We start from the raw sequence: 135,380 nt of genomic DNA, 5'->3' as shown, positions 1-135,380 counted from the left end.
ATCTTCTCACCGTGATTCATGAGGGTACAAACATCTTCTTTTTCCACCGAAAGCTCTCAGGGCCCTCACCAGCCACCTGCTGCAGTCATTTTGATGCACTGGTCCCTCATGTGATTGCTGTTTAATGAAAAACAGGCCAGCATAGCCCTGCTCTCCTATTACAGAGTAATTGATTTGAGGTGAAGAATGTCCCTTGTAGAGGTGAATAGTTTTACCCAAGTCATTAATCCCTTCAACCAGATATTGAAACCCCCCTGACTGCCCTCTTTAGCAAAAATTATCTCCCTTGCTCTCTTTTACTCATGCTCTTATCATCTAATTGGCTGTCTTCTGGTTTGGCTCAGTTTGGACAGCATGTATCATCTCATAATGTTTTACAGACCGTCATTTATCAGCAATTATTTGCGGCTTTCGAAAATACGTCTGGCACCCGCTGTACAGTAAAGAAATGTGAACGTTAGCGCTAGTCTGACTCTGAAGTTTGTGAGTTTCCATGCAGCTTGCTATTTGCATTGAATGGGACATTCCTGCGTGAGTGGTGAGCAAATGAAAGGGTCTTCAGAGGGTTTTTCCAGTTTCTCTTGAAATGAAACGATGATTAACAAAGTCAATAGTATTTTCTCTAGGTGCGTGGATGGTGCTTAAGTGAAGCATTAGACAAATATATAAGCAAATACTCTATATATGAAGGTCAGAGATTCAAACAAAGAACAAATGACACAGCAGAGTGTCTTACTTCACCAGATCACCAGAAGCACCACCTTTTGGTCAAAATCTCATTAAATGGAAAATGTCACTGGTTTCCACAAACTAATTATTGATTAGTATAAAACGCTACTACACAAGGATCGATGTATACTTACTGTATGCTATTATCATTATATCAATAATAACAGCCTAAATTATTATTACGTATATACAGTACTTTAAATAAGGCACTGTATGACATTCAAAACCGGAAGTGGGATGACGAGTATACAAAAACCTCATCGACTGTCATTTTTAAATAATTGCATAATACTTTTTTTTTTTTACTTCCTCTCTTCATGGTTACATAATGTACGCCACTTTCACGATTAAGAGACTGGTGACTGGTGAAATATAATAACAACCGTGAAACGTGTCCACCACACTGGAACCGCAGGTAGTTTTTTTGAACCGGGATATTCCGCGTTGACGGATATGACGGGACAAATTCACAGAAAGAGAGCGAGAGATACAGAGAGAGGGCGCGCGCTCAACACCTAGTGACGTTTGGACGTAGTCGGCGCTATCCTAAATGGCAGTAATGCAGAAAAGTTTCAGTAAAAAAAAAAAAAAAAAAAAAAGCCCCTGGAGGTCGTTTCTGTTTGTGTGCGAGAATAACGCCCGTTGTACGCAAGCGCTCTGTAGCAGCTAGTGCGCTGCTTACTAGACAGTAGTGTACTTCTGCTTTGTTTTAGTGCGCTCACTAGTGTTTCAGACGTAGCCAGAGTGAAACGTGTTTGTATCACAATAACCTTTAACAATAACCTTATTATTGTGTACACTCCCCCTAATTATTATTAGCAAAATCCGTAACATTGTGCCTGATAAGTAGGCGGAAAAACAGCTCATAATATTTCCGGGTGTTTGAAGAAGGGGGAAGCCCGTGGTGTTTTTCTACCGTGGGTATATCACGAAAAAGTCAAAAGCATATCAATATGTAATCATAACCTGCTGCTGCTGCTACAGACGCTTCACCAAAATACCCAAATGGCTTCTGGATCGGCCGTTACAGACCCTTCGTTAAACGGGGTTTCGTCCACACCGGGTGAGAACGAGTACCCGTCGGGTTTCCCTCAGAGCATCTGCGATGAAGTCCCGAAGGAGAAGTACTTGTGCAGCAACTGTAATAACGTGTTGAATAAGGCGCGTCAAACGGTGTGCGGTCACCGCTACTGCCTCGCGTGCGTCAACTGGCTGGTCAGGTAAGAGAAAGAAGAGCGTTCAAGTAGAACAGACAACACACAGGACGTGCCTGGCAAGACAGTATTTTCGGTTGTATGTCATGGTAAAAAAGCGGCTTGTAGTGCGATGCATAGCCTAAATATCCTCAAATATATAAACACCACATCAAATTTTAATTTACAGTTTACAATGTATGTATAGTCTCTCTCCCTCTATAAACGTTGGCTAGCTTATTATGAACTGAGGAAATATAGCTAGGTAAGACATCCAAACTGCCATGTATAACGTTGTTAAAATGTTATATATGAATGCTAATAATTAATGCTTCTATTTCACTATTTCATACAGAAACAACAAGGACCTTGTGTGCACAAAATGTAAAGAAGATCCCAGTGTTGAGAGTGACACTAGCGTACTGACTCTTGAACAGGCAATTAAAACTACATCTATCTATCTATCTATCTATCTATCTATCTATCTATCTATCTATCTATCTATCTATCTATCTATCTGTCTGTCTGTCTGTCTGTCTGTCTATCTCTTCATAAAATATTGATGGCTATGTGTTCATATTCAGACCTGACAAAGTTCGGATTTTGACAGTGGAAGCATTGTGACTCACGTTTGGAAAGTTATCTTAATTTCCCCTCTTGTTTCAACCACAGTTCTTCAACGATGCAGCTATTAATAAGGAAATCTTGGATCTGAAAGTTCACTGTGCCAATCAAGGCTGCCCCTGGAGAAGCACCCTGAAGAACTTCGAGGTACTTTTCTGTAGAAAGTTTATTTACCCTGCCGAAATCGAAATTAAGAGTAGAGAGAGGTTTATTCGACCTCACTGGTGTGGTTACTTGAATGGATCTGTAATGCGCATAACGCTATTTAAGCAGACGAATGACCAAGGCTGCACTGAATTATGTATTTATTTGTAGCATGGGAAATGCTTGTTTTGAACTTCGCAGGACATGATGTAAAGATCACGCATGTGAGTCACTTCCTGAGCCGTCGGATTAAGTCGAGCACTTTCCAATGCAGTTTAGAGCACTGAGCTAGTAAATGTAAGACCAGAGTCCGGGGCTGTTCACGGGCTGCTACACATTCATGTAAAACCTATAAAGCTATTGAGAACACTGTAATGCTCTCGAATGTCATTTACACTTGACTGAGTCAAAATCAATGTGGATTATGAGGCTTGTATCGATCACATTAGCAACCGTGGCTTTTCTGTTATCGCATTGTTAAATCGTAGGAACTCATTAAAAAATAGCTGCATTTCGTGGCAGGCAGTCATACTCGGTTACAACCACAAGATGCTATTTTACGGGAATCCTAACGTGGTAGCTTTGCGGTCATTTCATAACAAGAACCAGCCATTAAAGCATCCTCAGTCTTAGTAACAAACTTATACTTTTGGATTTGACAAGCCTCTTGCACAACTTTTAGAGGTCAGTGTTTTGTTGAGTAAAATGTTCTATGACTCTGACCCTCACGGCTGCCTAATGGAAGTCTTTTATATTTTTGCTTCTTTTTGTACTCGGCAGAGTCTGAAAGCCTTTTGAGAATATCATATTATTCACAAGCTCCGCAATACAATAGAAACATGTACAGTAGGTAGGGCTTTAGATTTTATGTTTTTCAGTTGAAACTATACGATCAAAAGCATTGTATGTTTTAGAGGTTAAGCGTATAGAAATAAAGTAGCATTATGTAACTTGTAGTAATCATTCTTGCTTAGTGGAGTAGTGCACTCAAAAGTATAATAATTTGTCATTACTTACTCACTCTCATGTTGTTCCGGACACAAACGCTGTGATTTTTTGCACTAGAAAAGATGTTTTGAAGAATCTTCACACAGCTTTTTTCACACAGTGACAGTTCATAGTGACCGCCAAGCTCTAAACCTGGCAAAAACACCCTTACTAAAGCATAAAAATAAGACAAACAATGAATCGATGTCAGACCCAAAAGTATTTACTGTTTTTTTTTTCTGGATACATATTTTTTGGATGCTTATTATGAACTGTCCTTGCATGCAAAAGAGCTGCTGACGATTCTTGGATGACAAAAGTCTTTTGTTTTTCTAAGAAAGAATGCATGCAGATTTGGATGTGATATGAGATTAATGCATTCTCATGTTTTATGTGATTTATCCCTTAATGACGCTCAATGACTCATTCAACAGGACCATCAGAGTCAGTGTGAATATGCCCTGATCCCTTGCAACATTGGCTGTGGCTTAATGGTGCAGAGGAAATCGCTGGCTACACATCTGGACAGAGGCTGTCCCAACAACAAGACCACATGTCCCTCTTGTTCAGGTGTCTTGACACCGAGAGAGCTCCAGGTAAGATTAGAAAAGGACTGCATTTTTGCATTGTTTATCTAGTAAAATATCTGAATGAATTTAGATCTTTAAAGCAAGCTACTTTTTTAGAAGCAAAATTATATAAGAAATTAAGAATTAAAATGTATTTTACTTTTTTGTTTTGAACTAACTTTAGGTCAGAGCTGTTCTTCAAGCTTAATAAAAATAAACCTAATTCAGTATATTTCCCATGAACACAAGACTGTCACACATTTTTCTTCTGAGTGGAATTTTTACGTATGTGTTGGAAAATATAGACGTATGTTACATAGATCATGTCTCAAAAACAAACATAAAACAATATATTTGTGCAAATCACATATACATATATGATACATGGGTGATATTGTGCGAATAGGCCCATAGTGCAAGATATTCGGCCTCTTTCGTTGTTGCCAAAGTGGTTTTGGGTCAGCGTGCCCTTGCTTGAAGCCCCATGGCTCGGTTTTAAGCCACAGATGGAGTCTCCAGTGTTTACTGCTGTCCCATATTACTTTCTTTTCCATTTCACCCATCGGGACCTGCACTCCGGGACATGGATTAGAGGAATAAAAAGAAGGGGGAAAAAAGCAGCAATCCAGTGAATTTAAACATCAATCATCAAACGCAACACATTAGTCAAGATATCTTCAAATGCAATGTGTTTCACGCCTCGAATTAAGATAAAAAAAGTCTCAATGAGATGTTTTGGAAAGTTTGTTTCACAAAATAATTCCAGCAAAACTTTCATCGCTGTCGCTAGTGAAAGTGACATTTTCCTAATTTTTTTCACAGAAGCATGTTTGTCCTAATTTAGGCGATAAGAAGACGACGAAGGCGGATAAACGGCAAAAGGTAGAAAAGCTGGTGGATCGCTGAATGTTGTAACCTGAAAGTGAGTGCACAAAAAAAGAACAATTCTAAAATAGGTTTCTGTTTCCTTTGTAGAATAATCACCCAGGCAGCTCAAAAAAGAAGGAGCCATGTATTTTCTCAGAAATTGGTTGTCCTTATAAGGTTGGTATTTTAACAGCTCCTACAGGATCATTTTAAAACTGAAAATATTAAAAGTATTTTAACAGTAACAAATAAAAATATATATATATATATATATATATATATATATATATATATATATATATATTTATAATGTATATATATATATATATATATATATATATATATATATTTTTTTTTTTTTTTTTTTTTTCACAATGTCTGTTGTGAAAAGTACCTACAATTACAATATATATATATATATATATATATATATATATATATATATATATATATATATATATATATATATAAATATTGTTATTGCAGTGGAGAAAGTAGTGTTTTGGGAGATTGATGCAGTTTTGCTGAAACATTTTATTTTCAGGGTAATGCAGACAAAGTAAAAGAACATGAATCCTGCAGCCATGTTGGCCATCTACAGCTTCTCTTGGATGTGACCAGAGCTCTTCAGCGTACATTGAATTCCTCAGCTGAGCGAGGCCACCACGAAAGCCCTGATCTTCTTCAGCCTGGACAGTGTGGTGCTTCCCCCATTTCTCAGTGTGAGGGTGAGATCGAGACAGACGGAGGGGATCCGGGAGTGAGTGATAAGGCCCTCAGTCTCCACGATGATCAGGCTGAGCTTGCTGTAGGCCAGCAACTAGATGCTCTACAGCAGAGAGTGCAGGTTATGGAGAACATCATCTCAGCTTTGAACCGAGAGGTGGAGAAGACGCAGATTAGTGTGGTTGCGCTGGAGAGGGAAAATTACAACAGTCTGCAGCTCATTCAGCATTTGGAAACCAAGGTACGTTTTAAAAATAAATCTGTGACATGACACTAATGGTATGGGAATTTCAACTTTAAATGGATTGTAAACCATAGTTAGTTTTAAAACTCCATTATAAAGATTTGTTTTTACAAGGAAGCAGATTATAAACATCTAGGGAAGTTTTTAGACAGATGATAAAATTACATAGCGGTGGTGCTGCCACACTGGTGCTCACATGCAAATTATCTGCTAATATCCTGTCAATCATGTCCTCCAGTTTGAACACTAGAATTGCAATGCAGATGCGTGCCTTGTCAAGAAGGATTAGTACTTTTATTTTCTGATTCCTTCTTGAATTGCTTTTGAAATAATCTTTGGTGGTGGTCTCAAATAAATAGATTTGTGTGAATATTCTTTCCACATACATCAAATTTATTATGGCTTTTAATTGATGCGTTTGAATGTGAATTAAACTGGACACATTTGGAAATAGAATAACAGGAAGAAATATTTACAGAATTGCACAATTTTTAAGAGCTGTCAAAAGAATAATCACGTCCAAAATAAAAGTTTGTTTACATAATATATGTGTGTGTGTATATGTAATATGTAGATATACAATACAAACACATGAATGTAAATATTCAAGAAAAAAAAAAGGAAAAAAAAAAATATATATATATATATATATATATATATATATATATATATATATATAAAGATATAATATTATGTAAACAAAAACTTAATCACAATTAATTGTTTGACAGCATTAATTTTAAATATAGATTCTGTGTTTGAACATTTTAATAGACATTAGGTCTGTATGAATTCTAAATGTTTTTTTAAATATATTTATGGAAACTGTGATATATATAAACCTTACCGACCCAAAACAAAAGTGTATTTCACAAAACAAACTATCTAAATAATTGACAATATGTAATACAGCACCACAAATATGAATACATCCATCACATTGTCTCTAATACTCAAATATTACATTGATACTGAAATATAGCACATGCTTTATTTATTCAATAAAATGAATATAAATTAAATGCAAATTGTGCTTTCCGAACATGAATTTCACATAATGCTTTTTGAAATGTGTGCATGATACGTTTATGATTGTTTCAAACGGAAGATGACCTGTCTTATTAAAAGCTACACTTGCAGTAGATCTATGAATTTCACTTTATTTTAATCTAAATTCAAAATCTAATTACAATTGCGCATCCTGCTGCCTAATTTCAAATATCAGGGATTTAGTGCTGTTCTGAATGGTGCACAACCCTCTTATCACATTATTTCCATCCTGAATTACTAAAATCAAAGCACTTGCTTTTCACTGTGTGTAAATAGCAAGAACAGATTTCATTACTTTGATGTGTCCTTGCAGTTAACTAGGCATTGATCTCATGCTGCGAATCTGCAATATGGTTGGAGCTAATGAATGTGTTTGTGTTACAAAAGAGCTGAAATGCTATATAGGAATCTCTGGAAAACATTTGTTTCCTGTGATGTGTTTTTTATTTGTAGCCGCTGGGTTGCATAATTCATGTTTTAAATAAGGACTCACATAAAACCAACAAAGGTATTCTTTTGGGGAGGTCTAAAATTATAATTTATTTGTCCCTGTGCTCATTTTAACACCGGGAGGTGATAACAAATGATTACGAGATGACACTCCTGAAAATGCTGAAAATGAAGAGATAAGTTGAAGTAAGGATGAGAAGGGAACGAGTGGTAGAAAATAGATTTGTGTTACAATTCTCCAAGTGCGGTTGAGAGAAAAAAAAGGATGTGTCTAATAGGATGTCACCATCTTGTTCTTTTTGTGTAGTCTCACATGAGGCTGCCGACCTTAACCAGCTCTGAAGGTCCATTATGATACATTAATATTGCGCTTTCGCAGTGAGCCAATCTGTACCTTTGGGTGATTCATCCATGATAATGGTTTTCCATCACATTCTAGGTAGCAGAACAGCAGCAGAAACTGGTCAGGAAAGACATTCACATCACTTCATTGCAGCAGAGCATCAGCGCCCAGCAGGATATCTCCTATGATGGCACCTTCCTCTGGCGGTTGTGTGATGTCAACCAGAGACTGAGAGAGGCTGCCAACGGCCAAAAGATCAGTCAGTACTCGCCAGGTACCAAAGCACATATCTCTCCAATACTGCTCTGAAAGGGAGAGTTCTCTAAAAATAAACATTCTGTCATTTACTCTCATTTACTCTGTTATCATTTATCCTCATGCCGTTCTAGACCTGTGTGGCTGACTTTCTTCTTGAACTCTGTTAACTAGACTTTCTTCTTTCTACAACTTGAATCTGGGAAGAAGAAAGCCTGTCATAAATGTCTAGAGTGGCATGAGGGTAAATGACAGAGTAAAATCTGTCTCCCGTTGTCTTTGTGTGTTACAAATGAAAACTGAAAGAATTTCAAATCACATGAACCAATATTTTATTCACAATAGAACATATATGATAAATTGTACAGTTTCTAGAAGTATTCCTAGGCCCATTTAGTAATGTCAATGATCAGTGTCATTTGAGGACCCGAAGACCACAGGTATTCAAGAAATGTCTTCGACATTGTCTCTTTCTCTGAATGTTTTGATGATGTTACAGACTTATTCACAGATTGGAGAAGCCAATCTTTACTTCTGAGAGACTCCTCCTCTCCAAGACATCCCTTTTATAATTAATCATGTTACAGAACTGATGTCAATTAATTTAATTAGTTGATAGATGTTCTCCCAGCTGAATCGTTTCAAAATTTCTTGCTTTTTCAGCCCTTTGTTGCCCCCGTGCCAACTTTTTTGAGAGCTAGTAGCAGGCATCGAATTTGAAATGATCTCATTTAGCAGATAAAAATGTCTAATTTCTCTGTTTAAACATTTATGCTCTATTGAGAATATAATACCAGCTCGTGTGATTTGAATGTCGTTTTGTTTTAATTTAATTTTAAAAAAACGAATAAAATAAAAACCTCCCAACATTACCAGAATTCAAGTTGTAGATGAAATCCTATACATTCTATACATTAGATTTCTAGATTATCCATCCGTCCATCCATCTGTCTGTCCATCCGTCCATCCATCCATCCATCCATCCATCCATCCATCCATCTGCATCCATCCATCCGTCCATCCATCTGTCTGTCCATTCGTCCATCCATCCATCCATCCATCCATCCATCCATCCATCCATCCATCTGTCCATCCATCCATCCATCCATCTGTCTGTCCATTCGTCCATCCATCCATCCATCCATCCGTCCATCCATCTGTCTGTCCATCCGTCCATCCATCTGTCTGTCCATTCGTCCATCCATCCATCCATCCATCCGTCCATCCATCTGTCTGTCCATCCGTCCATCCATCCATCCATCCATCCATCCATCCATCCATCCATCCATCCATCCGTCTTATATTGGCAATAAAACTCATTCTTTGGTGATTCACTCAACACTCTGAATGGATTCAGTGAGTGATTGAAAATCTTCTAGAGTGGTTCATTAAAAGATCTGGCTCATAAGAATCATTTGTTTGTAAAATGAACTGCACTGATTGCGCTGTGTGTTGTGGATCAATAAAGAGAGCTGGTTTGAAGGAATAATTTGTCCTGCAGGGCTACAGTAGTTGTGCTTCTTGTCAGGCTGTTGTTTTACCTGTAACCAAAATAAATGTTGACTAAAGGCTGCCGATATGATCTGTGCATCATATTTGAAATCAATGGTTTGTGTGGGGAATAGGCCTATATCCACCTTCTTGGTCCCCTGGGCCTTATTTTTCTAAGCATGTTCCATTTGCAGTTTCAGTTGACGTAATCAATGTATTATTGACAATGACTTCTCACTTTTGTGCCGAAGCAAAACAGTTTTGCCAGCACTGAATAGTTTATTGCATTGAACTGGACTCATCAGGAGAGCTGTGGTGAATGAATGTTAGTTGTTATCGTATATTGAAGTAGAATCGATGCTCATTCATAAGACCAGTGCTAAAAATTGAGTCGGTACCGGCGAAAGGGAAAGCGAAAAAAGCAAATGTGAAGCAGTTATAAAAGCTGAAATGGGGTTGTTTGCCCAGTAGTCATGTGTCTGTGTAGACAGCAAGACCGAGAAAGAGAACGACTGAAAGAGAACAACTGAAGGTAATTTCATTGACTTGTTTTCTTTCACGTCATTACAGAACAGGATATCAGAATAACCGTTCTTCCAATACAACAGTCAGAAAAAGGAAGCCACGCATTTGATTTTCTAGATGAAAGGAGCTCTCCGGTTATCGGCTGCTATTTTTAAGCGTTTTAACTAAAGCCCATCACGCTTCACATAAAAATGACAACGCGTTGTGTTTTTCAGCTTTCTACACCGCCAGGTATGGATTTAAAGTGTGCATGCGACTCTACTTGAACGGAGATGGGGCAGGAAAGGGAACGCACATCTCTCTTTTCTTTGTTATAATGAAAGGAGAATACGACCCCATTCTTTCATGGCCATTCAGACACAAGGTAAAACATTATAATCAAGCTGTCAATCAGTGAACCAATCAATCATTTGATGCTCGTCTGTGTTGTCTTTTAGCTAATGATGCTTATGCTGAGAATTCATACATTAAAGGAGTCATATCACGAGCAATCGAATTATCCTTGATCTTTCGGAATCCAAAAAGCTTTGATGTATTATGAAATCATACGGCGGATATGTTGAATTCACATGTAAATGGTGAACTCAAAATGTTCTTCCCAGTCCAGCAAGGCAATTTGTTCAAATTATATGAATTTGAATTCAGGGTTGAGAAAAATGAATCCAAATTGATCAAAATATCTGGAAATTTTATTTTATTTTTGAACACAAATACCTAAATAACTTCATCGAGAATTAATTTTTTAACTATAACTAAACTATTAAGCCTTTTAAATTGAAATACAGCTCAAATAAAATATATAAATATCTAAAATTAATAAATAGATAAAATATAAATGGAACAATTGCAACTTAAAAACTAATTTTTCAATATATGCAATTGATACAAATTTGAAATGACTTTAAGTGAAATAAAAATAAAATGTATTAAATTACTAAATAAAAATAAATTAGATATTTTAAAAATCTAGCAAAGAAATACAGAACAAAAACTAATTTATAATATTAGTATTAATGTAAATGATACTAAAATATTATTATTAGTAAAATATTATTACTATATATAACACTGTCCCTAAGGTCTAATTAATTAAAATGCTGTTCACATGTGAAACTGTCCTGCTTCTGTCTTGCCGTGATTATCATTGTGAAATGGCCATCATTATGTTCTCCTCAAGAGGGACGAACACGTGAAGAGAGCACTCAGAAGTGAGCACTAAAGGGCTTTACCATCTCATGTGTGCGTGTTTAGTACACCTAATATAAGGACATACGTCACAAAAGCAGAAAAAAACCTGTTATATAGTTGCGGATACATTTTGAGCCAAAAGTTACACGCATTTCCGTCTGATTCAGATTCAGCGATTTCAGTGGCACATTTTACTGTAGATTGCTTTATAATTCTGCTATTAAAGACAGATAAAAACACTTAAAACTCACATTAAAGAAAGCATTAATATAGAATTGTTAAAGACACGCAGCAAAAAGCAGGTCATTAAAGTGCTAGGGAGAATGTAAAATGGTCTTCAAAAACTAAATTACAGCTATTTATGGTGCAAAAAAAAATCTTAAGTGCACCTCAGGACTAGGAATTACATAATAAATTTATGATATGACCCTTTAATAGTGGCTTCTGTTGTAACCAACCAGCTTTGGTTCCTCAATCATGTGCCATCAGCATTTTCCGAGACCTTCCACTGACATCTCCTGCACGTGCCTGGCAGGTCACGTTCTTTCTCATAGATCAGAACCAGAGGGAGCACGTCATAGACGCTTTCCGTCCCGACCTCTCCTCTGCATCTTTCCACCGGCCCGTCACCGAGATGAATGTGGCCAGTGGGTGCCCCCTGTTCTTCCCTCTGGGGAAATTGAGGTCGTCTAAGCACGCCTACTGCAAGGATGACACCATCTATATCAAGTGCGTGGTGGACACCTCCTCCTGAAGCATGAAGGCCTGGCTGTTAAGGAGGGTAACGATTCTGGATACGGGCGAAATGAACACGGAGTGCAGAGAAACCAACCTCAGAAATATTTATGAACTGAAAAGTTGAAGATTTTTGTCTTTTTTTGTTTTGTTTTGTTTCTTTGGGTACATGAATAAAAGAATGTTTTTAGATTGACACCTGCCTCTTAATGTTTTAAACATCGATTCTTTGTGTTATTTTAGATGTATTGTTTTATTTATTATGGAATGAAATGTTCTGGATTTTCAACAGAATTCTGACAGTTTTCATATTTTATATGTAATAAGTCAAATGTGTTTGCTACCTTGTTTTTTTGATTAGTATGCCTCAACATTGCAGACGAATTATGATGTTTTGAAATATTTGGGGTGGTTCATATCTTTAAAGTTTAGAAAAATCAATATTATTTGCATTTATGATTTTATACTCACTCACCCTCAGGCCATCCAAGATGCCATCCAAAATTTTTTTGTTTGTTTTTTTTTTTTTAATCAGAAATTTAGCATTGCATCATTTGCTCAGTAATGGATCTTCTGCAGTAAATAAAAAAAAAAAAAAAAGTGCCGTCAAAATGAGGGTCCAAACAGCTGATAAATACATCACACTATCCAAATGCAATCCACCCCCTTCCTGTCCAAAAATGAATGCCTTGTGGGAAAAAAAGCTGCATATTTATAAGAAAGAAATTAATCAAGACTTATAAAGGCGTCTATGCTTTCTCCAGTGGCAAAGTTAAAAGAAATACGCAAAGATCGACCACCGGTTACAGTCCAAAACAGTTTTAAACAAAAATGTTGGTGGATTTTAATGTTTGAAGGACAAAGAGAATTGACTTTATAACTGCAGGAAGTGTTATTATGCACTATTTCGGCCAGAAAGTGAAAATACATTGATGGATTTGTTTCTTCTATACATTATTTCTAATTCATGTCATTTAATTTATTTCGTGCATTAAAAAGTCGAACTTTTGTAACACAGCTCACTATCAAATATAGTCCCAGATTAGCATATGAAAAGGTCAAGTGGGCTCATGAATTTTTATTTTGCATATTTTTAAATATGTATCTCCACTATAAAGATTCAGATTTTTTTTCCCAGCAAACCAGACGCTTACCGCAATTTTTGCATGTTTTGCATTATTTTCTTTTATATAAACAACGGAAATTTCGTTGAGGTAACACGCGCATGTAGTATCTGCTGTGCAAAGTCAGCTCATTTTAATTTAATGTATTCATAAGAAGCATAACATTCAGCGATATTTTTTCTCTCTTGCATTTTGCAACACGTTACCTTCATGTTAACGCTTACAGGAATGTGTGCAAGAACATCAACCCAGTTCTTCTGGCAGTTTTTGGAGAAAACTTCCAGCTACTTTTCCCCCCATACTTTTATTTTTAGTCATCCCCTCCTGTCTTCCTGGTTTCTCAAAGTTTAAAGGGTCACTTTGTACAGAGTGTACAAATCAACGCCACATCGAATAACTAATACACTTAGTCATAGCCCCCAGTGTGAGAGGTTAGTTTTGTTCTGCAACATAAAAATTTTCATTTAGTCAGCTCGCCGTGACCTTGTGATGTCTGCCTGAATCGCAATTTCCAAATTTCACAGAAATCTAAGAATATTACTGTGACGCCAGCAAGTATGACCCGTTATGTGTTAAAAATGTAACAGCGTTGTGACAGTTGCACAGCCAGCAAACCTTCAGTGAAGCCGAAACATATATGCTGACAACTCACTCTCTGTCACATCTCTCACATTCACTCATCTCAACCATTACACTTTTTTATAATAACTTTCAGAGCATTAACAAACATTATATCATGCTCAAGGTATCAGTAATGAGAGTAGATTGAAACAGTATTACAGTCTCTATCTATCTATCTATCTATCTATCTATCTATCTATCTATCTATCTATCTATCTATCTATCTATCTATCTATCTATTGATCTATCTATCTATCTATCTATTTATTGATCTATCTATCTATCTATTGATCTATCTATCTATGTCTGTCTGTCTGTCTATCTATCTATGTCTGTCTGTCTATCTATCTATCTGTCTGTCTATCTATCTATCTGTCTGTCTATCTATCTATGTCTATCTATCTATCTATCTATGTCTATCTATCTATCTATCTATCTATGTCTGTCTTGTCTATCTATCTATCTATTTATCTATCTATCTATCTATCTATCTATCTATGTCTATCTATCTATCTATCTATGTCTGTCTGTCTATCTATCTTTATAACAAACTATATAACAATGTAATTTTAATATCTATTGTATATATATAATTGCAACATCTATCATCTATCTACTTTGGAGTTCTACAGTAGGCTATATATCAAAGTATAATCTACTAGCTAGTAAAGTCTAATAACTTTATTGGGTCATTTCTATCTATATGGCTAGATCTGGTTTATATCGTCAGTTTTCGTATTCAACAGCAGAGTTTAATGTCTGACTTGAAGTCTTTCCCCCTCTGTCATGTTGTAGGCTACTATCAAAGCGTTTAATGTCTTGTCATTGGAGCAGCGCTTCTGTAGCCCCTCCTCGAGCCTCTGCTGTACTTCCTGTACGCGGATGATGATGATGATCGGGTTATGTTAATTACATAAGCAAAACGTAAATGATTCGCGGGAAAAGGTGAAAAAATGGCGACGTTCACTGGCTGCGTTTCTGCGGCGCTTGAGCTGTAAAAACGGCAGAAAGTCTCTCACGCGTCGCGAATGGGATTCGGGGCTGCCAGAGGAGGAATTAGCTGCACTTTTGGCGCGTTTTACCCGCGGGATCGGAGAGAAATCAAAGCGGTAATCTCAGCGCAAGATGTGTTTGAATGTAACCCGATTCAAAATCTGCAGCGTTGTAGCGCGTAACACTCACAGCTGCACCGATATGGCGAACTTATTCGTGCATACGAAAGAGTGATAGTGTGTTCCGAGCATGTGTTATGAGTGTGACAACTTGTCTGAGTCCCTGAGAGAAGTTTTGGTAGCGCGCAAGTTTTCCAGCGTGCCCTGATGCTCTTGCATGTCTTCAAATGGGGAGGGAGTTCGTGCAAAGATTCGTAGCGGCTATGATTTATTTATATAAGCAACTGAATAGATACACTCTTGAGAAGTGGGCATGGCTATTAAGTGACTTTTTAATGCAGGCGTGCGTGCTTTTTTTTTTTTTTTTTTTTACAGCCGTTTTATGTATTTTTCTGTCACGCGGAGAAAGCACGCATGTTTTATTCTCACGCGTTAAGAGCAACGTTGCTGTTAAGATCTTGTAAACCTCGGCCGCTTGGTTTCGATTCATTTGAATATTTGTAAAAGGGGTCTGGTGCAGGGTAGTAGAAGAAAACTGGCCGAGATCAGTCAGTCTGAAGTTCACATCCTGACGATGAGTCAACCAGCTCCGTTTCTCTGCTCCCTTTTTAACTCATCAGGGTTGAGATTGAGTCAGGCAATATTCCCCACGCGCACTGTTGTGGTCGGTTCCTGCGGGGTTGTCAAAACCATCATGCGCATACATTACATACTTGCTTACCTGAATCACTGAGTGATTCCCAACCAGGGACTTTATGGACAGGATCAACATTCAAGTAGATAAACAGAATAACTAATCTCGTCATTTTTACGTAATTAGAAAATATCCGACAGTTTTAAAAATGTTTCTTTTTACTCGCAGTGTGGATTGTTTGTATGTTGATTCAACTCAGGGATTTGAATCTTTTGAATCTGTTCACCTAAAAGATTTGTTCACGTTGACTCACTGAGTTTACCCGTTATGCCCATTAGGTGGCGACAGGTCACGAGTCATTGAATCACTCAACTCAATCTACACTGAATCTTTTGCGACTCCTCTTTGTCATTGATGACAATAGATGTCTGCAAAATTTGTTATGAAGCGTAAACAGATGCATCCATGTTATTAGGCAGTGATAGGTTTAATTTATTTATTTGTATTTTAAAAAACGACCTTAACTGTGCTGTATTTTGCAACTTCCGTTTTTTGTTTCCTTTAATACTGCATTGAGTCTCATGCACGCGGACTCTGAAACACTGAATCGTTCGTGAAAGGGGCGTGTCCTTACAGTAGGTCCAACCAATCATATTGCCTCTATTTAAATAACAACTTACAAGTTTGTAACAATTATTAATTTTAAAAAAGAGTTAAAAGGACAGATTTCTTTACTTCAGCTTTATTGAAGAGGTTTTGTTAGACAAAAAGGCTTGGGAAGCACTAATTAATAAGTGGACAAAACTGTAAGTATCCCCTGTGATGATTCCACTGATTTTCCCTGAGATCTTGATGACTGCCATGTTTTTAAAGCCCTAATTATGCTAAATGAGCCATGATTTTAGATTGATGGTCCTCTGCATTTATGCTTAATGATTAATTGCACATATAAATCCTTAAAACCCTTTTCTATTTGAAAATATCTTTTGGGTTAATTTTGGTTTTAAAACAACGGGAAGACTTTTTTTTTTCTTAGTGTTTATTCATACATGCAACTACTGACCACTGCGTAAACCCTTTATGATGTCAATCTTTACCTTGGTATTTGTGGGAGTTTTTAAATTTTTTACGTAGAAAAACACCTGTAAATTCCGAAGGAGGGTTTTTCTATTAAATAATGCAAATAATTCCACTGGAAAATTTCACCTGTGATTTGTTTGGTGTAATCTGCATGTCATGTCTGATTTGTTTCTGATTTGCTTTCAGGAAGTGTAGTTGTGTCTATTGTCAGCATGTTGGAATCGGCCTGTCGGGACGGATATCTGACAGTCGGGTCGGAACCTCTAGAAGCCAAACACCTGCTTCCCAAGAGAGAGAAAACCTGCAGCGACCAGGAGACCAACTTGACTGTGGGCCAGTACGTGCTGTGCCGCTGGTCTGACGGCCTGTACTACCTGGGCAAGATCCAGAGAGTGAGTTACTGATTCTATAGAGGTTTACGTGCATCTGAACCGAAAGCACACAATGAATATCCTCCTGGGACATGGTAACATGGAGCGTTGAAATTAAATTGTTGGAGTGTTTGGAGCATTAGTTTACCCAAAAACACACCAATGAATCTTCAGCAGGACATGGGTGCCGTCAGACCTAAAGATCAAACAACTGACAAAAACATCACAGTAATACATTTAGGAATCCACTTGACTCAGTTCCATCAAATAACGGGTGTTTTGTTAATAAATCTGTTATTAAGACAATTAAACGACTAATTTCGTTCTAAATCTAATTTTGTTTTCTCCAGTTAAAGAGTGGTCTCTTCTGCACAGATCAAACACTGTTTATAAGTGAAAACTGTCCTGAACAAAAAATGTGGTGGATTTGGATGTGAGAGGACAACAGGGAAACCTTTTCACTGGAGGAAATGTTATTACTGGATTACGTGTGGATGTTTTTATCAGCTGTTTGGATTGTCATTCTGATGGCACCCATTCACTATAGGGCATCGAGGAGCAAGTGATATAATACTGAATTCCTCTTAATCTGTTCTGATAAAGAATCAAGCTTTTAATACATCTTGGATGACCTCAGGGTCAGTACATTTTCTTCAGGGTGAAATATTTTCTTAATCATTCCCAGATTTTATTAATTTATTGAATAAATCATAGATTCATCAGATTGTTATTAACAGTATTTTTTTTATATATAATATTTGCTTTCTGAATTATTTAATAATTGATGTAAATGTGTGATTTGTGTAAAAAAATGACATTATATGAACATGTTTTGAGTGTCAACTATTAATGGAAAATATAGTGTAATTATTAGAGCATTTACTTGTCACGTTCATTTTTACCCTGTTCAAGGTGAAAAGACATGATGTACCTTGCAAATGACATTTTATCATAAAAAGGGACATATCTTTCTTGCAACAGAAAATCATACCGTGCTTTTAAAGCTCAGGATGTCCACTTTAAGATACACCACGTATATAGAAGGGTGCCATTTAAATTTGCACAAAAAAGCGTGTCCCCAACAGAGGACAAAAATGAATTCCCGAGTCCCAGGAGGAAACGCACAAGAAATGTTCACGACCTGATGGCATGCACTATAATCATTTTAGAAAAAATATATATTCCTGTTTATTACATTTTTACATTTGTGTTTCGCAACAACACGTACGTTTCCTGTTCCATTTTTTCCTGTAGGTGAGTGCCTCAAAACAGAGTTGCTTTGTGACGTTTGAAGACAACTCCAAGTTCTGGGTGCTTTGGAAAGACATACAGCATGGTAAGAGGTTGAGTGGTATTTTTAATTTCAAAAATAGCAGCAATAATTCATCAGCAAGCTAGAAAGCAGATATTTTGTTTGATATGTCAGTGTGTCCTATGAGATGTGTGTGTATGTGTGTGTGTGTGTGTGACGGTGTGGTATTACTGCTTTGTGACGAGGTAACTGAAGCTTTTATTCTCTCGCTCTCTTGCACAGCTGGTGTCCCTGGGGAAGAACCCAAATGCTCAGTGTGTTCTGACATGTCTCTGGTTCCTGGTAATGAAATTCTTATCTGCGGGAAGTGTGGAATAGGTGAGTCTGAGGCAGACATGGGCACTGCCTGTTTCCTAGCTCATCATTTAACACACCAAACCTGGATGTATCACAGTAAAACAGCTCGTTTTTGCTCGGAGAGAGCAGTGATTCATTTTGAGGAACTGTTGACTAACTTGGTTATTAGTGATGCTTGCATCACTCGTGCTGTTACTCATAATTAGGGTTAAGGATTTGAACTTTGAGTTTATTTGTATGCTAATGTACAGCTGAATGTTAGCCGGCAAACAGATTTAAATGTAGATTTTGTCTCCTCCAGGAAAACCTGCACAGTTAAATGCAAATGTGGCTGATAAAAATGTCCAATTCTTTTGTTACGTTTTTATTATTAATAAAAGTAATAATTTAGTTGTTATTTAATGTGGTAAACGAATGCATTATAGTCCGCCTGCACCAATAATAATAGTAATAATAGTATTTTATTTGGCTTTGGGTGGGATGACTGATCGTTATTCTGTTGGTTTCAACCACCTAGCATACACCCAACGCATCCGACCAACCACATCCCATATATGTCTTTGGGAGGACCTTTTTTCTTTTATAGTAAAGTAATGCATTTGACCTATTTGCAAAATATAGATATTTTGTGACAGGCTTTAATGAAAAGCCAGATAAACCACATTCATTAAAATACTTCATAACAAGCATAACGGGTATCTTCATGGATTTCCAACCAGTGTTGTATTGTTACAATGTTTGTAATATAAGTAAATGAACAATGTATTACTTAACTACGTTACCTATGTCAAGATGTCCACATTTATTTGTCATCAAAAGATCACCATATGATTTAAAACACATCATTTTGCTGCACATTTTGTATCCCCACATGCAAGTAGTCTGATTGAGCCCAGTGCATTATAGGGGCTGAAGTTTTCCTAACTTTTTTACCACATGTAGCGAGCAGTTTGCTCATGAGAGTGGGCCAAAATTGCTGAGAGGAAGTCTCATTGAAGTTACTGATTCGCGTTGCATTGATTCTACATAGACTACACTACATGAATAACTAAAGCGATGTTTTTTCATTTGATTTAAAATGACACAATTTGACATAAATTGAGTATTTTGCATTAGGGATAATTATGACTGAAGCAATATGCAGGTCAGTGCGTAGCCAGCGATTCGATACATTAAAGATACGTACGAAGTAAGTGCCATTGCTAAACGATCTTATGTAATGATAGAAATGTCATAAAACATTTCTATCATATCCCCACATGCAAGTAGTCTGATTGAAAAAAAAAAAAAAAATCTCTTTCAGCTAATTGCTTCTTATTTTGCACTCTTTCAGCTGAAGCGCGTTGCTGAAATTTGTGCTTAGCTTTTGTAAACAGTAACGCTTGCATTTTTGGGATTTGATTGACTCAATTTTAGTATTTTTGACCATGGTGAATGCTATTACTGTCATCTAACAACAAACGGATAGGTGAAAAGATGATCAAATATTGTGGGGGATATCTGATTATTCGGTGTCTGCGGCGGTTACAGCTCTTGCAGCACTCGCAGATTCCTCAGAAAATGTGGAAATCTAGTAATATAAAAGTTGCTATGACTTCTCGCATGATGCAACGGCTGGGGAACTCTTCTGCCTGTGGATAAAACTGATTAACATGTACTTGTGATAATGCATTTTAAAAGACTGGAGTGGAAAATGTGGTACAATTTGCATTATAAACGCCATAGCATCTACAAAGCAAATAGAGGACTATTCTGGCTGTCTTTGATGACTTTAAGGGGGTTTGGTAAGACTGCACTACAGTAATGACTCGCTGGGGATGCAGGAGTGGCTCTCTGAAGTCTCAAGGATTAGTGTCGACTTCAGCTTTGCTGTTCATATTTACACATCTGATTGGAAAGTCGATCTGCTTTTTTTGTGCTAATATTTGTCCTCCATCCTTCCACATGCTCGCCTCGCATCTTCAGGCTATCACCAGCTCTGCCACTTGCCCCCAGTGGAGAGCTCAGCTGACCTTCACCCATGGTTCTGCAGGAAGTGCATTTTCGCTTTAGCTGTGAGAGTAAGTCCGAATCAGATGCACTTTCCGTGGAAACGAATGGGGATCGCGGAAGGCCGCTTTTGCTGACGTCTGTGTCTTTATCTGGCAGAAAGGGGGAGCTCTGAAAAAGGGGCAGATCTCCAAAGCGCTGCTGAACATGAAACAGGTGCTGCCCTATAATCCGGAGGAGCTGGAGTGGGACTCTTTGCATCGTACGAACCATCAGCAGTGCTACTGCTACTGCGGAGGACCAGGAGAGTGAGTCTGCCTCGTCTCCTCCCTTTACTTTCTTTCTGTGTGTGATTTTTTTGTATTTTTTTTTTCGCTGCTAGAGGTCTAGGCATTTGGCCTCTGTACTAAAAACGGATTCGGTGTAGCGTAACCAGAGCAAAGCAAGTATTGGGCATAACATCTGTCACATTGTTTGATAGCATCGGGACGTTTGATTAATTGTAGTGAAGTGGTTTGTTTGTGTGTCTCAGTGAAGTAAAAAGCAGCGAGGAGAGCGTGACAAATGCACTCACACATCTCTGCCTCGTGCGCTCGCTTGCTGTCTGCTCACTCAGCGCAATCATTTTGATCAAAACAAAATTGTATGTTACGCAACCAACGACGGAGCAGGGACTGTCACGAGATTGACGAAAAATAAACAGTCCCTACATCGCTTCGGAGCAGCAGTCATCGGATTATTATTAAAGAAATTGACTTTGCCGTGACAGGGAATAGATGTCATGAAGTTAAACGTGCAGTACTTTATGCTTTTTATGTTTTAATTACAGTGACTATAACCGGAGCAGTGTTTTTCTACGAAACACTAAAATGGCTGAAAAACTTTTTTTTTTAAACGGTTATAAAAGTTAGGTGAAAAATTTTGATCTACGTAAAAGATGAAAAACCTATTTAAAGATTAGAAATCTTATCTGGGATAAAATGAATAACAAATAAAATAAAATTAGTTAAAGTACTACAATTATTAAACTAAAGATGAAGTAAAAATAAATTGAAGCTAAAAAATATTATATATGTTATATTATTGGGGAAAAGAAATAATACAAAATTTGAAATAATAAAAAAAATTAAATAAAGACACAAGTATAGTGTGTAATAACAACAAAAAAGAAGCCAGTTTAAAATATTAAATAAATATTTTTTTAATTTATTTAATATTTAAATAAATAATTTAACAAGTTACTTGTTATATGAGTATGTACTAACATTTGCTAACTAATATGATTCCTCTCTTTTAAATATGTTCCCAGAACGTTGTTTTACTAAAAAAAGAAAGAAAAATTATTTCGATTCCTTTGTCATCAGTTATAGTGATCTGTATTTGATGTTATTCAGTTCTTGAAAATATTAAAGATGCTATACTCCCATTTTGTGTTATAGTATTACTAAAAACACAAGCATTGTAGTAGCAAGTATTAAAAAAATTGTTATTACTCGCTTGGTCTCTAAAATGGAATCGGGGCAATTTTATTATTTCTGCTAGATATGAAGTTTCTAGAAACATCTTGGTAATGCTGCGCTAATGGTTTGCTATTGCTGCTGTTCTACACACACCATCCAACCACACCAGCTTGCTTTTATTTTTGTTTATACTGAAGTGTAATTGGTCTGTTTAGGTCTTTATGCTTTGTACCTGATAAGAAACATCATAAGAAGCTTCGTAAGAAAGTTCATTTCTTATTCTCTGATTTTCCCATTAGGTGGTATCTGAAAATGCTGCAGTGCTTTCACTGCGAGCAGTGGTTTCATGAGGCGTGTACACAGTGCCTACAGGAGTCCATGATGTTTGGAGATAGGTATGTACTGTACAGAGCTAAAAATGAAAGAACTTGAATCTTTTTATCGATATTTTACCATCCTTTAGTATGGATTTCTCATCTTTCTTCTTAAATCAATGAACTTCCCTGAAAAGCAATTGGCTTTATATCATTAAATATAATTAAAGTGATTTTGTCATGACTGAGGGGGATTTTGCAGGCACAATGTGAATGTAAAGCACCTAAAACATAAAATATCTGTAATGCACAAACTTAAGTGGCAAACTGGTTTTATTAAATAGGAACGACAGTAATATGATGAAACAGAACAGTATCAAATAAAATTGAATAAAATGATTGAAAAATTAAATGTATTATATATTTCAGTTATTTTAAATATTTTGATTATATTATATATTTAAAATATATTAATTATTTTTATTAAGTAATAAAAATGACTTTTCTTAAAGCAAAACCTCATTTAAATATAATCAATATATGGTTGAAGTTAAATTATTAATTGTTCACACACACACACACACACACACACACACACACACACACACATATATATATATATATATATATATATATATATATATATATATATATATATATATATATATACAATATTTGAAAGCAAACAATCTTGTATAAAAATAAGCAATAAATAGTTAATTAAATTATACATTTTAATTATTTAATGTTCAAAATAAATGAATAAATATTTAGAATATGGTATATATTTAAAATATATTCAATATTTGAAATATTTAAATAATAAAAGTTAACAGTTCTAAAAACAAACAATCTCTCATGTAAATCATTTTTATGAGAGCTACACACTACACATTTTTCTGAAAAAAAAAAAAGTTTAATTAAATTAAATAATAATTTAAACTCATTGGTCTGAAATCCAACTGCACATAACTGTACAAATCAGATATCTCTGATTGGCTGTGATTATGTCTCACCCCAGTTTCACATTCAGTGTTTACAGACAAATTGCTTGTCGCTGAAAATTGCTCTTCGGTGGCTTCGAACACTGAGTTGGTCCAATCAGAGTTTAGGGTTGGTGTTATGTGTTTTATAATAAAATATAAGCCATTGCTTTTTGGAAAGATCAATGAACGCAATAACCAAAGTGAAATTCTATTTGCAACATCTCAATGGTAATGATTAGTGAATATTGCGACAGACTTAATGCAACGTCGCACACAGGCGAGATTACATGCGTTAGGGGATTTTTAAAAGATCATAATGACACTGTCAAGCATGATTTTTCGGCGGCCGCAGCGCCGTTTGTACCTCTTCAAGGTATGTAATTTAAATGCATCCATTTTCTGTCCTTTCTCTCATAGGTTTTACTTGTTCATTTGTGCGGTGTGCAATAAAGGAGCGGAATACATCAAGCGGCTGGCTCTCAGATGGTAAATGGCAGCTCTTCTTTTCCCCCTCGCAAGTGATTGCACCCAGATCCATGTCAGAATTCTATAGTCAAAGTGTTGGATGTGATTGATGCAGGACAGAGCTCTTGAGCCAGAGAGTGTTCTTTCTATTTTAGAAAGTAAAGAAGGGGCATTGCTGTTTTTTAGAGTTTGTCTGGACATTGATACTTGCTTTTTGTCCTAAATGAGAAATAGCCATTTAAAAGGAAGATTTGGTGCTGAGAGGATTTCTTATGATAGCAGGGGATTACTCTTGAAATACAGTGAGCTGGATGTGTTGGATATTTAGGTATGAAGCCAGTCTCGGTTCAGATTTAAGCTTTATCCTTCTTAAAAAGTCTGGTGTGTTAAAATGGACCTTGCCTTGTAAACGGAATGGCACTCTATTTAACATTTACCATGTGACAGTTCATGCAGATTTTGGTGCCGTCATTTGATTTAAGAGCATTTCTGTTAGGACTAAAACCTCTTCAGTCTCTAGAATTTTACGTGAGATTTTCTTGTTTTCAGGCGAATTATTTTTTATTTGCAGGGTGGATGTGGTCCATCTTGCCCTGTACAACCTTGGAGTCCAAAGTAAAAAGAAATACTTTGAACTGGAAGAGATCCTGACCTTCATCGGCAACAACTGGGACCATTTCCAGATGGGCAAGGTGATACAATCAAGCTTTTATCCACACTCTTTTAAGGAAAAATGTTAATGGGAGAGTGTGTAATTTAAACAACAAAATGTCTTGTAATTTTTTAATGGGTCAAAAAGCAACTATCCAGAGAGAACACCCTAAGTGATGATCCAAAACCCCCTAGTGACCACATGACACCCTAGTAACCACCCAGAACACCGTAGCACATACATCATCACAAAGAACACATTAGTAACTGCATAATAACAACCAGAAGACCATAGAAACATCTTAGTATCCACACAGAACTCCCTAGCAACCACACAACACCAGGAAAGCACTACCAACATCATAGCAACAACTAGAACACCATTACAGTTCCTCCGTTAGTAACTACCCAGAAAACACTAGCACACACATCATCACAAGGAACACATAAGTAACTGCATAGCAACAACCAGAACAGCATAGAGTCATTCTAATAACCACAAAATGCTGCTATGAGACAGAATCATCATCTCCTCCCCTCCAGAGCCTGTAGGACCATGGCAGCTATCTCTGTTAAGGCCTACAGTGCTGTCGGTCAAGCTACCTCTTACCTTCATGCCATGGTGATCCTGCAGGTCCACCAAACAAATGCATGAGGCTGATACCGACCCGGGGTTGATTGAGGAACTATACACACCGGCCGGCTTCGCATTGGCGGTCACGGCGTGGCCCCTCGGGAAGGCAATGTCTGCTCTTGTGGCCCAAGAGTAGCATCTATGGCTCAACCTGGCTGAGATGAGGGATGTGGACAAGATGGCCCCATCTTCCAGGCTGGGCTATTCGGCCACACTGTTAAGAACTTTGCCCAGTTGGTCCCTCCGGGCAGGTAGTTTTACTGTGGCGAGCCAGCATCACTTCTCATCGCTAGGCATGTCGGTTCCCATGGTACCACTTTTATGGGGTTTGAGAGCATGGCTTGCTCTTCCCAGCTCGTTTTAGTTGGCTCATCCAGACGATCCAACGCGGCTATTCATTCCCAGATTCAGTGGTATTCTCAAGATTTTGGTAGCAGTCAAAGACACTCCTGTCTCATGCAAGGAGATTACTGTCCTCCTGGAAAAGGATGCAATCGAGCTGGTCCTTCCAGCTGAGATGAAGTCAGGGTTTTACCCTGCCCAAGAAAGGTGGTTGTCTTTTTAAATTGGGCCCTTCACAACCTACCAGTCAAGATTCTTACACAGAAGTGCATTCAGTCCCAGGATTAGTTTGCTGCGATCGACCTGAAAGAATTTTACTTCCATATCTCAATACTTCCTCAGACACAGGTTGTTCCTTTGGTTTGCATTCAAGGGTCGAGCATGGCAGTACAAGGTCCTCCCCTCAGGGCTGTCCCTGTCCCCCTGTGTCTTTATGAAGGTTGCGGAGGGCGCCCTTTTTCCTGCTATAGGAATTGGGCATCAGGCTTCTCAAATATCTCAATGTATCGTCCATGCTGGCCCTGAGAGCTGTTGTGCAAGCACAGGGACCTGGTGCTCCAGCACCTCAGCCAGCTGGGGCTTCGGGGCAACTGGGAAAAGAGCAAGCTTTCCCCTGTGCAGAGAATCTCTTTTCTCAGTGTGAAGCAGTGTGGAGACTCGGTGAGTATGACGGAAATGGGCAGGCAGCCTTGGGGCTCTGAACAGGGCCTTGTCTGCTTTGGCACATCAGTTGCCTAGAGCTGTTGGCAATGCATCTGGCCTTGTGACACTTTCGGCAACTGCCGCAGAGCAAGCAAACACTGTGGCTGTGTCATACATTAACTGCTTGGGAGGTCTACGATCATGTAGCATGTCACAGCTCAGCCCGGAGAATGGTGACTTCCCAAGATGGTCTGGGTGATTTGGAGTCGATTCAGGGAAGCTCAGGTGGACCTGTTTGCATCTTGCAAATCCTCCTACTACTAATTGTACTTTTACAGTCTCCGTGTTGAGCCAGTTTCCTCCTGTACGTTAAATAACAGGTAATTGGTGAGAAGAGCTGCCCGGTGTCACTCTTGCTGTGCCATGCGAGTACCTGTTCCTCCTCCAGTAGGTTCCCTAGGTGGCCAACCTTCGGCAGTCAGGCTCGGTGGAGCAGTCTGACGCCAGGCGTTGTATGGTGTTAGCTTGCCTGGGTCTCCAGTTAGCCCCCTGTACTTGGCTAGGTGGCAGTATAGCCTGCATATAATCCTATATGTGTATTCTTCCAGCTTAAGGTTTCCTCTTCCTTTTGAAAGACTACTCTGTCTGTCTCTGCTGTCGGTTGTTCCTCTCCTTCCCTGGGTAGGACCTGCCACAGATACGAATTTCATATGGGTTAGTCTATATCAGTGTCTCAACATGTCACCTCATGTGGCCTTCTTCGGAAGGCTCGCTCCTTTGTCGTTGTGCCAAACTCTAGCAACAAATAGAGCAGTCTCTTGTTGAAGGTTGAAATCATTCATGAAATCTCATGAACAGCAGCTTGGCCACACCAGCAGCATTGTACTTACCTTTGGTCCTTGGGGGCACCAAAGTCATCTCCTCAGCAAAACCTGATGAATAGTTGCACCTGTTGCCTATTTATCCCCTTATGACAGGGAGTGGCTCGGGATACAAATACCACTAGCCATATTTCACTGGCATTTTCTTTTAATCAGAGCAAATCAGGGCTCCAATCATAACCTCAGTCTGTCGTTACGACATAACATCTCTGTTCCCTCCATCAGGAAATGAGGGTTACGTACGTAAACGATGCATTCTTTTGATTGACATAGGTAGTGAAAATTAGCTTGGTTTTTTTGTTGTGCATCATCCCTTGTTATTCTATCGCCTTGTTTGTTGTCAAGTGTAATCTGAGAAAACAGCACTGCTAAATTGCTCACACTTCTTTATGGAAGACTTAGCAACTACAGCAAAGCCTATGGGTTTCATTTGTCTTCATTGCAACATGACAGCTCAAGGCACCAGCAAAGGAAATGTCTCATAATAAAACACCATATCACAAAATAAGTTTATCGCAAAGAATTTCTTACCTATTTCTTTCCCTTTAGCTTTCCAATACTCCTCAGGCTGAACGGAGCCAATATATCCTTGATGCCCTCAACAACTATAAAAGCAAGTAAGAAAAATGTTTCCTTTTGTTTTCTCTTGTTGAAATTATGTATGGACTTGAATGTTTTAATTTATTTATTTATAATTTAAATGTATAAAAAATTACAAAGATTTGTATATATGTATATATAATTTTTTTATGTGTTTTTAAAATAAATCTGAGTTATTAGTAAACAGAAAATGTATAAAAATGTATAATATTATTTATGTAATATATATTTTATATATAAATATATTAAATATTAATATATTTTAGGTTTCTCTGCGGCAAGGAGATCAAGAAGAGGAAATACATTTTCAGACTAAGGACAAGGGTTCCTCCTAACCCCCCTTCTAAGTTGTTTCCGGAGAAGGCCCAGAACAGTGAGGGCCACAGGGGCCGCAAGAAAGGGGCCAGCAGAAGCAGGTTAGCTTTCTGTTCGCCTTATTACTGTCTCCCATTTTTACGACCAACGTCTTTTGTTAAATGTTACATGGAATAATTAAAATGAATTATGACAAGACTGATCCTAATTTAACATTTTATTTGGTTTACAGTGCTCTTTGTTATTTATCCAGTCACTGAAAGACACATGGCTTTTCCCCTGTAATTGAACATTTGACAGCCACAATCCTTTTTAGGATTGAGTAATATCAGGTCTTAAATCTGTATCGACATGTTTAGTGGGTGGAGGCAATGCATTGATTGATAGTTTATTTAGTTATGTTAATTGAATGTTTCTTGTTTTCCCCTGTTGCAGTAGCTCTGTTCCTGCAGAGAAGCGGAGGAAGAGGTCCAAGTGGCTGCTGGAGGATGCTATTCCTAATGTAAGTTTTGCCGCTTCACTGCGACACCAGCCAGATAACATGACTTTTCTTGTCTGGTTGAAAACTGTGTTCTTTTATTACTGTTTCTACTGTAAGACTGTTTAATAAAAAATGGTTCTAGGCCAGTTGCATAAATACAGAAACTGTGTCTTAAGGTTTAGCCAGCTAACAGTTTGCTAAGGGGTAATCAGTCTATTTCAGATTCAAATTAGGTGAGTTTATGTTAAAGATACAATTTACTGCACTTTTTTTAAACTATTTGACCCTATTTTTAAATAGTGGATGATCGTATTAATCAGTGGTGACACTGAAATAATGTCTACCAGTTTGCCATCACAGGAATCAATTACATTTTTCACAACCAAATTCTAAATATTACTGTTTTTACTGTATTTTGATCAAATAAATGCAGCATTGACAAATATTACTAAAAAAACATTAAAACTCATATAAACCTCAAAATGTTAACAACAGTAAATAAGACAAGCTCAAAACCTCTCAAATTAAATGAAGCCTCATTTTATTGAAAATACTTAAAAACAGGATGTGTTTGATATCCATTCACAAGGCTTTCAAACATGTTGGATACAGTTTCCAAAGGATGCTAGTTTTCTTAAAATGGCTGTGTATCAGATGTTTAATTGGCCCAGTTCAGGGAGGTTCCAACACTTTGTCAGCCGATCCCATTTGATCAAAAATATTTACTTGAAGTACCTCGTTAGATTTTTAGATTTCATTTGCGTCTTCATGTCTTTTTGATGTTGGTTAATGGTCACATGTAAATGTTATTTTTGTTTTTAATGTTAAAATGATTTATGTATTGTCATTTTACTTTTTAATGATTTAATTCATGATCTGGTTTTTACCAACTCAAAAACCTCCTGCAGTTCACTCGCGAACCCCAGGTTGGGAAACCTGATATATATTGATCTATCACTAAACCACACACACAAACTAAATAATTCAGTTTGTGCAGTCCTCTTGAAATCAGATTCATGAAGAGGTGAAGTGTTGGACTACTGAGACTATGTTTGACCTGTCAGTGCGAATCTGAGCTTTCCGTGCCGAGATTTTGTGCTCTAGCACTTCTTGAAGTTTCTAGAATCCCTCAATGACTCGCTCTCAAGCAGCAGAGTGAATTGCAGCTTGTTTCTTTCAGCTGTTTTTCCACACGGTTTCTTATGTACGGACTTAAAGCCGATTTAAATATGACCTGTGTGAAGTTTACTCTTCGATATCTTCTCCTGCCTCTCTTCATCTCTCTCTAGCATCTGCCTGCGCCCCGTGGTGATCTTCTTTTCATTCCTTGACGCCTGCTGCCATGCAGACCTTGCATTTCTCCCTCGCTTCTCATGTGTTGTTTTGTCTCTTTCTCGCCTTCGCGCTCTCTCTCTCTCTCTCTCTCTCTCTCTCTCTCTCTCTCTCTCTCTCTCTCACACATTTTTCTCACTCTGTTGGTGAAGCTACTTTGAAAACCAAGCTACAAGCTACTCATGATTTCAAGTAGCTGAACTTCAGTCAGGCTAGCCTTTAGCACAAGAAGTCAGCTGCGCTACGAGCCACTAACCAAAAAGTAGTCACGCTTCTGACGAAATCTACTTGGGCTACGTCTCTACTTTTAGTTTGTTACTCCCCAGCTCTCTCCTACCCTCTCGTTCTGTCTTTCTACATTTTCTAAAAAGGATTACATTCATCCTCTGAAGCATTTAACTGACAAATCCTTCTGAGAGGTCTCCAGTCCCCAGACGTGCTTTACTTGAACTGCACATCCTTGACACTCCAAGCAGCGCGGCTAATAATGCCATGAGCAACTTCAAAGGCGGCATTAGAGTGACTATAACAACCGTGACGGCTCTGATCGGCATAATCAAAGCTGTGATTATCGCCATCATCCGAATGACAATCAGACGATGCACTGTATTGAATTTAACATTGTATTTCATGATTATTTTGTGCCATCATTGCAGAATGACCTCACCTCTACCTGGGGCACCAATCATCACATGGCCAACATATTCGACTTCACGCTGGACGAGCTGCAGAGTTTAAAGAGGTGACTCCTATTTTATTTTAGATTATTTTATTATTTTATATATATATATATATATATATATATAGTTTGAAAACAGTATATATATATATATATATATATATATATATATATATATATATATATATATTAAAAAATATCATTTATTTCTATGATGCAAAGCTAAATTTCCATCAGTCATTACTCCAGTCCTATATATATATATATATATATATATATATATATATATATATATATATATATATATATATATATATATCTATATATTCTATATGGTTTTGTTAGAAAGGGTTTTTATTTAAAATTTATTTATTTAAAATAAATATTAAGCAGCACAACAGTTTCCAGCACTGATAATACATTTTGGTTAAATTATTACATAATTGGTTAAACATGATGAATTTAGTGAAATACTGTACTCATCTGTCCACAAACAGTGTTCAATCAATATATAAATGTGAAATTATGCAAATGTGAAAATATTGCTTAACTGCATGTTAAAGTCACAGCGAATGCAGAGATGGAGTTGCTCCATTCACTGTGAACTGATGCAGCAAAAACACTGAATCACAAACTAAAATGCAGTGCTACAGACTATATATTTATTTAAATTGCTGCCTTTTGAGATCTGATAAGAGCACAAAGCCATATTGCGCTTTCAATTTTAGTTTGTTTGACAAATGCCTTGCCAAAAGCAATAGTGCAGAACACAACATTAGCGCCTTGTTGTGTTATTATGAGAAGTGTAAAATATTTTCGGTTCATTATGAAACTGTGGCGGGACAGATTAGACCATGGCGGACAGCCAGAGTCTAGGTAATTAATTGGAAATGCTGTATAATTATATATTAAAGTTTTATTGTTTTGAGCTCTTGTGTAATGTCAATAAATTTTGCGCTGATGCCATTATCTTCATGAGTAATGTTCTTTCCCCCGAAAAAAAAAAAAAAGAGATCAAATCAGATAAAATATTTAATTCACTAAATTGTTCAGAAATTACCATGTTATTACATGTTTAGTTTGTTATGATAGCACAAGATTTGGCCGAGATACAACCTTTAGAAAATCTGGAATCTGGGTGCAAAAAAAAAAAATTATATACATTTACGTTTCTACATTGCTAGAAACATTAAAGGTGATTTTCTCAGTGTATATATATATTCTAGCAATGCAAATTACTAATCAAAAATTAAGTTTAAATTATATTTACAAAATATCTTCATTGAACATGATCTTTACTTAATATCCTAATGATTTTTGACATAAAAGAAAAATCAATCACTTTTACCCATACAAAGTATTTTGGGATATTTATACAAATATACCTCTGTGACTTGAAGAATGGTTTTATGGTCCAGGGTCACATTTAAAGTGTAATAATTTTTTGGGGGGAGGGGCAAAAATACAGTAACTGTGTTGTCTTGATGGTATAGTTATTCATAGGGATTCTTATACACATTATATAATAAAACCATTTATCACCATCCATCCCTAATGTGAACGAAACCGCCACAGTGAGATAATTATATGCGAGTTCATCAGTCTTGTCGTCCATATTTTTCAAGATGTTTTGCATTTAAAATTTACTGCGGAAAAGCCATAATTAAGCCATAATATTGCATAATCATTGTATGTTTGGTACTAGTTCATTATTCACCCTTGTCCTCTTAGTGACTTCATATTCCATTGGGACCCGAGGGCACGTCGTAACAATTAAGCGTATAATACAGAAATCCGCATGCTTCTGGTTTGATGGCTCATTTGATACATCTGCCCTTTCATTTTTTGATAAAGTCACCTCACCTGTGCTAAAACTGCCAGAAATTAATTGTCGCCTTTCCATCAATGTACATAATGAGGTCTCAATCAAATTCAGTCTCTCTTCATCAGTCTCTCTCACGGCAACAGACGGCACGCTTAACCTTCTCTCATTACCTTTGATTTGAATGCTTAAGCATCTATTTATTGGCTTTCGAACAATCACGCTCATTTGCATCCATTTCCCTTTGAAATATCAGAAAGGTCTCTCACTGTTTCTCCAATCGCAACCCCACCCTGCAGAAAATATATTTTTTATCAACATGGCGGGTGAAGCGATTTAATTATACTTTTCTGTAAAGGTTATCATCTCTCAAACAGGCCTGAATAATGAGAGAATTGGAAACACTATTGGGGCAGACAACGCTTTCAGAGGCGAGAGCGGCTGTCTGAGAGGGATTGTTGAGGAGTATAAAAGAGAAATCTGGAGTTGGTTTCGGCCATAATAAAAAGGGCACGTTGGGTTTCATCACAAAGCCGTGAACTGTAGTTAATGACTGCCATCCTTTGAATGCTAGTCCCGATAAACTCTGGTATAGTCACAATCCCAGCGCCGTACGATGTGTTGAATAGCAAGCAGCAGGTCGGATCAACTGTATTCTTTCGTATTCTTCAGTAGCCCTTTGTTTTGGCCTCTTGAGAACGACTGAGATTAAACTTATTGAGAAAGATAAGATTAGTAACATGAAGTCAAATTGAAACAACTTTCCTTTTCCGCAATTACTGTTGTATTCGAAAATTTGCAGTTAAGTTCAGTACAGAAAGAAAAAAAAATATTTATTTTAGTTGGAGTATTTTTTTGTTGTGCTTTTGAAAGTGATTAATATTTTAGTTTTAATATTTCTATTTACTTTTAATTTATTAATCATTTTAATACTTAATCTTAAACTTTAAAACATTTTTATTTTTACACTAAGGTTTATTAGTTAGCAACGTTATTTAAAAAAAGAAGAATAAACAATACTTCGGCATTTATTAATATTAGTTAATGTTAATTTCAGCATTTGTTGAAGCATTATTACAATCACAAGTTGTGTTGTGAACTAACATGAACTAAAAACGAATGACTGTGTTTTTATTAACTGACGTTAACAAAGATGAATAAATACTGTAATAAGTGTATTTTTCAGTTAGTAACTAATGTTAACAAATGACACCTTATTGTAAAATTGTATTTAACTTTTAGCTAATTTGTGCTTTTATTAAATGTTTACTAATTAATCACGCTTAATCTTTTTTTTAATTAATGACAACTAATTTTAATAGTTTTAGTTTTAGTCAGCAATAACAACATCGTTAAATAATATAGATAATATCAAGCTTCAACCTTTTCTTCGCTTAATAATATTCTGTTTTTACTCTAATATATGTTACACTATGGAAGTAATATTGGTAAGAAAGGAACATAAAGTAAAATGTGTTTCATGATGACTGTAAGATGGTTCAAGCCATTGAACACTTTCGCTTGTGTTTCTTTCTTAATAGTTGACTCTCTTCTCTTCCTTCATTCTTAGCACCAGTTCAGGACAGACGTTCAGCATGGACCAGGACTCCACTGATGCAGCTAGTACTTCTGGTTCTGCCACCACCAGCGTTTCCTATGACTTCAGGTACAGTTCTGCAGACTTTACTAAGAAAACACCAATTAGGTATTTGCTAAGGGAACATTCATCCTATTCTACATATGTCAACTTCCTGCGGACCTGACCAGATTATAATAATCGCATTCAGTTTTTGTCGGAACGGATGTATTTTAGCACAGAGAATTTTTACACAATGTTTTTCACGATTGCTAAAAAATTACGATGCATTAAGAATCGTTTAGGAATCAGATTTGTGGCTTCAAAATAGAATTAAATTAAAAGGCGCTAAAAGACCCCTTCCCCTATTTTGCATGCTTTTTTTAAAATGTGCATAGTACAACAGAATGTTTTTATTTAAATGAGTGTTCTTACGGTATATGCAGTTAAATTTAATAAAACTTACAAAAAAATACATTGAACACACTAGTAACAGTTCCCCGCCAGTAAGGGGTTTGAATATAAGTGAAGCACATTAAATATGCTTTTACTTTTACTTTTAAGCTTTCAAATAAGTCTGAAAATTTAAAATGTCAACATTTGGTTAAAATAATGGTACATTGTTGTTCAGTGTGACATAATATTTATGTAAAAATTTAGAATTATTATTAATTTAAATTTGTACAAAAATCTTACTAGGCAAAACCTAGGCAAATTTACAAAACATACAGTTACAACTAATTAGTATTTGACAAGATTGTTCCACTGAATGACAATTTAGTTAATTCAGGGAAAAAGGTGTTATATTTAGTTATGCACCAAATTGCAAGTAATTTAAACAAAATACTTTTGTCATGTTTTTGTGAGGGAAAACAACAACAATTTAAAGCATTATTACACTTGTTTTCATGGTTAAACCCTTTTTCATCTTTGACCTTTGTATAAAATATTAACATTAACGAGAAGACCATCAGGCAAGAGTTGCGCAGGTAACATTTTATTAAAATTATACAGACTTTCAGTACAGTATTAGCATCAGTATTCATTTCTTCAGGTTTTTTTAAAGAAATTGAATGCATTAATGTATTAGATTAAAAAAAATTGGTTCTTGGTCACACTGCAGCTAAATGTGATCTTGTTTAGCCAAAGGGCTGTAGATTCAGCAGCAGCGCAAAACACTGGTATGATGTAATCCTTCACAGGCCGTTGCGAATCACTCATGCTCTTGTAGATCATCGCAACAGCATGTTTTATCTAAGTGAAGTCAAAGCCACGCATCTGACATATGAAGTCCACCCTCTGCATCTTACTAGTCAAAATATTTTTCTTGAATTAACCGGTGACCTGCTGGTGGCTAACCCTGAACTACAACTTAAGTGGGTTTGTGGTTGCTTTTTGATGCGAGCCTGAGGGATTCTGGGAGCTAATTTGTCATGACATTTGAAGTGGTGACATCAATGATTGCAACTAAACCGCTGGGCCACCAGGGTGCCTCTAACCGCTTTGCTTTTTAATATACATGAGCTCCAGCGATTGTCAATTTGGCTCGGTCGCGGGTTTACTGGAATTCCAGGCCTGTATCCTCTACGCTTTTCATCTTGCTCTTTCACAAGTGTCCTCTTCACGGCTACACTGCAGCGTAATCAATATTGCTGTAGTGGGACAATTTGGCAGCGCGACTGTCACTGTAGATTCTCACCTCCCCTGCTGGGGTTGCACTCTGCTGCCCACGAGCTAAAGAGGAATAACAGGCGTCCATCACCACTCGATGTTGTGTGTAAGCCGCCTCTGACAGCTTGCAGAGAAATATGCTGTCAGATTATGGATTATTTATGGTTATGGCCACTTGTTTGCTCCTGTTTATTTTAAAGATGGAGTCTGAAAACGGCAATAAAAGCAGAGCGTAGGATGATATCAGTCAGTTATGAATTCGGATGTCATGTCTGTCAGCTGTAGTGGTTTTAGCGCTGAACGCCAGATTTTTAAGTGAATATTCCACGTGCTTTTGATTAGCGCAGATTTGATTTATGCAGTTTTCGCAAACTGTCAGTGTGTATTAAATGAACAGAAAACATGTTTGTAGTAATCGCTTAAAATGGAAGTCTAGCAAGTCTAGGGTTCACTTGGTCAAGAAGTATTAAAACTGGAAAAATAATGGAAATAAATGAATGTAAAGTAGTGCTGTTAAGCAATTAATCGCATCCAATATAAACGTTTTTCTTTACATAGTTTGTGCATACTGCGTCTATTTATTATGTGTAAATAGACACATACAAATAAATACAAACATATGCAAGTATATATAAAATAAGTAAATTTGTTTATGCATTTAATACATTTAAAATATAAAATAAATAAAATAAATATACATACATGCTTTCAAAATATATACTGTTTGTTTGTTTTTGTGTTTTATATATATATATATATATATATATATATATATATATATATATATATATAAATTAGTGTGGTTAAACCGTATATATTTTTTTACATTGTATATATGTCTGTGTCTATGTGTATTTATATACTTTATGTAAATACACACACATGCATGTATATACATTGTATTTTAAATACTGTAAATATAAATGTATGCATGTAAATGTTTTCAAAATATATACCGTATGATCGTATTTAATATATACATAATAAATGTACACAGTGCACACACATATTTTACATAAATAATTTAATTTAATTAATTGTTTGACAGCACAAATTTAAAATATGTAAATTTACATTAAAAAGTCTGTAAGATGTTATTTTTAGGGATGCACCGAATGTTCGGCAACCAAAATAGTTTGGCCAAAAAAACTGAATAAATTATGCTAAACAATGATGCGATCTGATCAAATATAGGCTTGCGCTAATGCAGCAAACATGTCGGCAGTGTAAAAGCTTTTAAAAGTGTCAAGAGAAAGACGCTACAATCAATACAAGTACTGACAGTGAGAGACCATTTCACTGTAAGTCTCTAGAAGAGGAAGGGTGACTGTTGCTGGTTACTGTATGATGACTGAATCTTCGAAAAGACAAATAATTAGTAAATAAACTGCAGACCGTTATGGTTTTTAATACAAGCACCAGTTGCGTGTGTTCTGACAGCACTGCAGGAGTGGAATGAGCCGTCACCCCTAGGGGGCACAGCTTACCTTGGGACTACACCAAGGTGATAGGATCCACCAGAGCATTCAGACAGCAATCCACTTTTGCTGTTGCCCAAAGCAGACAAAAAACTGCTTGGAGTTTTGAGAACTCTGAGTTTATTGCATGTAAAGGCGTGAACAGGACACAGCAACAGAAATGCGATCTGGGACAATTTAACCTTCTCGTACCTGATAGCAGCGACATAGGCTTTTAAAGTAGAGTGGGACAGCCTTGCTCCAACATATCCTGTAGGAAGGAGAGCATCACACTGACCGAGCATCTCTGGGGGGAACACCAATCATAGAACAGGCTCCACTTCAAAGCATAATCCTCAGAAGCCAGATGTACAGAATCCAGATGTACTGTTTCCATAGATCAGGGTTTGGGTGCCAGATTGTGCCCATCCCTGAGAAAGAAGGTCCTTCTTCAGGGGAATCTTCCAGGGAGGGGCTGTCGAGAGGAGAGCATGAGGTCCGTGAACCAGGTTCGGGTGGGCCAGTACGGTGCATTCTGCAGAACCTGCTCCTCGTCCACCTTGACCTTACACAGGGTCTGTGCAAGGAGGCTCATGCGTACTTGAGAAGAGCTCGGGGCCAGTTGTGTGCCAGTGCATCCGAGCCAAGAGGTGCCTCGGACAGGGAGTAAAACAGCTGGCAAGGGGAGGACTCGTGGGAGGCAAACCGGTCTACCTAAGCCTCTCAGAATCAACTCAAAGTGAGCAGGAGCGCCCTGGAGTGGAGTCTCCATTCTCTGGGGAAAGTGAGCAGTCGTGAGAGCGCATCAGCTGCATGATTCAACTCCCCTGGAATGTGAACAGCCCACAGCGATTTGAGCCTTTACAAAGTAAAGATCCCTCGGTGTCGATATCGTGCCCCAAGTCAGAGTGTGACAAAGCAGAGCATAGCTCACAAACTGCACAGCGGCAAGAGAGGTGGCAAGTGTAGGAGTCGCAGGGGGGCTCCCAATGGCGACTGCCAGACAAAGAGCTGGTACTCAGCTCTTTGGGATCACGCTGGGGCAAGATGTGCTTGATGGCCTCCGTATGTTTCTGTACTGCGACGAACTGCTGAGCAAAGTCCCCGACAGTGTCGCCAAAGAGGTCGGCCTGGAAGATGGGTGCTTCAAAAAAGCAAACTTTGTCTGCATCAATCCTCTGCACCAGATTCAGCCAGAGATGGCACTCCTGAACCACCACAGAGGACCTGACAGACCGCATTGTGACTTTCATCACTCGTAGAGTAAAGTCATGCACAATTCCTGCGTTAGTTATAGATCAGAATTACCATGCAATTGTTCAATTGTTTTGGCTTTGTGGACTTGCAGGATGATTCCTCAAGGTGGCAACCATACGCTTCACCTGGGCAATGTCAACGTATTGCCCGGGCTCCTTATCAAGGAGGGTAGTGAGGAGTTCATACATGAAAGGGAGGTGTAAGGAGCTCTTCATGCACCTCTGGGAAGAAAGGCACTGGGGTGGAGCGTGGCTGGGAGTCACGACTATAGCCCAGATACCAGTCATCCAGCCTCAAGAGCTTGGGAGAAGGTGGAGAATTCACTTCCAACCCAATGCTCTTGGATGCCCGAAGGAGCATGGCTGTCAACTCAGCCTTTGATTCTGACTGAGCAGCCGCTGTACCATCTTGAGTGGCTTGAAATACAAATACCACTTGCCAATTCTCATTGACCTTTTCTCTTAAGATCAGAGGTGATTGGTTTCCCGAGTGGCGTATGATGTAATGTCATATTGACTGACTGAAAGAGAATAAAAATTCCGTTATTATTTTCTCACTCTTGTGTCATTGGCAATTCTCTAACATCTCATTTACATCTACTTGAGATTCAAAACTATTATTGGGAAAATGATGACTGATTTTCTTTCAGTGTGAACTATTTTTTGTACACTTTGGTTCCTTCTCTAGTCTCTTGACATTTCTTTTAGCCTCCCTGACAAAGCTTTATTTTCATTGAGAAATACTACTGACGCTGTTGTTTTTGTTGAGTCACTGCTATAAGTCACTATTCTTTAGAAGCTCATCATCTTCCTGCTAGTCATGCCCACTGTCCCACAGGCCAGATACTCATACAGTTAGTAAGTTCTTACACCGAGGCCTGTATTTTTGTTTTATTTTGTCACCCGCTGTGTTTAGGCCTGGAGAAACCACGACCAAAGAAAGCAAAGGTTTGTGTATAGAACATGCAGTTGGATGGAGACTCTACCAAACGGCCCCACTTGCGCTTTGATATCTTTCCCATAGTTTGTCTTATTTATTTTAGGATGTGAACACTCATTAGTATTCTTGCAATGCTCCTAAGGGTGTTTGGAAAGAGGCGGAGAGAGAGGGTGGAGGAAAATAAACACAACTTGGATTTTCTCGACTGGAAAAGTTGTGAGGGTCGACAGATCCCTGTCCCCTACTGTGCATCCTCGTTGTGGGCTAGATCAAACACTTCACAAACACATATCTGCTTTCTGTGCTCGGCTTTCATGTACTAATTCAGTTTAGCTTTACATCCCATTTTAGCAGCTGTAATGATTTCTGAAATGAAGGTTCTCAGCACCGGATTTTGATATCTTGCTGTGATTTCCCATGTTACACATGCCCTTGGGCAGAAATGTGTGGTCATTATGGGGTTTATGCAGATTGGAAACTCCCCAGAAGATTTGCAGCATGAGAAAAAAAAATACCTAGAGGTCCAGTTCTGCTGCATGACCTTTAAAATGCCATAACGCCCACAGAGACAAGGGAAAGGGGACGCGAATGGCTAGGAAGTAAAATTCAGTGTTAAACAGGGACATCTTGTGGTAGACAGTATTAGTGCATCTATAAAATTTCTTTAAAGATTCAAAATAGATTTGTAGCATAAAGAAATTCATACTAAGCTATTTGTTTGTAAGGCTAGAATATCAGGACATCTTTAGCTTCCATTTCTAATGTCAGAACTGTTTACAGCTATGATAAATTTATTGAATGTTTGGTCAGTAAGTGTCTTTGAAAGTCTGTTATGCTCACCAAGGAAGCAGTTATTTGTTTAAAAACACAGTAAAGAACATAATATTTGTGAAATATTTTTGCAACCTAAAATAACGATTTTAATGAATTTTAAAATGTAATAAAATGAATTTTCTGCTGCCATTATTCTGTGTAAATTAGTTCATCAATCACTCTAATATGCTGCTAAATATCTTTGTTGAAACTGATAAATTTTTTAAAAAATCTTTGATAAATCTTAAGTCAATTGGACGTGTGACTTCTGATTAAAGTTATTCATTTTGTTTCACACATAAAAAAATATATATATAAAAATATATAAATATATGTATATTTACAGACCCTAATTAATAAAGGTTGTTTGTTTATTTCTTTTTTTATTCACTTTCCACGAAATTATAATTTAAAATATACGCTCTTTTTAAAATAAAAGTCTATAGCAGGCTATATACAGTAATTGATAAGCATGTACTCCATTATGAACACAGGCAGGCTTGATTTTGAGTTGATTACAGGATTGTATTGTGAAGATATAATTTTCCCCAACTCTGCAAATTGGTTTTATGACCAGAAAGTTGCTTTTAGAATATTTGAAAAACAAAAAGAGTTAAAGGCCAGTTCTTATGCTTTTTATACTCTTTACAGGAAAAATGTGGGCAGTCGGAAGAGGAAGTTGCCCTCCTCTAATTACACCGTGCTGGCCACAAAAAGAGAGATGGTGGAGCGTGAGCTGAGCCCCATCAGCATGCCCGGAGAAGAGAGTAACGTCATGATGGAGAACAGCATCGACAGCCACACCTTTGAGAGCATCAGCGAGGACGATTCCTCACTTTCTCACCTCAAGTCTTCTATCACCAGCTATTTTGGGGCGGCCGGTCGGCTCACCTGCGGGGAGAAGTATCAGGTTCTGGCTCGCAGGATCACACCTGAAGGCAAGGTGCAGTATTTGGTGGAGTGGGAAGGAACTACACCTTACTGAATATCACAGAACAGAGGTGTGGAACAGATGGGCTGCGAAGGAGGGTGTCACGCGGTTCCTCCCATAGTTTACTCTCTGTTTCGCTTATTTGACAGTCATAGTTTCAGAGTTCTAGTTTTGTTTTCATTGTTTTCCACAAACCACATTTAGCGCTTTCTCTGATATTCTGGTCTTCTCACATGCGAGACGTTAAAGTCTTTTTGTTTTTCTTGAAGTCATTTGCAGTGTCTTTTTGGGGCACTTTAAACATCACAAATATGATCGAGTCTAGTAACATACTAACCTTACACAGTATAACATCATTTTTAGGTAGCAGATAAAGGACAGTATTATACGACATGAAGTCATATCAGTTTAGTTTTGGGGTTAAAACAGTTTAAAAGTATTCGTCCCATGAATTTCATTTCCTATTCTTAAGAGGTTTACTGTTCATCCAAAAACAAAAACTTGCTAAAAAAGTTAGTCTCTGTCAGGCAATCTAAGAGGCCAAGATATAAATGGGTTTGTTTCTGGAAGAATGTGCTCACTAATGGATCCTATGTAGTGAATGGGTGGGTGCTGTTAGAATGAAGTCCAAACATCTAAAAAAAAATCACAAAAATCCACAAGTAATCAACAGCACTCCAGTTGATCAGTTAATGTCTTGTGAAGCACAAAACTGTGTTTGTAAGAAAAGATATATATATATCTTCAGACCTCTAGTCCTCTGTGCATAATATTGCTTCCTCCAGTGTCTGATTCAGGAGAGAAATATGCATAGATCAAGCGATGTTTACAAGCAAAAACAGTCCTAAATATTTTGGTGTATTTCGATGTGAGAAGGCAAAAAGGGATGGACTTTTTCAATTTGAAATGCCTGGATTTGTTTTTTTGTTTCACTTCACAAGATGTTAATCGATGGACTGAAGTGGTGTGATGTTTTTATTAGCTTTTTAGACTCTCTTTCTGACGGCACCCATTCACTGCCTTGGTGAGCAAGTGATGCAATGCTAAATTTATCCTGTTATGTCGTGAAGAAGAACCAAACTCATCTAAATCTTGGATGGTCTGCGGGTGAATACGTTTTCATTTTATTACAAATTTTCATTTCAAAGCAAATTATTCCTTTAAAGTACATTTATCAGTATTTCTTCAGAAGGAATATATAGCGATTTGTACGCAATTATTTGTTCACCTAAGATTAACAGTGCAGCGGTACTTTTTAGCTACGTTCAAATATTAGCACTTTCGTTGTTTCCTGTTCAACCGTAATTTTTGAATTTGTTCTAGGTGATTATATAACCAAAGTGATGCAAATACTGTCTTGAGTATTTTTCTGTTATATGCTTTTGTATGCTCTGGCATGTCAGATTGGATAAACAAGACCTGCTTTGAGAAAGCAGAATGATCTGAAAGGGGAAAGTGATCATTTGCATTGAATTAGCAATAAAACCTAGGCTCTTATCAACATTTGCCCACATATTAATATCAAATCATCTCCAAAGAGTGGCGTTATGTTTGAGATCGATCTGGAAGTGATTGGATTGACTGGAAAATTGAAGGTTATGTGAAGTTTCAAAGCTGTTAGGTTCTATAATTTGACTTCATTTAGTTTTATAGCACACAACATTATAAATATACTTTATTATTTACATGTATATAATTGGATATAAGATTAGCCCCATTTTATTATTGCACTATTAACATGTTTTATCAGCTATGCAAGCTATTATTGGATAAATTGACCTATATTTTCTAATTGATTTTAAAGGAAAAATGTATAAAAAGATATTTCAAATATTTAGTTTTTACTTTTATAATATTTCCCCAAAGGAAAAGCATTTGTGAAATTGAAATTTGTCAACAAAACGCAATGTTTTTGCATGTCAACTCGCTCACATTTCAAGAGACGTTTTATATTGTGGTCACAAGCTTACCAAGGTTTAAAAGACAAACAACTTATTGCATTTGTACAAGATTAAAACTAAGCGGTTTATAATGCTTTTATGACAAATTTTCTACGCAGGACCCTCAAAGCCGTACGTGGTAAACATGTGGGTTTTTTTGTAACAGTGTTCAAGCATGTTAAATGTGCAAACTTGCATGTGTCATTATTCATTCATTCCTGTTTGAGACCATTAAAACAGTTTGTCGGCAATAACAGTGTCTCTCCTGTATCTGAACAAACATTTTCACAGGTTTCTTGATATTATTTATAATGCGCAATTAATACAGTCACAAATCATACATGCAAATGCAAGCGCAGTAGCTTATGATTAACTGGACTTTCTACATTTTATGTAAGAGAATGTTTCAAATGTGCAGAAAATTACAGGTTAAAAGAAACATGTATGTCTTGCATAGAACATATATATATCCAGAAACCTCATGGAGTCATGCATTTTTACACATCTAGTGGCAAAAGATTGTTAATAATATGAATTAAATAAGGCTGACATTCCTTACTTTTCTAGAACGTCCAGTAACATAACTCATGAGTCAAGCTTTCCATCCAATGTGATTTTGCCTCTCATCTAAACTTGCACGCCTACTCAACAAACGTAACGTTACGCGACTTAACCATAGACATCAATACCTAGACGTCTCATTGGCCGCTGGACCGCGCGTCGACGACGACGCCATGTTGGTCCGGGCAACTCTGCTTGACTCACATCGGGCCAGAACAAAACGTACCTGACACATCGGCAGCTTTGAGGACCTGTGGATCTTTCCTAGGTAAGACTGAACAGTTATTTATGGTTGTTTTTTGGTCGTCGTGTTGCCAGCCCAAGACGATTAATAACGCGATATTTCTAGTTGGCCGTGAAAGCTGAAAGTTTAAATGAATCGTTACTCAGTTTATATCATAAAGTGAATTGCCCTATGAGCACAATATGTAACTAAAGCAGCCCTCTTTAATTTCACTACGCGTTTAGTTATTCATCACTGGATTATAAAGATTATTGGTAGCTTATCATAAAACTACTGATTATGCATTTTTCCTTTTCAGCCAGTTGAAAACAGGACCACACAAGCCTTAAGGAAATCTGAAGAAAGTCAGTTCTCTGCATTTCCAAGAGACAAGACCTCCACAGCCTGATGTTGTTTTAGTCCCAGAGTGACCCCGATCATATTCAAACTTTTCTCACACAAAAACTGAATAATGTACAGCCTAGAAAGGAAAAAACACTAACTCCTTAGTGAGCGAAGCTGCTATATCGTGACAAAATCGTTGATGTCCATCTTGATGTTGTTATTAATGAAAAATTGTGCTTGGGTGAGTGTAATTTTGCATTGGATATCAAAATGCCAAGCTTTGTCAAGTTGTTACCACAGACCTTATTTTGTTCGTTAATTTAACAGAATATAGGAAGATCTTGAGGGAAGCAGTGGAGAATTGGTGAGGTTTAGACATCACAACTAAACCACTCTAGGACTGAAAACTGAATAACATGTCCTTGATATATAATTCTCTGAATCAATTTCTACTCATATATTTAGGTTTTGCTCAAGGAACACATTAATTAAATACATTTTGGAATTGACAACCATACATTTTTGTGTGTTTTAGTCAGAGTTGGGCAAGGTACTTTTAAACTGTAATACATCATATTTTACTAGTTACGGTCTTTTAAAAGTAAATCGTTACATTACAATATTACTGTCTCTGAATCGTAATGCGTTACACTACTTTTGCATTACGTTTGAGTTACTTTCATTAAAATAATCTAAATCTAAATAGCTAAAATGTTTATTGCAGCTTTTTATAAATCTAGTATAATGCTGACATGGCATATAGTATGACCGTGTTGGTCTCCAAATCTGCAGTATAGTGTCATAGATACAGTGGAGACTTTTGGCACAATGCAGTAACAATGACTGTCAGAATTACAAAAGCGGACAAACATCAAAGGTACATTTTGGCAGACACCAAATGCAATAAAGCTAGAGCCAACCTTTTTTTTTATTTAGAATTTTTTTTTTTATTTAACATACACATAAGTATGAAATTATATATATAAAAAGAAATAATAGTGTAAATAAAAAAAACTAACAGCGGCAGTAGGCGGTGGCAAATCCCTGTCTTAATAAAGGAGTCATTAATAGATTCGTTCAGATTGATTCCTTCCGAAACAAAGCAGAATGGCTCACTGAATCATTGATTCGCTGTTCGTTTGAAAACACGGATTCATAGTGAAACTTTGGGATGTTTCTTTTGTACTGACAGTTTGTCTAATATGTTAGGTAACTTCTATGCAACCCATTTTGTCTTTCTATCAGCCAGTGATCATTCCGAAAGAAAACACGCAGTGTTTGTTATAGTAACACATGCAACTTTCACTGGCATCTGACAGAACCGCGTTTATAATTCAGCGTTGCTTGTGAGGTTAGGTTATTTTAGCAAATAGTTTGCTCTGTAAATTGCTTAAACTTTATCATTCGACTGAATCTACACATGCATTTGATGTGTTCGTGCTCGTCCACGTCTTTGAATGAGAAGTCTATGACCCTGTTCAGGGGCTGCTAAAGTTACATTTTAAAACCAGCTTAATAATAAATAGTAAATGGAGAACCACATTATGTCGAACTATGTGTCGTTGTAACGAGTATAATATTTAAAAAAAAAATCAGTAATGCGATATATTACTGCGTTACAGCCAAAAGTAACATTACTGTAATTGCGTTACTTTTATAATACGTTACTCCCAACACCGCGGTTTAAAGTCTTGCCCGGATAAACATGGCGGCCGCGTGGACGTAACACAGCAGCTGCTCAAAGTGGCCAATGAAGCGTCCAAGTATTTATATATCCATGGCCTTAACGTTATGTTTTAAGAGGAAACAAGTGAAAAAGGACATATCTCATTTTTTGCGACACGTGATTTAAAACGATCGTTGAGTAATTTTATATTCTCCAGGAGCCCGCCAATTTCAAAACATCTGTTCAAATCACTAGCGTTTTTCAGGCTAGATTCTTCTTTTTTCCCAGGTTTGTGGACAGATTAGTTGCTTTCTTCCCAGAGAGTTTAATCCGTTAATTTAATTATGGTATTACATGACGTGTCCCCTTCACTCTCGGTGACCCGCACGCGCGTCTCAAGAAAGCGGGTCAACAATCTGCACGCACGAACGGCGTCATTCCGTTTACATTACCCGAAAGTTGATCCCGATGCCACATTTAGTCATTATGAGGCGTCCGTCAGGTGTGCCAATGTCCTAAAGCGTTGCGTGTTGAAAACTGCACGCAGACAGCATGTTTAGTGATCCTAACACTATGTCAACATACATCACCCGCTGTCAGCACCAGGGCTGGATGAGGGTCACCGGTAAGTACATTATCTCTTTTAGGCATAAACGGGTTCAATTTCTGTATATTATGAATGCGTTTGGCTTATATGAATATGTTTACTGTTATTATTATTTTGAGCACAACGAGTAGGTGGCGACTGGACACATTTTTAGATTTTTGTATTTATTATAAAACTTATAAAACACACTAAATATACTAAAGCATTTATTGACTTTCTTCATGTGTAGTTGCCACACCTTATGGTCATTAAACATCATGTTATGCGCTTTTCGGAAAAGTATAGATAGAAATTATTGAGTAAAATATGTTAAATTGTCTGCAATTTATTAAGTACATCTACTCGTGATGTGAAACATTAACATCTAAATCTGAATGCATGATATATTGTTGATTATATATGATATATTGATGTTGTTTATGAAAAACAAATAGTTTGGTGGACATAATTCAGAATTAAATTGGGTTGTTGGAAACCGTTAGTAAATCCGGTGTCAAATCTTTTTTTAGTATGTTGCAAACAAGCAGACATCTTTCTTATATTTTTCATGTGGTTCAGGAAAATATCTCAGTGCCTTGCCCTTTGAATGATTTAATAATTAAATAGAAACAGTTCCAAATCTAATGGGTTCTTAGAGAATTTTATTTTCAAACTCAGCAAATTAACTTAAAGAAATGAAAGGCTCTCAAATTCAGTTAACCCAGCATTGTGCTTTTACACAAAACAACTGAATCTAGGCCGGACAGGAAAGACCGTCCATTCATAGAGCTGTATGCCAGTTGGCTTTGTGACCACTGGGTCACCTTCTGTTTTTAGCTGCTAAGAATTACACTCTTTGGGTCCTGCCATGATTGGTATTGATTAATTTCATCTTCCTCCTCTTCTTTTCTCATTAATCATGTTTGCCTGTTTTACAGACATGAAAGGTTCGTCAGTTCACTGGATATCTTGTGGAAAGCCACTTTCAGAACCAATCGGATGGCAGGTCAAATTTTGCTTGGTTGCAGAATGTCAGCTAGTTCTCCTGGACAAGAGAGAGGTATAAATACATCAAAATTAGATAATAGCATCATTAGTTTAGAAATAGGTAGCCTTATGGGTTTATCGGCTTCAATATATCTCCCTATTAATTGGACTGGTACCGAAAGCATTAAGGAGTCTATTGGCTGATATATGCATTACGTCTAGACTTCGTTACTGATATATAAACATGTATATATTTTTAGTTATAGAGATTTCAAAAATGTATGAGTTTGGATTCTTTTTGCCCAACCTTATATTTCATGGTACCCTTTGACCTCAAGGGGGCAGCACATATCAACAAGTTCATAGTAACAGGTTAGAGCGGAGAGGATGAGCTTTCTTTAGCGTACCAGACTCTTTCTTATAGGCCTCTGCACACAAACCCTCTAAATCTATGTATTTCTCTCACTTGTCTTTAGATCAGTCCGATGCTGTTCCGAGAGCGCCGTGCCGAATCATGCACTGTATGGCTCCTGAGACGCAGCACCAGTATTCCCGATGGAGTTCAGCTCCGTAAAAACCAGAGCACCCAAACCAGAAACGCCAGTGAGTAGGATCTGAAGCACATACTTGTATGCACCTGTTGCGATTCTTTTTTTTTTCTTTGGAAAGTGAAGAAACACTTTGATGAGCAATAACTCATAATAGCCTTTAAAGGTAATTAATAATAGCCTTTAAAGGTAATTAGGTGTCACTGGCAAAGTGAAAGATGAAAACAGTCGCTTATCTGTGCTACCCTTACAATGGAATCTTTCATCTTTTAGTATACTGTTGTTTTGTCATTTGCTGTGCTAAAGGTGGAAACAGTTTGTGTAAGTAAGGTTTAGCAGACTCGTTTTTTTCATTTATTTTTATTCGTACTGTGGGTTTTGCATCATTTGAACTTCAAAATGCCACTTGCATTCATTCAGACCCGTGAAATAGAGCATGATGGAACTCTCTGTAGACTGTTTTCCGTTTGTCTCGGACAGGCAGCAAACCAGTAATTTGCAGTGGGAGGCATAATTATGATGGTGTTACAGGACAGCTATTGTTTAGAATTGCCTAATAAGGACTCTGGTTCACAATGCTGTTGAATTTAGGGATGAGACACACTATGTGAGTGCGTGTTGTGTGAAAAGGTCAAAGAGAACTCTTGCATTAGCATCTATCTATCTATCTATCTATCTATCTATCTATCTATCTATCTATCTATCTATCTATCTATCTATCTATCTATCTATCTGTATGTCATTTTGTCTGTCTACTCATTCTTTTCTAGTTGCTATTAAAAAATAAGGTTTGAAAAAAATTTGAATTTAAAAAAATAAAGCATAAAAAGCAAGAGTGTCACATAAATGTCACATTCAGTACTGTTCAAAAGTTTGGGGTAGGTAAGATTTTTATTATCATTTTTGAAAGACGCCTTAAGGTGGTATTTATTTGACCAAAAATACAGTATATTGTGAAATTTTATTGTTTTAAAATATTGTTTTCTATTTTATTTTAATTTAAAAAATTGTCACATTCCTGAGATGGCAAAGCTGATTTCTTGTTTTTGTCAGTGTTGAAAATCATTGTGCTGCTTAATATTTTTGTGGAAACGGTAATCCTTTTTATCCTTCGATTATTAATACAGTTCAAAAGAAATAGAAATGTAAAATTATTTAATGGCACCTTTGATCAGTTAAATGCATCCTTGCTTCAAACCATTGAACTGTAGTGTGGGATCACGGGTAGACCTTAAACACAGACTGCTCTTCATATCTGGTAAAGACTCTTCTCTCTCGTGCAAGCTGTGGTGTCATTGCAGCTCAGCGCTGTGTTAATGCATGTGTCAGACTGGCAGCTTGTTGCTGATTCAGCAAATGTCTCTGTGCGTTTACTCTGCACACCCCCCGCAGAGACACACGTTTAACACCCCCCACACAGACACACACACCCTCCTGTGCATCATCAGCATCCTAATCTGTCATAGCTCTAAAAAGAAAGGCACTAGATATCCATATGTGGTTTGAAATCCGATTAAAATTGGATTTTTGGAAATGCCTTGCAGTCTGATCGGATTTCAAGTTTCAGGTTCTCCACTCATTTGGGATGTTAAGTCTGTGAAGTCTTAAAGTGCTGTAGTGTCTCAGCTCATATGTAGCATTAATTGTGTTTTGCATGATTTGCTTAAAACGAATGAGCAGTTTTGGATACAGTGAATTTGTTAATAGCTCAATAATGCCTTTCTTGGTTGCATTACTAGGAATTGAGGACGGTTGGGTATGAAAACTATTAATAAAAAAAATTCTGTTCTACAATTACTAACATTTTTGAACTCTAACTTTTAAAACATTTAAAATGCAGTTGCTTTTGTATCGTTTAATGATTTAGTGAAATAATTGATAAACCAGATATTACACAGATTATAGAAAGGCAGGAATGAGGACAAATCTTGAATATTTCTTAAATAATTTCCAGTGTTTTGTTTAAAAAAAGAGCATAGTGTCTGCATGCATGACAAAAATGAGGCAGTCATTTCTAACCAAAGTAATAAAATTTTAAAATTTTAATATTTAACTCTCATATGTTCACCTCATTGATATATTGTGAAATAATAATAATAATAATAATAATAATAATAATATCAATACTAATTCAGCTAGGCAACATTTTTCATTTTCATTTATTTTAACTTGGTGAATCATAAAACGCAATTAATAAATAACAATAAATATATAGACATTGAAAAGCTAACAAAAACACACAAGTTATTAAACAAAAAAAAATGAAAATGTGAAAAACTGAAACTTTAATACTTAACACTGCCTGTAAAATATATCTTGCTGATGGCAGAAAGAGAGAGGCACTCATAGAGAGAGAGAGAGAGAGAGAGAGAGAGAGAGAGAGAGAGGAAAAGCAAGTGTTCAAGATTTAAAAAAAACCCTGCTGTGTCTTTAAGAGCTCTGGCGCTTGTGTGGGAGTGAGTGGGGCCCAGAGAAGTGGCTCAGCCCAGCTCAGATCTGCCAGATGCAGCGCTCCAGCCAGAACGGAGCGCAGGCAGGCAGGCTGCACAGGAGGCAGCGCTCTTCTGGCGAACGGGTGACGAGGCAGAGAGAGAGTGTACCCTCCCTGTGAACCGTTGCTGTCTTCTCCTCCCTTGGCACCGAGAGCATGTCTGATTTTGCCTGTCTTTGAAGTTATGGAGTTGGACAACAAACTCGGGCTGGACGGCCACCATGGTAAGAGGAGAACTTGGATACACTTTTAACAAAGCGCATGAAGTGTTGAGAGCCAGATAGTGATGTGAGCTTGTGTATGTGGGGCTGTGAAACAGATTAGAGCAGGTTGCCAGGGCTTTTTGCAGTTTTTGTATTTTGTTGCGATGATAGAACAACTGTGATCTGTACTGAATGTGTGTAATTACGCACTAAAATGTGTCTTTATTCCTTAGGGAAGGGTTTAGAACATGTGTGTTGACATGAACAGATGAAAACACTGTAACATCAACAGATGTGTTCGCTCAGGTTGCTACTGTTACCTCAAAACAGGCTGAACCCTTGACATGCATTAAACCTTACCTGAAATTTGATCTACAGCAGGTCAAAGGTTCACGTTTGCACTGAAAACCATTACTTACACCGTACAAATTTACTTCATCGACTTTTTATTGTGCTCAAGAAGACTCTGGGTATTCATGTCAATGCTTTTAGTATCAAAACTAAGCAAAATTCAACCTTCAGCTCAGTTACTTAACATTTCATTGAATTGTAAATGAGTTCTGATAGAGTGCATTAAAATGTTGCCCCTCTGTTGCATTCAAAAAGATTTACACCGTTGTATCCAGGAATGAACTTGTGGTGCATTCTGGTTGTAGTTTTGTTGATTAATGTCTTTCTAAGGAGACTGCATTTCACTGTATTGAAGTATATAAAGTCATGCCGATGTGACAGTCATGTGGGCTTAGATGAACTTTAAAGGGATCTGTGTCATGGACCCTAAAGCAAACTTTCAGAGCATAGTTTTTCATTGTTTCAACTTGTTCGAGGCTTTTGAAAGACATAAAAAGGAGTTAGGCAATAAAATAAAATAATAATTAGGTATTCCACCAGATGATCACAGACAATACATGTAGGTATGTTTAAATGTTTTTTATGTTTAACTACTTCTGCTGGTTAAGCTCACTGTACACCTTACCTTAGTTTCATTCGTGGTTTGTATAGGCTATTTAGGAAGTGTTTTGTTGGTAATAACATTTTGTTGGCTCTGCCGTGTTCATCGCTTTAATTTTCACCAGGAGTCTGAAATCAAACAGAATTGTTCAGATATTCATCAGCATAACCCATGTGAGAGTTTTGCATTTCAACACACATTTAAACTCTTTTGAGTCAATGAATAATTAATTAAACGAGCTCGTTTGCAACGAGAGATCTGATTATTTATATCTGCTGTTTGACTTACATTTATTCGCTAGTTCTATTTAAAAAAACAACAAAAAACTTCAGTACAATGAAAAGCCAAGGAAACATCTGAAACATTTAGTGGAATGGAGGTTTTGTGTTTGTTGCTTCACTTTGGTTAGGAATATGTGGTTAAAAATCTTCCAGCAAATATTTGTTGGGCTCAGAGCAATCCTGCTTGTAACTTTGCTGAGGATTAAGCATCCCAGACATGGCCCTGAATGGTGACAATCTTTGTGAAGAGCATAATCCTTGTAGCATATCAAGATGGACATAATCTCCTTTAGTCAGATATTAGGACAAGCATTTATAATTTACTACATCTTGTTCCTGATGCCCCATCATGTGTTTTATGCCATATTTAGGCCTGTTGTTGTTTCATTTGGTCAGTGTCGCTGATGAATGTCTCTCCATTGTTACAGCAGAGCATCGGATTGTCCTGCTTTTGTTCGTGAAATATGATTGGCAGCATTCTGCTTTGGTCTTTTATCCATTTCATTTACTGGCATGAGGACTGGCTGTGTTCCAAACACACAATGAGAGTGATGTACTCAGTGATAGACATTTCTACTGTAACAAACAAGCTCTTCGTGTTCAGGGATGTATTGTTTATGTATATGATAACTTCTGTAAAACGTTTTCTCCTGTCCCGTCTTAATTTGTAGAGACATTTATAGTTAAAGTACTTGTAGGACAGCTCCCTTGAAAAGAGGCTGTGTTTCCAAAAGCACCAAAACCAAAAGTAGATCTTTGAAACCTGTAGTTTTTTTATGCTTTGCAACACTGACAAAGAAAAATGGAAAATAGGAAAGTGACTGGGAAACCTGTTTGGTAATACTAGCGGTGTGCTGAAGTTACACGCTTAAGGCCCCAATATACTTCAAAAGAACTACTATTTCGTTCTTCGTTTGATGGCAAAAAGAATTTCATAAAGGCTAATCGGTATGCTCTTTCTCGGCTGCTCGCATTATAGATTTAATAAAACAAAGGTTTATTTATTGTATACCTTTTAAATTCGAACTGCCGAAACTAACTCAAAATGATTTTATGATTTTATTCGAAATGACATAATTTCAGTTCATTCTTCGATTTCGTTTGAAGCATATCGGAGCCTTTAAGTTTTAAACTGCAGCTAGTGTATTAAATCTACCCCTTTTAGACGTTTACATACTGTTCAAAAGGTCGGGGTTAAGATTTAAGCCTAAAAGTCTTTATATGCACCCAGTCTGCATTTAATTGATCAAAATACATTAAAAGCAGTACTATTGTGAAAATAATTTAAAGGTAAAATGACAGTTGAATATATTTTAGAATGTAAAACCAAAGCTGAATTTCCAGCATCATTGCTCCAGTCTTCAGTGTCACTTGATCACTTAGAAATAGTTTTAATATGCAGATTTGATGCTTAAGAAGTATTTATTATTATATCAAAACAGTCGATGTTGTGCTGATTAAAATTCGTTCTGGATTCTTTGGTGAATAGAAAGTTCAAAAGTACTTATATTTAATTGTAAATGTCAGGAATGTAAATGTATCAATTCAAATTGGGACGTATGAAAGGCTGCAATGTGTTAAATTCGACCCCTTTCATGTCCCGAAGAACAGCGACGGTAGATCACAGATGTACTCTAAATTTCTTTTCATTAAAATGCATTACTCCAGGCTAGCATGGAAATATCCCTTAAAATTTCACAGTTATGCCTTGAGTAGGCTGGATGTTCAGGCTTTTTATCAGTTGTGGGAAATCCCAGTTTAGTCATAATTGATAATAGGGGGTAGTCAACTGGAGTCTTTATTCTGCCCGTAGACTGGGGAACAGCACTCCCCTAATTGCATAGTATTAAAGAATTAATTATTATTGAGATTTATCGGGAGAGAAGATGAAACAATAGAGTGCTCTCATAGCACCGAGGCTATATTTTAGGAGTACAGTGGATGCCTGTTTTATAGCAGGGTAAATCTCTTCAAGATACACTTTAATGGCTTAATATCAGCATTTGAAAGGGGATTAGACATCCAGCTATGAACTTAACAGAGTTAAATATGTTATCTGCCTCTATAGATATCTTATGCCACCAAAAAGTGATCTAATAGTTCTCGACAAAATCGTGTTTTAGCTCTGAAGTTCAGCACGCTTTAGAGTACGAGAATGTTTCTTGGCATTTTTATACCAAGAGTGTCACTGCCACTGGAATTGGTGCATGATAATGTAATAATTTTAGAATGAGCCATTGAACAAACCATATTGGTCAACCACTAATCTGAGTATGGGGGTGAGACATGTGTCCTTCTGTATCTGTGATGGTTACAGCCGCTGTTTACATTCTTCTCTCAATGAAAGTTCAAGTGACACAAAATTGACCTTTACCAAATCCTGAATGGCTCCCATTAAAGCAAAGGACATTTTGGAAAAGGGCAGCTGTAAAAATGTGTCAGAATCAGGAGTAGATGGGCGGAACAGGCTTTAATTCCTGGACCTGGATGATAAGGTCATTGTTAATGACTTGCAGAGATACTTTTGTGATGTTTTTGTCTTGTCATTAGAGATGTATGGCATACAGCTCTTCCCTCATCCATACTTAGCACCATTTCATAAACGATATTGAGTTTTCTTTGTTTATTTCAGATGTAAAGAGTCTTTGACATGCGAGCCGTCATAAATCCATGTGGGCATGTTGCATTTGAAGTCAGAATTCCTTTGAATGCGAACTTGGCCCAGCTGGTTGTCGTACATCCGACTGATTTTCTGACCTCACATGCTTGACAGAAGTGCCTTTGTGTCAGTAACAGCAGCTGTCCAAATCCCGGCTCTCTATCATTTTAGTAGGATGTTTAGACTAGAACTGTACGTCAAGACACTTGTCTGTTTGCTGAGTTCATTTTATGGTCACAACCATTGTTGGGAAAGCTACTTTGAAATGAGCTATTCATCAAGTTCAAGATGAAATATTTGCTTTTGTTTTCGGTTTGACATCAAATCTGAAATGAACGTATTTTTAGTTTTTGTTTAAGTAAAGTCTTTCTGTTCGTCAAGGAATCCTGAATAAACAAAAGCACTGTTCCCGTTATAAATATTAAGCAACACAACATTTATAAGATCAACATATTAGAATGATTTCTAAAGGATCATGTGACAATGAAGATTGTAGTAATGATGCTAAAAATTCAGCTTTGTATCGCAGAAAAAAAATTGTATTTTAAAATATAGTCACATAGAAAATGGTTATTTTAAATCGTCATAATGTTTCATAATATTACTGCATTTTTGTGATTTAGCAGATGCTTTTATCCAAAATACATACATAATTAAATAATAATAATAAAAATATATTGTGAGGATATTTTTATCTATTTGATAATAGTTTGCGACCAGGTGGCTAATTTTAGTTGTTGGGATTGTTGTTTTTGTTGACTTTGACGTTGTCGCATTACTTTTTTACTTTGTTTGCTCACAATGATACTAATAGCTAAAAGAGCAAATGTTACTGTACATGTGCCATGTACGAGCAGTCCAGCCTGTGTGACTTACATCATATATCTAGGCGTCCAGACGGCTTTCAGACACTGCTAAATTAATGTCCTTTATTGCCGTAGTGCAATATGAACCCTTGAGAGCGGGTTTTTAGGTGGCATGAAGTAAAGCAGATGCACATTGTGAGCTGAGCTTTTTATCTTCACTGAACCACAGATTGCTGAAGCGTTGTAACTGTTGCTAGGATGTCCGGTGGCCAGAGCTTTTATCTCCGTGGTAACATTGTTTAACCCATCCCCCTTTCTGCACATTAGATTGATGTGTGTTTCTCTTTTTAACTCATTTAAAAACGGATGTCACCCATGTTTTTTTTTTGCACAATCAGCAAACTCCATTCTGGGTGTCTGATTTTTAAGTTGCATAGATTATCCTGATTTGTTATTTGCTTGTTTGTTTTTGAAAGGAACATTTTAGGTTATTTACAAGTTACTGTGTGTGTGTGTGTGTGTGTGTGTGTGTGTGTGTGTGTGTGTGTGTGTGTGTGTGTGTGTATCAACATCATATCTGGCATCCAGATTGCCATAGTAAATATTTAGTCATCCCTCAGTCTGCAAATACCAACAGAAAATGTATTTATTCACAGTTGTAATGAAGCCTAGCAGTGATTAGCACATCAGCAGTCACGAATCCTCCTGAGACCAAGAAAATTAAGCATTTTTTTCATGTCATTACATTGTTCAGAGCATAAGAAAACAATAAAAAAAACATTTTTGAAAAATTATATTTTATTCATATTTTATTGTATGTCCTCTGTAGAGGACACTAGAACAGTTTTTTATGCTCTGAACATACTAGAACACACTAGAACAAAAAATTAAAATGGCATGAATAGACATCAAAAAGGAAAAACTTTTTAAATCCTGAGATGTTGCTTTATAACAACACAATTTGAAAATGATTCAGATCGAAATGACAATTACAAAATAGAATCATATTTCCATAAAGATGTAAAATTTTCCACTAAATGAATTTTAACTATCTTTAAAGACCTAGTAGAAGTTGTGGTCACGGTGAAACCTCCAGTCATTTGGTATCTCTGTAAAGGCCTGTATGTGCTCTGTACAAACTGTGACATGTGAGGTCTCAGAGACGTCCACAGAAATATAACGTCCACTACAGAGACAAAAACTCAACATCCATATCTCAGTAGGATTAAAGACTGTTTACTTGTCTTCAGTGAGCTTGAGTTTTTTATCTCAGTGGTGATAAGAATTCTGTATCAAAATTTTGATATCATAAAGAACTTGGATTCTTTTAATTCTCCAAAAGACAAGCATCAACACACTTCACGTTAATAACATTAAGGACGGACAAACTGAATGGGGCAGACACTAATTAACTAATCAAACTAAACTAGAGCAGGAACATCAAGAAGACCGTGCAAAACAAACACACACACACACACATATTATAAACAAGAGTGTAAGAGTGCTCAGAGTGTAAACACTGCATGCTTTATTTATTTAAATCCGTTGAGTTTGAGGCAGGTTTGTTTGGTTGACCAATGACAGTTGAGGAAAGGTTTCAATTTCAATTGTCATTAAAGTCAAGCCATTTATTATTTTATATAGCACCGGATACAATTTAATTATGTCGAAGCAGCTTCACTGTAATAAACCGCAAAAGAACTGTTAATATTTCAAAACTCATCAGTTATGAAACTAATTCAATTTCATCTGTAAAACAGCTCTACAGGAACAATGTCATTATTCAGCTATGATAAAACTAAAAAAAAAAAAAAAAAAAATCTTTACCAACTGCTTAATTATACTGTATATAATAGCATCTAAAGCACTGCGTAGTGTGTACTGTTTTTGTTCACATTACTGTGAGATTAAAGAGTCAGAGGCGAGGCAGGCCTTCCCATAACACACTCCCTAGAGCCTGCGTTCTGATTGGCTGACATTCCAAAGGAATTCGGCTCTCCAAAGGGGGCTTGTTTCCCCAAAAGATGGTGGTGCAGAATGAGAGAGAGAGAATGCCGTTACTAGGCCCCTAAATGCTCATGAAAATGGAAAAAAGTAACCACTGTCCCTCTTGTTCTCCTTTTCTTCCCCCTCTTTCATTCTCCTTTCTTTCCAAAAGTGGGAGGCTCGGCTTGCGCACAATGCGGCAGGCCTGAGCGGTGCGTTAGAATTCTTGTGGTAATCTCCACCACCGTGTGGAGGCGAAACAGCACACAGATGGATGTAACAGGCCGGTTTTGTTTGTATTTCTCAGTTTGGAGCTGAGAGAGCGCCGGACACATCCTTGAGTCCTTCAGCCTGCGTGTCTTCCTCTCCGTTTCCGATTATTCTCTTCGCAGGACGGGGTGACCTGCTTCAGAAACTGGCCTATTTCTAAGATGTCCCCTGAGGGCAACCAAGGTGAGAAGGAGCTGTTTTTGGGCTCCAAAAAGATGAGATGTAGGGCCCGCTTTCTTTTAAACAGCATGCTGTACGCTTCAGGCTCAAACAGGAAGTATGGGACATCTGAGGCCCCATCCCAAATGGTGCACTAAGCCCTCTTTTAAGTCCACACTTTGGTTACGTAATCTTGCTGCTAGGGAGTTGTCCAAATGATAAAATGAACCATGCTATGATCTTTTCGGAAATTAATAAATAAATAAAATCTATTGTGGAGAAACATCAAATAACTTTTACATTTTTAATGTAAGATGTGTACGTGAACACCGCTTAAAAGTTTGGGATCAGTAAGATTTGTAAACTTGTAATGTTTTTTAAATAAGTTTCTTATACTCATCAATACTGCATTTATTTCATCAAAAGGACAGTAAAAACTATGCTAAAAAATGTTATTGCAATATAAAATACTTTAAAATATGATTTATTCCTGTAATGCAAAGCTGAATTGTCATCAGCTGTTACTCCAGGCTTAAGTGTCACATGATCCTTGAGAAATCATTCTAATTTGCTGATTTAAACTTGCGATTATCAATGTTGGAAATTTTCAAGATTCTTTGATGAATAACATAACAGTATTTATTCGTCTTATTTTATGGTTATACCTATTAGTTGCTTATTAGCATGCATATTTCTAGAATATTAGCTATTTATTAGTGCTAATTATGCACATATTATTGCATAATTTTACGTCATCTTACTCTACATACCTAATCCTACCCAATACATAAATTAACAACCACCTTACTATGAATTTTAATAATTTGACCCCAAATTTTTTTATATATTGTTAGAAAACATTTAGGCTTCAAATAAAATACTGTTCTATTTAACCTTTTATTCATCATAGAATCCTGAAAAAGAAGTATAACAGGTTCCAGAAAAATATTAAGCAGCACAACCGTTTTCAACATTGATAATAAATCAGCATATTAGAATGATTTCTAAAGAATCTTTTGACACTGAGGACTGGAGTAATGATGCTGACAATTTAGTGAAATTAAGTGTTAATAATAAATTAATATACTTCGTATAACGTCATTTCACTTAGAAATTACTAGGAAATTTCACAATTACAACAAAATTAAAAGTAACATACGAAATTAAACATTGTATTAGAAAGACTGAATAGTATTTTCCAAAGACTTTTTGTTTTATTTATGACTTTGCAAAATCTTTTTTACTTTGTACAGATCAAACTAGTCGCCTTGCGTTGTCAGAAATGATAACATTATTCTTAATGCTTTATTGAAATATGGCTTCCAGCTGTCAGTTTGAACGTGTAACAGCGTTAAGTCGTCTTACGGAGTCACATTCCTGCACTTTGAAATGAGCTTGAGAAAAAGCTTTAAACAGCCCATAAACTTGTGTGGAAACATGGGAATTATTCTCTGGCTGGCAGAACTCTGAATCCAAGGGTGTATATTAGTTCTGTCAGCAATTAACTTTTTATGATGCAGGCCTTGCTGTTGTAGCATCGACTGATGAACAAATGGTTCCTGTCTTTATTCTGTTTTTCATTTTTCCGCTGTTATTCCCTTTGCCTCCTTCCCATTTTTTTTTATCTCCCTCACGCACCCTCCCCTTTTTTGTCAGGATGTTGTTTTACTCCAAAGTAAGGGTATTCCAAGCCTGGCTTTGAACTATAAAAGCTGTGGTGCTTCAGAGATGGCTGATATAGTGCCTCTATTGATCCTGTCTCCTGGCAACCTCTGACAACAGCTGAGTAAAGGACAACGCTCCGAAATCACAGACAAGACTTTTCTTGTGCAAAGTTAAATATAGGCTTGCCCTGGCCTTGAGCATTCTGGGAGATTTGCTCTGTGTTTCTTGCTGAACTTGTTGCGTAGATGGTACTGGGAAACTGGATGTTATAATGCAAGTGTAAGAGGACCGGTTTTTGAGAAAAGGTACTTTGCTGGCACTCATTTGACACAGAGTACAGTGACTTCTGGCCTGTCAGTACCAGGAAATATTTGTGAACATAGGCGTCTGTGCTTTCATCCATCTCTGCGTGACCACTCGCATTAGACAAAGGCTGTTAGTCTTGCAAGCCATGTTTTGGCTATCATCATTAAATTTGGACAATAATCCGGTCAAAGCCGATCAAGAGGCCATCTGACCACCATGTACTTTTGAATTTGCATTAGCTGAGCCAAAATGTATTTTTCTGACCAATTTAAACTAAACAAACTAAAGAAAAACAATTTAATTTAAGACTTATTCCAGATAGAAATATAGATATAATATTGTATTTAAAGTTAGTATTGACAAACAGTTAAAGAGATTTTGGACTTTTCCCATGCAATTAAAAAAATATCCCAGTATGTTAATATTGTTTTATATATATATATATATATATATATATATATATATATATATATATATATATATATATATATATATATATATATATATATATATATATATATATTCATTTAATATATATTTTTTTTTGGTGTGTATATTGTTTATAAATTGTGCATAAACTGTATATTACCTCTCTCAGCTTTTATGAAACAGACCTTGCTTTTTAGGATCAACCTTTCCCTTTTAAACTATGTATGCAAAAATAGCTTCTATATGATCTGAAAAAATAAATTAAAAATGATAAAAAAATAATATATATATATGTATACAGATATATATATATATATATATATATATATATATATATATATATATATATATATATATATATATATATATATATATATATATATATATATATATATATATATATATATATAAAATCTTTTTGTCTTATGGTTTGTGGACTTGTAGTAAATCTGAGCACAATTAATATTTAGCAGTTTGAATCTCTGTTCTTAAATCGTGACTTTCGTGGCAGAGAAGCGTCCTTTCAGTTTATTGCGGGGGTTTAATGCAGACCCTGGCAGAGACGGTGGAGCTGTTGGAACAAGCAGGTGTTTGGCATATTTTATCCATGGCTCTTTGATGGCACGGAGTCCATTGTGCTAGACGTTCATTAACATACCAAAGCAAAAAGAGAAAAGCCAAAGTCCAATTAATTAACTGAGCTATGCAGCCGAGATGTTCTGCAGGATGCAACTGAGCGCAGATATTTTAAAATATTGTGACGGCTGCAGTGGAATTGCTTTTACTTGTCTGAAAAATGCAGCCTCATCCACTATCCAAGGGTTATAAATACCTCTCATGGCCCATTTTACAGATCATAATTTAGAGTGCTCAAGTTCAGCATAACCTGCCCCAGTTGCCCCAGGGAGAAGACCCCTGTAGACAGAAGTGGACCACTTATGAACCTCTTTGATGTATTTCCTGTTTGAAGTAACATCACACCTGATCTTAATGTAATAGCCCTGCTTATTTGAGAGCGTGTGTGTGTGTGTGCGCCTGTTGCCGTGATGATGATAGACCCTCCGGTTTTAGATTAGACTGAAGGACATTAGACAGCATGCCAGAAAGTGCTGAGATTCTTGAGGAGTCCAGTCTAGACAGTATTAAATTTAGTACTCAGGGTTATACGAGAGTTCATGTGTGGCACTAACAGTTGTGTCTACATTGATAAGCCAAACCGTATTTGATACTGTTGATCAGGAGGATACAGACTTTTGGGTAACCTCACATTATTCTTACAACTTCATTCGCTGATTGCAGAAATTTCACACTTCCCTTTTGAAGTTGAATTGAGTCTACAATATGACATTGTAATGCCAAGTTGGCCTGCACTCCAGTAAAATCTAGAGTAAAATGAACTAGCTTATGTATAACACTTTTTTGTGTGTGTTATACAAAATATCTTAGTTTGTGTTCTGTAGAAGAAAATAAGTCATACTGGTTTGGAATGACATGAAGGTGAGTAAATGATGACCAATTTTGGGGCAATTATGACTTTAAGGCTTTATACTAGCCCAAATGAGCAATATACAAAAACAAGTAGGTGGCCTGACATTCTCACACCTTTATTTTTATATTTGAGGCAAAAAGTGATTCAAGGCCATCCATAAAAAATTGAATAGTTGCAACATAGAAATCTTGATTATCAGGGGATAAAACCCTTTGAGAACATCTGTCTTGCGTATGATTAAGATCTTCTGAACATGTAGAATAAACTAGATTTGAAATTGGGTCAAACCATAAATGTGCTACATGTGAGATCCTACGAGTTCAAGAGATTGCTGTTGGAACTGAACCCGAAAGTAAATTACTTCAAGGGCAATACAAATCAGAACAACATGTTGCTGGTCTTTTCTTTAGCAGCCATTAGTTTAGCACTGCTATTCTTCTCTGTAATTGAGATAATTGCAAAAATGGAGGAAACAGTTCCTCCAGCTTGGGGAAAACAGTTGTGACCGTGATTGTGTTGAACGTGAGATTAGTATTAGAGTCTTAATGCATTTTTGAATCCGATGCCAAATTTCATTTTATCTGCGTTATGTGCTGGAAATTATCCAGCTTGTTTCTCGGAGAGTTACTTTACACATAAATGAAAATTCTGTCAGTTCTTACTGAACATGTGAGGAACTTTCCTTCCTTGGTGGAACACAAACAGTCATATTTTCAGAATGTCTGAGCTGCTCTTCGTCGTGCTGTGAAAACAAAGTTTCATGGACCATTTAATACTTTTTTCCCAGTTCACATTTTTAGTTTAACAGACTATTTTCATGATGTGTTAAAGAGCCAGAGTAAAACACAAAACAGTATTGTTTTAATTAAATAAGCAAAGGAATGTGTTTATCTATTTTTAAATCTCACACAAGAGCTTCCACTAAAACTGCCTTGTCTTCTCAGAGATTGTGTAATTCCTAGAGATAAATGAAAAGCAGATATTTGACTCTGGTCCACATAAACAGAGATGGAACGTGTGAAACCCCCGAGGCTCTTTCTACTGATGCTGGTTGAAGCGGCTGGTTTTTAGTCTGAGAAGAGATTCATGAGCTTGTTGACTGTTTCTTCAGGAAATGCGGGGTGACTGCTGGGATTCAGGGAGCTTGATGTTAATGGTGTCTGGTGACCGAGGGCCTCTCGCCTTCCAGGGGACGTCCAGATGTTGTAAGAGTGGCGGCCTGCTTACAAGCGGCAAATACCCAGGGGCATCAGTAAACTGCTAGACCTCGTGTAGCTCAGTGATTGAAGTCCTGTCTCAGAGATTACGAGGCGAGTTGGATGCACAGTACCTGGTACTCTGTCAGCGCTTTCTTGTAAGTTGAAGTGGTATGTTAATACTCGATAAGCTTCACTGTTCGATGATAACCTACATTTGTAATTTCAATTAGTAATTTTAGTATGAAAATGAGGAACTTGATATAGATATGTATTATGGTTCAGAATTTAAATATCCGATATTGTTGCTAAAAGTTAATGTTCTATCATGTTGTAAATATGCCCTACATCAAATCCAACCCATAAACCTACCCAAAACTGATATAAAAACGCATCTGTTGATGCAGCTGTGCCATTTCAACTTCTTTTTACACAGATTTGAACAAAACTGTAGTTACACAGGATTCAAACCAGAGCTCCTCATCTTTTAAGTATGTCTCTGTACTCTGTGAGCTACCAAACTAACGTACCGTCCACGAGAACTCATAGATATAAAGCTGGATATGTGTGATGCTAACATTCAAAAGCATCAGCTTTCAAATATCCCAGTATGTTAATATTGTTTTGAAGTCATAACATGATATTCTTTGAGAAATTGTGCGAACATTATGGTTTATAAATCAAAACTGCTTCTAGTATTTTTTTTGGAAACTACAGCAATATGTACTTATTGGTACATATTTCATGTCTCGCTAAAAAGTGCACCAAGGTACGTTTATGCCTTAAGACCAGGTAGGCTTTTTTTGTCCAGTGTACATTTGTGCTCCAGTTCCATATAAACACCCAGTGGGTGAGTTGTTCACTCTGTAATAATCTCTTCATTTCTACCAGTTTCTCCCATTCAGGCCAATTTGCAGGCTGAACATTTTGAACATTTGTGCTTTGAAAAGTAAGTAAAGCAATCAAAGCATGATTGGAAGCATTAACTTTTTTTACCCTTATTTTGCCATTCATTCACATATTCCTATTAAATGTGACTAAAAATGTTAAATAAAATAAAATTAAATCTTATATTTGAGTTTGGATCATTCTCTTAAATAACTTCATAATGTGCATCCTAGCATTCTTTTATGCAGTATTGAAGGACATCACACATATTTATACAAGAGCTTTCAAATATTTTTTTGGTTTTGTTAATATGTATACCACAATATTTATTTATAACCATGGCTAATATCAATAGTTTATAAGCAAATTTGCGTTGTAGTATATTTTGTTATTCATTCATTCATTCTTTCATTTGTTTTCAGCATTTGCTCTTTTTGTATTTGTTCTTCATATGTATGCTGCATGGTGGTCACCTGCTATTCTGTTTTTCCCATGTTTCTTATAGCTGCATAATAACAGCTCATGTACATGTTTTTTTTTTTTCTAATGATTGCAAAAATAACACACATAGGCCTAGTTGTAACACAGCTAAACAACAAGACTAATGGAGTATTTTCGGACTCACAAGTGGAAAGAACTATATGTAATTGTTGATTTGGCAGTGAAAACATCTCTTCCCAAACTTGGCATTGTTGCAATAATTGCACAATAATTTAGACCCATTCTAAGTCCCATTCAGGGCAATAAACAGTCTAGGGCAGTGTATCCAGAACTCTTGTTTCTTTGGCACACTTTATCTCGCCTAATGTGTTTGTTCTCCTAGTTTTCATTGCTTCATTAATTCACATTGTCACATCATCACAGAAAGAATGTCATTATGGGTGTTCATCGGTCGATGATTTTGGCTTTGGCCTCTTCTAGTAAAAGCCCAGAATCCAAAACTCCAAACAGCAGCAGAAAAAAAACAAGGGTTTCTCTGTATTCCCAGCCACCTAATTCGGTGAACTCTGTACTTTTACGAAAGCTTTTTGATATAACATCTAAAATGGCCAAGAGCATTATGTGTATTTCATTAAACAACACCCAAAGAGCTGTTTGTCTGTTTGACGTCCACAGAAAAAAGAAAGTGGTTGTAAAATAAAGCGAGTTATTGCGTGCTTTGTCTCAGATGAAGCCATTTGTGGTGACTGTGGTCATCATAAGTTCCTGTCCACAGCTTGAGGTCTTTCCGACTGTCCTCATTTTGTGGCGGCAGTGTGGGAGAAGCAGTTTGTCTCGGTTTGTTTCATCACTTTAGCAGACGTTGTTTGTTTGGACACTTTATTTTTCCACTGATTTTGAACTTGCGGATCCACATGTTGATCTATATATCTGCCTGCCTGTCTATCTAACTGTCCGTTCATTCTTTCTTTATGTCTGTTTGATTTGATTACAATATGTTGTTGATGATTTTGGGAACGCTCTAATACAAGTGCAACAATTTCTTTTAAAGTACCACTTTGGTCCAGAGGGGGGCACTGCATGTAAACATTTTCCCCTTCAAATGCGTAATCTATGAAGAAGGCCCGAGGGCAGAAAGCTGAAGTCATGTCTTGATTGCATTTACCTGCTGCACGCCGGTCAGTCAGCTCCCTGAAGTCAGTCTGATATTTACAGCAGTGTTCCTGAGCTCTGAGGCTAAATGCCTGTTTGTGTGCGGGGCTGACGTGCACACCTCCTGAGGTCAGTGCTATTAAAGGGCCGGGAGAGTAAAGAGGCAAAGATTTCAGAGCGTCCTGAAAGAACAAATCACAGAAAGAAGTAATGGTGTGATTTTAATGTCGCAATCAGTTATAAATCTGGACACTTTATTCGCGCTTCCTTCTGGTTTTATTTCCTCCTTTTATTAAAAAGGAAAAAAATGAACTGTAACAAATGGAACAAGCTATCTAGGCTACTAAAACAATTATGGGAACAATGATAGTTGATTCTCAAATATTTTGAGCGAGGCCTGTTTGTATTTGACTTTGAGTTATTTTGTACATTTAAAAGACTGTACAGCCCAAGTAGGAAAATACTTGAGCAATAACAAATACTGCACCAGCACAAGCAAAGCTACTGCTCATTGAACAATGCCTTAGAGTAGTATCCATAACCATAGGCTCTACTCTTCTGAACAATGGTAACGTAACCAAAACTATTTAAAAATGAAATTCTTTCAAATGACATTAAAACATTAATAGATGTTTCCCTTCACTCAAAAACACACCTAAATAGCATTTAATTTTAATATTTTCTGCCCATATTGAGCCATATGCAAAGCAGGCTAACTATCACTTTTAAAATAAAACTGCAAAATGTACAATACGTACAACACTGAGCACTAATGTATTTAATGAAATGTACACGTTATTTTTAATTGTCACCTTAATTTTTTTAAATGAAAATTATAAGATGGTGCTCATTTTGCTTTACTAAATAATATTACAGGCCTTACATAATTCATCAGAGCATGTTTATCTACAAATAGTAATAATGTTTGTTTTCCAAATTCATATAAAGTAATTTATTTAATAATTTCTTTTAAACTATTCTCTAAATAAGCATACTTTATTTACAGTTAAAATCTTTTATTATACAGTATGTATATATATATATATATATATATATATATATATATATATATATATATATATATATATATATTATTATTATTATTTTTTTTATATATATATATATATATATATATATATATATATATATATATATATATATATATATATGCAAGGATTGTAACATCTATGTTTCTTTCCTGCTGAAATAAATTTTTAAAAGACTGATAAAAAATTGATCAAGAAGTAATTTGTTCCAGTACAAGGTTGTGTGAGCAGGGCAAAATACTAACAAAAAAGTAATCGCTAACATTAACGATCCAATCCAATCCTGATGGCCCTGTCTACATTAATTCCTGCTGATAAATGATAACCAGATTACGTCATACTGCTGTGTGTGAGATTGTCTTCTTGTGTAAGAGGACTGATTATTTACGGGGGGACATTGAGTCCTGAATTAGTTTCTTCTCAGAAACTCATTCCTCTTTTAGTCATTTTTATCTTAATGCTACAAATTAGAACCATAAGGCATTTTAATACTGACTTTACTTCACGTTGATTTATATAGACCGTGTCTTGGCTAACAATTGTCATAAGTAGTTCAAGACTTTTTGATTTTAGCCATTTCTGATGGTTACCAAACATTGAGTTCCACTGTTTTTGGTTTCCTTTACACTTCCGGAGAGATAAACATTTGGTTTTAGGTCTTCATGCAAAGTAGGCAGCATTAGTACACAGAGACGTCCATCTCTGATTGACTGCTGATTGCAGATTTCATACTGCTGTGTTGAGATTGTCTTCTTGTGTCCTGATTATTTACTGGGGGACATTTGATTGAGAAACTCATTCCTTTTAGTCACTCTTAATGCTACAAATTAGAACCATAAGGCATTTTAATTTAGCTTAGACCCGAGGCTCAGGTGGTATGTTGTCCATCTCTTGACTTGATTGCACTTGATGGGTCAGGTGGTATGTTGCAATTGCACTATGGGTAATAATATCAGGCCTCTTATTACCCACGTTTATTCCAGCACAGAGCTCTTCTGAGAAGCCAAGCAGACAGATTTACGCCAGCTTCTCCATCTCATCCTCTCTTCCTCTCTCGATGAGAAAGTTCACACCGGGGTCGAGTGTCTGAGCGTCAGGAGAGAATGAAAGTGGCTCCCGCCGCCTCCCTCGGCTCCTTCCATTACTCACTCACCCTCCTACAAAGACCCGGCATGCCACGGACCAGCTCTCTTCCTCCTCACTGGAGAAATATTCTGTCACCGAGCTGCCAGCAAGTCAACCTCCCGATCCATCAGCACCAACTTACAGAAAGATGCTTCTTATCGAGACTGTTACTGTCTTTAGCTCTTCTGCTTTTCAATTATTCCCTCTAGTCTTTCAAAGCATGCCTGCTTTCAGTGGTTAAAGTTCGGAGAAGCACTGACGACGACGGGTGATGCTGATATGGAACTTTTTGGATTGGGAGTCTGTTTTTGGAGCAATGAAAAACTAGGAAATCCTGTAATTATTTGCTCACCTTTATGTTGTTCCAAACCGGTATGACATTCATTCTGCTGTGATACTCATTTAGGCTATCAAACCTAGAAAGAAAAATGTGGTCTATAAGAAATTACAGTGTACATCCTTTTAATCTACCCATATTTGTCCATATAAACCAATGCCATTTATCTTGATTATCTGACATTTGAAAAGAATGCTGGAGGTTGTGATTAAGTGCAATGATCTAAATTTCTGTCAAGTCCATCAACCATCGAGACTTATAACATAGCTGTTGGTCTACTTTTTTTCAGCTTCTGGTCACTGTATGCTATTTTCTACTTGGTCCCATGGCATAAATGTACCTTGGTGCACTTTTTAGCGAGACACGAAATATGCACTAACAAGTACTGTACGTATCACTGCAGTTTCCAAAAGGAATAAACACTAGAGACAGTAAAACTCTGACACCTTTTATTAATTTTCACCCAAATTTACAGTGCTTTGATTAATAAAGAGCCATTTTCTCAATTACTTGAGGAATATTATGTTATAACTTCGAAACAATATTAATATGCAGGTATATTTGAAAACTGATGCTTGCGAACCTGGGTATCTATGGGTTTTGCAACCTGATATAGCATTAAGTTTTAGCAACAGTCCAAAGATATTTTAATTCTGAACCGCCACAATACATACCTATATCGACGTAATAAATATATACCTGGGTTCACGTATTGTGTTTTAATCCCACTCAGTGGACATTTCGCTTTAAAACTCCAGCAAACATGCTGTAAAAAATTTAAAAATGGTGTTGCACAAAGTTCACAAAGGTACATATTTTTATGAGAACATTTTTTTTTGCAATTCATACAGGTTTGGAATAATGTAAGGTTGAGTAAATAATGAGATAATTTTCTTATTAGATGAACTAAGCATGCATAATCAAGCATGTTAAGTCTCCCTCATGAAGAATAACCATGGTATTTAGTTTCTGCCAAATTACCATATTTTCACAGTTACTGTGATAACTTGATATTAGCCACTACTTCATCAAAAAATAATTAAAACGACATGGTCTGAAAGCTTTTTGGGCTGTTTTTTTTAATTAATGATTTTCATTCAGCAAGGATGCATTCAATTGATCCCAGGAGATATGTACAATGTTCTTTTTTTGTTTTTCTTGATTTCTTTTTTGCATTTAATCTGTTTCCTGTATTGTGACAGGTACACATACTGTAAATCATTTTTGAAAATAGTTTTCATCTCTGTCTGATAGGTGGTTGACATTTGGTTCTCAGAATCGAGGATTTCATCAGGGAGGTGAGATGTTCTTCTGTGGCTCGTAAATCTCATTATTTCACCAGCTAGTGTCGTAGAGGTCACAGGGGTGAAATGCCTTTGCAGAGCACTGCAAACATATTAATGTGTTGGGCGTTTAGCTGAGGGTGGGTGAAGAGACAAACCTCCTGTTCAGCCTTTAGTGGTTTAAGCCAAGTAGAGCTATGATTGGTACTAGTTTCTCTTGAATTTACAACAATAATGGAATAATTGTGGACCTCTTAGTGAGCATAACTGATATAAAAGTAATGTAAAACTGACAAATAAGTGTGAGAAACAAACCAGAATTTATTATTTACGAGCATTTTTTTTTTTTTTTTGCTAATGGGAAATTTTTTTGACCTCTTAGAAAGCATACCTGATCAGCGTCAAAAAATAAAACAAAAACACAAAATTACTCTAAAACTGCCAAATAATAGTGTGAGAAATAAACCACAATCTGCCATTTGCAGTGTTTCTGTTCTGCATGCTTGGAAATATTTTTATTTGGACCTTTTTAAATGTGGACCTCTTAGTGAGCATATCTGATAAGCCTTAAATAAACACATAAAATTGCCAAATAATAGGTTTCTATGAAAACTGTAAATTATTATTTATTATTATTATTATTTATTTTACAATTTAAGTTATTCTATTGTGCATGGTTGAAATTAATTATTATTATTATTATTATTATTATTATTATTATTATTATTATTATTATTTTAATTTTTTTTTTTTTAATCTTTTGTTTATAGGAAAAATGTGTTAATCTTATAAGCGAGAAAAAAACAAAACATTTTGTTTAAGAAACAAACTATAATTTATTCTTTAAATAAATTGTAAAAAAATAATAATTAAAAACAGATTTTTAAGTTATTCTATACATGATTGGAATTATTATTATTATTATTATTATTATTATTATTATTATTTTATCTTTTGTTAATTTGAAAAAATTGTGGACCTCTTATTGAGCATATGTGATAAGCGGCAAAACAAAACATAAAACATTTTGTGTGAGGAACAGACCAGAATTTATTGTTTAAATAAACTTTAATAATAATATAATACAGATTTTATTATACATGGTTGGGAAAATTCAGTTTTCTTTTTTGTTAATGGTGTTAATCTTTTTTTGAGCTTGACAAGTTATGGTTGGAAAGAACAAAAAAAAAAAGTTTTTACAGAAAAATTACAACATTTGGGTTTGGAACATTGTAAAGGGTAAGTAGACAGTTTTCAGTCTTGGGTGAATTATTTTTACTGTAATTTAATATCTGTACATTTGATAGTCTTTTTATGACGGAGCTGCTCAAGAAACGTCTGCCCTATAATTTACACCCAAATTCACACCTCACTGTAGATTTCATTCCCAAAGCACAGAGGTTATTTGTGGGGAGGAGTTGACTCTCTACTTTCCCCCTGCTTTTTCCCCCTGTTCTCTCGAAACTCTCCACCGTGTCGTTTTAAGAGCAGTCCTGACTTGCAGAATCAGATGCAGCAATCTACTTCTCTGGCAGTGATTCAGTCCAACAGGAGCTTTTGAAGTGTAGACTTCCAGCAGTCTCTGAATCAATCATTCTGTAGACCGTGACACAGGCGAAAGCAAGCCGCAGAGGGCATGTCAGGGGCAGTGAGGAGACTTCTGGGGAGGAAGTGGTACTACTACAGACTTCTGGGCCGGTCCAGGCACAGACAGCATGTTTGGTCACGGAGCCGCTGCCGCACTGCTATCAAGGGTGATTTAGTCTTTTTCTGTCTATCTTGGAAAAAAAAAAACTGTACTTTGCTGGGGTTACAGAGTATGCCATAGTACCCTTATGCGTTTGTGACATTTTTCATTGTCTGATCATATTGACTTAATATCCACCTTGTAATAGAATTTGCCCTCAAGAGCGATGAAAATGAAAGTGCACAGAGGAGCTGACAGAAATGTTTGACTGATTATAGTTTTCAATCAGAAGGAAGTGTGCATTTGGTGTCTGAGTGAAACGGTTTTCCTCTCTGCTCTGTGATTGCAGTTTTTTGCTGTGATACGTGTTTTTAAAACGAGTGAGAGGGCAGGCGACTTTTGAGGGGACTGGACTTTGACGTTTCAAATAAAAAAAAAAAAAGTACCTTTCAAAAAGTATGTTAGTTTCTCAAATTGGCACACAGTACGTACTGTATTTGGTACTAGCATTAATAAACTTTAATGATAACTGAGACAAAAACTAGTTAGTGAAGTATTTGCTTAGATGTTTTCCAAAAAAACCTGTTGTTAAGTGTCTTAGTCCTGTCTAGTCCTCACTGGTACACACTTGTCCTGGCCTTATGTTTTGAGACAAAGAATATTAAAAGCCTTATTGAAAGTGGTCATGTTTTGAAGATATAAGTTGAAGAGATAAGTTTTTCTCTGTCACTGGTCTTCAGTGACTTGATTGTGAACGTTGGACCTGTAAATTCGTTTATCAACTGTTAAAGACATTTGTGGTCTTCTCCGTGACCTTCTTTCCTCTTCCTTGTTTTTAAAAGCAGATCATTATAAACAGAAGTATTATACTTTCACTTTAGCAGTTTAAAAACCAAAAGTTGTAAATTCCGAATTTCAATCACTTTTCCTTACGAGTAAAAGTTAGCCTGTAGTAGAATTTTTTTTTTTTCTGCCTGTGAAGTTCTGCTGCTGTAAAAATATCCATCCATTTTTGCAGTACTTCACTGTTTCAACGGGGTTCATATATACAAGTATTTTTGCCTTCCCAAATTTACAGCCTCCAGGGACTTTTGCTTCTCAGTTCTTACACTGATTAGAGCCAAGAGAGACTTATATGTACGTGTGTGTGGGAGAAGACAGCAAGAGGTTCACAGTTCACACAATACTGATGAAACCGACACCTCCTCTTTACATCAGGTTCGAACTCGGTTTCTATTTTCGCCGTTCCTTAGTGTTTGCTAAGTATTAAACTTTGGTGCATATAATTGTCCACATGTGACAGGGCAGGTCGTGCAGCTTGTTGAGAAGAGACGCGCTAATAATACTTTTCTAACCAATGCAACTGCTTTTGAGTGCTAGGCAACCAAAAGAAGAGTTTTTTTTAAAAATCCAATTTAGTTCCTGAATTAAAGAAAGGAAATTATTTGATTAAAAGAAATGCATGTAAATATTTATCCACTTTATTCAATTACGTTGCACTGCATTTTAAATTCTATTTTAAATTAATTTAAATCTAAAAATTGAACTTTTTTTTTACTTTTTACCTATTAAAAAAGTTTTTCTTTTTTAAAATGTTTTCAACTAGTCTTACGTGAATACATTAGGAATACTGATCAGGATTAAATCTAGCTGAATTTCCATTGAGCTGTAAAGTCCTCTTGCTGCCATTCCAAATTCGTTTCAAATTCACACTCGTTATTTAAATGAAAGGCAATTCTACATTTCAGAATTTGCCACAACCCCGGCAATCACTCATAGCGTACAATTATGGCCTTAGTTTTTGCAGCCCTATCATTTAGTTTCTCCCATTTCCTTCTTTTCAAAGAGTTACTAGTGCACTCCGCCACTCGGTGTCTTTCTAAACTTCAAGTGCGTCGAAAAAAAACTTGCGCATTCTTGTTTGGAAACGCTGCACTGTTCAAACTTTGCTCAGACTCTTGCGGTGGCAGTTGATGAGATTGATAAAGTCTCGCTGAGATGAAAGATTTCTCAGAGCTGGCGAATGTGGGCTGCATGATCTGTCAGGCCTTTAGCTGCGCTTCTCCATTAAAGACCAAAGAGGTTCTGTTTCTTGACATATCGAGAGGCTTGAGAGACAGGTGTAGTCGAGAGTTTAGCTTCGTAGAAGAAAGAGAGCCGACTTGCTCAGTGATTGACACTTTAGCAAAGAGCCCAAAGCAGCATTTACCATCCATTCTCTACGTTGCTGTATAAGTCTAAAGCATCCCTGTCCAGAACTCATTTTTACACTTGGCTTCTGTATGGGACAGTGTGTGCTGCTGATCACAGATTACATTTGTTCTTAAACACAACTTCACCCAGAAATGACAATCTGTCGTTATATTCAATACCTACACTCACGTCACGTTTAATTGGAAACACCGCAACAGTAATTGTTCTTCAAAGAACAACAAACGACGCTTAGTTATCATTCTGTTTCTGTTCTGTTTGTCACTGCCTGTTTTCCATTTCCTTTCGCCATGGTGGGCTTGTTAGATGGAAGGCCTGCACAGCGTTTTAGCTGTTTGATTGATAGGTTGAGAGGAGCGTGGATATTATTAAATCTAGGGAATGGACACATACTTTCAAAAAGGATTTTATTTTTTACATTTGTGGAAGTCTTACCAAGGTTGCATTGGAATGCATATTTGATTAAAAATGCAGTACAAACAGTAATATTCCGATTAAAATAACTTTATATAACGGTCTGTATCTCACAAGTTAAGCAATTTGGGTATTTGACAGAACATTACTTGCTAAATCTGTTTATTTTCTAACCGTTATTACATCAGATTCTTTCTGGGTCACATAGTTATGTTCTGCTATATAGACTCAGGCAAAGTCTTTTTTTCTTTTATAATTTATATTTATATAACCTTTTTATAATTTGTACCATTGTAATTCGGAATCAATTATAAAATACCTGCAGGTCACTGTATGTTACAAAGATATTGCCATTGCCGAAAAAGTTGTTTTGTGTTTTATGTTATTGTCTGTGCTTTTAAGCCTTAAAAGGGCATCGCTGCCAAAGAAGTAAAAAAAAAACCTATTGTATCCCAGGCCTTCGTCTAAGCGAACCGAAGGGCCTGCAAAGACCCATCATCTCTTGCTGCGACAAGTCGAGCCAAATCTGAAGAAAGGAACGTGCATTTAGATTAAGAGCAAATGAGACAGGCCTGTGAGTTATAGCCCTGCTTGAATGCTAAATGAGACCGTAGCACTTCTGTGTAATTTCCTGGAATGACAGAGTCCTCTGTGAGATCAGATGGAGGACGGTGGCACCCCGGTGCAGGCGTCTCTTACACAGCTGGGCCATGCATCTTGTTCACAGCAGATTAATAGGGCCGCTAGCGCCGAGCATTTCTGCTGTAATTCTCTGGCAAATGGCCCACAAGTCTTCCCAACATCTGGGGTTGAACTGATTAACATATATGGAACATTGTTTGATGGCTCATACCAGTTGAGAACTTTCTGTTTGAAATCAATAAGTTACAGGGGCCATGCTGTACTATTTAATTTAATTTAATTTAATTTTATTTTATTTTTTTTTTTTTTTTTTTTTTTTTTGAATAGTTTACTCTTTTTCTTAAAACAGGTTTAACATATTTAGTCATTAAGTTTATTGCCATTAAACATTTGGGGTTCAAATTACTAACATGGAAAATTATTTGAAGCTTCATGCTGGTTAAAAAGGTTAGAGGAGCCATTTTATTTTATTTAGTTTTATTTTTAATAAATAAAATAAAACACTTTGCAATCATATTAATTCATAAAGTTTTTATTTTTATTTTATTACCATGAATGATCATTGTCTGGTTTCCTTGATGTAAGATATATATATATATATATATATATATATATATATATATATATATATATATATATATATATATATATATATATATGAAACATAATGTTCATTTAGATAACTAACTTTAGTCTAAGCATTATTGTGTGTGTTTTTTTGTTTTTTTTTTGGTGTGTGTCGATCATCAGTCCTCTGATGTTGTATTTATTTACTTTTGCCCACCCTAAAATGGAAAGCATTTCCACAGCAGCTCATGAACACAACTTTTGCATTCTTGTCAGCATGTTTGCTCTGGACAAATATGAGCAGAGCGGTCGGGAGTTCAGACCCCCTGCCCGCAGGTCTGTGCCAGTGGAGGCTTTTCTTTGAGCTGCTTGTCTTCTCAATATGAAAGCATTTTACTGTCTCCACTTTTCATAAATACTTGGCTCCGGGTGGAAAAAAGTTGGAGCTATCTTTTGATTGTTGTTTATTGTTTTTCCATTTTTGCCGCATTTTATCAATCCTATTCAAGCAGCTTTATCATAATGAAAGTATGAACCAGATATTAGTTTGCAGGTTGGTAGAGGCATTGTAGTCATAATTTAGAACAAACACGCTGTTTAAAGAGATGCTGATGTTTATGAACAGGAGTATACATAGTCATATTTAAAAATACATAATCTATTACCTTGTTAAGAATGATGTATATAGTGCTTTGGCCTACTTATAGACTTAAATGTGAAATACCCTGTGGATTTTCACTGTTTTTAAACACTGCGTTTAAGTCAAAGATCATGTGATCTTGCTTCCATGCTTAACATATGGATCAAGGATGTTGTGATATCAACATAAGCAAGAGGCGGCGCTGAGATTCCAATCTGTTCATCTCTCCAGTGAGAAAACAGTGAAATTACAACACACACACACACACACACACACACAGACGGAGTCTTCATATGTCGATACCTACGCAGGGCTGTTAATCACTCTTCCTCCATGTTGTCAGATCATGTGTAGTTCTGCTCAGCCAACACTAAATGATGACTGAGACTGCAATACTGTTCCTCGTGGCAATATTTATTAACACATAATTGTTTTTCTTTGGCAGTTTATATCATTAGTTTGGTTCCAGGTGTCAGTGAATTTGATGTTCTCTGTACACTGTAAAAAATAGTATGTAATTTTGAATTAATATTGTAAAAAATCAGTAAATTGGTTAACTGAAAGTGTGTGTTTGTGTGAGTGTTAGAAGGTCAACTATTTATTTATTTCTTAAATAATAAAAAAAAAACAAGAAGATAAAATGGAACAGAGAGTACTGTTAGAGGTTCAAGTTTATATATATATATATATATATATATATATATATATATATATATATATATATATATATATATAAACACACACACACAATAAATATACAATAAATACACGATAACATCATAAAAAACAAGATATTTAAATTTGTGAAAAAACATGATTAAGTTCATGATTATGATGTTTCTTGACACGTTTTATGTTAAAAGGCAGATGTATAGAGTAGAGTATATAGGTAAATTAACAACCACTTATTGAAACATGCCGTTATAAATTGTAAAATATACAGGCATCTTGTAACACTGTCACATCTTTACAGTGAATTTTGGGCAACCACAGCCGCCAAGGTTTTTAATACCATAAATATAACAGGATATTTTTCATGCTGTAGAACAGAAAGCTTTTTTATTTCAACAACCAATTCTGGCACAAGAAAAGTGCTGTCAGAAAGAGCACACACACAAAAAAAAAAAAAAAAAACCTTCCAAATCTTGTTAGTGACGCATCTTTCCGAGTACAAAACCAGCGAGAGGCACAGAAGCCCTTCCTCCACTTTGTTTTGAGTTTGACATGATTCAGACTGTGCAAAGAGAGAGACAGTAGGATGAATTTCATAGATCTTGTCTTTCAGGTTGACTGCGTTCGCTCTCTCATTTGTTTTCCGCACAAACACTTGTTCCCTCCTTCCCTCCATCAATCGTTTAGACAGAGATGCAGGCGTGTGCTGAATGCCGAGCAGAGTCTGACAGGCTGATGCAGGCTGCGCATGACCGACACATGTGACTACAGAAGCGGCATACTGTAGAGAATTATGGGTGGGCAGTGACAGGCCACCTAATACCACTCAAAAGCCACATAGCAATGGCACAGCAACCCCCTGGCAACCATCCAAAACATACTTGTCTAAATCTTAGCAAGCATGATGGAGAGATGATGCTGAACACCTTCCTGTATTTTATTTTTTTTTTTCAGTTTTCCAATGCTGTTACTGTTTTTTGATCGTGTTCATCTGCGGGTTTGTTTATCCTAGGGGAAATCTGATCGTAGAACAGCTCTTGGCAGGTTGGCAGTCCTCACTCTGATTTTTCTCTCTGTCTCTGTCTGTGTGTTCTCAGAGTCTCTCACTGACAGGGTGGGCCGGCGGCGCAGTATGCCTGGCAGTACAGTGGACAAAACGGTGGTCGCTATGGATGCAGACACGTCAACACCTTTTAAAGTCACGGTACGCAATTACGACCGCAGCACAGATAAGAAATAGCACATTTACGATCGTTGGAGGATTTAAACACCTCTCTGAGATAAAAATGAGTTCAAAATGTCAGTCAGTTTAACTTTAGACACAGTTCCTGTTGTGCTGTACACTTTATACTTTGCAAATGTCTTGATTTATATATATAATGTATATATGTACATGTATGTGTGTGCGTGTGTGTGTGTATATATATATATATATATATATATATATATATATATATTATGTTGCCATTTGTGCCTATTTCTCCAATGAATTAAGTGAGAGTTTATTAAGAATCCTTACAGGTGTGTCTGTACTAAAATCTTTCAAATTAAAGATGTTTTAATCTGGAACGTTTTAATTGGTAATCAGTTTGTAGATTTCAATTGCTCAATACCCCTAAAACGAAAAAAATCACTCATTTTCAAAATCAGTGTTTAGTATTATTTAAAAGCTAATCTTATAATTTTTTAAAGAAGTATTTTGAATTATCTTGCTTTAATATAAACTTTAGTTAGGTATTAGGTATTATGTAATTTTAGTTTTACCTGTTTGTTTATTTATTTTTTATTTTTTTTCATCCATTATCCACACACACACACACAGACACACACACACAATAATTCACATTTCTATTATGTATTATTTACAGCATATTAAGTATAGATTATTATTATTAACAATTAATATGAATTATTATTGTTCATATTTTATATTCAGATTCAATGTATTTTATTATATGCATCAGTTAACAAAATTATTTTAAAAAAGTTTCTGTTAACAATAACAACATCACATAGTTCACCCACAAATTATAATTAGCCCATATTTTACTCACCTTGAAGCCATCAGAGGTGTATATGACTTTATTTCAGACAAAGAAACACAGTTAGTTTTTTTTATTATTTATCCAAGCTTCAAAAACCAATCGATTTCTTTCACAGGACATGTGATAACCCCCTGAAGGCATGTAGGTTAGTTTTTCAGTACTATATATCTGATTTATGGAGCTTCAAAATAATTGGCACTATTCACCAGCATCAGAAAGAGCCAGGATACATTGTTAAAAAACTCTGACTGTGTTTGTCAGAAAGAAGAAAGTCATATACACCCAGGATGGCTTCAGGGTGAGTAAAATATGGGGTAATTTTCATTTTTGGTGGAACTGTTCCTTTAATGGCAATATTCTCTAGGAAGGGATATCTTTTGGCATGGACAACAACGGAACAAAAATCTAAAGTTGCAAAAATTTAAAGGAAGTACATACTTTTGCACTGTACTCAGTACAGTAAATATGTACTACAAACCTGATGGATTAACTTCACAGGTTTGCACTTACGACTCGCCAGGCCTTACTAGACCACACTGCCTATTACAACATAGAAAGTGTTTGCTGTGGATAACAGTTGTAGCGCGGCACATACAGCTTTACTGACTTTTATGACAGATTCTGTTTGTCGAGATTAGTGGAGCAAAGGGCACCGGATCGCACTTGTCGACTCACTTTAGACCACAGTTCATTGAACTCTGTTACGAGGCTAATCCCATCAGTTGTTACTAGTGGGATAAAGCAGGTGTCATCACGCACCCTGAGGAGAGAGCATGTCATCGCCGCTGTGCTGTTTACTTCCTGCCTGGGGCGAGAAGCACCGGTCCTAATGACTCCACTCAGAGATAAGTGAGCGACACGGCCACAGCTGGCTCTGAATCCTCGGGTCAGCCTAAGAGGAGAGGAGGATTAGGCTTCCTGATAGACTTAAGCCAGCCTTTATAGACCTCAATGGCCGTCTAATGGGGAACGGTCCTTAGAGGAGATGCAATCAGTCCTGGTTGAAGCTTGCCGTAAATGAGACAGATGGGTCGTGAATCTTGCTGCATTTAGCTGCGATTTGGAAATGCCACAGGCACAGCTGGCAGCACCATGTTTCCTGAGAAGGGCAATATTATACCCTTCTGCTCCTCACAATGAAGTGGGTGCAGAGTTGATGGGGTGTTGTGTAAGAATGTATCAATGCTGTAATACTGTACCCATGGAATACAATCGCATGGGGTTACTCTTTATTTTGATAGTCCACTTTAGACATTCTACTAGACATTAACTTTGTAACTGCATGTCAACTACATGTTAATTGATTCTTTGATTCTTATTAATTAGCAACTACATGTCTACTAACTCAGAGTAGTAGTTGCCTATTTCTGATGTTGTGTACCCATCAATATAAAGTGTTAGAAGATATTAAGCAAACAATCTACTAATGTGACTGCTAGTTGACATAACTGCAAAGTTACCAACTGTTAGTGAAATATATGTCTATATAAATATATCTAAACACAGCCATTTAAAAGTTTAAGGTTAGTAAGTAATGCTTAAAAGAGTTGTACATTTGTTTTAAAACATTTCTTTTTCTTTTGATTACATTAATCAAAGTGTACATATATATATATATATATATATATATATATATATATATATATATATATATATATATATATATATATATATATATATATATATATATATATATATACATATATATATATATATATATATATATATATATATATATATATATATACAGTGCATACTCATCTATTATGTAAACAAAAACGTAATTTGAATGTACTTTTTTGACAGCAAAAAAAAACATTAAAATACTGAATAAATTGTTATTTTTAAATACAATAGAAAAAATGACATTTTAAATGGTAATCATATTTTTAAAAAATGAATGTTTTTACTGTATTTTCAAATAAATGCAACATTTCTGAGCATAAGAGTCTTCTTTCAAAAGCATTTAATAATCTTTCAGTGATCTTTGAACAGTAATATAAAGAAAAGTAGCAAAACTAAATTAAGGAAGTGGTAAAACGTTTCCATTTTACAGAATTATGATCATTTAACGTGATCTCAATCTGTGAATTGCGAAGTTAGACAAAGAAAGTTGAAAAAACACTTACATATAGAAGAAACATAGCATGTATATGCACTTGAGCAATTCTCTCCGAGTTCTGTGTATTTATTTTCCAGAGGTATGTTACATTCAAATATTGGCATCAGTCTGTCGCTTCTGTTTACCCCCTACCAGAAGCCTAAGATAAACAGTTATTCCACTGCTTTCAGCTCACCCATTTTGCTTAATTACAGAGCTAAACTAATGACAGGATCTATTAACTGACGCAAGACAGAAAGAGCACAGTGTTTGTAAGCATGCTCTAACGTGAACGCCCCTCCTGCATGCCGATGAGTTGTGTATTTGGCTCCTGCGGGGCCACAAGAGAGTCCCGCTGTCTCTAGCGATACAGAGCCTTTCGTGCGAGTACGCCGAACCGGATCCACGCTAATTGAACGGGATCCCGGGCTTGTCAGAACAGAAGGAGGAAGGGCAATAGTGCGCCCTCATGCTGTGCGGACCACTTTGAGAGCCCTGGGAGAAATCCAATACCTTGCTCTGGTGATGTATGTAGATGCGATCGTTTGGAGCCCAGGGTTACGGATGTCCCCACAGGCCCCGGCTTCAGACCGTGGACTCCTCTGCGTTATGGCTCAGGCTAGACTGTCTGGCTGCGAACAACAGATAATGACATTAGATGTATTGTTTCAGCAGATGCTCCGACACATTCAGGCTCTTAGCAGTGGCTCGCTACGGTCAGGAGTCTTGTTTAGTTGTTATCTGAGAGCGTGTTTCTCATGTTTGATAACGGACGTTATGCTAAGTGCCTTCATGGAAGGCTGAACCCAAAGAACTTGTTTTCACAACGGGGAGACATCTTTTTTACCATGTCAGAGCTGGCAAATAGTGCAAAAAATGAGATTGTATGATTTTACAGTTTGGAGGAAAAAATATATATGTATGTTTATTTATATTATATATATATATATATATATATATATATATATATATATATATATATATATATATATATATATATATATATATATATATATATATACAGACGTGGACAAAATTGTTGGTACCCTTTGGTCAATGAAAGAAAAACTCACAATGGTCACAGAAATAACTGTAATCTGACAAAAGTAATAATAAATAAAATTCTATAAATGTTAACCAATGAAAGTCAGACATTGTTTTTCAACCATGCTTCAACAGAATTATTAAAAAAATAAACTCATGAAACAGACCTGGACAAAAATGATGGTACCCCTAACTTAATATTTTGTTGCGCAACCTTTTGAGGCAATCACTGCAATCAAGCGCTTCCCTGTAACTGTCAATGAGACTTCTGCACCTCTCAGCAGGTATTTTGGCCCACTCCTCATGAGCAAACTGCTCCAGTTGTGTCCAGTTTGAAGGGTGCCTTTTCCAGACTGCATGTTTCAGCTCCTTCCAAAGATGCTCAATAGGATTGAGGTCAGGGCTCATAGAAGGCCACTTTACAATAGTCCAATTTTTCCTCTTAGCCATTCTTGGGTGTTTTTAGCGGTGTGTTTTGGGTCATTGTCCTGTTGCAAGACCCATGACTCTCTGACTGAGACCAAGCTTTCTGACACTGGCTAGTACATTTCTCTCTAGAATTCCTTGATAGTCTTGAGATTTCATTGTACCCTGCACAGATTCAAGACACCCTGTGCCAGACGCAGCAAAGCAGCCCCAGAACATAACAGAGCCTCCTCCATGTTTCACAGTAGGGACAGTGTTCTTTTCTTGATATGCTTCATTTTTTCGTCTGTGAACATACAGCTGATGTGCCTTGGCAAAAACTCTCATCTGTCCACAGGACATTCTCCCAGAAGCTTTGTGGCTTGTCAACATGTAGTTTGGCATATTCCAGTCTTGCTTTTTTATGATTCGTTTTCAACAATGGTGTCCTCCTTGGTCGTCTCCCATGTAGTCCACTTTGGCTCAAACAACGACGGATGGTGCGATCTGACACTGATGTTCCTTGAGCATGAAGTTCACCTTGAATCTCTTTAGAAGTCTTTCTAGGCTCTTTTGTTACCATTCGGATTATCCGTCTCTTAGATTTGTCATCAATTTTCCTCCTGCGGCCACGTCCAGGGAGGTTGGCTACAGTCCCATGGATCTTAAACTTCTGAATAATATGTGCAACTGTAGTCACAGGAACATCTAGTTGCTTGGAGATGGTCTTATAGCCTTTACCTTTAACATGCTTGTCTATAATTTTCTTTCTGATCTCTTGAGACAACTCTTTCCTTTGCTTCCTCTGGTCCATGTCGAGTGTGGTACACACCATATCACCAAACAACACAGTGATTACCTGGAGCCATATATATAGGCCCAATGGCTGATTACAAGGTTGTAGACACCTGTGATGCTAATTAGTGGACACACCTTGAATTAACATGTCCCTTTGGTCACATTATTTTCAGTGTTTTCTAGGGGTACCATCATTTTTGTCCATGCCTGTTTCGTGAGTTTATTATTTTAAATAATTCTGTTGAAGCATGGTTGAAAAACAATGTCTGACTTTCATTGGTTAACATTTATAGAATTTTTATTTATTATTACTTTTGTCAGATAACAGTTATTTCTGTGACCATTGTGACTTTTTCTTTCATTGACCAAAGGGTACTAAACAATTTTGTCCACGTCTGTATATATATATATATATATATATATATATATATATATATATATATTATAATACTAGTTTTCAGGTAGTGCATTTTTAATGTGAATATATATTTGATCTGGTTTGACTTGCTTCAAGAATAAACAAGTAAATGTAACTGAAAATCTGTATATGACTGTATATAACTGAATAATTGAAAAAATATGATATTGTATATGGGACATTTGAGATGAGATATTTAGATTTGTAGGTGTTTTAACTGGAAAGTGAAAGGAATCCTTTATATTTATTTATTCAGAAAAGGGACAGTTTTCCTGCTTCTTTATCAGTAATTCCAGCATACACATGCATTTTTGTGTTGTAATAATAATAATAATAATAATAATAATAATTAAACATTAAATCAAGATTTGGATTGAGAGGCAAAATAATATGTTAAGACTTATTTTGAGAGAGTATAATTTGAATTAAATAATTTATTTTAACCCACTGGCATAATGTTTGTTTTGAGCACAAGCCTTACAATAGCTAGTTATTCTTATTCTGAAACTGTGAGTTGTTAATTGCATGCATGAGGATCTTTAGTGTTACAGTGTGCATTTGGCATTATGGATGTCTTGGCGTAAGGGTCCTCTTGCAATATTTCATCTTAAATTAGATGTCTTCCAGGAATGTTTATCTTGTAACCTTGGTGCATTGGCACAGTAAGGGGGCGAGAAACATATCTCAGTTCTTCTGGTAATAACAGAACTGTTACTTGTCGAGGCATAAATTCAAGAAGTGGGGAATAGTGGTTTAACCCCTTAAGGGGCCCACTAAACATCTTTAACATTTAATGCATACATTAGAAACTTTTTTTATTTTTAAAAAGTGTATTTGCAAAAAACAGAGAATGTGTTAGTTGTATTTTTAGTTAGTTCTAATCAAAGTAATCTAATCAATATAACAACTATATTTTGAGATTAATTAGAATACACAATGAAAAACTCTTCAGATATTTTATTATATTATATTATATTTCAGATATAATTTTCTTAAATCGTATTTATTTTATTTTACTTATAATTATGTATTTATTTAATTGTTTATTGATTATTTTGTACATTTATTTTACAAATTTAACTGTAAAACCATTTGTACCCATGAAAAGTACAGTATCATTTGCAATTTGGCTTATGATTAAAAACATGAACTCTTTAAAAGTATAAAATACGGTCCACTTACAGGATATAAGTTCAATATTAATTGGTTGTCTACTGAATTGTTTGGCCTTAAAACACAAAAATATCTTCAAATGTCACACATCTTCATGATGTGTGCGTCTATAATGCCTAAGAATGCTGTCTTTGTAGACATCTCGCAAGGTTTTTAGGAACAGAGCCTCAGACTAGCCCTGGTGTGACTAACAGTCTAACACTGCCGTATGCGGGTCAGGGACGGGGCTTAGCCTTCTGCTGTCCTACAAAGTACGGACCAGGTTATACAAATCCAGACAGGGCCTTCAAATCTACGTTTTTCAGCCTCCAAATGTTTCACGCCATGTCTGGGACTGTCAGCACAATTAAAGCTGTCAGACACACACCACAGGCACGGACACAAGAGGGCAGAGAGAGGCCAAGCATAAAGATTACAGGAGAAGGGGAGAAGTGGGGAGATGAGAGGAGGTTGGGAATGCAGGCTCAGCAGCTAAGCATTACAGGAATTCACTACATGCACACAATAGACGTGAAGGAATCTGCAGACCTTCAGCCTTTTGACAGCTGACAGAGCTTATTACTGAGACATGATGCCAACATAACCGCATATGTTTGGTCAAGAATAGGGTGTTATCCTGTCATTACTCCGGGCTGCAGTGCCACACGATCCCACAGAAATCATTGTAATTTGCAGAGCAGTTCTAAAACGGTTCTGTAGAAAACAATCGCTCACTTGTCTTGAACAAAATACTTTGTTGAGAAATGCATTGGATTTAAATGCATCTTGGCGTATTGTTTAAATGCGAAAGACGCAGAGTTACTACAGAGCTTGAGCCGAGCTCCTCAGACTGCGTTTTCATTGATCCAGACGGAGGCTGCAGCCTCCAAACAACAGCATCATCAAACAGCGCTCTTCCTTCACTCTGACAGGCTCGATGAATAATTCCATTTGGAAGTTTGGCAAATGGCAAATTTCGTGTCAAAGATGGCCCGAAAATGAAAAAGAGCTAAAAAAAAAAAAATGTTTGATTACTCCCAAGGGGGAAAATCTTCTTTGAAGTTGTTTTATAAGATGTCTCAAAGCTGACCCACACCAAACTCTTTTATCTACTTCACCTTCCGTGTGCAGTGCATCTATGCTGACCGATACTTGACCATTTCAAGATTATTCGTAAACCGTCACCTGACCACAGGTCTGTTTGCACCAAGGACGATAACTATAAAGATAAACAAAAAACATTTAGTCCTAAAAATCATTGTCAATATTAGAGAAAAGCAGAGTAAACACTACAGCTATAATGATAAACAATATTGTTGGAATCACTTTCAGAATGATTTGTTCCAGCTGATAAATGCTAAAAACATTGGTTAATAATAAGGTGTCACAATACTTTACCGAATTATACTTTCTAGCCATTGTACTTATATCAAATAAAATGTGCTTATCATTTAACTAAGTAAGTTATGGAACAGCCTGTAAGTACTAACTTGAAATACTTTATTTGAAGTAGCTTATGCCTGCATAATATTCTGTCCTTTAATATAATTAGAAAGGTATTACATGTATTTAAAATGTGTACTAATACGTTTAATCAAACGGTCCAGCTAGATACACATGAAGTACACTTAAGTAAAATCTTGATACACTTTATTTTAATATTCTGTAATTCTAATGTAACAGTAGCAGCCTATTACTTCTACATAATTACAAACTAGTAAGTACAAACTGTTCCATATCTTAGTTACATGGTAAGTACATTTTGTTTTATGTAAGTACAATGGCTACTAAAAAATACTTACTCTGTATTGTAGACACCTTATAATAAAGTGTTACCAAACATCGAAACCCAATCAGAATCAATACCGCTATAATGAGCTTGAGAATGTAAAGCAGCAAACGTGTGTGCTCTTAGAATAAACAACCAATACTGTACACTAGTTTGGACGCTAATATAGTCATCTTGGGAACACTTTACTTTACGGTATGTGTACTTCCTTGGCACAAACATGGTAAATATCTTGTACCTACAGGCAAATAAGTGGTAACACAAGATACTTCCTTAAGCGTGTGTGCGTAGTAACAAATAAGATCATGGCTGTACGTATGGTAATAAGATTGTACATACGGACAAGTGTGGATAAGAACGGTCACTTATAAGTAATACCCATACCTGGTAACTAATTAGATATTTTACTGTATTTGCTAATGTATATACATGGTGAATATGTAGTACTTATAGACAAGTGGCTACAAACAGGCACATCTTTACAGTATCCTTGTATGGTAACTAAGAAGACAAAATACTATAAATAGTAACGGTATATACATGGTGAATGTGTACATCTACAGAAAAATGTATTATTATGTGGTAGCGCTTAGTAAGTCCTAACCTTACCTAATTAAAGAGGATTGTCATCAGTTGCTTGTGTTGGACTGTTAATGCTAAATTGCTCTCCACAACAGAGCTTCGAAAAATTGAAGGTCTGGTAATTCCTGTGTAATGTTTATGTAAAATGGTGCACTTTATTTTACAGTTTCTTTTCCATATACTTACTATATACATACTGATGTATGTACCTATTATTTAATGTACAGAATATATTTATGCGGTACTCAAGTTGAGAGGTATAAACAAGTACCACGTCTTTGGACTCTCTTTTGTTGTCGTTTTTGTCTTGTGCCATGTGCTCTGTGTGCCCTGCCTTCCGTTCCTGTTAATTGTATCATTGTCTTCAGCTGTCTTGTTAATTTAGTCAAATTACGTTTTATATTTAAGTCCTGTGTGTTTGAGTTCACGTTTGTCCGATCATCAAGGTTTTTACGTATGGTTTATGTTCTGCCTGTCTGCCTGCCTACCTGTGTATTATTATTTTGTCCGTTTGAAGAAGATTAAATCTGTTTAAGCTTAATTATTCTCGTCGAGTGCTCCTTCACGCCAATCCACACCGTGACACAAGGTACTTATTGAGTAATCGGTAGTAGATGGTACATAGTAAGTATATATGGAAATAGGACTGTAAAATAAAATGCATCATTTTATATGAAGCAATTGAAAACAGTCCTCTTTTCATTTGATAAGGTTTGGATATGCCAAATGTACTTTAAATACTAAGTACAATGTGTGTCTTGTTTGTTACCACATAATAACTAATTTTTTTCATAGGTTTTACACATTTACCATGCGTCTAATTTGTTAACATATACGGATAATTTCAGGACATGCTTTTTGTACCTACTTTTACTACATATTTACCATGCATATACATTGCTAAGTATACAGTAAAGTATCTAATTAGTTACCATGTACAGTCACTACTCGTAAGTAACCATTATTACCCCACACTTCTGTATTACAAACTAATTACCATGCATGTGACTGTTAAGTACACCTGTGTTTCTTTTTTTTGTTACTATGTACGTACACTTCAGGCAAGTACCTTGTTGTACTCATTTGTCTGTACAAGATATTTACCATGTATGTACCAGAGAAATACACATACTGTAAAATAAAGCGCTAACAGGCAAGCAGCAGAGCAAGAACAGAGACTACGCTACTGCTAACACATCCAAAATAGGCTGCTGTTAGCATATATAAAATACTGCTGTTGCACACATAACATATATGAAATGACCCAAATAGATAGCATAAATGAATCGCCTCATAGCAGATCTATAGAGGTCAAGAGCTTATTAACACGTCCTGTTAAATCAAACGAAAGAAAGCATTATTGTAGCCATTTGGAACATAGAAAATGATTGCAGAGATGCTATCGCATAATCGCTTCATGTTTGGTGTGAACACAATTCGAGATTGCAATTTGAGCAATTTGAGATTGTTTTACTTATGTAGGCCATGGGACTAAGTTTTGCCCAGATCCATTATGTTGCCATTTTTATAATTAATAAATGTCTATTAAACAATAAATGTTGGAATGAATGTATGTGTATCTATAAAATAAAATGTATTACTCAAAAATCGGAAGGTGTAGTACCCTCAGTAGGCTTAATGTTTCTATACTAGTATAGCTATACTGACTATATCTGTCCTTTCAGCAGAATTTCTTTGTGACTGTTTTTGTTAGCCCCTTTAATCGGTTGTTGTGCAACAAGGCTCTCTAAGTGGCTTATTAAGATCAATCAGCCATTCATTCATTTCATGCATGAGGCCTTGATTCACAATTCCAACCCATTAATTGCATCTACACGCCTGAGAAATGCATGTTTTTCCCCCTTCTCAGTGTTTCAAGCATCCCACTCAGACAGACTATGGATTTTCAGGAATAATTCAAGTCCTTTTAATCTTGTCCTAATCTGTAGAGCGTCTGAAAAGCACCAGCTCAGCTCTCCCCCTGTGAACTTGCAGTGCACCAGTATTTTTCCCCCCTTTTCCATGCCAGCCAACAGTTTCCATGGTAACAGCGGCTTTGAGGGGAGTATCACATCAGTGAAGCTCTTCAGCCCAGAGCTGCGAGCAGATGTGTGTGCCGCACCAATCGCGCAGCTATGCACGGCGCAACCAAACGCTACGGATGAGAGGAAAGAACAAATACAAGGGAAAAAGCCAAGCACCGGTTTTCACATGCATCTGCTCCAGTGGTTAATAAATCTCTGAGTGTAATCCAGTCCTTTCCTCTGACTTCCTGTCCAGGGCTTCCTGAGCCGCAGACTGAAGGGTTCCATCAAACGCACTAAAAGCCAGCCGAAGCTCGACCGCCACAGCAGCTTCAGGAACATCTTACCGGGCTTCAAGAGCGCGGAGAATGACAGGTAAGGTGGAACTGTTTAGGGTGCCGTCACAGTTTAGAGTCTCTAACAGCTTCCTGTTAGTTGCCTTATTATTTTTTAATTGCAAATTATATTGACAGCTGTCATCGCATCCTTTATGCCTTTAGCAGTACATCACTGCATGGTTGTAAAGTACATAATATTGTATATTTTGTGCCGTCAAGTTGAGATCAGGTCTCCCCTTGTTGGTTTTACCCAGTGCAATGCCTCGATTCGCAGCTTTCCGTATCTGCTACAACATTCATCACGAAACGTTCTCAGAACGTTTCATCTCTATTAGGATTGTTTAGAGTCACTTATTGCAGTGCTAAAATGTCTGAGTCATCTTTCTCCCCAATGAATAGGGATCACAGAGTGAGGAATGAATTGGATTACACACAGGATAAATGGTCTGGTCTCAGTCTAATTTGCGAGATGCTTGTGAAATATTCGGCTCCCTGCGTGTTGTTCAGGTTGTCAAGAAAAGAAATATCAGGCTCCGAGATGCTAGTTCCATATGTTGTTTGATGATGTGACTTCAATACAGTGACCTACACGCAGCCATTTGTTTCCCAGCACCAGGTCAGTGTGCGCTGCTTGTATTTGAGCTTGTAGGAATGCACACAAAAGCGAACAGAGAGTTTAGATAATATTGTGACTGCATTTGAGTCTGGGAGGACTGACCACTAACTTTGCCACTGTGGAAATCTATGCAATATCTGTCAACCTCGCTTCTTTACAAACCCACACTTTTTCTATTAAGTTAACCACAAATAGAGGCTTGCTGAGAACTCGGTGCTTCTCAGATTCTTTTTTCGTGTTTGCCTTGCTTTTGTTAACCCTAGTTTGGGATTTAAAACTATGTTCAGATTTAAAAGATACTAAAATCTGTTAGAATTTAAAGTCTGAGATCTTTTTGTGTACTCACTTTTTTCTAAATCTCATGGAATTCAATTCAGATGCATTGCTTTATACTCTTATCGTATGTCAACAATTGTCAATTTTTTTGTATTTTCGCATTAGGAAACTTTAGGGGAATCTTCTGTGAGAAATTTGATAGTTAAGCATCAATCTGAGATTTTCTACGAAAGAGCAATCTCTGTTCATCTTCGAGCTGACGGTTAGCGATTAGGAGTTTGAATTTGACTTCTATTAGTCCAACCATTATTTCCTGTCATCGCCCTGCTGTACCTTTCAACAACTGTGTCAAAATGGCAAACATTTCATTTATTATTTAGCCTACTCATCCTCATCTCATTCCAAGCCCTTATGGTGAACATACTGATTGCTCTTTACCCAAGTAATAAAAAGTAAATGAGGACTGGGCTTTGCAAGTGCCAAAAACTGACAGAAAAGAACCATAAAAGTGTTAGTAAAAAATCCATATGACTCATGCAGCTATATTACAAATCTTCCGAAACCATGCAATAACTCTATGAAATTTAAGCCACTCTTGGCGGATACTTTTCCACTGAAATCAAATGTGGTGCCATTAGTCATTAAACACTTGTTGTATTTTTATGGTGCATTTTATAGTTCCATTTACTTTTATTGTATTGAAAAGAATGGACTATTCTGCAAAAATGTGACTTTTAAAGAAGAAAGAATCTCTTACAGGTTTGAAATGACATGATGTTCATTTCACGGAATGTTCATTTCTGAGTGAACTATATCTATATTTATCTAAAATGCGCCTTGACTTTCTTTATTTTCCATTTGTGTGGGAAAGTGTTCTCTTCTACCCAAAAGAGAATCTCAAGAGCGCGTGCGTCTCTTGAATGGGAATTTGTTGAGTCACTCTACAGGACTGCGGATATCATGGCAACCACGCTAAAAATTTCTCAAAACGTGTGCTTCTGAGTTGCTGTGGTGTTAGCAGGCAAAAATGGCCTTGCTTGTCCAGAGATTTTATGCCTCATTAGAGGAGCATATTATCCTGGGAAGGAGAGCATCGGCTTCACGGCACCAAGGTGTGTGAGCTAGATGTGACACACACGTACTTGCTTTGCGGATGCTGTGGCAGCCTCTGTACCTGGCTGGGTTCTGCCCGTCACAGTAAGTTAAGGGTCATTTCCTCCAGACGTGCCTGTTCAGCCTGCCTGGACCTGACGGTTGCAAAGCCCGAGTCAGTGTTGCATAGTTCGGACAGGGTCTGTCACCTTTTCATAGCTTAATAATTAACGGAATAGGATTTTTATTTTTTTTTGTTTTTGGTTTTAGTTAGCTTTTTGGGCACAGATCATTATTATTGTTCAAAAGAAAAACATTTTAGTCTTAATCATTTTTAGTGAACAGTTTTCTTTTTCTTTCTTTTTTGGAGGATCTTTTTGATGTAAAATTGGTCTGCGGTCTGCACTAAAAACTGTAGAAATGAAAATTTGACTTATACATCATAGGAAAAAATACTTTTTCAATTTATTCAGTCATTTTAAATTGTGATAATATTTCACAATGTTTAAGTTTTTTTTTTATTGTATTGTTGATCAAATGCATGCAGCCTTGGGGAGCATAAGACCCTTCTTTCAAAAACATGAGAAAAATCCTGCCTCAGAATAGCATTATTTAACAGATCAGCACTTGATGTATATTCAGTTATCAGTCTGTGACATTTCTGACCGTTTTAATGAGGAATGTAATTATATATAATTTAATTATCACCTGCAAGTTCAACAGGAGAAATCAAACAGTCACTAAAAGACAAAACAAAAGACTTTAACATGACATTCAGCCTTAAGAAATCCATGTACATTGCAGCCTTTGAAAGTACATTGGGCTTTAACTATTGATTTTACCTCTTTCTCCCAACAACCATTATCTGAACAATAACGGCAGTGAGATCTCTTCATCCTCATGTAATTGAACGAGAAATAAAGGAGGTGGTGTCCTCTCGGCAGGGTGATGGATAGGGCTATTCAAAGCGTGTTTTCATTCGGCAAAGGCCATCTTCTTCACCTCTGGCTCGCACTTCTGTACATTTCTTAGCGTTATTACTGCATAATGCATTGTTTTAAATCCGAAGACGTGCTGCTTGGAACCAATTACTTAAACATCATGTTCTTGTGTTTTACTTTTTTGTTGTGTTGTTTGTTTATTTGTTTTTTCTCTCGTCTCTTGCATCATCCGTCGGACACAGCGTGGTTTCCAGGTCAGCCTCCCTTCATGCTGCCGGCTGTTTTGCTATGTCCCACTTAATTACAAGCCTGGGAGTCGTGTAATAGAGAGAATTCATGGCCTTACTGCGCTCCGCTAATACCAAGAGACATGCTCGCCCAGGGCATGCCAGTGTTGTAGTGTGCACCCTACGCCACATATTACTGTCTTCGTTTCTTTCTGTGTTTGTGTGTATGTGTGTTTGGGGGGTGGGAGGTCTTTGTCTTTTTTTTCCCTAGACGAACGACATAATCAGGAGCCGTTATGTTATTTTGTTTATTTAGTGACCTGTGAATTTCATCGCAGATCATTCGTCTCATGATTGCCAGCAATGTGTGAAATCTAAAATATGCCGTTGAGCATATATGCATACTGAGACGCTTGAAAAAGAATTGCTTGGAAAGCAAGTATTTTAGGCACCATATTTGTGTACAAACATCCGCTAAACATCTTTAAAATGATTCAAGATCAGAAGTGTGACAAAAACATCTGTAGAAAGCTATTCTGACACCCATCAGGAAAATTATAGCAATGCGTCAAGATGAAAACACTCTAAAAATTGCACATTCCAGATAAAACAGACTTTGAATGGATGTCTTAAAGATGTGTTTGAGCAGTATATTGAGTCTGCAGAAAGCTAACCTAGCAGTCGTCTGTTCCAATAGGGGCTGGTTGTCATACTTTTTACTGCAGTGAACATTTCTGAAAAATAAATACATTCTTTATTTTCATAAACTGGAAAATCGTGGCTACAATTAATATATTGTGCATTTCTTACGTTGTTGATCAGAAAAGATGATGCTTTTTTTCCAAAAATAAAATGAGTATATCGACAAGAAATAGAATAGAGAACGGTAGTGTCAGAGGATCAAGTTTTTTGTAATAAAAAGGAAAATAGATATAGAATAGATTGATAGTGTTAAAGTGTCAAGTTTTTAAATAAAAAGAAAACGAGTAGATAGAACAGAAATAGAAGAGAGAGTGTTAGTGTTAGGGGGTCAAGTTTTAAAAAAAGGAAACAAGTAGATAAAATAGAAATAGAATAGAGAGTGTTAGTGTTAGAGGGTATTTTTAAAAAAAGAAAATAAGTAAATAATTTAGAAATAGAATGGTAGTGTTAGAGAGGGTTGTTTTTTATATATAATAAATAAAAGAAAACAAGTAGACATTTCATAATTGAATAAAATGACAACATTTATTGTAAAAACAGAATAATATTAGCATTTTGCTTTTGGAGAATTGTGACACATTCACATTGGTCTTTGTAAAGGAAACTTGTGCACCTCTTAATAAAAAAAAAAAAAAAAAAACAACTCTTAAATAATAGATGCTGAGTTGTCACTATTGACTGATATTGATTAAAGGCACAGGAAAGCACTGTCCTCCTGTACAGTGCATGGCGTCCCCAGGAGATAGGGTGGGGTGCAGTGAGCGGGTGCATGGATGGTGCTTGGGTTTGGTTTGAAGACATGTGTGATGAGAAGGCTGTGGCGGTCTGCCCATAATGGATTAGCCTCATTAAATTCAAACCTGAATTCCTCACAAAGAGACACCCACGGCAGAGCGGCAAGTCCTCGCTTCCTTCAGTCCGTCTATGCCTCTGGTTTTGTCTCCATCTCACCCTGTCTTCCCCCACGGTACTCCATCTATCTGACAGGCTTTCTGTCCCCCCCACCTATTTTTTATTTTTATTACTTTATGCAGTCTCTAACCCACTAAAACCGACACCATATTTCTGCCTTTGACCCTCTGGCAACCTCAAATATCGGCTATGAATATGACTGTCATGTACATTCAGAGCATTTCTATGATTGGCCAAGGACTTCCCTGGTTATTGATGGATATGTTTTTTTTTTCTTTTCATGAAACAACATTTTATCTCTCAAGGTCTGCATTTAATGGCAAACTGAGCAAGCTTTGCGGTTTATTTACCACCGTAATCCTATGGAAATTGATGCTTAGCGCTCCATGTAGCTTTTATGTGGTCATAAAGCCTGTTACATATTCTGCGGTTTCCAAGGACTGTGCATGTTCTGTTAATGGTGATCTTACTGCATCTCTTTCTCAAGATTTGTTGCGATCACGTCCACAATCGAGCTTCCATTTTCTTTCTCTTAACCAGCGTTTAGTGCTATTGCATCCAGTTCTGCCTTTCCCATAAAACATTACATTGTTTTAATAATAGATCAGCAGGTTTCAACGGTTAAGGTCAATATTGGTGACCTATTTTCAGCTTTAGCAATTATCAGTACATTTGAAGTTCATAAACTACATTTTTAGTTTTTTTAGTTTAGTGTTTTATTATAAAGTGATTTAAAATAGATGTGTACATTTATCCATGTCAGTCTTTTATCACACCAAAGCTTTGATAACACGCATTAGCATTAATACGGCGTTACATAAAGCTTTCTTTTTGACTCAGCGGTTCTATGACACTCTTTTTTTGGCCACATTTCCCTCCTTGTCTTCATTTCACTCTCATTTTGAATGCTCGACATGGTGCATTATAGATCGGGCCTGTGGATGATGTATAGTAATGAAATTCTTGTAAGCAGGGCTGTGTTTGACATCTTCACAGACAAGGACAGTGACCTCTCTATCCCACAGATCTTTATTCGGAGGAATCACTGAATCCCATTGTTATGATGTGAAGTAATGCTTGAGCCAAAGGACAGAATAACCTTCTTGATAAAAACAACTTCCAGCTGAATGACTTCTGAATTTTAAATTCAAGACGGTAAAATAGAAATGCTCAGGTGTTGTTAAAGCAGTGTTACGGAGTCCATTCGAATATCACTGACATGCTGTTAATTATCTTAGGAGGACACCAGGACAAACATTAAAATATGTGTGTTAAAATATTAAAATATTGTGTGGCAAAGAATGAATTTGCATTTTCGTTCAGACCAACATAAAAAGAACACAAGCATGTGGACAATATGCTAATGTTTTTTGGGCTGATGCCAATATGAAACGGCTTTGGATTCATTTTAAGAACGTTTCAATGATTCAGAGTCGACTCATTCTTTTGTGAGTCAATAACTTTATACACAATGCACTTTCAGATTTAAAACTGTGCAGGATGTTTTCATTCACGTAGAGCTGTGTTGCAAACGGCATAAAAATTGTATTAAAAAAATCCATAATAGGGGCACTTTAAGTGTAGTCTGATTCATAAATAATTGAATCTTTTAAGATAAAATCCACATCCAAGCTGTGCTGTGTGTGAGACTTTTAAGACTTTTTGTTATAAATGTTTGGGTTTTTTTAATTTAGCTACTGAGTGGATGTCTGTGTAAAATTAAATGCAGTCTTTGAGTTCCTTTATCAGTAGAACATAACTAAAATATAAATTTATAGGGGTGCATTAAGAAAAATATAATAATTTCTACTTTTAAGTCTTGCTCCATAGACTTTCATTGTCTGTATATACATTCATTTTTACAAGCTGAGGGATAGATCAAAATAATTAAATTGGTAAAGTAGAAGAGATATGTGAATTAAGCTTTGAAGCTGGAACATTCTTTTAATTATTTTAAAGAAGTTACATAAATTAAAGCAAACCAAAGCAATGGGTTTTTATATGCAACGCCTATGTAACATACAAATATATTTCAGAGACATTCAACCAGCATATTGCAATTTATTCACCGTCATAATTGTGAGACGGGAACAGTGAAAGCAAACTTTTGGATCGAGCCAAAAAAAAGTAGTGAATTAAATTAGCAATTGCAAAATAATGCAATGACTTTCAGATTTTGTGCTATTTCTTGCTCTGCTTAAATAGAAATATAGTGATGGTGCAATTGAGGATAAAACTGAATAGATGGATTGCAATTTACATTTTAAAAGATGGCTTAACTTTGCACTGTCGTTTTGACAGCACAGAATGCTGTTTAGCTCTGGTAATGGGTCTTTTTGCGATGACCATGACCTGTGCAAATTGATTTACTCTAGGAAGAGATGTCTTTCTAATTCACACTCAAATCCAGCAGGATAGCAGAGAGAGGAACAGCTTGAACGCAGCTGTCATTTCTGTCACCTGATTTTTCTGTGCATTGTACGGTGGTTGAGATGAGGCCAGTCATTACACGCCGTCACTCCACGGCCTGTCAGCGTCCCGCAGATCCGCGGCCCGACAGCTCATCGGCAAGCGTCTGTACCGTACAGATCACTCTCGCTTCATAATTGCTTGGAATATATTTCACGAGGTATAGCAGACCACATAAAAGCAGACCAAAAACAAACCCATGTGATCCGGAAATTGTCAATCAAGTCGGTAGATCTCTACTTCAAGGCTTTTTTTTTTTTTTCATAGGAGTAAATGAACAGTTTGCATATAAATGTCTAGTTACTTGCTATTATTTGAATGAGTTGTAGCCAGTGCGCACTAAAACTGGTTTATACGATATGTGTAAGCTGCACGTATTTATTTTTGTTTCCATAACTGAGCACATAAACTGTAGCTCTTTTTCTGTAATTGATTTTTTTTTATTATTTTACTGTGAAGCCATAAAATAATCAAGCAAACTACACAGTAAAAATAATTTGGTAAAAATAGAATTCAATGTACTGTGATGGAGAGGAAGGAATATAAATATATGTAGGTGTGTGTGTATATATATATATATATATATATATATATATATATATATATATATATATATATATATATATATATAGCTACATATTTTTTAATTCAAAAATAAGTCTAACTCTAATTTTTTTTTTTTTTTTTAATTTAATGTAATTTAGCCACGAGGCTATTAATTTAATCAATTGTAGGTGAATACTTTCATTGCTACATATTTCTATGCTAATTAATTCATATTTGAATGTAAATTTGTTTGTCTTTTTCATGTAAATGATATTTTCTTATGGTCAAGCCTTATGGTCAATTATCAGTAGCTCACTCCTTACACCATTTAACAATTTATGACTGTTATTAAAGGTAAATGTTCAATATCAATGTTGTTTTGATAACAGACCTGCAGTTGTGCTTCATGTGTGTTACGCACCGCTTACAAGAGCTGTGTGAAACGGTCCTAAGTGTATAACTGTGTCTGGCAGATTCACTGGAGTTCAAGGATCAATGACAAATCAAATTATCAGATAAGCCTTTGATATAATATACAGTCATCTTTCAAGCAGCAGTTCTGCGTGGCCACTGCAGTGGTTTTTATATTCTTCCTACGCCACTTCAGTTTTTTTTTTTTTTTTTTTAATGGCCACACATGCAGACGCACACAAAATTGGCATTTCTTCACAGGGCTTAGCGCGGTTCACTCTCGTTGAGACTCTCAGACAGGTTTTTTGTCTCCATTGTCACAGCTTTCTTTTGCATTTGAAACAGTTTCTTACGCCCTTGCGAGTTAGGCTTTCATTCGTGACACTTTGTTTATTATAAGGTCTTATTGAGACGCGCACTTCAGTGTAGAGTGTATATGCGGTTTTGTGTTGTTGTCCCTCAAAGAATCTTAGCAATCATCATCATTTAATGACAAGGTAATTTGTGTCAACAACTTGCAGTCTATAGAGGGAAATTGCAGACGAAATTGCACCAGTTATGAAAGCAGTCAGTCGCTGGGTACAAAAGCTAATCTTACCCTGTAGAGTTGCCATAGTAACAAAGATAAATATTAAGTACAATTCAATAAGCCGTTGTGCTTTTTTCTCGTTATACATACACATTAATCAATGCACGCCGTCAGTGTGTGCGTACCTTTTGAGGTCACGTTCGAGCTGTCACTGCGAGGGCGGCGTTTCGAATTGATGGATACCACGCGACCCTTTGCGAGAGGAGGCTCTGAGGCAACCGTGACTGTATTAAACCTGTAACAATATCATCCAGCACCTCTGTAATTAACACGTTTTGCCGTTATGTTGTCCTGGCGGGTTGTTAGCATAGTTACTGGAAAACTAGGTCAATACGATGCGTCATAATTCCAGCCTGTAAGGCAACAAATTGTGAAAAGGGAAATAGGGGGGCGGTTTTATGGTTTTGCGCGTGTTCAGTGGTCTGTAGTTGTAGCTAATGGAGCCGGAAGAGACAGGAGGAGAATGTTAACAACACTGAGGGGAATGTTAGAGGTCGCCGACTGAGCTAACTGAGCTAAGGGACTTCCTGCGTTCTGCTACAGTCTGAGATTTCATCGTTACAATGATTTGATTTCTTCTGTGGAACACAAAATATTGTCTGTTTTATCAAGCAAAATATAACCGCTTGTTTCAGAGTGGAGTGTTTTTTTTTTTTTGTTTGTTTTTAAGGTAAACATTTCATGATCCTATATTTTTCAGTCTCAGAGTGGCACGTTTTTTAGTAAATGCTGTTACGTATACATTGATCTCTGTATTATAATCTCTGCTTATAATGTGCAAATTACAGCAACCGTTTTTTAAACTTTAACCTTTTAAACCAGCTGTTGTCAACAAAATCTTTAAAAGTCTAATAAAAGAATTGATGGTTGATGGTTTAAAGTTTAAAATTAGTAAACCATTATCCATAAATATTAGTACTTTCAATTTATAGTTGCATAGTAAAATACATTTGGGATTTTACAGTTAATTTTACAATCTGAATATTTCTTATTTTATTTAATAATAATAAACACCTATTATTGTTCTTATTAATAAATACAAATAAAAAATGTACATGTTAAATGTTACTGTTTTATAGTATATTAAAATCCATAAAATGGCCTAATTATGCATTCCTACAAACAAGCACAAACCTGGCACTTTTAATGTTAATTAATGTTGATCATAATGTTAATTGATAAATCATGCAGCCCCATATTTAAAGTGCACAGGACCCAAAATGATTTAGTCACTTAGCAGACTCTTACAAATGAGGGCAATGGAAGCGATCAAAATCAGCAAAAGAGCAATGATAAGAAAGCACTAATAAATAACAAACATAACATAATATATAGCAGAATAACATAAACATAACATCCCTATTGTCCAAGTCTTCCATTCAGTTTTTTGTGGGGTTTTTTTGGACAGCTAGACCTAAATTTAAAATGATATTCCCTAAAAACTCCCTGCTTTCTTTCAAAAATGACAACCCTAGACATAACACATCAGGTTTGGAATATAGCACATGGCTCGTACAGACCACTTTTATAGTGTTGTTGTCATGTTCGTTGTCATATTTTGTCATATTTCTCCTTTTGTTCTCCAAGGAGGGAATAAAATCGTGGGTTTGGAATGGCACGAGGGTGAATAAATGATGACAGAACTGTAACTTTTCTTTCAAATTGTCCTGCGTGTGTTTTTAACCGTCATTACCCATTTCTATTCGCATAACATGCATTCAGACGTTCGGCGGATCTGCTGAGAGTTTCTTTACCGTTTATAATGACAGCTAGCAGAGCAGCTACATGACAGATATGAGAGGCAGCTAGCCACATCTGCATCATCGCATTCATGATTATTCTCAGTCTGTTGACAATCCAAGAGGCCAGCCGGGAAGTCGGGCCCTGTTATTGCAATCTTCATTCAGCTTAAATGCCCCAGGGAGCTCATATATGAGGAATCCTTTCCGTGGAATACGAATTAATATTAAAAGACTTCCACAACTCCATAAGACAGGTGCGGGACCATTAGGTGAAGCTGCAAGATGACAAGTAATTGCTCTTAGCTTGCTCGCGCGCACACACCTACACGGGCGTAAAAGTGGAGAGAATGACACTGGAAAATGAATCACAGGCTTGCTGTAGGGGAAAGCTGTGCGTGGTGGGGAATGGCGAGAGCATATGTCATTAATTTGTCTGCCGAGTGACTCGCACACATTCGATACGTTATGTTAAAGGTTGAGTTTGGAGGAGAGCCGAGCTGGTGATAGGAAAGCCCTCCCCCACCCCCCCACCCCCACCCCTCGCTGCCTCTGTTATACCGCACGTCTTCGGGATATTGTGCCGCCCGATGAATGCGTGTCTATAGCCAGCGCCCTACGCCCACTCTCGAGGAATCTGTCACATCACACTTCTGTCTCCGGCGTGTAACAAAGACATGACCTCATTGTTTCAGCCCTGAAGGACACGGAGCCCACTTCGGTTTCTTCACCCTTTTTAACGCCTTAGTGAAAACATTGATGAACCACTTCTTTTTTTTTTTTTTTTTTTTTTTTTTTTTTTTTTTTGCTGATGCTTAAGCTCGAGATGTTCAGCTGAAGAGCAGACCTTGAAGTCGCAATAATACAATGCATTCATTGACTTGCATACATTTACATGTTTAATAGATGCAAGCCTTTACATCTAAATAGACGTTCAGATGTTAGTCTATTCACTGCTCCAATCAGTAGATGATGATAAAATAGGCCTATTTTTATATATACATCATATATATATATATATGTATACATCAGTGATACTGTGATATTGTAAACAGTTTAAGGGCAGTGTTTGTAACCTATTATGTTGTGTTTTATGTAAATTGTACATACCATACTGTATGTATTTTACAAATATACAGTGGGCTTCAAAAGCCTAATAATTATTAACATATATACTTTGATACACACACACACACACACATATACTTTATCAGACTTCACTATATATATATATTGCTGATTAATCTCGTTGTTCTTATTAATCAGCCGTTGTAAGCTCATCACACTAATCGTTTTAATTGATGTGCTGTAGGCCAGGGTCTGTTCCTCCTCTTGTTGTTCATCATATTATGGCTTACATTTTTTAATGTAATGTAAAATGTATGTTGGTTGATCGTCACGCATGATGAAATGATCTCATAAATGATTATTTTATGGTTTTTCAAAACCAGGGCATGGGTGGTTGCCCAAATAGTCATTTTTATTTTGTTGCCGATGTGAGTTTTTGTTCTTGGTGGTTAATGCAAAGTTCTGTCACAAAACGCTGGCCTTTTCTAATCACACATCATTACTCAGATGACACAGCTGATTGGTTTCTTCTGGTTACATCAGCAGCCAATGAGCTGCCACTCAACATTCAAATACTTAAGTAGTGCTTGCTGTAGTGGTTCAGAAACCCTTCAACTTTCCCAGCTCCACCTGTATAAATCTGCTATGGGGTGCTTCAAGTATGTAATAAATGGGGTTGTATATGTTATATGTGCAGCAGCAGTATTTCTTACATGCTCAAAGCGGCATGTCTATGGATGTATTAGCAGTCGAAAGTCTCTGCACTTGCTCTGATGCAGCAGCAGCGGCATAGCAGATCTTTTTTTACCAATCCAAGACACTTCAACATTGCCCTGTAGCCTATATAGCAGCATGCTAAGCTCTCAAGAAGTTGTCATGACAAAACTTTTTTTTTCCTCTGTAACTATATTATGCGTTGCTTTTTGGTCAGTTTTGAGATTGAACTTGTTGCCTTTAAAGTGCTTAAAGTGTTGTTTTAGACTAGTGGAATGAAAAAAACATCTAAAATAAACTTGTTTATCGACTTTATCTAAATACCTGACCACAAAACCAGTCATAAGTAGAATATTTGTTGCAACAGCCATAAATACATTGTATCGCATCACGATCAGAGATTTTTTTTTCTTGTATGGCAAAAAAAAAGATATTTTGTAAATTTCTCACCATAAATATCTCTAAACTATTTTTTGTGGTAATATGCATTGCTAATTTTAACAATTAATGATTTTCTCATGGTTTAGATTTTTTTGCACCCTCAGATTCCAGATTTTAATTTTGTTTAATATCCAAATATTGTCCTATCCTAACAATCCCTTTCTTTTTTCAAATGATAAATCTCAATTTCTGAAAACAGACCCTTATGACTGGTTATGTGATCCAAGGTCACATTTGTCTGTAGATTTAATCTACTACTACATCTTTAAAGAGCACTAAAAAGGCATAACCAAAGTCTTTATAAACTTTGATTCAAATCAGTAATATTTTGTTCAGATTTATGTTCTAGAAACATTTGCAATCGAATGCACTTTTAATTAGATAATGTTTTAGGAATACAAAAAAGGTCTGTAATTCTTAATCTACTTAATCAACATAGGAAGTATGATGATGATGTGTGTGTGTGTGTCTATATATATATATATATATATATATATATATATATATATATATATATATATATATATATATATATATAAAACAAGGCTCAAGGTGCATGAGCAAGACAGAGTTAGTAAAAATTAAACTGACAAAATTGTGAAATATTTAAATATAATAATATTATATAATAAATAATAAAAAATGCATAATTTGTCTATGATATCCAGTTTGCTTTTCTAGATGTTAGATGTGGGTGTGAGGTCACCACAGATTTAAAATGGCTTGCGGGCCAAAAAACCTGTGCCCTAACCCTAAGTATGAGCAATCGTGTAATAAACAAGCATGCTGTAATTGTTTTTAAGTATGCACTACTCGGGTCAAGGTTTACTAAGCATACATGCACCCACCCACGCTTCCAAACAGCCATTTACCTTCAGCAAGCATGCATGCTGGGAGATATTGTCTTTACTTTTGAATGTAGATTTTCCCGGTGCAGGGAAGAGGCCAGTATATCACAAAAGCCACAGGACAAAGGCCACACACACACATACACATACACACACACACACACACACACACACATGCTCACAGAGGGAAGGGGGCAGGGCCAGCTCACACTGTTCAGCCTGCTTCCGTTGCACACAGCAGCAGTCCAGCCAACACAACAAGAGAGAGAGAGGAATCGGCGCAGCCCACGGTCTGTGGCCCACTTTAAATATGAGTGGGGGGTTTACAGCAGCTCCTCTATGAGACTGTGACAGTTAAAACAAGGAGGCCGGAGCGAGACGAGAGAGAGGAGAGAGAGAGGCGGGGCCGTGCGATTTTGTGTGTGTGTGTGTGAGAGAGCCGCTGCGAGCAGGGCTGCGTGTGTCCGCTGTTCCCAGTGGCTCCAAGCCGCAGCAGAGGTAGCAAAATGGAGCTGTGAGCAGCCTTCCTCATCCTCGTCTTCATCGCCAGGGGACCGGGGATCCTGACAGCATGCCTGGTGAGTGTTTGGTCCCAGAATCCCTGTGGTTCTGACAGGCGCACTGTAGATCCAGATCTTAGCGGATGGAGTGCGTTACGGGAGCGCTGCATTGTGCTTGAATGGCATCTCATTACAGAGCTTCCATGCTGAAAGAATGAAAGCGGGCAAGAGAGAGAGAGAGATGAGGGACGAGTCACAGCGCTCTCTCAGCCTTTGTGGGCATTATCAGGGCATTAATCGATGGTAAACAGAGCGCTGCTGCGGTCAGCAGGGATTGTGACCGGGAGCTGAGGTGTTCAGTCCCTGTGAACGGATCAGGGCTTTTAACTCCGCGCTGCTTCCCCGTTCTGTCCTTTGTGTGGGAGCAGATGTACAAAAACGCACGCTGGGTGAGGAATACACAACGTGTCAGGTGGAGGCTAGAGGTCTACTTGACTGTATTTGGTAACGTTTTTTCATTTAATGGCACTGTCAGGATGTGAATTGATATTATGAGATCCATTATTCCACCCTGTTACTGGGTGGCGGCATGTGCTGTTTGACATCCCAATCTTCTCCATGTGGAATGGGCGGATCTGATAATCAGTGCTATGAGAGAATGAAGATTTTTGCATTTTAGCTTTCCAAAGATCTTTTCACTGAACAATTCTTAAAGTACTTATATTTATTTATATATGAAGAAAATGTTTAAGAACCAATCTGATGGTTCTGTGGATATTAAAGGTTCTTTATGAAATCGTAGGTGCCATTTAACAACCTTTGGTTTGGACACTTTTATATTTAATTTAAAGTGCTGCATTTGTAGGTGTGTATTTACAAGACTGTGTAATTTAGCACAAGAAAGAGCTAAATATTTGCTTGAGAAGCTCCAAGGTGAAGTTTATAGTACACTCTTAGAAATAAAGGTACAAAAGCTGTCACTGGGGCGGTACCTTTTCAAATGGTACACTTTTGTACCTTAGGTTCATTTTAACTACTAATATGAACATTTAAGGTACCAAAATGTACCCTTTAGGTACAAACATTTTGAAAAGGTGATGCCCCAATGACGGCTTTTGTACCTTTTATTTCTGACAGTGTGTGAGTCTGTGTGGTATTTATTATAAATTATGTTTGCATTGCTTTATGTTATTGCCGTGATTCAACATTTATTGGCAAAGAAAAAAAAATTGTGTGTTATTCCAAATCCTGTTGGAAGCATAGCATATAAATTTTAACCATATGAGACATGTACAGTAAATAATAAAGTCAGTTTTGTTAATTAGAGAAAATCACTTTCAATGGTTGACAGTCATTTAGAAAAAAATATGTATGTAGTTGAAATAAAGGCTTGATTCCATCAATTAATTAATTTTCATGTACATATGTATTGTACAAAATTGAAGATAATAATGAAATTGACTTATTTTTAAATTATAACCATATTGTTTACTTTGATTAAAAAAAAGTGTTTTTTTAGGCAGGTGCAGTGTGAATGTGCTGAGAACAAAATAAATATTCATTCTTAGATTTTATTTTTTTTTGTAAGTATCTGTTAATTACTCAGGATCAAGGTTTGGCATTTGTGTGAGCGTTTGCGTCTGTCTCATTCAGTATAAGCCAGTCTAAACCATTATCGCTAGCTGTGTGAAGGATTTTAAGGGGCCCTCAAAATTAATGATGATTTCAGAAATCTTGTCACTTTGCAGTTTAAGACTCGCCAAGGTTAACACAGAAATATCGTTTCATTTTAACTGCCTCTCTCTACACAACCATTTTAGAGTAATTCCTGGCAGTTCAAAAGCTTTGCTAGTTGTGAGCTGGTAAAATTGGGTAGAAGTTGAGATGTCAAGCAATGGCAGATATGGCATTTAATGGGCTTTTACAGATTTTTATGTTGACCTAAAACAAATTATGTGTTATTAGGCTGTCAACTCTTAGAAATGGTCAGTTTTGAACCATGTTATGCCGTGTTATAACCTTGTTACTCAAAGCACAGTAAACAGTTCATTGTCACCAGTACTGATTTAAGAATGTGCATTTCAAAAATTATTTAAAAAATAATAATTAGTTTTCCATGCTCCAAGAATCACCCAAATAAGCTTCTTTGAAAAAATTCTTGTGGGTTTTAGGAGTGACCCCATCGATAGAGCTGACATTATGTAACTATTCATCTGTGAACTCGAACACAGCTGTTGAAATGCAGTAATAAGCTGTGTACCAGGGTATTATGGGATGCTGAATAATTACATTGTTCACTGAGCTCCCAAATGTTTTTCTGATTATAAAATGAGAGGTTTAGAAGGATGTGTTACATGAGCTGACTGATCTAGTTCTCGTGTATCTTGTGTATTCATAACCCCTTAAGGGATAATGGATAGTTTTGACATTTAGTTATGTTTTTTATTCCAAGTATGTAGCCAAAAACATATTTGAGTGTAAGTAAAAATGACTTAAAAGCAAATAAATAATATACATTTTTAGCTTTTGAAATCTGGCTTGTAAAATTCTCTTAAATGTATTTTACTCATAATCTCACCCTACAGTATATACAGTGTGTGTGTGTGTGTGTGTGTATGTGTTTTTTGTGTGTGTGTATGTGTGTGTGTATATATATAACACACGCCATGTTTAAAAGTTCAGTGTAAGACTTTTTATTGTTTTAAAGTACTCTGCACATCTGCATTTATTTGATAAAAACACAGTAAAAATAGTAATATTGTAACGCAAATAAATATTTTATGCAAAATATTCCAATTTATAATAACTTTTTTGTCTTGATGCAAACAAGCTGCATTCTGCAGTGTCACATGATCATACGGAATTCATTCTAATATACCGATACACTGCATGTTTCGTGATCAATAAAAGGATTCGTTTCTTTCGTAAATGCAGAAATGCAGTTATTCAAGTACTTTACACACTTGTAAAACACCGCTGTAGTTGTGTTGTATGTATTTCCCAGTTGCACTACGGGCCAAGTTTGAATTTCCATTTAACGGCACCGTATGCCAGGTTCACTGAGCCATTGTCATTCTCTTTAAAAATCTCGCTTGTATTGCTGGTTTCCTTGGCAGTCGTTTCCTATTTGGAGCAGAGATCTCGAGGGAGGACTGCTTCCTGTCGGGGAGTGTGGGAACCGTTGGAGGCGGAGTACACCGTACACAGTCAACCACAGATATAGGACACAAACTTAGACCAGACGGCAGGCTGCACTCCACAACATGAATTTAATTACAGCATGCGAGGTCTGCGGAGTCCACAATCTGCTGCTGTCTATTCTTCCTCGCTTATTATTGGCTCATGAAGACGTACTTAAAGAGAAACCGTTTTGCTTGCCGTAATGTAGTGCTTTTTTAAATAATTGCCTATTTAGTGTTTAAAGCTTTGTAGTGCAGTGATACATAGATTTTAACTGCTGCTTGCTTACGGTTTTATTGCCTTTAATCATGCAATTCCTTAAAAAAATATTCTTTTTTTTAATTGAATCACATTTTTAAGCATAACTTTCTCGTAAACCCAACAAGAACTGCAGCAACGATCTGCAAAATCCCTGTTTTGATAGCAAGAGCAGCATTTTTTTAAAAATAGAAATCCTTGAAAATGGATTTGGGTGTGTTCAAGATGCAACAGATTGTTCCCTAGGGTGCTTGGAGACTAAGGCACTCCCTCGCTCTTAATGTTTTAGGCAGAGCTCTGTGTGAACACGGTTTCCAAGCCCCTGCGTCTGATATCTTGCAGGAAAATCAAGGATAATCGCTACACTGGCTCGCTCCTCTTGCAGCCTCTGGACTTGTTTTGTTTTGCACTGGGACCATGCTGAACCACAATAGTAAAAAGTAAGTCTTGGAAATGTTGCTTCTTCCTGTTTTTCTCATCTTGATGACTGCGGTTCTAGTGAAAAGTCTTGTTATTGACACTGGGTTTGATGGGATTAACAGATTAGCTGGATGTTTGACTGTTTTTCGCTCCCCTGCAACGGAGTTTGTTGGTTCATGCCGTGCCAAAAAATTTGTTTTTGTTTTTTTTTGTTTTTTTGCAATAACCACCCATAATGGTGCTTTGATGTCTGAATACCTCGGCTGTTATAGTAGTTTTTGGTCGTGATGTGAATAGACAGATTAACAAAGCTTTTGATATAAATATTTACTATGTACAGCTTTACTAAAAACTGTTCCACTTTCAACGGGATCCAAAACGGAGGTTCTGATTAGCATAATTAGTTTTAAATCGTGTTTCTCTCTTTATTATCAGTTAAATTATTTCAAAATTTTCATGTTTAAATGTGTATGTACTGTATGCAAACGCCATCGTTTTCTTAAGACAAGTACAAAAAGTCCAAGATGCAAAAGAGATTTTTGTCATCATACATTTTTTCTTTTGCTTTTTAAACTGATAAGAAAACACATTTTTAATACACTGTAGAAGTTTCTATTTCCAAACTAGACCTGTGTAAATTTCAGCTCCATAGGCTCACATTTCCCATGAGTCATCACCAGCCTTCTCTGATCAGAGGAGCCCATGCATGCACAAATAGAACAAGTTTGTGCCCAGGCAGATGTCTGCTTGACCTTTGCATTATTTAATGCTACGAATGGCGTGTTTTGTCTGCTAATAGATGATTTTCGATGCTAAAAATGTCTCCATGATCTGCTTTTGTACAAATATCACAAGACCGTGTCATACATTCACATGAAACACGGAAACTCAGTGGAAGAGTTTCACTCACAGGACACTGCACAATCACAAAAGTTCATTATTTGCATGTGCTTTAAAGCCCCTTTTTCTGAGCGTGCGCCTGAAATGCGCACACATTAAAAAAGCCCGTCATAAAGTACCTGAATACTTTAAATATTCTATTTTTGGTGTTGGATTGCGTTAATACTGTCAAAACACGCAAGGTTCGCATACAAAACATAGTTGATTATGTCTAAAGTAAAGTAAACGTACACATATCTGTATATATTCGATGCACTCAAGTCTTATAGTGACAGCAGTTAAAATTAAAAATGAACAAATTAAGTAAAAATTATTTACTAGTAAACCGCAGCTGTCTGGTTACCGGTGTTCTTCATTCACTTATTCTGTTTTTAAAATAGAGAAAGTAGTTTAACTGTACAGCTCAGACAACTTTCAAAATAGTAAAACCAACAAAGTGGTTTGAACATAAAAACATGATATTTCTGCCATATCAACCACTCCTATATTAAAGTGTGCAGCTCATATAGACGTTTGCAGCATTTAGCAATCTGTTCCTTTATTATTTTCTGCTTATTAAATGGCAAACGGCCAAGCAGTCATCGTATGTATATGTATTTGGATATGTATATGTTTGAGTCTCCCTCTGTATATGTGTATAAAAAAAATGCATTAGTACTTGTATATATAATAATAGAAATATAGGTATGTGTAACTAACAATAGTTATGTAATTCAGTAGTAAAATATTATAAACTGTCTTTAGCATTTTTTGTTTTGAAGCTCGTCTTTTTCAGTTCCTGTTGCCCTAGGTTTTGGTGAATGTTTGGAGCAAACTTATGTTCGCCTCAGGTCATGCGTGGATTCGCTGACACCACTGGCAGAGTCACTAGAGGGACGTTACATGAGTTTTATCGTCAGCCTGCAGTGTGTCATTCGTCAAGTGTTTAAACGCGCTCACAGTCTGAGAAGCGCTGGCTTGATTTTATCTATTACATGTCAGGAAAAATGAACAGATGAACTGTGGTATGCAGGACCTCAGGAGGGTAATACGGTCATCGTCCTGTGAGATTGACTGAGAAGAGTTTTTATAGCCTTTGACTGATGCCCTGTGCATTCTTATAAATCTAGCCGAATTTCAGAAAAACGTCTGTATTTCTTGTGGCCTGTTAAATCGCATTCTGACTGTCAAGGACCTGAATAGCAAATTGGGCCTGTAACTTTCTTGAGACTTTCCAAGGGAGTTTTTATGTTAAACAATTTCATAACTCGTAATTTGATCTGCCAGCTTTAATTTCTGTTAGCAGCAGTGTGTCTGTGTAATTCCATCATCTGTTGCCTCAACTCAGTATCTAAGGGCTGGGATTTGGTTGCAATTTTTTTTTCTCCTTTCTGGGTTGTACTGTATAGTAATTTACAGGACTGGCAGGATGAGATTTGTGGATGCTATAATTTCACTGACGTACAGCGTGAGGGTGTTGCAATAATAGAGAAAGCCCTGTACCTCTCGAGAGTGCAGGAAAGACCAATCCTCATCCTGATTCATGCAGTAGCAAATACAAAATATATTGGCACTATATCAGTAATCAGCCAGTATTATTAACTTTTTTTATTTCTGAATATTATAATTGGGTTTTTAACATTTTTTGTAACTTTAGCCATTATTTATCACACACTTGAATAATTCAGTCTTAAATCTCGGAATGAATATTCATTTTATTTTTTTCACACATTTAATTACATTTCATTTAAAATAATTTCAGTTTTTAGTATTTTATTCTGTTTTGTATTTAATTATATAAGCTGTATAAATAGCGTATTTTAATTTAGTTCTTTCCTCTTTGTCTCAAGCGTGTGTCCTTAATATTTCTTAGGAGAAATAAATCTCGTCACTAATGAAACATTTGTAGAAAATATTGTATTTTGTACATTGGAGTTCGTACCGGAATTGTTTGCACACTTTGGCATCTTGACAATTGACAGCATAATTTAAGATACCAAAAACTTTAGAGAAGGCATGTTTAAAATTATTAGCGTCTTTTTTTCTCAGGAGACCCTAACAGCAGACTTCATTTGCTCCATTTGGTCTCGTATCATTGTCTGGGAGGACAATTAAGAAATTAGCAGCATTTGCTTTCCTAAAGGAACATGGAGAAGACAGCTCGCACTTCCTGTAAACACTTCCTTCTCACCTTTTACTTTTGTGTGTGTGTGTGTGTGTGTGTGTGTGTGCATGTGCATGTGTGTTGCTTCCTTTTTTATTTTTGAGACAGTGCTAGTCATCGCAACATGCCCTCAGCGGTCTCATTTAAACAGTCCCATCCGAGTGAAGGTCAAGCAGCTGGAGGGCAAACTTTGTTTTTTAGACTTCCTATGCAAGACGCACCTCACTTCCAATTAGGCAAAGCTGCTATTAGGTTTCTCATTACAACTTTGTGGAAATGCCTCACGGCCTCATCATTTCCCAGACCGCCGCCCCTCTGATCTTCGTCAGATATGTCATGACGGTGACTGCAAGCTTTGGCTTTTGTATGCATTGCAGCAGAACCGCTGACTAGTCAGACAGTGAGAAGTCAGCAGCTCGTGCTGTGCTCACAGTATATACAGATAGTTCCGGTTCACGTCACATCTCACTTCTAATAAACTACAAATGCCTGTTTGACTCTGATGCATGTGTTCCTCTCTTCCTGTTTCGCTCCAGTAGATCCCATCTGATGCCGAGGCTGAAGGAATCGCGGTCTCACGAGTCGTTGCTCAGCCCCAGCAGTGCAGTAGAAGCTCTAGATCTCAGTATGGAGGAGGAAGTGCTCATCAAACCTGTGCACAGCAGCATCCTGGGACAGGATTTCTGCTTTGAGGTAAGTCGGCTGACCTCCGTGCCCTGTTGAAGTCGCCGCTCTAAATGAATTGCCAAAAAGGACTTTTAATGTCCGACAGGTCTCGAAATAGCATGCAGCAAAGGCCCATTAAAACTTCATCAAGGCCATTAGCCAAGATCAAATAGTTTGCAGAAAATAGCAGCGCTATCTAGCCGTTCCTCAGTTAAGTCATTGAGGAGCCACGGGTCATGTTACTGGATGATTTTCACGTGTGCTGCAGAGAAGGCTCACTTAAAACAGATGCTTATATAATTACAAGGTCGGAGGGTGCGAACAAAGTCAACTTTGATCAGGCATCAGCAGGCTGGTTTCTTTTAAAGAAAAAAAAAATGTTTAATTGTGTGTGTGTATATATATATATATATATATATATATATATATATATATATATATATATATATATATATATATATGTTGTATACACCCAAATGCATGTATAAATTAAAACAAATTACATTTAAATATTAAATTAAATTTATATAAATATAAACATATGATAAAGACATATTTTGAAAATGTTGACATGCATTTACATGTCTATATTTATATTCATATAATTTATATTATAAATACATATGTCTAATATATAAAAAAAACATATGTGCATGTATGTGTTATACATAGCAAATACACATATATTATGCAAACAAAAACTATTTGGGGTGTAATTCATCTCGATTAATCATTTGACAGCACTAACACACATATACTTGTAAACCTTTCTTTTTCTGTGGAGCTCCAAAAAGTTTTTGAATTAATCTCAGTTAGGTGGTATGGTAGTTAAATCAGGCATCACTTTGCATCTCCTGCCCAAAGGGTGCAAAAGATGCTGTCCCATCTGTCTGAACATCTCCTCTCATTCTCTCTGTGCTCTGTGAGGTGAGTTCTGAGAGGCCAATTCACATGGAGCTGATGACTGTTACACTGCAGCAGACGCCAGCTGGAAAGAATGAGACACTCACAGTTAGTAGGAGTTCTGCAGGGGTCAGCCAGAGGTCCATTATGAATTATGCCCTGTTTGCTCTCTTTATTCCATCACTTAGCATGTAAATTAAAATGATAACATACAGAATTATATATAAATTGAATTTCATTTAGTAGGGTGTTACATTTCTGAGGTGAAAGTATGAACAAACAAATACATTTTTTAAAATAAGGCTAATTTAAATCAAATATGATTTTTTTTTTTAGCTTAAAAAGAATGGTTTGTCACAGTTGCTTATTTATTTGTCAATTTAGTTCATTTTTAGTATAATTTTAAATTTGATTATAGTTTATCTAAAACATCTATATTTCAAAAATATAAAATATACTGTGCAAATAAAAACATTTACATTTAATTGTTGTTTAATATTTATTTATTTATTCATCTATTATATTTAAATAATTTAAATATGAATAATTTAAATGTATTTTATATTCCACAATTAATTATTTAATTCTAATTTAACTGCGATTATATATTTTTGGTGCTGGGCAATGCTTAATAGTGAAAAAAGGTTTTTGTGTACACACAAACATATGTTACGTATATATAAATGCACACACATGCATGTATATATTTTTAAATGTTTATATTTTATATAAAAATATATTTAATATATAAAGATAATATATTTTTTCTTAAATATATACATGCATGTCTTTACATAAAACACAATTAATGCACACAGTATACAGCATACATTTATATAAATGTGATTAGTCACGATTAGTTGTTGCTCAGCACTGCTTGAGACACTACATACTTTAGGGCAGTTTTTTTTCCGAAAGCACGCAAAAGTCTCTCGACTATTTAGTGAATTCACCCGACTGTATTCAAACGTGGTCCAGTACTTTTGTTGTCACCTGGATTGTGTGACTGTGAGCAGATGGTCTTTTCAGGATAAATTTTGGATGTGAAAAGAGCTTTTGTAAAAGGCCCGTGCACATATCTCAACTCTCTGATATCGCATGTGATCCTGCAAATACGTTAGATCTAAGTGCGCTCTGTCTGACAGGGCTATTTGAGAGTTTTATTCTTCCTCCAAATGTAATTGCTCACCACTCCCGGGAAACACTTCATTGATTGAGTGCTGTAGCGTTCAGTGGATCTCTCTGCTCACATCCACCATCTCCCGATCTGCATTTCAGTCCTTTCTAGCTCCCTTAATGCACTTATCCGCAAATTTGATCATTGTAATCTGTAATTGCAGGTAACTACTTCAACAGGAAGCAAATGCTTCTCATGTCGGTCGGCTGCCGAGAGAGACAAATGGATGGAGAATTTGAGACGTGCTGTGCATCCCAACAAGGTAAACTGGATGATTCATCCGAATCCTGGGTAATTCTAGCCGAAATGAGGTTTAAGCCAGTCAGCATGTTACTTTTTCATATATCCTGTCTCACATATTGACCGTTTTTGATCGACTCCTCTGCATTAACTTGGCTTAACTTGTTAAAGTACACAGGAAGTTATCTAATTCCTTTCTGCAGTGTACAGAGGTCACTGTACGTTTTTCGTTTTATATTTTCCGCAGGATAACACCCGTCGGGTGGAAAACATGCTAAAATGTTGGATTATTGAGGCTAAGGACTTGCCGGCAAAGAAAAAATACTTCTGTGAACTTTGTCTGGATGACACGTTATACGCACGGACTACCTGCAAACTCAAAACGGACAATGTTTTCTGGGGCGAACACTTTGAGTTCAACAACCTGCCCTCAGTTAAGAGCATCACCGTGCATCTTTACAAAGAAACGGACAAAAAGAAAAAGAAGGACAAAAATAACTACGTGGGCCTGGTCAATATCCCAATAGCGGCAGTCACCGGGCGGCAGTTTATGGAAAAATGGTATTCTGTGAGCACGCCGAATCCCAATAAAGGAAAGAGTCCGGGACCCATGGTCCGAATGAAATCCCGATATCAGAGCATGTGCATCCTCCCCATGGAGCTGTACAAGGAGTTCGCAGAGTATATTACTAACAATTACATGCTAATGTGCTCGTTGCTGGAGCCAGCGCTAAGTGTGAAGAACAAGGAGGAGATGGCTTGTGCACTTGTCCATATCTTACAAAGCACAGGCAAGGCCAAGGTAAGATGATTGCTTTGTATGCTTTTATGTCACTTTGAAGTAAACACGATATCAGAGTTGCACATTCCTGCTCTTGTTGTACAGAATTCATCAGTTCACATTGTAACAATATAAGGATTTTAAAGCTATACATAAAGATCATACATCTCTTTTGTGTGAGTGAGTGAGTGAGTGACTGTGTGTGTGTGTGTCTGTGTGTGTGTGTGTCTGTGTGTGTGTCTGTGTGTGTGTGTCTGTGTGTGTATATATATATATGCTTATAACACACTGCTTATAACATGTTTATATATATATATATATATAACACACACATGCTTGTGGATATTTAAAATGTACACTGTTATGTTTATATATTAAATGTGTTTATATATTATATAAATTATATAAATATGTACATGAAAACAAAATAAATGCATGTAAATATTTTTAAGTTGTACACTGTATGCATGTGTATGTATACATAATAAATATATATTCTTAATATGACACACACATATATATATATATATATATATGTTATGAAAACAAAATATATATATAGGATGTGATTAATTATTCAGCATTTTAGTTGCATGCAAAGAATAGACAAATATAAGATTATAATATAACAATAAAGTTATATTCTTAAAAATGACAAAAATATTAACTATATTTTATATATTATTTAGACTAAATCATAATAAAGAATTTATATTCACATTTATATTATATTATTTAAATTTTTATTAATATATTAAGTTATAAAAATAGCATATTTGTCTGAAATATGCACATGCATGTCTGTGTACTTATATATAGATATATATGCATGTCTGTATATATATATATATATATATATATATAGTTCTGTAGTAATACACAGTACACACATATATTATGTAAACAAAAACTTTTATCTCGGACTCGATTAATCGAAATTAATTGTTTGACAGCACTAAAAGTGTGGTGCTTTTTCATGCTGACTACAAAAGCTAACGTACTGCCTGGCTGCATTTGTTATTTCTAGGAAGCTTATTTAATTATAGACACGGATACCGTTTCCTGACAACCGAACAAGAGACTGACATGACGATTTGTACATAGTCGAGATAAAACACTCAACAATCATTGTGCTACTTTGAGTTCCCATTTTACAGTCTGTGTTATTTTAGATTTCGAGGTCTTAGCAAAACCGCTGACTGACAATGACAGTTATTTTGAAGAGTTTTTTCTAAACCGAAGCATTTGTCTAGTTGTTACTGAAAGAAACGGAACGGGTCGTTCTAGGCCGCATACTCTGAACCCCATCAAATATCCAACCGCGAAAAACGTCAATGATAGAGAAGAACAATAGAGACGTGGCCTGCTTCCCCTCATTTAATCACGGGAGTGCCGAGCGCTATGATTGCCCTCATTAACTTGAGCACGAACGGTTCTGATGCTCGCCATAAATCAGCTTTAGAATCAGATGACATCGCAAACAAAAGCGCGCCATCTGACGCTCTGTCACTCATCTGTCATTATCGATCAAATGCTGCTAGAGAGAGTTGTTTTGCAATTTTTTATATATATATTTTTTTTGTTACTGCAGCACTCTGACTCCAATCCAAGCCATTGTTGCATCATAACGGAGCAGCACAACAATTCGCCGTCCGGTTCATAGAATATGCCGTTGCATTATTGTTAAGTGCCACTCTGAGCTTATTTGGAATTTGAGTCTGTGCGATGCGGCAATACGAGCCCAAAGCGCAACGTGTCTTGTGTTTAGACGTGCCTGAATGAGATTTTGGCTTTTGTGTTGAATGAAGAATTGATTCTGGACTTTTCAGCAGCCCGTAGCTGTTTTTTCCCCAACATTTTACCATCGCTGCACGCGATTTAAGCCAGAATGCATACAGTATTATGTAATTTTTCAGACAATCAGCAAAGTGGCTGGTCTGTCATTACAGCAGAACTGTAAGTCAATAAGGCCACAGTCTTTCATTACAGTAGAGTTAATTGGTCAGGGACTGCATTGTCTCTCATTACACAAGGCCAGAGCTGGTCAGCCAGTGCATTGTCTTTCATTAGCTGAAGCCTGGCTACTGTAAATAAAGTGCATTGACATTCCACAGCTTCCTGTCTTTGTCTTCAGGCCTGTAGGATTTCAATGAGTACTGATTAGCCTGATTAGGTCCTGATAGCACATGATTGAAATAATATCTGACTGTATGGGGTATCTCGGTTTTAAATTGTCTTCAAATTGAATTGCTGCATGCCAGAATTGTCGAATGATATGCTCTCCATAATGCGTAGTCTCATAATATGGCATTCACTTTTATTGATCTAATAAGCAGCCATCAAATTTGTAAAGTAGTCTTGAGATGCTTTGCATTTGAGCTTTGTTAATGTATCAAACATCTTTGAAACACAACTTTAAAGATACAGCATGTATTCAGCATATATACAGTATTAGATACTACATAAAGTAAATATGTATTATTTACATACCACCTATTTAGGTGCTAATCAACAATAAATACAAAGGGAATGAAATAGATATGAAATAACTATTGTTGTTTTCTTTTATTACCTCATGTTGATTTTATGTGTAATGTAATATAATACATTATATATATATGTGTGTGTGTGTGTGTGTGTGTGTGTGTGTGTGTGTGTGTGTGTGTGTGTGTGTGTATATATATATATATACATACATACATATATATTTAGGACTTTTTAAAAAAAAAAAAAAAAATATATATATATATATATATATATATATATATATATATATATATATATATATATATATATATATATATATATATATATATATATATATATATATATATATATATATATATATATATAATAATCAGTTTTCATATGTTAGTTTAATTATTTTAGATAAAAATTTTAAATATACTCTACAGTAGTTAAGGTATGTGTCTAGGTATAATCTAGTTTGTATATTTTATATACTGAATTTATACAGTATATCAACTTTTAAATTATTGGCAATATTAATTTTATGTCTTTATACCTCATCACTTACATTATACCAGCAGCTTTATCCAGAGTTAAAAAGGGTCAATGAATAAATACAAAATATCCATATTTATATCTCATTTTTAAAACATTAATTATTATTACATTTATTTATTGCTCCATGTCAAGTTTATATAAAGCTCCTAAATAGATATTATTTTATCTTTTATATGTCTTTTATATTTAATTACATTTTAAATTATATTGTAGTTTATTTTCTGCTGGCCTAAATAAATGATTTCCTGGTGACTCTAAATTGATCAAAAGTGACATATATATTTAATAATCTTTACGATAAATAATTTTTATCCAAGCTTTGAGGATCTAATACACGGATACAGATCCGGTCTGTTTGTGCAGGAACTATTGATCACGCTGTGTGAGGGTGTGAGCCGGTGGGGGAGAGATTCACGACTCTAACCTCACACAAAGAGCCAAAGTGTCCGCTCGGGGTTTGTCCCGAGGGAAATTCCAAGTGTCAGGCCTCATGCTAATCAGCTTTTATTAATTCAGCCGTTGGTTTTAGGGCCAAACGAGTTCATGTGATCACGCACAGTGAAGAATTAAGCTGTAATGTGCGAGTCCAAAAGATTATTTATCAGCACGGCTGTGCACTGGGGAGGCGGGGCCTGTGGGACAGGGGTCATTAGTGGATCGCCTAGAGGATGAACGGGCTCTTGAGGGCACACATTGCCATTTTAACAAGCCACTGCTTACTTATTCATGCCTGCCTCAAACCGTTGTAAGCATGAAGCTTAAACAGGATGTTAACAACCCTTCCACAGGCTATTGGACAGCAGGAAAAATAGGAAACATGCATCCATCCTTTCCTATAATTCGAAATTCACTGTATTTTAAGATACCAACAGATTTCAGATTCATTGGTTTGGTTTGATTAATCGAAGAAAATAAACAACAAAAGTTGTGTCTGGTTTTCTCTATATATAAAAAGTGACAGTTAAGACATGTTCAATGTTACAGAAGATTTATGATTTAAATGAATGCTGTTTTTTTAACCTTGTTTTTATCAAAGAATTCAGAAAATTGACAGTTGTAGACAAAAATAATGCAGAAGAACTGTTTTAGTAATTGATAATAAGAGTAAATATTTCTTGATTATGTAATGGATGCTTAAAATTTAGCTTTGCATTAATTATATATATATATATATATATATATATATATATATATATATATATATATATATATATATTTTTTTTTTTACTATAATATAGAAAGCATGTATTTTAAAATATATTTAAAACATTTTGTATTAATATTTCACAGTATTACTGTTTTTACTCTGATCAAATAATTAGCAATTTTGTTGAGCATAAGAAACTTAAGAAACAGCTCAATTTTCAGCAGTACCGTATACTGTGCATATCATGAGAATTTTATGCGCAGAAAAAAGCATGACCTACTATACTTTTTCCAAAATGTTCAGTATGCACATAGCAAATCACTCTATGCACAGTATCCTGCAATGCAGTGCGCTTGACTTGCAGTGTGACAAATGAACTGGAAGTAATATCAACCACGAATTTTAACATCTCCCTCTCGACTGCCAAAGATATTTTTTTTAACAAAACTGGGCTACAAATGCCCATATTTCTGACACGTTAACTCGGTACCACTCATGCAATTTAATAAGGTCATGTGACAACAGTACCTTACAGCATTTGCATACTTTTTCACATGTATAACATGCTTGAAATATAGACAGTATATTCTGCCTAGCATGCAGTAAATGCTTCACAAGTACTCAATTCTCCATAAAACCCTCATAGTTTTTCTTTTGCAGATGCGTGCTGATTGTGGTGCTAGGCTACAGACAGGCACGATGGGATGTGACAGGCGTGCCGGAGAAAATGCGCTGTGCTCGGTGGCGTCTGATTAGCGGTGAGACTAAGGATAAGTCTCATCAGGGAATGGGCGCTGAGTGCTGCTCACTGTGTTAAGCTCTCGTGTCCTAATTGAATACCGAGCGCTGTGACTCCTGCCAAAGACGCAGAGCTTTTCGAGAAACTGGGTCTCATTTGATCCTCTCAGTGTCATAACCACAATGCACCTCTGCCTGACTGGGAAGAGAAGAGCTCAGATATGCCCTTATCACCTGATCCCACCGGTGATGGCTGAGAGAGCTTTGTGCAGCACAGAAAATCCTGTCTTGTTCTTGTCTTATATAAGTGTAATGTGTCGGCAACTGTTTAGATTGTTGCGGACACCTGCTTAGGAGACCGAATCCTCAGAAGGGCGCTTGTAGAGATGTGCAACAATGACTCAGACACTATCTCTCAAAACACAGTCATGCATCTGCTGCAGATCATTGATCCATCGCCAGGCATCAGCAGAAATCACGGCCAGCTGTAGACACACACACACACACACACACACACCATGTCCTTTACGGAGATTCTGCTGACAGCAGTTGCGCAGCACCACCCACATTGATCCTTCATCTCTCTCGCATTACATAGCTTATGTCCAGATTGTGTTTTGATGCTGGTGGGATCATATGTTCTGATGGTGTATGCCATCAATATGCATCCCAAACAGGCATGGGGTAGCATGGGAACTCATATTGGTCTCTTAATCCACGCTGTACACATTGAGCTTATACAGGTCAGATGCTACTTGGGACTGATTTTAAGCATCTGACAGCATCCATTCAATGCTGCAGTATCATTTACTAATTACTCTTTAGAGACTTAGACTAGTTTGGGTACAAAAAGAGAACAAAACATTCATTTTATCACCAATATTGTTCATAGTTTCTTTACATTTTGTAGTTATTGTGAAAACTAAAACATTTTAAATATACAATAGAGTGATAGTAGCAGAATGCGTTTTTGGATTAAAAATGTGCTTTTTATTTTTAATGTCATTCTGAAATTAATCACATATTTTTTAAATCGGTATATTTGAAAAATTTGAGCATTATATTGTATATATTATATTGCATTATACTAGCAACTAGCATTATAACTAGCATTATATTGCATATAATACAGTGCATTATAGTGCATGAAAATAAACAAAAACTCACAAATCAAAATAATTGAAAAATAAATATACATAAATGTATTTGATTTTATTTCATTCTTATGATATACTACAAATGCCTTTATGTATTTAATAAAAATACCCTGCAATTGTACTTTTAGTAAACTAAGCTGGTATACTCAAAGTCTTGCTAAATTGGTAATACTGTAGTATATTTGATTTTCAACTTTTGCAAGAATATTTAAGGTATATTTTAAATATCTTGCATTTAAAGGCTGATATTATTTAAAGGTCATAAAATCCTCATTAATAGAGAGACATTATAACATAATTTAGGTGTAATATTATGTAATGTGCTATTTGCACAAGTAGTACTACAAATAAAGTTTTTATTATAATTTTTAGATTAGGTCTTGAGCAATATATATACTGTAAATGTATAATATAAATGTATTTTATATAAATTACTTTTTTACCAGGGCTAACTTTAATTAAAAATAACCTGATATCTAACCTAATAACCTAATAAACTTTCATTAATAAAAAAAAAAAATGCTTTTCGTCTTCTTGTAATATTCTTTTTTTTTCATCAATAATTTGGAGGGAAAATGCCTTTGAAGTTTTAAGGCTTATCGTTAATACTGACAGACAAGCAGATTTATGGATCTAGGTGAGAGAACTTAATTTCCGACAAAGCCATTACCTGTTGAATTTCTTAGAGTTGCAATTAAAGTAAATTACACTTCCTGTCATTACATTCCAGACTTTTTTTTTTTTTCACGCAAAGGAAAAGAGCGTAGATGCTGACATTATTCACTTAAGATCTTCCGATCAGGCATAGCTCTGAAATCTTGAAAGCTGATCTTGATCATCTGATCTCTGATGTTCGTCATCACTGATTAACAGCTACCACAGACAAGATTTTCAACGTATTATTTTAAGACGTTTGATGGTTTTGCGAGTTTTGAAGTATAGTGCACAAGTCTTCTTATTATTACCCTTTTTGTACATTTTGGAGCTCTGAATGTAAATTAAGCCTATCGACTATAAAAGACCTCTCTCAGGGGCTACATGAGAACAAATCATTAGCATGTTTACTCGTGGGCTTCTGAGATCTTGGATATGCTCATCTGAAAACGATTACACATGCGGTGAAGGCGGAGCCGAGACATGAGATACGCATCATGAGAGAGGAAAAACAGGAAGTGAGGCAAAGAATATTACAACAAGACCTCTCTGAACTATATGCAATGTCCATTATCCCGCAATCAATACGCTATCACTGCGTATGAGTCATCTCCCCTGCTGGATATCCATAACCGTCTCAATCTGGAACACGTCCTGACCGGAGATTCTGCATGTCTCCAAATAAAAAAAACCCCGCATCCGGTCCATCAGATGCATTTGCTGCTTTCCAGGTCATCCAGTCAGACACCAGGTTCTGGATGGTTCAGAATCAAATGCGGGACTTCAAAAACAGAGTGATCAAAGATGGGCAGATGGGGAAAGAAAAGAGGAAACGGAACAGAAGCTGCACAGTAGACACAAACACAGCCTTTTCCTTTGAGTTTTTTTTTTTTTGTGTGTTCTAAAGCCAGCGTGGTTTGTGTGACAATTTTGTCAGTTTCATATGCAAAAACATCTATAAATATAGCTGAATTATCTAAGAAGGTATAAAAACTTTCTCAAAGGTTGACTGTATTTGTCCAAGCAACATATGCTCGACTGATGAGTTTGGTTGAAACTTTGTTATCTGTCAAATGAGAGTCGAGGGAAAGCTTCTATAATTAAAACTAGGGTTTGAACAGTTAAAGTCCATCTCATCAATAAAGACTTAACGTTTTGTCTCCCTCAGGACTTTCTGACAGATCTGATGATGTCTGAGGTGGATCGGTGCGGAGACAATGAGCATCTCATTTTCCGTGAGAACACACTGGCTACTAAAGCTATAGAGGAGTACCTGAAACTAGTGGGACAGAAGTACCTCCAGGATGCTTTAGGTAAAGAAAACATACTGACTTCGCGCATATGTCTCTGTGAAAATTGTCGTTCAAATCAAAGCAATGCGATACTTTCTTTACAGTTTCTGCAGACCATCAAATATGCTTGTGAGAATATATAATCAATAATTTACTGCTTTTTTGTGTGTGTAGTCTGTGTTTTTGAAGTTCTGTTCAATTATTTAAGATACCAAGTCGAATATGGGCGCAAAATCGAGTGAGGAGGGAAAGCTTAAGGCTTGGTTTCCCTCAAAAGAGTTTGTTTGATGCTGGGAAAATACTTTCAAAAGTTTGGTCTGTGAGAAAGTGATGCGGTTTACATGTAGCATAGTTTTTTGTGCCTTAAGAAATTAAACCAATTCTTTCTTTGATTCATTTACTGACCTACAGTATGATATATCTGTTATCAATTTTCAGTCGATTTCAAGTGTAACTTGTCTAAACGTTTACCGCAAATCCTTCAAAGATGGTGTTTTTTTTTTAACCGTAAAACGATTTTAACCATCTTTACATTTGTCAAATATTTTTGCAGAAGTATTATTAATTCCTTATATCAATCATTATCATAATCACGCAACTATAACATATAAGCATCGGTACAGTACTGCAGCAGGCTGCACGCTGTCTGTGCTAAATGAGGTTTTTCGCATTGTTTATTTTATTTTCTCCGTCCCAGGTGAGTTCATCAAAGCCCTGTATGAGTCAGACGAGAACTGCGAGGTGGATCCTTCTAAGTGTTCTTCCAGTGACCTGCATGAGCACCAGAGCAACCTCAAGATGTGCTGTGAGCTGGCTTTCTGCAAGATCATCAATTCTTACTGGTAAAGCCATCAAATTCACAATTCACTTACAGTGTATGCACACAGCTCATCTCAACTACCTGGCGTACACAGATTTATGGGAATTTTTATTGAAACATCCCTGGTGAAAAATAAATAGGCAACAATTTTAATTACATTTATTTCTTGCAAAGTATACTACAAATACATATTTGTGTATTTAATCAAATGACACTGCAGTTGTAGGGTTTTTTTTTTTTTAAATACTTTTTTAACTAAAATATTTTTAGACTAAAGTCGGCTATATTGGAACAACTATATTTATATTTAATGCACTTTAATTGTGCAGAAGTAGCGCTGAAGTACAGCTAAAGATATCCTTAAGTATATTTGATTGTGCTAAAGTTGAACTATTGCAAGTATAAGTACACTTCAATTAGCTTGTGTTTAAAGAACGATGATATTCAAAGGTCATACAATCCTCAGCAATAGTGATGTTAAAACACATTTTAGGATTAATATTAAGAAAGTGCATTGTGCATACTTAGTACTCCAAATAATGATTTTTATATCACTGTTTCCAGCGATACGTCAGTAAATATGTTACTAGAACTATTCTTAGTATGAATGTATTTTAAATACATTGCTGTTTTTTACTAGGGATTTTTGTGCATATAATATTTTAAAATGGCTAATTCCAGTATTATTAACTCAAAGCGTGCGATATATTCTTGAACAGTCTTTATTTTATATACATGATATATGAAGGATAGATAGATAGGCAGATAGATAGATAGATAGATAGATAGATAGATAGATAGATAGATAGATAGGCAGATAGATAGATAGATAGATAGATAGATAGATAGATAGATAGATAGATAGATAGATAGATAGATAGATGGATGGCAGATAGATAGGCAGATAGATAGATAGATAGATAGGCAGATAGATAGGCAGATAGGCTGCTTTTCAATTTTTTCTAGGTACATCCTGAATTAGCAATTTTGTAATTTCTCCAAAAAGCCCATGATGCCTGGCATAGTAAGATTAATAAGAAGTGAGAGGTCTCCATCTGTCCTCATAGAGGCTGTGCTGTTCCTCAGTCGTCACCTACATATCTGTGAAAGCATGCTGAGATATGAAATTACTCCCTCTTGCAATGGCCCAGTGCAAGATATTCTATCAGGGGAATGTCATTTTTCTCCCTTTGAGGAGTATCTTAAAGAGAATCTTGATAAGTTGTTTGTAACTCTGCCACGGTTTTGTAATGCACCATTTTTTAATGTCTCCCTGACTTAAAAAGAGCAACTTAAATGGCAGATAGTGGTAAGCTAGGGGCCGCAGCAGGGGACGCCCTTACAGCGGTGATGTGAAAATTGAAGGCGGGCGTGACGGTTAAAGGTGTAGCAGTGAAAGCGTTGTGGAGAAGACGTCGTCCCGTGTTGTTAACACTTAATTAAATGCACACGGTGACTGTGATTCGATGTGGGAATGCAGAACTGAGTGGGAGTGTTGTTGTTTTTGGGCCTGTTTGTTACTAAACAGTTACTCAGCAGTGCTAGACAGGATTGCGGCTCACTGGTTTGAAGTCATCGCTCACTCACCCTCATGTTGTTCCAGACCTGTATACTGGTATTTTTAGCTGCAGTAAAAATGTGGTGTTCGCTCTGATGTTTTCTGCTCAAATCACTTTGTTTCCACTCCAGCGTGTTTCCTCGGGAGCTCAAGGAAGTGTTTGCATCCTGGAGGCAGGAGTGCAGTAACCGAGGACGACCGGACATCAGCGAACGACTGATCAGCGCATCTCTTTTTCTGCGCTTCCTGTGTCCTGCCATCATGTCGCCTCGCTTCAGCCTCATGCAGGAATATCCAGACGACCGCACCGCCAGGACACTTACACTTATCGCCAAAGTGACACAAAACCTCGCCAATTTCACCAAGTGAGTCTATTTGTTTATGCAAATAATGGACATATATATTAGTGCTGTCAAATGATTAATGTAAATTAATTGCATCCAAAATATACTATACATGTATGTACTGTGTTTATTATGTGTATCATGAATACAAACAAATACAGTATATATTTTGAAAATATGTACATGTATATATTTATATATTAATATTTTCTATATTTTATATTATATATAAATATATTTAACATGTAAACATAGTTGTTTTTGTTTTTTTAAATGGGTCGTAGACATAAAAGTTTTTGGGTGGGTTCTTCTTTCTTAGATTTACAAATAGCATGAGAGAGGTTTATCTTCAATGTTAGTTCATCTTAATAATAAGTAATAATTGATATATTTGGTCAAATGCATTATGTAAGGACATAATTTTGACAACTTTAAAGGCAATTTTTCTTAATATTTAGATTTTCTTGCACCTCAGACTACCCTCAAATAGTCGTATCTCAGACAAACGTTGTCCTGTCCTAACAAATGCTTATTTGTTCAACTTATTCAGATGATGTATAAATCTCAATATTCAAAAACTGACTCTTATGATTGGTTTTGTTGTCCAGGGTCACATATATATCACTAAAAGGTTACATCATTAAGCTATAACATATGAAATGATAATAAAAATGTTGATGAGTTTTAATGCATTGTACTTCTGTGCTTGCAGTTAGTTTTTTAAACATACTGATAAACCCTTGTGGATGGTACATGTTCATCAGAGCAAACTGTGTAGACTGTGTTTTCTGTTGTAGGTTTGGCAGCAAGGAGGAGTACATGTCCTTCATGAATCAATTTTTGGAGCACGAATGGACCAACATGCAGCGCTTCCTGCTGGAGATCTCCAACCCGGAGACCATCTCAAACACAGCAGGCTTCGAGGGTTATGTTGACCTGGGCCGTGAACTATCCACTCTCCATTCCCTCCTCTCAGAAGCCGTCTCACAACTCGACCAGGTGAATGTCTGCGATTTGAAGAATATAATTATTTTTATTATCACATCTCAGTGTAATCTGAGATGAAAAAAAAATCGGTAGTAGATTCTGAAAAATTACAAAGAGCTCAATTTAGTTTATCAAGTGATTATCTAAAGAGAATGGATTTTTATTTAAGATAAAATCTGTCTGGGTGAGCCACAATCAAAGCTAGTGATCTCAAATGTGAAATAACTGATATTTGCATTTACATTAATCAGACACTTTTATCCAAAGCGACTTTGGATAAAAGCAATACATCAAACTGCCAAAAAAGTTGTATTACACAGTGTCAGATTTATTAGACAATATCCACCAAGTCCAAGTCCACCAAGTTACTAGAAACCATAAAATAGTTTCAGATTGCCATTAGGCTGAATTTCTGCACCATAAATAGAAATGTAAGGATTTAGACCAAGGTTTGGTTTTTAGGACTAACATTCCACCTGTGTTGAACCCAACAGCACCCATTTAACAAGTTAATATCACTGTAAATCACAGCCTTTTATTTTCTGCTTCAACTGGAATAACATGCTAATATTTATTCAGTTTTTTTCTGTAGTAATATATACATCCTGTACATCCTGGAGTTGAGTTCACAGTGCTCTGTCAAGTATAAATCCAGTCATTCACAGTTTTGTATTGTGTATTGTAGAGCACTATCACTAAGCTGGGTCCTTTAGCACGGATCCTGCGTGGACGTGAATCGGCCCTGATTTAATCCCACGGAGCCCCCATGTCATCTCCCACCGAAGCGTGTGGGCTCCCCGACTCTACCCAGCAGCAGCCTGTCTACCGGTCTGCAGAAGATGGTCATGGACAGTGAGATAACAGGGTAAGTCGAGGGAAATAAATTGTGTTACATAGCCAGACTTTTCAGTTTCGGCCTAGACTAGATTGCAGATTATTGTCTATCCAAAAGTAGTAAGAAATATCTAATTGAAATGGCAAGCTAAAATAGTCTTGTTTTGCATTACTTCATTAATTCTAAATGGGGATCCAGTTAACTGAAAATGAACAAACTTAAAAAACATAAATCTCCAAAGACTTCTAATTCTGATTTGAGTTGATGGCTATTTACTGTGGCAGTCTGTGAAATTAGGGAAATACTTTAAAGCGCTCATATATTTATGCTGGAGTCTTAAACACTGCACTGTGAAATGCAAATTAGGCTGAGAGGGAAAACTGCAAGCTAGTACAATCTTTATCATTCTGTGCTGGAGTACGGTAAAAATGAAGGTGTTAAATGTGTCCCAAGCAAAGCTCTTATAAAATGCGATATCTTCTCTTGCTGCTCGACTGATTGAAAATTTCTTGCATATAATATCTTTATGTTTTAGTAGTTAGTTTTCAGATCTTTTTCAGATGAGTTCAGTTCTCCCAGATACAAGCAAACTGTTTGAATGCACAATTAGTCTCCTCAAAAGCATCTGAATCAAAGCATCTGTCAAATGCAGAAATGTCTTTACTGTAACTTTGCACACACCGCTTTTGAAAATATGTTCATTTTACAACTCCTATAGAGTTAAACAGTTGAGTCTTACAATTTTTTAATGCATTCAGCCGATCTCCAGGTTCATGATAGCTGTTAGCTGCAGCTTAGCATAGATTGTTGAATCTGATTAGACCAGTTGCATCTCACTCAAAATGACCAAAGAGTTTTGATATTTTTCCTATTTAAAACTTGACTCTTCTATAGTTTCACTGTCTACCAAGTCAGTCGGAAAACAAAAATTGTGGCTTTCTGGGCTGATACAAGAATCATTCTGGCGTAATACTCAAGGAATTTTTTGCAGTACCATGGTTGCAGCAGGATCCAATGATCTATGCTAAGTTACAGCTAAAATCCCGCCCGCCAGACCCAAAGATCGGCTGAAAGGATTCAAAACGTTACATCTCAACCTTTTAACACCAGGGGAGTTGGAAAATGAATATTTTCATAAGTTGCGTGCTCCTTTATTTTCTCTTTTACTATCTCTTTACTGACCCAAACTTTGAATGTTGTAAATATAGAAACTGGCGATACAATGCATGCAGTTAACACGGCCAGTTTCTCCATTAGAAACTAAAGACTAAAGAGCACCAAAGCAAGACATTGTTCATACTTTCCTTTTCTTCATCCTTTTCCTCAGGGTGGTTTTTCTCTAGCGCAGTAATCAAACACATTTTAATGTAGCATAGTTTGCATGTTTTTTCTGAGTGCAGTGTTTGGACTGTGGTCTGTCAAATCAGCACACACACACACACACACACCCATTAGCCATGCAAATGAGCTGGACTGGCAAACAATGAGTTTGATTTGATGACCCCTGCCATTTGGACAGGTTGGTGGATTTCACTCGGCTGCCATCACCGACCCCGAAAACAAGGATCTGTTTTTCGTCACAAAGAATTCTGTGATCCAGCCATCACCCGCCCGCAGCTCCAGTTACTCGGAGGCCAACGAGCCAGATGTTCAGATCCCCAACGGCAGCAAGAGCTTGTCAATGGTGGACCTGCAGGACAATCGTTCTCTCTCGAGCGCGCCCCAACACGCCCTTCAGCGACTCCCATCAATGACAGCCAGACTCTCCGTGGGCCAGGGCACAGGAGTGTGGACCACCCGCACCATTAAGGGCAACACTCCCAGCGGCCCGACTCCTGAGGAGGGCAGGTCAGACCCCACCACACCGAGCACAGAAACCGCCCCGGGAGATCCCAGCTGCTCGCCCCGCCTCCTTCCAGAACCCTGTGTACCAGATGGCTGCCGGACTGCCCGTGCGGTGGCCGATTCTGGATCTGAATGCCAGAGCTCCATCAGCTCCCAGAGTAACGCAGAGGACGCAGCTACGTGGGGTCAAAGCACCCGTTCCTGAGCCAGTCCAGCACGGGGCCAGCGCGGAGGGGCAGCAGCGGGGACGAGTTCATCCGGTGTTCTGGAGAGTTCAGCCGTGAGACAGCTGTCCTCACCGAGCCCCAACACCAAGCCAACGTATCGCGGCAGAACAGCGCAGGGTCGCAGCAATGGATAGATCAGCCGCCTCCAGCCGTCACGAGGGGCCGTACTCCACCCAACATGCTCAACACCACACCATACCCCGGCCTCCAGTGGGAGTATGATGTCATCATCTCCTGATTGGCCAAGCAGCGGCACCAGACTGAGGCAGCAGTCGTCCTCCTCCAAAGGGGACAGTCCAGAATCCAAGCAGCGCACCCTACACAAACAAGTGAGTTATTTTTATACTTTTTTTTGTTTTTTAGGTTTGGGATCCCAACAACAAGTTCAAAACTTTTATTGACTCCCAAAAAAATTTGTTTAACAATTAATTTTTCCAAACCCCTACGTTGATTGGTTGATTTAATTTAAAGCAGAGTTTGTGAGCTTTTTAATGCTCTAAAAGCGGCACCTAGTGGCAAAGAATGAATCTGAATTTTCATTCAGATCAGTGTGAATAGATCAACAAGTGGGTGGGCAATATGCTAATGTTTTATGTTGACTTCAACATAAAACAGCTTTGGATTTGTTTTAAAAATGACTTGTTTTAGAGTCAACTCTTTCTTGTGAGAGACAATAACTTTATACGGTGTGCACTTTGCAGGATGTTTTAATTCACTTAAAGCTGTATTACACACTACATGAAAGGTCATTTTTAAAAATCCTTAATGTTGGCACTTTAAATTTTACTAAATCATACACATTAAAAATGCCATTTTTTTACTTGTTACAGTTTTATTATATATATATATATATATATATATATATATATATATATATATCTTTTATATATATATATATATATATATATATATATATATATATATACATATATATATATATATATATATATATATATATATATATATATATATATATATATATTTATATATATAATCTTTTTGACATTAATTTTATTGTATAATTAATAGAGAAATGAAAATTAAAAATATTAGAAATTACAAATATGATTATTGGACAATAAACTGTGTTACAAAGTAAAATAGATAAGACCAAGTTATATCTGCAGATCGACAAGCGTCCCAATAAGCAAACACCTAGCAACCCAATAGTAAATCCTAGCAACCAACATGCTAAAAAGCACTCAAAACTCCACAGCAACCGCCAGCAACGCAGTAACAACTGTCATTATGGCGGCAGGTTTTGCTCTCGCAGGCAAGGTTCACATTTTTTCAGTAAGGTTAAACCTAATCATAGTTATTATTGTTACTATCATGCGAAAAAGATAAGTTTCGTGTTCTCAAGAGACATCATATTAAAACCGATCGCATCCTTTATGTCTCACTAGGTCTGTGAGTTAATACATTCATAGCTAATTTAGATACCACTAAATTAGCTAGCACTCTGCTGATATCCTTAAAACAAATTGGCACTCAGATCTCTCAGGGGTTAATGAGTCTTTTGGTGCATCACTACAATCAACAAGGCTCTTAGGTTGAGATTTAACACGCAGCCCTCTTTGCCGTCAAAGGCAAAAGGAAGCAGACAAGCAGAATTAATTGCTGGAGCACTAGCACTGCGCTAGTGATTAAATGACTACTCGCATTGTCCAGACGGTTACTTTGATGTCTGTGGAATGAATCTTCATTAAAAAATGATCAAATGTTTTTCCTAGCAAGCGCAAGTGTTGTTGTCACCTTGAAAAGTTTTAAGGCGCTTGTTTGTTTGTGTGCATGAGTGAAAACTGACAAATTAAGAGTCCTATAGATGTTAAATGGCTAATAAGGACACGATAATGTACTTGTGTGTGAATTAACTTTTATTAGGCTCCATCTCCTGTGAATCCCAATGCATTGGACTGCACTGCTGCATGGCTGCTGAATATGAATGTGCAATATTTGGAGCAGGAGGGAACTGACCCAGATATGTAAACACCGGGAGGACTTTCCAAACAAGGAGGATCTCACACCAACTGAAAAGGTAATAATGAGACCTCATCCTGCAGCTCGGCAGCACAAAAAAAGCAGTATATGCAGAAATACAGCAGGCTTAGTGTTTGTGTGATCAAAACCGCCTCACATGGTTATACTGACAATGATTATTCCTTATAAAATACATTAGCTAGTTTTACTATTTGTCATCTCTGAAACGTAATGGACTTTCTGTAGGGGGCATGTTTATGAATATTATTAACGTCATGCTGATGCTGCTAGGTAACCTTCCTGGAATCTTGTAAATCTAATTAATATTCATTAGCTCAGCAATTGCCATAATGTAACACTTTAAATTGGGGTACACTTATTTACTATTAACTATGCGTTTTCCTCAGTAAATTCCAAATTTGCTGTTTATTAATAGTTAGTAAGTGATTGTTAATTTTAGGTGCTGGGTAGGATTAAGAATAAGGTAGAATAAGGCTTAAGAAATAGTTATATTTTAGTAATATGCATGCTAATAAGACCCTTACTTTTATTCTTTCTTTTTTTAATTAGTACTTTTATTTAGAGAAGGAGCATATAAACCACAAAACCAGTCATCAGGGTCAGCTTTCTGAAATTGAGATTTATGCATATGTGTAATTATGCTTCCTATTGGTGTGTGATTTGTTAGGATAGGTAATATCTGACCGAAATACAACAATTTTAAAACTGGAATCTAAGGGTGCAAAACTGATAAAATATAAAATTTAATTTGTCCAAATTAAGTTCTTAGCAATGCATATTACTAATTAAAAATATTTTTTATATATTTATGTTAGAATTTGCCAAATATTTTCATGGAACATGATCTTCACGTTACATACTTACATGATTTTTTGCTTAATTCTCTAATTTTGACCTAACAATGTATTTTTATATGCTACAAAAGACATATTAAGCAAATATTAAATGTTTTCAACATTAATATTAATAAGAAATGTTACACCAAACACTATAGACTGGAGTCAAGGCTGCTGGAAATTTGGGAATAAATTACTTTTTTAAAATATATTAAAATAGAAAACAGTCATTTTAAATTGAAATAATAATAATAAAAGTGTAAATAATAATGTTATAAATAAATCTATGAAATAAGTACTGGCCTTTGTGAGAATGATATATTTTTAAATTCTGACCTCAAACTTTTAAACGGTGTTTAAAAAACTGCTAACCATTTTAAATGATACAGGACTGTCCAAGGTTTTGTTCCCTGAGCACCCAGATTTGAGGATATTTTAGGCTCACATCCAGTTGCTTAGTCACTGCATCATGTTCTAAAACTGATACGAGGACTGTAGATGTCAAACTGCAGACAGCTAGACGTCGTTCAAGAGCACGACGCAATTGAAATAGACTTTAGACAAAGCTGACTTTTGATCTCTGTAGTGTTGGGATTTAGGAGGACAGGCTCAAATCGCTATACACGCAATAGTAGAGAGCACACGACCGGCTCAGGCTTGTCTGCCGTCTCTTTCCCCTGCTCTTTAATGAATAATAAGCCCATCGGAGTGCACTGAGTGTGTACACCCACATACTCAAGCTTCTCCCTCAGCAGAACCCCACTACATCCGTGCGCTTGAAGCCGTTAATGTAAGTGATACTGTGAAGATTGGTTGAATCCTCTAAAGGGAATGTAGCTTATTGCACAACAGTGTTTCAGTCAAGATGCAAAATCACAAGACGAAAAAACACACAGAAAACCAGGCTTATTATTCTCTAAGTCTTTTGTATATTTATAAAGCATTGGGTTTCTGTATCTATAAGCCCTCAACCAAGCAGAATCTCAAGATGGAGACTATCAAGAGCTTAACTTTCTTCTTCAAACGGCTGCATAAAACATTTCGTACTACGCCTTCTTAGTTTATGAATTGCCTGAAGCAACAACACAGCAAAAAGAATTTTTCTAAATCAGTCTGCCTTATTTTTATTTTTTTTGTAAAATATGTAAATATCCCCGAAACAAGATCAATTTACTTTAAGAAATGTCAAGGTATGCTGTCTTTAATTCTAGTCAGTGCAACAAAGACAGGTTCTATAAATAAACTCTAGATGGCGCAGTCTGGCAGGGACTCAATTTGACGTAATGACATCGTTGTCACATGACACAGCTGATTGGTTCTCTTTTGCATCAGCAGCCAATGAGCTTGCTGCTCAACATTCGACTCAAGTGCTTGCCTTAGCAGTTGCTGCATGCTCCACCTTCCCCAGCTCCACCTGTATAAATCTGCTATGGGCTGTGTTATAAATGGGGGTTCTTTCATATATGATATATGGGTAAAAATAAAATAATATACATGTATGCATGTGGCAGACACATCGATTTCAATTTGACCTTAGTGTTGTCAGCAGCGTACTTTACTGTGAGCTACAGGATTGCCTCAAAACACATGAAAAATTCATCTTAGAAATATGCAGTAGCACCTATTTAGATATATTTCATACAGCTTTGCTGGATTTCCCGGGCTTAGCAGACAGATACGGGGATGATTAGCAGGGCTCTGTTCATGTAATATGCATTTCAAAACCACAGTCGTACACATCCGAGAACTCCTCTTTACACAGCTTTTTGTTGCTCTCTAATCCCGCTATTAAGAGTTCTTTCATTCTCTTTTTCTCCTCCTAAGTATCAGCAGGAGATTGCCGTCCTGCAGGAGAAGCTGCAAATATTTCCGCTAAGAAGCTGGAGGAGTATGAATCTCGCATGAAGAACCAGGACGACCAAACCCAGAAGATGCTCCTGGAGTACCAGGCCCGGCTCGAGGACACGGAGGAGCGGTTACGCAAGCAGCAGGATGAGAAAGAGCACCAGATGAAAAGCATCATCACCAGGTGAATCATGGGGTTAGAGATCATTGTAGGTTCAACCCTCATAAGTGGCGATCCATTAGAAATTACGTTAGTGTTCAAAATGAAACTTTAGTGATCCTACGTAAACTTCTTTTATAATTTCAAGTATTATCCTCTAGTTCAGTTAAGCACTGAAGCAGCATCTGTAGCATAATGACGGCAATTTTATGTTTCAGGTTGATGTCAGTTGAAGAGGAGTTGAAGAAAGATCACTCAGATATGCAGGCAATTGTAGACTCCAAACAGAAAATCATCGAAGCCCAGGTGAATTCTATTTATTATAATTAAACATGTATTTTTTATTAATTCAGTTTTCAATGTTTGCTGTAATCAAAAGTTTTCATTATGTCGTTCGACTGATGCTTTTGGATCCAGAATCCTAATTTAAGTCAAAAAAGACAAACTTTACTTCATCGAAAACTACTTTACATGGCGTTTAGCACATTTTCGTATAATTATTATGTGGTTTAATGACCTCGTATTAAATGAGAGACTAAAACACAGCGGTGGTATTAGAAAAAAATGCACAAGTGTACTGCAAAAAAGACTTAAAATATACACTCAGTATGATCAAAAAAAGAAAGAAATTAATACTAATTCAGCAAGGATGAAAGATTTGAATAAATTCTGTTATTTTGAACTTTATTATTTATCAAACCTTGAAATAAATCTTTCATGGTTTCCACAAACAAATGTATTTTAAGAAGAACAACTGTTTTGATAATGCGTCAAATGTGAACCAATTATTTGAGAAAGATTTGAAAGGATGATGTGTAACTGAACACCGAGAACTTTAGCTTTGCATCAGAGGAATAAAGTACATATTCAAATATATTGAAATTTTAAATAATATTTTGTAATATTACTGTTATACTGTAAATAAAATAATATTGTAAGTATTAATAAGTGCTAATGAATGTTTTCAAAACTTTTTAAATGGTAGTACGAAGATAAAAATAAAATACAAATATAACTTCTTTTTTTTTTTTTTTTTTTGATTCTGCGCTCTTTTTAAACCACTAATCAAATGAACAGATTTGTTCGCTAATCAAATCCAAAGAAGCACAAGATGCTTTTTGGAACAATCTCAGATCAGGCCGGAGGAAATAATCGTCAGTCCTTTTAAGCTTTTGTCATCGTTTTGTATAAAATAAGAAAAAACATTTTCAATAATGGTCTCGGATGTTTTATGGACTCATTCGCAGAGTCGTAGCGCCCTCTTGTGGTTGGTTTGGATTTCAGCGCGCTGTTGTGAGCCGGTCTCTGAGGTTTAATGGTGTTAATGTATCTGAAAGTTTAATGATGAACGTCCGTGTCCTCCGGGGACGATCGGCGTCTCTCGTAAACAGTTTGATGAGCATAAAACCACCCACTGTGGATTTGCCTTAGCGCTCATCAAAATCATTAAGGACTATTTACATCATAGGTTTATTTTACAAAGACAGGAGCGATTACGCCATCGCCGCATGAATTTTAATTTAAGCTCTGCGAATTCATTTTACGGCTTTTTAGACGGCGTAATTAGTCTGTAATGTTTCAAACTAAAGCGACACTCACCTTGCGCCCGTTGCGGAGTAGAAAGGTTTTAATTAAACGTTAAATATCATGCACCGTTAATCACCTCTTCCTATCTGACCTCCATTAATGGTCACTCCCCCACAGGAGAAGAGAATCGCGTCCCTGGACGCTGCGAACGCCCGGCTAATGAGCGCTCTGTCTCAGCTGAAGGATCGCTACAGCATGCAGACGAGGAACGGCATCTCTCCCACCAACCCCACCAAGCTGCAGATCACGGAAAACGGTGAATTTCGGAACAGCAGCAACTGCTAGCATGGACACAAAACACACAACACGGGCCTGAAGGTCTAGCTGCGGACAAGGGCTATGGGTAACTCTCTTACAGTAAGGCGGGGGTTCAGTCGACTAGCACTGGGTGGAAAATCACTCTCGGGAACGAATCGGATAGAGTTGCACAATGTTGTTTTTTTTCCTCACTTGGTATATAAAGGCTTAACGTGTCTCCTTTCAGATTATCAGCTACGCTTTCATTCATAGCCCTTGTCACGGATTCTTTATCGCCTCTAGATTCAGGCTGCGCGCACCTGGCATGATAACAGTGTAACTATTTGTCGAAATAATCATTTTTATTGTGTAACGCATGCGCGAACGTGCGTTTATACCGTTTTTGTTTGCTCGCGTACTTTCGCCGGCGGCAGCGCGAACCGCCAAGCGTTTTTGTTTAGTAAGTCTGAGGAGAGGACTTTTTAAGCATCGCGTTTCTTTGCATACTTTTTTGTACGTTCATAACATTTTAGTCTATACCCAGGCGACGCACCTCGTTAATGTATATAGTTTTTTTATGGGCTTTTCAGAGAAAGAGGTTTTCTTTTCTTTTCTTTTTGGTACAGTGTGTATTTCCTGTGCTGAGGTCTGCTGTACTACTTTATTTAGAAGCTAAACGAAAGAAAACAATGTAAGCTCTGATTGTATATTCAGGTGCTGCTTCTAGACAGGGCAAAGACGACGACACACCACTTTAACCCCTCCACTATCGACGCCGTGGACAGAAACGTCCCCATACTGCTTGCCGTTGGCCAGTATACCCAACATCGTACCTACAGCACAGTCGTGTGTGTGCCCCTACGATGT

General features: G+C 36.5%; 2 protein-coding genes and 1 pseudogene across 3 annotated transcripts; all 3 read left to right on the top strand.

The window, feature by feature from the left end:
* The first annotated feature begins 1,090 nt into the window (after window positions 1-1,090).
* On the top strand, window positions 1,091-12,316 carry traf1 (TNF receptor-associated factor 1). The gene is made up of 10 exons (XM_043247999.1): window positions 1,091-1,949; window positions 2,278-2,359; window positions 2,595-2,693; window positions 4,112-4,273; window positions 5,069-5,128; window positions 5,222-5,290; window positions 5,658-6,080; window positions 8,023-8,200; window positions 10,413-10,561; window positions 11,921-12,316. Exons 1-10 carry the CDS (start codon window positions 1,735-1,737, stop codon window positions 12,137-12,139), a joined length of 1,656 nt encoding a protein of 551 aa, XP_043103934.1. The 5' UTR covers window positions 1,091-1,734; the 3' UTR covers window positions 12,140-12,316.
* A 2,439-nt stretch (window positions 12,317-14,755) lies between these two features.
* On the top strand, window positions 14,756-43,099 carry phf19 (PHD finger protein 19). 2 transcript variants are annotated; one of them, XM_043247956.1, is made up of 15 exons: window positions 14,756-14,974; window positions 16,878-17,083; window positions 18,317-18,398; window positions 18,597-18,692; window positions 20,637-20,731; window positions 20,820-20,968; window positions 22,420-22,515; window positions 23,838-23,906; window positions 24,457-24,577; window positions 27,585-27,652; window positions 27,902-28,051; window positions 28,389-28,452; window positions 30,420-30,505; window positions 33,835-33,930; window positions 40,629-43,099. In XM_043247956.1, the coding sequence occupies exons 2-15, from the start codon at window positions 16,904-16,906 to the stop codon at window positions 40,960-40,962; spliced, it is 1,686 nt and encodes a 561-aa protein (XP_043103891.1). In that variant the 5' UTR covers window positions 14,756-14,974; window positions 16,878-16,903; the 3' UTR covers window positions 40,963-43,099. The 2 variants fall into 2 exon arrangements, with proteins under 2 accessions (XP_043103891.1, XP_043103890.1); XM_043247955.1 differs by having other exon boundaries at window positions 14,757-14,974; window positions 28,386-28,452.
* Window positions 43,100-44,995: 1,896 nt separating this feature from the next.
* LOC122351069 lies at window positions 44,996-134,770 on the top strand (annotated as a pseudogene).
* The last annotated feature ends 610 nt before the right edge of the window (window positions 134,771-135,380 follow it).

Source organism: Puntigrus tetrazona, chromosome 8 (genome assembly GCF_018831695.1).
Source record: "Puntigrus tetrazona isolate hp1 chromosome 8, ASM1883169v1, whole genome shotgun sequence".
Lineage (NCBI taxonomy): Eukaryota > Metazoa > Chordata > Actinopteri > Cypriniformes > Cyprinidae > Puntigrus > Puntigrus tetrazona.
The sequence above is the reverse complement of the archived record's forward strand: the minus strand, read 5'-3'. Positions and strand labels throughout refer to the sequence as shown.

Coding starts and splice junctions, on each gene's coding strand:
- phf19 (XM_043247955.1), top strand. CDS start 16,904: ATGTTGGAATCGGCCTGTCGGGACGGATATCTGACAGTCGGGTCGGAA. Junction 27,653..27,901: donor CTCAACAACTATAAAAGCAA/GTAAGAAAAATG, acceptor AATATATTTTAG/GTTTCTCTGCGGCAAGGAGA. Junction 28,052..28,385: donor AAAGGGGCCAGCAGAAGCAG/GTTAGCTTTCTG, acceptor CCCCTGTTGCAG/TAGCTCTGTTCCTGCAGAGA.
- traf1 (XM_043247999.1), top strand. CDS start 1,735: ATGGCTTCTGGATCGGCCGTTACAGACCCTTCGTTAAACGGGGTTTCG. Junction 2,694..4,111: donor GCACCCTGAAGAACTTCGAG/GTACTTTTCTGT, acceptor CTCATTCAACAG/GACCATCAGAGTCAGTGTGA. Junction 10,562..11,920: donor CATGGCCATTCAGACACAAG/GTAAAACATTAT, acceptor CGTGCCTGGCAG/GTCACGTTCTTTCTCATAGA.